This window comes from Lathyrus oleraceus, chromosome 6 (assembly GCF_024323335.1).
Source record: "Lathyrus oleraceus cultivar Zhongwan6 chromosome 6, CAAS_Psat_ZW6_1.0, whole genome shotgun sequence".
Lineage (NCBI taxonomy): Eukaryota > Viridiplantae > Streptophyta > Magnoliopsida > Fabales > Fabaceae > Lathyrus > Lathyrus oleraceus.
In genome coordinates, this window is record NC_066584.1 from 394160165 (window position 1) to 394304343 (window position 144179).

Consider the following 144179-nt stretch of genomic DNA (forward strand, 5'->3'; position numbering starts at 1 on the left):
GACGCTGACACGGCATTACTGAAGCTGTGCGTTTTGCCTTGGCTGTGTCTAATTACAGAAATGCCATCCGAGTATTAATTAAATTCAATTAATTCATTAGAGATTTAAATAATTATTTCAATAATTCCATAAAACTTACAAAAATCACATAAAATCCATTTTTAATCCAAATTTAGTGGGAGTTTTTTTGTTAGATTCATAATTTTCTCTAGAATTTTCTAGGCATGATAACTCAAGTTGTGCTTGGTGGATTTTTGACTTTGCCTATTGATCTTTGACTTGTGTACATTTTTGTATGTTTCACCATTTTTAACATGAAATACTCATACCTTATCCAAATTGAATGAAATTTCACATGCTAATTCTTGACTCCTTGCTGGTTATTTTGATGTATAGTTTGTGAATTTTGGATCTCTGGTTTGGTAGATATGATGTGTGCAAGTTGAGTGTGACAATTTGTGTCACACTAGGTTAGGTCAATTTCATGGATTTATTTCACATGCCTAGGCTTTTCCAATTGATCTCAAATTTTGTATGCTGTGTCTTGTATATGTCTAGTTTCACCATGATTTTGTTCATGAATTGTTGATTCATTTTCCATTTAATTGAGATTTTTGATTGCTGTTTAGCATTTTTTGGTCTTTGCTTGACTACTTGACTTCCATGTCTCATGAAATGCTCATACTATATCATATGAATGTGAAATTTGATGGAGTGATTCATAACATGTTTAGGTGTAGTTTGGATTTGGTCCCATTAATTTCTTAATTGTTTTCACTGTTTGGAATTTGATTGAAGTTGATGATCATTTTGCTACCATGTGTTGACTTGTTTGGATTGCTGCTGACTTTATGATTTTCATTGACCTACTTCCTGTTGTCCAAATGGCACGAAAATTGATATGTAGCTCATTGAATGTGTCCTGTTTAGGCTGGAATTTTTGTGGAATTTATTGAGCTGTTTAGGTATTTGATTGAGTGTGATCTTTCTGTTTGCTCCTATATGACTCATACTTGCCTAGCTTGACTTAAATTGTGCATGAAATTAATTTGGTGTATGGTTTATATGTGAGACCAATTGGATTCTCTTTGTAGGTGATTAATGTTGATTTTGATCATGTTTCACTTGCTGTTTTAACTTTTTTCCTTCTTTTTGACCCTAGGCTTGTCCTAGTGGTCTTGTATCTCATGTTTGAATGTGATTTTCAGGTTAAGAGGCAAAATACCTTAAGGAGGTGGATTCACATTTGATTGAGATATCATTTGACATTGTACACTAACTTGTTCTGTTTTGTAGGATGTTTGGATCCTTTGAGTTGGCTTGCACTTTGGTGCATTGGCTTGTGTTTGTCTGTATAGCTAATTGTGAACCATTTGCTGTTTAGTTCTGTGATTGGTATACTGATGATATTTGATTGATTTCAGGTACATTAAGTTGCTAATATTGCTTTGCTTTGCTTGATAAGCAATTTGCACTGAGGTATAACATTCTTGTCTCCATGTAGTCTGGAAGACCTGGCCTGTTACTTGGCCAGGCACCTGTCTGAAGTCCTCCTTAAGAGGCGATGTTTGTGATTGTTTACTTTTGTCCCCAAGCAGGTAAAGACCTCTATGAGGCAATTGGTGGATCAAAGAGATATGCAATCTATCTCCCACTATTCTGTTGAGTCGTCCCTCTGCTCACACCACTGTGTTGATGCATTGGGACACAAACCCAAGATCTTGTACAATGTACAGTTGTGTCAGAGTCTCGAGTGTAGAAGGGTTCCTCCTTTCTGAACCCACACTCCTTTGTCTGAAGCTCTCCCTGACCAGGGATAAGAGCTGTGAAGTCTTATCTTCACTCTCCTTTCATCAGCTTCACCTTAGCCCCTCAATGGCAAGGTTAAGAGCTAACACTACCTCTGTACAGATGACTTGCTCTTGCAGTCTTACCCTCTGATTGAGCCCCTTTTGTGTGCATATAGCGTGTGCTACTTGTGAATGCTTGATTTACTGCTTGTGTTGAATAGGATAGGCTTGCTTCCTGTGCAAGTTAGCCAGAAAACCTTGACTTAGGGACAACTTTGCATGATAACAGCTAGGCTCGAGTCGTAGTCTCCCTAGTTGTGTTTCCCTCTGTTATCTGGTTAGGCTAATCCTGTGTCCCTTCGTAGGGGAACTACGTCGCCCTGATCCTCATACCAGATGAGGTACGTAGGCAGGAGATGAGCAGATCTCTCCGGGCGCCTGTGTCTTTGTTTTGTGTTGTTGTGTGCTTGGAAGCCGATGTAAGTCCATCGAGTGGCATTCGGGTTCCAGTGTGCGTTTTGGTTCGGATGCTGATGTAAGTCCAGTGATTGGCAGTCGGGCTCCACGTTTGCCCCTTTGTGTGTGTTTTGGTTCGGATGCTGATGTAAGCCCAGTGATTGGCATTCAGGCTCCATGTTTGCCTTTGCCTGTGTTGGTTTGTGTGCGTGTTAGCCGAGCTACGAATGCTCTGATTCTCCTTTGTCCAAAGGAGATACGTATGCATAGGATGCAACATCCTAGCGAGCATGTGTCTTTTCCCCAGTCTGAACTACTTTGACTCTGATGTCTATGCCTGATAGACTAAGTAGGCCCAGGATGCGATATCCTGCCGAGTCAGTCTTGTTTGTTTTCTTGTGTCTCCTTCAGCATGTATAGATGTTTATTTGAGAAGTGTTTTAGCAACCATTTTCCTTCCTATTGTGCGTGGATCCCGTCGAGTACGACGGATGCGTAGGGGTGCTAATACCTTCCCTTCGCACAACCGACTCCCGATCCCATTCTCTTTGGTCGCGAGACCATGCTTTTTCCCAGGTTTACTCTGAGCGTTTCCTTTCCCTCTTTTGGGATAAATAACGCACGGTGGCGGCTCTGTTGTTCTTGTTTCCCGCCGGTTTTTCGCGTAATGCGACACTTGTGTTTGTTGATTTTTAAACTTTGACCATATTGCAAATTAGAATCTTTGGCCTTATGCCATTGCATTTTCAAACTCCTTTTCTTAATCAAACTTGTGAATAAACTTAACTATACTTGACTTAAAATTTCAAAAGTCAAAAAGAACTAACACTCATTCAAACCATTTTTAGACCCTTCTACCTTTTAAACTTAAATTTTTGTTAAAAGCAATGCACTCACTTTAAAATTGATACCACGAACTACGAGGTTTTGATCCCTCATTTTATGTTGGTACGTAAGCACAAGTCCGAAGGTCTTGTCAAACACAAAAATATAATTAATGAGTTCTTTTCTCATCCCCACACTCTTTTTCATTTGCAAACATCATTTGTACAAAAACACATATGCGCACAAGAAAGGGTTCCCTAGGAGTACCTATGACAATTTGGGTGCTAACATCTTCCCTTTGTATAACCAACACACGTTTCAGACCAATTGAGATTAGGTCCCCCACTTTGCATATTCTTTTTGTGTGTGGTATGTTTCATGAGCATAGTCCATTATACTATGTCTCTAACATGTATTAACACCAAAATTCTATTATCCGGCTTCAAATAGTTATGACTTCTACATAAGCCCAATTACGATTGCTTAACATAGCGCTAAATTTTGACACAAAAGGCATATCATTCTAGTTAGTGAGATTGTAAGTCTCCCCTCTTTCATGGTATTGTGTGGAAACTTGACCTTTTTTCCTTCCTTTGGAAGATGTCTTGGTTCAAGTATCCATGCTTGTGATAAGTGGATTGAGTATTCTCCAAAGAATGACTTAAACAAAAGCAAAGCAAAAGCAACACTAACCCCTAATTCACTAACAACTAACATTTAATTTCAAGTCATTTACTTTTAATGCACTTTAATTTTTAAGCCTTATTCATTTGCCATTATTCATACCATTCAAATTGTTTACTTTTATGTCATTTTTACTTTGTCCACTTGGACCATATTTTGTGTTAGATTGTGTTTGTATATACTTGTTTGATTGTGTGGTCTTTTGACCTTAATGTACATAATAAGAACAAAAAACCCCAAAAAACATCTTGTGTGGACTGTTGGTTTAATCTGAGACTATTGTACTTAGAATTTAGGCAACACTCCCTATGCAAAGGGATTGGCCAATGCCAATTTTCATGTAACCAAGTACTTGTGAAGAACATTCATCTGATAAAACTTTGAAGATCCATTTGAGTTCATCTGCAAAATGATCGTTGTGAAGCTGTTATTTTGAACCTATGACTTATGCCATCTTTGCATTCATCTGACACATGGGAAATTTTGAAGAAGATCGTGGAGTTGCTAAGCTTGGACGTGACTATCTTTATTTGATGCCTTGCTCTTCAACTTTCTATTTGTGTATTGTTTGTTGCTTGATTCAAAAGTCCAAGGGAAATTTGCGTTTCTATATGACATTCTTGTCTAGTGGATTGCAAACCATTGGTCAAATCTTTTCAACTCTCAACTTTTAAATTTATGCTTAGAATTACTCTCTTCATCTCATCCCCAATTATTTAATTTCAAAATCTCTCCCTCCTTTTAAAATCTTCTTTGCTTGTGTTTGTTGATTTCTAAACTTTGACCATATTGCAAATTAGAATCTTTGGCCTTATGCCATTGCATTTTCAAACTCCTTTTCTTAATCAAACTTGTGAATAAACTTAACTATAATTGACTTAAAATTTCAAAAGTCAAAAAGAACTAACACTCATTCAAACCATTTTTAGACCCTTGTGCCTTTTAAACTTAAATTTTTGTTAAAAGCAATGCACTCACTTTAAAATTGATACCACGAACTACGAGGTTTTGATCCCTCATTTTATGTTGGTACGTAAGCACAAGTCCGAAGGTCTTGTCAAACACAAAAATATAATTAATGAGTTCTTTTCTCATCCCCACACTCTTTTTCATTTGCAAACATCATTTGTACAAAAACACATATGCGCACAAGAAAGGGCTCCCTAGGAGTACCTATGACAATTTGGGTGCTAACACCTTCCCTTTGTATAACCAACACACGTTTCAGACCACTTGATCTGCCACCTCAATTAATGAAGGAGATCAAGTGGTCCACATTTTTTTCTAATTAATTGTTTTTCATTTTATTTGCCTTTATTTTCATTAATTCATATTAAATCTAATATTGATCCAAAAAATATGAGAGTTTCACCAACTTTTTTAAATAAAAGCCTCTTTCATTTTCTAAATTAAAATTATTTTTTGGATCGTTATTAATATTTTTCATGATTTAATTGATTTTTGTGAATATTTTTAATTGTTTAAAAATACTTTTAAGTTTCCAAAAATTCTGAAATTTTTTCTCCAAGGTCCTTTGACCTTGTTTGACCTATGATAAATCTCATGGCCATTTCTTTGGTGTTTTGATGAGGTTTTAGGAAATTGACCAACCATAATTTAATTTAATGCAAATTTTTATTATTTTTAATTGTTTAAATGCCAAATTAATTGTGTGGAGCTATTTTAATTGACTTTGTGAGTTTGACTTGTGTTGTTGGGCCTTGGTCAAGGTTGATTTGACTTTGCTAGGTTAAGATCATTGGATTTAGGGGATTGACGGAATGTACACTCCATCTCCCAAAATGAATGAATGATCTTAATTTGGTAAAAGTCCTCCTTTGACCAATTTGTGTTTGATCCATTCCTCCCTCCCTCTTCATCTCATTCCCCTTCTTTATCCATTCATGTCATGGACCTATGATATCTCTATATCCTAAGGCTAGTTGATTGCAAAATCAACATAAGTATGGATGAGATTAGGTCCCCCACTTTGCATATTCTTTTTGTGTGTGGTATGTTTCATGAGCATAGTCCATTATACTATGTCTCTAACATGTATTAACACCAAAATTCTATTATCCGGCTTCAAATAGTTATGACTTCTACATAAGTCCAATTACGATTGCTTAACATAGCGCTAAATTTTGACACAAAAGGCATATCATTCTAGTTAGTGAGATTGTAAGTCTCCCCTCTTTCATGGTATTGTGTGGAAACTTGACCTTTTTTCCTTCCTTTGGAAGATGTCTTGGTTCAAGGATCCATGCTTGTGATAAGTGGATTGAGTATTCTCCAAAGAATGACTTAAACAAAAGCAAAGCAAAAGCAACACTAACCCCTAATTCACTAACAACTAACATTTAATTTCAAGTCATTTACTTTTAATGCACTTTAATTTTTAAGCCTTATTCATTTGCCATTATTCATACCATTCAAATTGTTTACTTTTATGTCATTTTTACTTTGTCCACTTGGACCATATTTTGTGTTAGATTGTGTTTGTATATACTTGTTTGATTGTGTGGTCTTTTGACCTTAATGTACATAATAAGAACAAAAAACCCCAAAAAACATCTTGTGTGGACTGTTGGTTTAATCTGAGACTATTGTACTTAGAATTTAGGCAACACTCCCTATGCAAAGGGATTGGCCAATGCCAATTTTCATGTAACCAAGTCCTTGTGAAGAACATTCATCTGATAAAACTTTGAAGATCCATTTGAGTTCATCTGCAAAATGATCGTTGTGAAGCTGTTATTTTGAACCTATGACTTATGCCATCTTTGCATTCATCTGACACATGGGAAATTTTGAAGAAGATCGTGGAGTTGCTAAGCTTGGATGTGGCTATCTTTATTTGATGCCTTGCTCTTCAACTTTCTATTTGTGTATTGTTTGTTGCTTGATTCAAAAGTCCAAGGGAAATTTGGGTTTCTATATGACATTCTTGTCTAGTGGATTGCAACCCATTGGTCAAATCTTTTCAACTCTCAACTTTTAAATTAATGCTTAGAATTACTCTCTTCATCTCATCCCCAATTATTTAATTTCAAAATCTCTCCCTCCTTTTAAAATCTTCTTTGCTTGTGTTTGTTGATTTCTAAACTTTGACCATATTGCAAATTAGAATCTTTGGCCTTATGCCATTGCATTTTCAAACTCCTTTTCTTAATCAAACTTGTGAATAAACTTAACTATACTTGACTTAAAATTTCAAAAGTAAAAAAGAACTAACACTCATTCAAACCATTTTTAGACCCTTGTGCCTTTTAAACTTAAATTTTTGTTAAAAGCAATGCACTCACTTTAAAATTGATACCACGAACTACGAGGTTTTGATCCCTCATTTTATGTTGGTACGTAAGCACAAGTCCGAAGGTCTTGTCAAACACAAAATATAATTAATGAGTTCTTTTCTCATCCCCACACTCTTTTTCATTTGCAAACATCATTTGTACAAAAACACATATGCGCACAAGAAAGGGCTCCCTAGGAGTACCTATGACAATTTGGGTGCTAACACCTTCCCTTTGTATAACCAACACACGTTTCAGACCACTTGATCTGCCACCTCAATTAATGAAGGAGATCAAGTGGTCCACATTTTTTCTAATTAATTGTTTTTCATTTTATTTGCCTTTATTTTCATTAATTCATATTAAATTTAATATTGATCCAAAAAATATGAGTGTTTCACCAATTTTTTTAAATAAAAGCCTCTTTCATTTTCTAAATTAAAATTATTTTTTGGATCGTTATTAATATTTTTCATGATTTAATTGATTTTTGTGAATATTTTTAATTGTTTAAAAATACTTTTAAGTTTCCAAAAATTCTGAAATTTTTTCTCCAAGGTCCTTTGACCTTGTTTGACCTATGATAAATCTCATGGCCATTTCTTTGGTGTTTTGATGAGGTTTTAGGAAATTGACCAACCATAATTTAATTTAATGCAAATTTTTATTATTTTTAATTGTTTAAATGCCAAATTAATTGTGTGGAGCTATTTTAATTGACTTTGTGAGTTTGACTTGTGTTGTTGGGCCTTGGTCAAGGTTGATTTGACTTTGCTAGGTTAAGATCATTGGATTTAGGGGATTGACGGAATGTACACTCCATCTCCCAAAATGAATGAATGATCTTAATTTGGTAAAAGTCCTCCTTTGACCAATTTGTGTTTGATCCATTCCTCCCTCCCTCTTCATCTCATTCCCCTTCTTTATCCATTCATGTCATGGATCTATGATATCTCTATATCCTAAGGCTAGTTGATTGCAAAATCAACATAAGTATGGATGAGATTAGGTCCCCCACTTTGCATATTCTTTTTGTGTGTGGTATGTTTCATGAGCATAGTCCATTATACTATGTCTCTAACATGTATTAACACCAAAATTCTATTATCCGGCTTCAAATAGTTATGACTTCTACATAAGTCCAATTACGATTGCTTAACATAGCGCTAAATTTTGACACAAAAGGCATATCATTCTAGTTAGTGAGATTGTAAGTCTCCCCTCTTTCATGGTATTGTGTGGAAACTTGACCTTTTTTCCTTCCTTTGGAAGATGTCTTGGTTCAAGGATCCATGCTTGTGATAAGTGGATTGAGTATTCTCCAAAGAATGACTTAAACAAAAGCAAAGCAAAAGCAACACTAACCCCTAATTCACTAACAACTAACATTTAATTTCAAGTCATTTACTTTTAATGCACTTTAATTTTTAAGCCTTATTCATTTGCCATTATTCATACCATTCAAATTGTTTACTTTTATGTCATTTTTACTTTGTCCACTTGGACCATATTTTGTGTTAGATTGTGTTTGTATATACTTGTTTGATTGTGTGGTCTTTTGACCTTAATGTACATAATAAGAACAAAAAACCCCAAAAAACATCTTGTGTGGACTGTTGGTTTAATCTGAGACTATTGTACTTAGAATTTAGGCAACACTCCCTATGCAAAGGGATTGGCCAATGCCAATTTTCATGTAACCAAGTACTTGTGAAGAACATTCATCTGATAAAACTTTGAAGATCCATTTGAGTTCATCTGCAAAATGATCGTTGTGAAGCTGTTATTTTGAACCTATGACTTATGCCATCTTTGCATTCATCTGACACATGGGAAATTTTGAAGAAGATCGTGGAGTTGCTAAGCTTGGATGTGGCTATCTTTATTTGATGCCTTGCTCTTCAACTTTCTATTTGTGTATTGTTTGTTGCTTGATTCAAAAGTCCAAGGGAAATTTGGGTTTCTATATGACATTCTTGTCTAGTGGATTGCAACCCATTGGTCAAATCTTTTCAACTCTCAACTTTTAAATTTATGCTTAGAATTACTCTCTTCATCTCATCCCCAATTATTTAATTTCAAAATCTCTCCCTCCTTTTAAAATCTTCTTTGCTTGTGTTTGTTGATTTCTAAACTTTGACCATATTGCAAATTAGAATCTTTGGCCTTATGCCATTGCATTTTCAAACTCCTTTTCTTAATCAAACTTGTGAATAAACTTAACTATACTTGACTTAAAATTTCAAAAGTCAAAAAGAACTAACACTCATTCAAACCATTTTTAGACCCTTGTGCCTTTTAAACTTAAATTTTTGTTAAAAGCAATGCACTCACTTTAAAATTGATACCACGAACTACGAGGTTTTGATCCCTCATTTTATGTTGGTACGTAAGCACAAGTCCGAAGGTCTTGTCAAACACAAAAATATAATTAATGAGTTCTTTTCTCATCCCCACACTCTTTTTCATTTGCAAACATCATTTGTACAAAAACACATATGCGCACAAGAAAGGGCTCCCTAGGAGTACCTATGACAATTTGGGTGCTAACACCTTCCCTTTGTATAACCAACACACGTTTCAGACCACTTGATCTGCCACCTCAATTAATGAAGGAGATCAAGTGGTCCACATTTTTTTCTAATTAATTGTTTTTCATTTTATTTGCCTTTATTTTCATTAATTCATATTAAATTTAATATTGATCCAAAAAATATGAGAGTTTCACCAATTTTTTTAAATAAAAGCCTCTTTCATTTTCTAAATTAAAATTATTTTTTGGATCGTTATTAATATTTTTCATGATTTAATTGATTTTTGTGAATATTTTTATTTGTTTAAAAATACTTTTAAGTTTCCAAAAATTCTGAAATTTTTTCTCCAAGGTCCTTTGACCTTGTTTGACCTATGATAAATCTCATGGCCATTTCTTTGGTGTTTTGATGAGGTTTTAGAAAATTGACCAACCATAATTTAATTTAATGCAAATTTTTATTATTTTTAATTGTTTAAATGCCAAATTAATTGTGTGGAGCTATTTTAATTGACTTTGTGAGTTTGACTTGTGTTGTTGGGCCTTGGTCAAGGTTGATTTGACTTTGCTAGGTTAAGATCATTGGATTTAGGGGATTGACGGAATGTACACTCCATCTCCCAAAATGAATGAATGATCTTAATTTGGTAAAAGTCCTCCTTTGACCAATTTGTGTTTGATCCATTCCTCCCTCCCTCTTCATCTCATTCCCCTTCTTTATCCATTCATGTCATGGACCTATGATATCTCTATATCCTAAGGCTAGTTGATTGCAAAATCAACATAAGTATGGATGAGATTAGGTCCCCCACTTTGCATATTCTTTTTGTGTGTGGTATGTTTCATGAGCATAGTCCATTATACTATGTCTCTAACATGTATTAACACCAAAATTCTATTATCCGGCTTCAAATAGTTATGACTTCTACATAAGTCCAATTACGATTGCTTAACATAGCGCTAAATTTTGACACAAAAGGCATATCATTCTAGTTAGTGAGATTGTAAGTCTCCCCTCTTTCATGGTATTGTGTGGAAACTTGACCTTTTTTCCTTCCTTTGGAAGATGTCTTGGTTCAAGGATCCATGCTTGTGATAAGTGGATTGAGTATTCTCCAAAGAATGACTTAAACAAAAGCAAAGCAAAAGCAACACTAACCCCTAATTCACTAACAACTAACATTTAATTTCAAGTCATTTACTTTTAATGCACTTTAATTTTTAAGCCTTATTCATTTGCCATTATTCATACCATTCAAATTGTTTACTTTTATGTCATTTTTACTTTGTCCACTTGGACCATATTTTGTGTTAGATTGTGTTTGTATATACTTGTTTGATTGTGTGGTCTTTTGACCTTAATGTACATAATAAGAACAAAAACCCCAAAAAACATCTTGTGTGGACTGTTGGTTTAATCTGAGACTATTGTACTTAGAATTTAGGCAACACTCCCTATGCAAAGGGATTGGCCAATGCCAATTTTCATGTAACCAAGTACTTGTGAAGAACATTCATCTGATAAAACTTTGAAGATCCATTTGAGTTCATCTGCAAAATGATCGTTGTGAAGCTGTTATTTTGAACCTATGACTTATGCCATCTTTGCATTCATCTGACACATGGGAAATTTTGAAGAAGATCGTGGAGTTGCTAAGCTTGGATGTGGCTATCTTTATTTGATGCCTTGCTCTTCAACTTTCTATTTGTGTATTGTTTGTTGCTTGATTCAAAAGTCCAAGGGAAATTTGGGTTTCTATATGACATTCTTGTCTAGTGGATTGCAACCCATTGGTCAAATCTTTTCAACTCTCAACTTTTAAATTTATGCTTAGAATTACTCTCTTCATCTCATCCCCAATTATTTAATTTCAAAATCTCTCCCTCCTTTTAAAATCTTCTTTGCTTGTGTTTGTTGATTTCTAAACTTTGACCATATTGCAAATTAGAATCTTTGGCCTTATGCCATTGCATTTTCAAACTCCTTTTCTTAATCAAACTTGTGAATAAACTTAACTATACTTGACTTAAAATTTCAAAAGTAAAAAAGAACTAACACTCATTCAAACCATTTTTAGACCCTTGTGCCTTTTAAACTTAAATTTTTGTTAAAAGCAATGCACTCACTTTAAAATTGATACCACGAACTACGAGGTTTTGATCCCTCATTTTATGTTGGTACGTAAGCACAAGTCCGAAGGTCTTGTCAAACACAAAAATAAATTAATGAGTTCTTTTCTCATCCCCACACTCTTTTTCATTTGCAAACATCATTTGTACAAAAACACATATGCGCACAAGAAAGGGCTCCCTAGGAGTACCTATGACAATTTGGGTGCTAACACCTTCCCTTTGTATAACCAACACACGTTTCAGACCACTTGATCTGCCACCTCAATTAATGAAGGAGATCAAGTGGTCCACATTTTTTTCTAATTAATTGTTTTTCATTTTATTTGCCTTTATTTTCATTAATTCATATTAAATTTAATATTGATCCAAAAAATATGAGAGTTTCACCAATTTTTTTAAATAAAAGCCTCTTTCATTTTCTAAATTAAAATTATTTTTTGGATCGTTATTAATATTTTTCATGATTTAATTGATTTTTGTGAATATTTTTAATTGTTTAAAAATACTTTTAAGTTTCCAAAAATTCTGAAATTTTTTCTCCAAGGTCCTTTGACCTTGTTTGACCTATGATAAATCTCATGGCCATTTCTTTGGTGTTTTGATGAGGTTTTAGGAAATTGACCAACCATAATTTAATTTAATGCAAATTTTTTTATTTTTAATTGTTTAAATGCCAAATTAATTGTGTGGAGCTATTTTAATTGACTTTGTGAGTTTGACTTGTGTTGTTGGGCCTTGGTCAAGGTTGATTTGACTTTGCTAGGTTAAGATCATTGGATTTAGGGGATTGACGGAATGTACACTCCATCTCCCAAAATGAATGAATGATCTTAATTTGGTAAAAGTCCTCCTTTGACCAATTTGTGTTTGATCCATTCCTCCCTCCCTCTTCATCTCATTCCCCTTCTTTATCCATTCATGTCATGGACCTATGATATCTCTATATCCTAAGGCTAGTTGATTGCAAAATCAACATAAGTATGGATGAGATTAGGTCCCCCACTTTGCATATTCTTTTTGTGTGTGGTATGTTTCATGAGCATAGTCCATTATACTATGTCTCTAACATGTATTAACACCAAAATTCTATTATCCGGCTTCAAATAGTTATGACTTCTACATAAGTCCAATTACGATTGCTTAACATAGCGCTAAATTTTGACACAAAAGGCATATCATTCTAGTTAGTGAGATTGTAAGTCTCCCCTCTTTCATGGTATTGTGTGGAAACTTGACCTTTTTTCCTTCCTTTGGAAGATGTCTTGGTTCAAGGATCCATGCTTGTGATAAGTGGATTGAGTATTCTCCAAAGAATGACTTAAACAAAAGCAAAGCAAAAGCACACTAACCCCTAATTCACTAACAACTAACATTTAATTTCAAGTCATTTACTTTTAATGCACTTTAATTTTTAAGCCTTATACATTTGCCATTATTCATACCATTCAAATTGTTTACTTTTATGTCATTTTTACTTTGTCCACTTGGACCATATTTTGTGTTAGATTGTGTTTGTATATACTTGTTTGATTGTGTGGTCTTTTGACCTTAATGTACATAATAAGAACAAAAAACCCCAAAAAACATCTTGTGTGGACTGTTGGTTTAATCTGAGACTATTGTACTTAGAATTTAGGCAACACTCCCTATGCAAAGGGATTGGCCAATGCCAATTTTCATGTAACCAAGTACTTGTGAAGAACATTCATCTGATAAAACTTTGAAGATCCATTTGAGTTCATCTGCAAAATGATCGTTGTGAAGCTGTTATTTTGAACCTATGACTTATGCCATCTTTGCATTCATCTGACACATGGGAAATTTTGAAGAAGATCGTGGAGTTGCTAAGCTTGGATGTGGCTATCTTTATTTGATGCCTTGCTCTTCAACTTTCTATTTGTGTATTGTTTGTTGCTTGATTCAAAAGTCCAAGGGAAATTTGGGTTTCTATATGACATTCTTGTCTAGTGGATTGCAACCCATTGGTCAAATCTTTTCAACTCTCAACTTTTAAATTTATGCTTAGAATTACTCTCTTCATCTCATCCCCAATTATTTAATTTCAAAATCTCTCCCTCCTTTTAAAATCTTCTTTGCTTGTGTTTGTTGATTTCTAAACTTTGACCATATTGCAAATTAGAATCTTTGGCCTTATGCCATTGCATTTTCAAACTCCTTTTCTTAATCAAACTTGTGAATAAACTTAACTATACTTGACTTAAAATTTCAAAAGTAAAAAAGAACTAACACTCATTCAAACCATTTTTAGACCCTTGTGCCTTTTAAACTTAAATTTTTGTTAAAAGCAATGCACTCACTTTAAAATTGATACCACGAACTACGAGGTTTTGATCCCTCATTTTATGTTGGTACGTAAGCACAAGTCCGAAGGTCTTGTCAAACACAAAATATAATTAATGAGTTCTTTTCTCATCCCCACACTCTTTTTCATTTGCAAACATCATTTGTACAAAAACACATATGCGCACAAGAAAGGGCTCCCTAGGAGTACCTATGACAATTTGGGTGCTAACACCTTCCCTTTGTATAACCAACACACGTTTCAGACCACTTGATCTGCCACCTCAATTAATGAAGGAGATCAAGTGGTCCACATTTTTTTCTAATTAATTGTTTTTCATTTTATTTGCCTTTATTTTCATTAATTCATATTAAATTTAATATTGATCCAAAAATATGAGAGTTTCACCAATTTTTTTAAATAAAAGCCTCTTTCATTTTCTAAATTAAAATTATTTTTGGATCGTTATTAATATTTTTCATGATTTAATTGATTTTTGTGAATATTTTTATTTGTTTAAAAATACTTTTAAGTTTCCAAAAATTCTGAAATTTTTTCTCCAAGGTCCTTTGACCTTGTTTGACCTATGATAAATCTCATGGCCATTTCTTTGGTGTTTTGATGAGGTTTTAGGAAATTGACCAACCATAATTTAATTTAATGCAAATTTTTATTATTTTTAATTGTTTAAATGCCAAATTAATTGTGTGGAGCTATTTTAATTGACTTTGTGAGTTTGACTTGTGTTGTTGGGCCTTGGTCAAGGTTGATTTGACTTTGCTAGGTTAAGATCATTGGATTTAGGGGATTGACGGAATGTACACTCCATCTCCCAAAATGAATGAATGATCTTAATTTGGTAAAAGTCCTCCTTTGACCAATTTGTGTTTGATCCATTCCTCCCTCCCTCTTCATCTCATTCCCCTTCTTTATCCATTCATGTCATGGACCTATGATATCTCTATATCCTAAGGCTAGTTGATTGCAAAATCAACATAAGTATGGATGAGATTAGGTCCCCCACTTTGCATATTCTTTTTGTGTGTGGTATGTTTCATGAGCATAGTCCATTATACTATGTCTCTAACATGTATTAACACCAAAATTCTATTATCCGGCTTCAAATAGTTATGACTTCTACATAAGTCCAATTACGATTGCTTAACATAGCGCTAAATTTTGACACAAAAGGCATATCATTCTAGTTAGTGAGATTGTAAGTCTCCCCTCTTTCATGGTATTGTGTGGAAACTTGACCTTTTTTCCTTCCTTTGGAAGATGTCTTGGTTCAAGGATCCATGCTTGTGATAAGTGGATTGAGTATTCTCCAAAGAATGACTTAAACAAAAGCAACACTAACCCCTAATTCACTAACAACTAACATTTAATTTCAAGTCATTTACTTTTAATGCACTTTAATTTTTAAGCCTTATTCATTTGCCATTATTCATACCATTCAAATTGTTTACTTTTATGTCATTTTTACTTTGTCCACTTGGACCATATTTTGTGTTAGATTGTGTTTGTATATACTTGTTTGATTGTGTGGTCTTTTGACCTTAATGTACATAATAAGAACAAAAAACCCCAAAAAACATCTTGTGTGGACTGTTGGTTTAATCTGAGACTATTGTACTTAGAATTTAGGCAACACTCCCTATGCAAAGGGATTGGCCAATGCCAATTTTCATGTAACCAAGTACTTGTGAAGAACATTCATCTGATAAAACTTTGAAGATCCATTTGAGTTCATCTGCAACATGATCGTTGTGAAGCTGTTATTTTGAACCTATGACTTATGCCATCTTTGAATTCATCTGACACATGGGAAATTTTGAAGAAGATCGTGGAGTTGCTAAGCTTGGATGTGGCTATCTTTATTTGATGCCTTGCTCTTCAACTTTCTATTTGTGTATTGTTTGTTGCTTGATTCAAAAGTCCAAGGGAAATTTGGGTTTCTATATGACATTCTTGTCTAGTGGATTGCAACCCATTGGTCAAATCTTTTCAACTCTCAACTTTTAAATTTATGCTTAGAATTACTCTCTTCATCTCATCCCCAATTATTTAATTTCAAAATCTCTCCCTCCTTTTAAAATCTTCTTTGCTTGTGTTTGTTGATTTCTAAACTTTGACCATATTGCAAATTAGAATCTTTGGCCTTATGCCATTGCATTTTCAAACTCCTTTTCTTAATCAAACTTGTGAATAAACTTAACTATACTTGACTTAAAATTTCAAAAGTAAAAAAGAACTAACACTCATTCAAACCATTTTTAGACCCTTGTGCCTTTTAAACTTAATTTTTTGTTAAAAGCAATGCACTCACTTTAAAATTGATACCACGAACTACGAGGTTTTGATCCCTCATTTTATGTTGGTACGTAAGCACAAGTCCGAAGGTCTTGTCAAACACAAACATATAATTAATGAGTTCTTTTCTCATCCCCACACTCTTTTTCATTTGCAAACATCATTTGTACAAAAACACATATGCGCACAAGAAAGGGCTCCCTAGGAGTACCTATGACAATTTGGGTGCTAACACCTTCCCTTTGTATAACCAACACACGTTTCAGACCACTTGATCTGCCACCTCAATTAATGAAGGAGATCAAGTGGTCCACATTTTTTTCTAATTAATTGTTTTTCATTTTATTTGCCTTTATTTTCATTAATTCATATTAAATTTAATATTGATCCAAAAATATGAGAGTTTCACCAATTTTTTTAAATAAAAGCCTCTTTCATTTTCTAAATTAAAATTATTTTTTGGATCGTTATTAATATTTTTCATGATTTAATTGATTTTTGTGAATATTTTTAATTGTTTAAAAATACTTTTAAGTTTCCAAAAATTCTGAAATTTTTTCTCCAAGGTCCTTTGACCTTGTTTGACCTATGATAAATCTCATGGCCATTTCTTTGGTGTTTTGATGAGGTTTTAGGAAATTGACCAACCATAATTTAATTTAATGCAAATTTTTATTATTTTTAATTGTTTAAATGCCAAATTAATTGTGTGGAGCTATTTTAATTGACTTTGTGAGTTTGACTTGTGTTGTTGGGCCTTGGTCAAGGTTGATTTGACTTTGCTAGGTTAAGATCATTGGATTTAGGGGATTGACGGAATGTACACTCCATCTCCCAAAATGAATGAATGATCTTAATTTGGTAAAAGTCCTCCTTTGACCAATTTGTGTTTGATCCATTCCTCCCTCCCTCTTCATCTCATTCCCCTTCTTTATCCATTCATGTCATGGACCTATGATATCTCTATATCCTAAGGCTAGTTGATTGCAAAATCAACATAAGTATGGATGAGATTAGGTCCCCCACTTTGCATATTCTTTTTGTGTGTGGTATGTTTCATGAGCATAGTCCATTATACTATGTCTCTAACATGTATTAACACCAAAATTCTATTATCCGGCTTCAAATAGTTATGACTTCTACATAAGTCCAATTACGATTGCTTAACATAGCGCTAAATTTTGACACAAAAGGCATATCATTCTAGTTAGTGAGATTGTAAGTCTCCCCTCTTTCATGGTATTGTGTGGAAACTTGACCTTTTTTCCTTCCTTTGGAAGATGTCTTGGTTCAAGGATCCATGCTTGTGATAAGTGGATTGAGTATTCTCCAAAGAATGACTTAAACAAAAGCAAAGCAAAAGCAACACTAACCCCTAATTCACTAACAACTAACATTTAATTTCAAGTCATTTACTTTTAATGCACTTTAATTTTTAAGCCTTATACATTTGCCATTATTCATACCATTCAAATTGTTTACTTTTATGTCATTTTTACTTTGTCCACTTGGACCATATTTTGTGTTAGATTGTGTTTGTATATACTTGTTTGATTGTGTGGTCTTTTGACCTTAATGTACATAATAAGAACAAAAAACCCCAAAAACATCTTGTGTGGACTGTTGGTTTAATCTGAGACTATTGTACTTAGAATTTAGGCAACACTCCCTATGCAAAGGGATTGGCCAATGCCAATTTTCATGTAACCAAGTACTTGTGAAGAACATTCATCTGATAAAACTTTGAAGATCCATTTGAGTTCATCTGCAAAATGATCGTTGTGAAGCTGTTATTTTGAACCTATGACTTATGCCATCTTTGCATTCATCTGACACATGGGAAATTTTGAAGAAGATCGTGGAGTTGCTAAGCTTGGATGTGGCTATCTTTATTTGATGCCTTGCTCTTCAACTTTCTATTTGTGTATTGTTTGTTGCTTGATTCAAAAGTCCAAGGGAAATTTGGGTTTCTATATGACATTCTTGTCTAGTGGATTGCAACCCATTGGTCAAATCTTTTCAACTCTCAACTTTTAAATTTATGCTTAGAATTACTCTCTTCATCTCATCCCCAATTATTTAATTTCAAAATCTCTCCCTCCTTTTAAAATCTTCTTTGCTTGTGTTTGTTGATTTCTAAACTTTGACCATATTGCAAATTAGAATCTTTGGCCTTATGCCATTGCATTTTCAAACTCCTTTTCTTAATCAAACTTGTGAATAAACTTAACTATACTTGACTTAAAATTTCAAAAGTAAAAAAGAACTAACACTCATTCAAACCATTTTTAGACCCTTGTGCCTTTTAAACTTAAATTTTTGTTAAAAGCAATGCACTCACTTTAAAATTGATACCACGAACTACGAGGTTTTGATCCCTCATTTTATGTTGGTACGTAAGCACAAGTCCGAAGGTCTTGTCAAACACAAAATATAATTAATGAGTTCTTTTCTCATCCCCACACTCTTTTTCATTTGCAAACATCATTTGTACAAAACACATATGCGCACAAGAAAGGGCTCCCTAGGAGTACCTATGACAATTTGGGTGCTAACACCTTCCCTTTGTATAACCAACACACGTTTCAGACCACTTGATCTGCCACCTCAATTAATGAAGGAGATCAAGTGGTCCACATTTTTTTCTAATTAATTGTTTTTCATTTTATTTGCCTTTATTTTCATTAATTCATATTAAATTTAATATTGATCCAAAAAATATGAGAGTTTCACCAATTTTTTTAAATAAAAGCCTCTTTCATTTTCTAAATTAAAATTATTTTTTGGATCGTTATTAATATTTTTCATGATTTAATTGATTTTTGTGAATATTTTTAATTGTTTAAAAATACTTTTAAGTTTCCAAAAATTCTGAAATTTTTTCTCCAAGGTCCTTTGACCTTGTTTGACCTATGATAAATCTCATGGCCATTTCTTTGGTGTTTTGATGAGGTTTTAGGAAATTGACCAACCATAATTTAATTTAATGCAAATTTTTATTATTTTTAATTGTTTAAATGCCAAATTAATTGTGTGGAGCTATTTTAATTGACTTTGTGAGTTTGACTTGTGTTGTTGGGCCTTGGTCAAGGTTGATTTGACTTTGCTAGGTTAAGATCATTGGATTTAGGGGATTGACGGAATGTACACTCCATCTCCCAAAATGAATGAATGATCTTAATTTGGTAAAAGTCCTCCTTTGACCAATTTGTGTTTGATCCATTCCTCCCTCCCTCTTCATCTCATTCCCCTTCTTTATCCATTCATGTCATGGACCTATGATATCTCTATATCCTAAGGCTAGTTGATTGCAAAATCAACATAAGTATGGATGAGATTAGGTCCCCCACTTTGCATATTCTTTTTGTGTGTGGTATGTTTCATGAGCATAGTCCATTATACTATGTCTCTAACATGTATTAACACCAAAATTCTATTATCCGGCTTCAAATAGTTATGACTTCTACATAAGTCCAATTACGATTGCTTAACATAGCGCTAAATTTTGACACAAAAGGCATATCATTCTAGTTAGTGAGATTGTAAGTCTCCCCTCTTTCATGGTATTGTGTGGAAACTTGACCTTTTTTCCTTCCTTTGGAAGATGTCTTGGTTCAAGGATCCATGCTTGTGATAAGTGGATTGAGTATTCTCCAAAGAATGACTTAAACAAAAGCAACACTAACCCCTAATTCACTAACAACTAACATTTAATTTCAAGTCATTTACTTTTAATGCACTTTAATTTTTAAGCCTTATTCATTTGCCATTATTCATACCATTCAAATTGTTTACTTTTATGTCATTTTTACTTTGTCCACTTGGACCATATTTTGTGTTAGATTGTGTTTGTATATACTTGTTTGATTGTGTGGTCTTTTGACCTTAATGTACATAATAAGAACAAAAAACCCCAAAAAACATCTTGTGTGGACTGTTGGTTTAATCTGAGACTATTGTACTTAGAATTTAGGCAACACTCCCTATGCAAAGGGATTGGCCAATGCCAATTTTCATGTAACCAAGTACTTGTGAAGAACATTCATCTGATAAAACTTTGAAGATCCATTTGAGTTCATCTGCAACATGATCGTTGTGAAGCTGTTATTTTGAACCTATGACTTATGCCATCTTTGAATTCATCTGACACATGGGAAATTTTGAAGAAGATCGTGGAGTTGCTAAGCTTGGATGTGGCTATCTTTATTTGATGCCTTGCTCTTCAACTTTCTATTTGTGTATTGTTTGTTGCTTGATTCAAAAGTCCAAGGGAAATTTGGGTTTCTATATGACATTCTTGTCTAGTGGATTGCAACCCATTGGTCAAATCTTTTCAACTCTCAACTTTTAAATTTATGCTTAGAATTACTCTCTTCATCTCATCCCCAATTATTTAATTTCAAAATCTCTCCCTCCTTTTAAAATCTTCTTTGCTTGTGTTTGTTGATTTCTAAACTTTGACCATATTGCAAATTAGAATCTTTGGCCTTATGCCATTGCATTTTCAAACTCCTTTTCTTAATCAAACTTGTGAATAAACTTAACTATACTTGACTTAAAATTTCAAAAGTAAAAAAGAACTAACACTCATTCAAACCATTTTTAGACCCTTGTGCCTTTTAAACTTAAATTTTTGTTAAAAGCAATGCACTCACTTTAAAATGATACCACGAACTACGAGGTTTTGATCCCTCATTTTATGTTGGTACGTAAGCACAAGTCCGAAGGTCTTGTCAAACACAAAAATATAATTAATGAGTTCTTTTCTCATCCCCACACTCTTTTTCATTTGCAAACATCATTTGTACAAAAACACATATGCGCACAAGAAAGGGCTCCCTAGGAGTACCTATGACAATTTGGGTGCTAACACCTTCCCTTTGTATAACCAACACACGTTTCAGACCACTTGATCTGCCACCTCAATTAATGAAGGAGATCAAGTGGTCCACATTTTTTTCTAATTAATTGTTTTTCATTTTATTTGCCTTTATTTTCATTAATTCATATTAAATTTAATATTGATCCAAAAAATATGAGAGTTTCACCAATTTTTTTAAATAAAAGCCTCTTTCATTTTCTAAATTAAAATTATTTTTTGGATCGTTATTAATATTTTTCATGATTTAATTGATTTTTGTGAATATTTTTAATTGTTTAAAAATACTTTTAAGTTTCCAAAAATTCTGAAATTTTTTCTCCAAGGTCCTTTGACCTTGTTTGACCTATGATAAATCTCATGGCCATTTCTTTGGTGTTTTGATGAGGTTTTAGGAAATTGACCAACCATAATTTAATTTAATGCAAATTTTTATTATTTTTAATTGTTTAAATGCCAAATTAATTGTGTGGAGCTATTTTAATTGACTTTGTGAGTTTGACTTGTGTTGTTGGGCCTTGGTCAAGGTTGATTTGACTTTGCTAGGTTAAGATCATTGGATTTAGGGGATTGACGGAATGTACACTCCATCTCCCAAAATGAATGAATGATCTTAATTTGGTAAAAGTCCTCCTTTGACCAATTTGTGTTTGATCCATTCCTCCCTCCCTCTTCATCTCATTCCCCTTCTTTATCCATTCATGTCATGGACCTATGATATCTCTATATCCTAAGGCTAGTTGATTGCAAAATCAACATAAGTATGGATGAGATTAGGTCCCCCACTTTGCATATTCTTTTTGTGTGTGGTATGTTTCATGAGCATAGTCCATTATACTATGTCTCTAACATGTATTAACACCAAAATTCTATTATCCGGCTTCAAATAGTTATGACTTCTACATAAGTCCAATTACGATTGCTTAACATAGCGCTAAATTTTGACACAAAAGGCATATCATTCTAGTTAGTGAGATTGTAAGTCTCCCCTCTTTCATGGTATTGTGTGGAAACTTGACCTTTTTTCCTTCCTTTGGAAGATGTCTTGGTTCAAGGATCCATGCTTGTGATAAGTGGATTGAGTATTCTCCAAAGAATGACTTAAACAAAAGCAAAGCAACACACTAACCCCTAATTCACTAACAACTAACATTTAATTTCAAGTCATTTACTTTTAATGCACTTTAATTTTTAAGCCTTATTCATTTGCCATTATTCATACCATTCAAATTGTTTACTTTTATGTCATTTTTACTTTGTCCACTTGGACCATATTTTGTGTTAGATTGTGTTTGTATATACTTGTTTGATTGTGTGGTCTTTTGACCTTAATGTACATAATAAGAACAAAAAACCCCAAAAAACATCTTGTGTGGACTGTTGGTTTAATCTGAGACTATTGTACTTAGAATTTAGGCAACACTCCCTATGCAAAGGGATTGGCCAATGCCAATTTTCATGTAACCAAGTACTTGTGAAGAACATTCATCTGATAAAACTTTGAAGATCCATTTGAGTTCATCTGCAAAATGATCGTTGTGAAGCTGTTATTTTGAACCTATGACTTATGCCATCTTTGAATTCATCTGACACATGGGAAATTTTGAAGAAGATCGTGGAGTTGCTAAGCTTGGATGTGGCTATCTTTATTTGATGCCTTGCTCTTCAACTTTCTATTTGTGTATTGTTTGTTGCTTGATTCAAAAGTCCAAGGGAAATTTGGGTTTCTATATGACATTCTTGTCTAGTGGATTGCAACCCATTGGTCAAATCTTTTCAACTCTCAACTTTTAAATTTATGCTTAGAATTACTCTCTTCATCTCATCCCCAATTATTTAATTTCAAAATCTCTCCCTCCTTTAAAATCTTCTTTGCTTGTGTTTGTTGATTTCTAAACTTTGACCATATTGCAAATTAGAATCTTTGGCCTTATGCCATTGCATTTTCAAACTCCTTTTCTTAATCAAACTTGTGAATAAACTTAACTATACTTGACTTAAAATTTCAAAAGTAAAAAAGAACTAACACTCATTCAAACCATTTTTAGACCCTTGTGCCTTTTAAACTTAAATTTTTGTTAAAAGCAATGCACTCACTTTAAAATTGATACCACGAACTACGAGGTTTTGATCCCTCATTTTATGTTGGTACGTAAGCACAAGTCCGAAGGTCTTGTCAAACACAAAAATATAATTAATGAGTTCTTTTCTCATCCCCACACTCTTTTTCATTTGCAAACATCATTTGTACAAAAACACATATGCGCACAAGAAAGGGCTCCCTAGGAGTACCTATGACAATTTGGGTGCTAACACCTTCCCTTTGTATAACCAACACACGTTTCAGACCACTTGATCTGCCACCTCAATTAATGAAGGAGATCAAGTGGTCCACATTTTTTTCTAATTAATTGTTTTTCATTTTATTTGCCTTTATTTTCATTAATTCATATTAAATTTAATATTGATCCAAAAATATGAGAGTTTCACCAATTTTTTTAAATAAAAGCCTCTTTCATTTTCTAAATTAAAATTATTTTTTGGATCGTTATTAATATTTTTCATGATTTAATTGATTTTTGTGAATATTTTAATTGTTTAAAAATACTTTTAAGTTTCCAAAAATTCTGAAATTTTTTCTCCAAGGTCCTTTGACCTTGTTTGACCTATGATAAATCTCATGGCCATTTCTTTGGTGTTTTGATGAGGTTTTAGGAAATTGACCAACCATAATTTAATTTAATGCAAATTTTTATTATTTTTAATTGTTTAAATGCCAAATTAATTGTGTGGAGCTATTTTAATTGACTTTGTGAGTTTGACTTGTGTTGTTGGGCCTTGGTCAAGGTTGATTTGACTTTGCTAGGTTAAGATCATTGGATTTAGGGGATTGACGGAATGTACACTCCATCTCCCAAAATGAATGAATGATCTTAATTTGGTAAAAGTCCTCCTTTGACCAATTTGTGTTTGATCCATTCCTCCCTCCCTCTTCATCTCATTCCCCTTCTTTATCCATTCATGTCATGGACCTATGATATCTCTATATCCTAAGGCTAGTTGATTGCAAAATCAACATAAGTATGGATGAGATTAGGTCCCCCACTTTGCATATTCTTTTTGTGTGTGGTATGTTTCATGAGCATAGTCCATTATACTATGTCTCTAACATGTATTAACACCAAAATTCTATTATCCGGCTTCAAATAGTTATGACTTCTACATAAGTCCAATTACGATTGCTTAACATAGCGCTAAATTTTGACACAAAAGGCATATCATTCTAGTTAGTGAGATTGTAAGTCTCCCCTCTTTCATGGTATTGTGTGGAAACTTGACCTTTTTTCCTTCCTTTGGAAGATGTCTTGGTTCAAGGATCCATGCTTGTGATAAGTGGATTGAGTATTCTCCAAAGAATGACTTAAACAAAAGCAACACTAACCCCTAATTCACTAACAACTAACATTTAATTTCAAGTCATTTACTTTTAATGCACTTTAATTTTTAAGCCTTATTCATTTGCCATTATTCATACCATTCAAATTTGTTTACTTTTATGTCATTTTTACTTTGTCCACTTGGACCATATTTTGTGTTAGATTGTGTTTGTATATACTTGTTTGATTGTGTGGTCTTTTGACCTTAATGTACATAATAAGAACAAAAAACCCCAAAAAACATCTTGTGTGGACTGTTGGTTTAATCTGAGACTATTGTACTTAGAATTTAGGCAACACTCCCTATGCAAAGGGATTGGCCAATGCCAATTTTCATGTAACCAAGTACTTGTGAAGAACATTCATCTGATAAAACTTTGAAGATCCATTTGAGTTCATCTGCAACATGATCGTTGTGAAGCTGTTATTTTGAACCTATGACTTATGCCATCTTTGAATTCATCTGACACATGGGAAATTTTGAAGAAGATCGTGGAGTTGCTAAGCTTGGATGTGGCTATCTTTATTTGATGCCTTGCTCTTCAACTTTCTATTTGTGTATTGTTTGTTGCTTGATTCAAAAGTCCAAGGGAAATTTGGGTTTCTATATGACATTCTTGTCTAGTGGATTGCAACCCATTGGTCAAATCTTTTCAACTCTCAACTTTTAAATTTATGCTTAGAATTACTCTCTTCATCTCATCCCCAATTATTTAATTTCAAAATCTCTCCCTCCTTTTAAAATCTTCTTTGCTTGTGTTTGTTGATTTCTAAACTTTGACCATATTGCAAATTAGAATCTTTGGCCTTATGCCATTGCATTTTCAAACTCCTTTTCTTAATCAAACTTGTGAATAAACTTAACTATACTTGACTTAAAATTTCAAAAGTAAAAAAGAACTAACACTCATTCAAACCATTTTTAGACCCTTGTGCCTTTTAAACTTAAATTTTTGTTAAAAGCAATGCACTCACTTTAAAATTGATACCACGAACTACGAGGTTTTGATCCCTCATTTTATGTGGTACGTAAGCACAAGTCCGAAGGTCTTGTCAAACACAAAAATATAATTAATGAGTTCTTTTCTCATCCCCACACTCTTTTTCATTTGCAAACATCATTTGTACAAAAACACATATGCGCACAAGAAAGGGCTCCCTAGGAGTACCTATGACAATTTGGGTGCTAACACCTTCCCTTTGTATAACCAACACACGTTTCAGACCACTTGATCTGCCACCTCAATTAATGAAGGAGATCAAGTGGTCCACATTTTTTTCTAATTAATTGTTTTTCATTTTATTTGCCTTTATTTTCATTAATTCATATTAAATTTAATATTGATCCAAAAAATATGAGAGTTTCACCAATTTTTTTAAATAAAAGCCTCTTTCATTTTCTAAATTAAAATTATTTTTTGGATCGTTATTAATATTTTTCATGATTTAATTGATTTTTGTGAATATTTTTAATTGTTTAAAAATACTTTTAAGTTTCCAAAAATTCTGAAATTTTTTCTCCAAGGTCCTTTGACCTTGTTTGACCTATGATAAATCTCATGGCCATTTCTTTGGTGTTTTGATGAGGTTTTAGGAAATTGACCAACCATAATTTAATTTAATGCAAATTTTTATTATTTTTAATTGTTTAAATGCCAAATTAATTGTGTGGAGCTATTTTAATTGACTTTGTGAGTTTGACTTGTGTTGTTGGGCCTTGGTCAAGGTTGATTTGACTTTGCTAGGTTAAGATCATTGGATTTAGGGGATTGACGGAATGTACACTCCATCTCCCAAAATGAATGAATGATCTTAATTTGGTAAAAGTCCTCCTTTGACCAATTTGTGTTTGATCCATTCCTCCCTCCCTCTTCATCTCATTCCCCTTCTTTATCCATTCATGTCATGGACCTATGATATCTCTATATCCTAAGGCTAGTTGATTGCAAAATCAACATAAGTATGGATGAGATTAGGTCCCCCACTTTGCATATTCTTTTTGTGTGTGGTATGTTTCATGAGCATAGTCCATTATACTATGTCTCTAACATGTATTAACACCAAAATTCTATTATCCGGCTTCAAATAGTTATGACTTCTACATAAGTCCAATTACGATTGCTTAACATAGCGCTAAATTTTGACACAAAAGGCATATCATTCTAGTTAGTGAGATTGTAAGTCTCCCCTCTTTCATGGTATTGTGTGGAAACTTGACCTTTTTTCCTTCCTTTGGAAGATGTCTTGGTTCAAGGATCCATGCTTGTGATAAGTGGATTGAGTATTCTCCAAAGAATGACTTAAACAAAAGCAACACTAACCCCTAATTCACTAACAACTAACATTTAATTTCAAGTCATTTACTTTTAATGCACTTTAATTTTTAAGCCTTATTCATTTGCCATTATTCATACCATTCAAATTGTTTACTTTTATGTCATTTTTACTTTGTCCACTTGGACCATATTTTGTGTTAGATTGTGTTTGTATATACTTGTTTGATTGTGTGGTCTTTTGACCTTAATGTACATAATAAGAACAAAAAACCCCAAAAACATCTTGTGTGGACTGTTGGTTTAATCTGAGACTATTGTACTTAGAATTTAGGCAACACTCCCTATGCAAAGGGATTGGCCAATGCCAATTTTCATGTAACCAAGTACTTGTGAAGAACATTCATCTGATAAAACTTTGAAGATCCATTTGAGTTCATCTGCAACATGATCGTTGTGAAGCTGTTATTTTGAACCTATGACTTATGCCATCTTTGAATTCATCTGACACATGGGAAATTTTGAAGAAGATCGTGGAGTTGCTAAGCTTGGATGTGGCTATCTTTATTTGATGCCTTGCTCTTCAACTTTCTATTTGTGTATTGTTTGTTGCTTGATTCAAAAGTCCAAGGGAAATTTGGGTTTCTATATGACATTCTTGTCTAGTGGATTGCAACCCATTGGTCAAATCTTTTCAACTCTCAACTTTTAAATTTATGCTTAGAATTACTCTCTTCATCTCATCCCCAATTATTTAATTTCAAAATCTCTCCCTCCTTTTAAAATCTTCTTTGCTTGTGTTTGTTGATTTCTAAACTTTGACCATATTGCAAATTAGAATCTTTGGCCTTATGCCATTGCATTTTCAAACTCCTTTTCTTAATCAAACTTGTGAATAAACTTAACTATACTTGACTTAAAATTTCAAAAGTAAAAAAGAACTAACACTCATTCAAACCATTTTTAGACCCTTGTGCCTTTTAAACTTAAATTTTTGTTAAAAGCAATGCACTCACTTTAAAATTGATACCACGAACTACGAGGTTTTGATCCCTCATTTTATGTTGGTACGTAAGCACAAGTCCGAAGGTCTTGTCAAACACAAAAATATAATTAATGAGTTCTTTTCTCATCCCCACACTCTTTTTCATTTGCAAACATCATTTGTACAAAAACACATATGCGCACAAGAAAGGGCTCCCTAGGAGTACCTATGACAATTTGGGTGCTAACACCTTCCCTTTGTATAACCAACACACGTTTCAGACCACTTGATCTGCCACCTCAATTAATGAAGGAGATCAAGTGGTCCACATTTTTTTCTAATTAATTGTTTTTCATTTTATTTGCCTTTATTTTCATTAATTCATATTAAATTTAATATTGATCCAAAAAATATGAGAGTTTCACCAATTTTTTTAAATAAAAGCCTCTTTCATTTTCTAAATTAAAATTATTTTTTGGATCGTTATTAATATTTTTCATGATTTAATTGATTTTTGTGAATATTTTTAATTGTTTAAAAATACTTTTAAGTTTCCAAAAATTCTGAAATTTTTCTCCAAGGTCCTTTGACCTTGTTTGACCTATGATAAATCTCATGGCCATTTCTTTGGTGTTTTGATGAGGTTTTAGGAAATTGACCAACCATAATTTAATTTAATGCAAATTTTTATTATTTTTAATTGTTTAAATGCCAAATTAATTGTGTGGAGCTATTTTAATTGACTTTGTGAGTTTGACTTGTGTTGTTGGGCCTTGGTCAAGGTTGATTTGACTTTGCTAGGTTAAGATCATTGGATTTAGGGGATTGACGGAATGTACACTCCATCTCCCAAAATGAATGAATGATCTTAATTTGGTAAAAGTCCTCCTTTGACCAATTTGTGTTTGATCCATTCCTCCCTCCCTCTTCATCTCATTCCCCTTCTTTATCCATTCATGTCATGGACCTATGATATCTCTATATCCTAAGGCTAGTTGATTGCAAAATCAACATAAGTATGGATGAGATTAGGTCCCCCACTTTGCATATTCTTTTTGTGTGTGGTATGTTTCATGAGCATAGTCCATTATACTATGTCTCTAACATGTATTAACACCAAAATTCTATTATCCGGCTTCAAATAGTTATGACTTCTACATAAGTCCAATTACGATTGCTTAACATAGCGCTAAATTTTGACACAAAAGGCATATCATTCTAGTTAGTGAGATTGTAAGTCTCCCCTCTTTCATGGTATTGTGTGGAAACTTGACCTTTTTTCCTTCCTTTGGAAGATGTCTTGGTTCAAGGATCCATGCTTGTGATAAGTGGATTGAGTATTCTCCAAAGAATGACTTAAACAAAAGCAACACTAACCCCTAATTCACTAACAACTAACATTTAATTTCAAGTCATTTACTTTTAATGCACTTTAATTTTTAAGCCTTATTCATTTGCCATTATTCATACCATTCAAATTGTTTACTTTTATGTCATTTTTACTTTGTCCACTTGGACCATATTTTGTGTTAGATTGTGTTTGTATATACTTGTTTGATTGTGTGGTCTTTTGACCTTAATGTACATAATAAGAACAAAAAACCCCAAAAAACATCTTGTGTGGACTGTTGGTTTAATCTGAGACTATTGTACTTAGAATTTAGGCAACACTCCCTATGCAAAGGGATTGGCCAATGCCAATTTTCATGTAACCAAGTACTTGTGAAGAACATTCATCTGATAAAACTTTGAAGATCCATTTGAGTTCATCTGCAACATGATCGTTGTGAAGCTGTTATTTTGAACCTATGACTTATGCCATCTTTGAATTCATCTGACACATGGGAAATTTTGAAGAAGATCGTGGAGTTGCTAAGCTTGGATGTGGCTATCTTTATTTGATGCCTTGCTCTTCAACTTTCTATTTGTGTATTGTTTGTTGCTTGATTCAAAAGTCCAAGGGAAATTTGGGTTTCTATATGACATTCTTGTCTAGTGGATTGCAACCCATTGGTCAAATCTTTTCAACTCTCAACTTTTAAATTTATGCTTAGAATTACTCTCTTCATCTCATCCCCAATTATTTAATTTCAAAATCTCTCCCTCCTTTTAAAATCTTCTTTGCTTGTGTTTGTTGATTTCTAAACTTTGACCATATTGCAAATTAGAATCTTTGGCCTTATGCCATTGCATTTTCAAACTCCTTTTCTTAATCAAACTTGTGAATAAACTTAACTATACTTGACTTAAAATTTCAAAAGTAAAAAAGAACTAACACTCATTCAAACCATTTTTAGACCCTTGTGCCTTTTAAACTTAAATTTTTGTTAAAAGCAATGCACTCACTTTAAAGTTGATACCACGAACTACGAGGTTTTGATCCCTCATTTTATCTTGGTACGTAAGCACAAGTCCGAAGGTCTTGTCAAACACAAAAATATAATTAATGAGTTCTTTTCTCATCCCCACACTCTTTTTCATTTGCAAACATCATTTGTACAAAAACACATATGCGCACAAGAAAGGGCTCCCTAGGAGTACCTATGACAATTTGGGTGCTAACACCTTCCCTTTGTATAACCAACACACGTTTCAGACCACTTGATCTGCCACCTCAATTAATGAAGGAGATCAAGTGGTCCACATTTTTTTCTAATTAATTGTTTTTCATTTTATTTGCCTTTATTTTCATTAATTCATATTAAATTTAATATTGATCCAAAAAATATGAGAGTTTCACCAATTTTTTTAAATAAAAGCCTCTTTCATTTTCTAAATTAAAATTATTTTTTGGATCGTTATTAATATTTTTCATGATTTAATTGATTTTTGTGAATATTTTTAATTGTTTAAAAATACTTTTAAGTTTCCAAAAATTCTGAAATTTTTTCTCCAAGGTCCTTTGACCTTGTTTGACCTATGATAAATCTCATGGCCATTTCTTTGGTGTTTTGATGAGGTTTTAGGAAATTGACCAACCATAATTTAATTTAATGCAAATTTTTATTATTTTTAATTGTTTAAATGCCAAATTAATTGTGTGGAGCTATTTTAATTGACTTTGTGAGTTTGACTTGTGTTGTTGGGCCTTGGTCAAGGTTGATTTGACTTTGCTAGGTTAAGATCATTGGATTTAGGGGATTGACGGAATGTACACTCCATCTCCCAAAATGAATGAATGATCTTAATTTGGTAAAAGTCCTCCTTTGACCAATTTGTGTTTGATCCATTCCTCCCTCCCTCTTCATCTCATTCCCCTTCTTTATCCATTCATGTCATGGACCTATGATATCTCTATATCCTAAGGCTAGTTGATTGCAAAATCAACATAAGTATGGATGAGATTAGGTCCCCCACTTTGCATATTCTTTTTGTGTGTGGTATGTTTCATGAGCATAGTCCATTATACTATGTCTCTAACATGTATTAACACCAAAATTCTATTATCCGGCTTCAAATAGTTATGACTTCTACATAAGTCCAATTACGATTGCTTAACATAGCGCTAAATTTTGACACAAAAGGCATATCATTCTAGTTAGTGAGATTGTAAGTCTCCCCTCTTTCATGGTATTGTGTGGAAACTTGACCTTTTTTCCTTCCTTTGGAAGATGTCTTGGTTCAAGGATCCATGCTTGTGATAAGTGGATTGAGTATTCTCCAAAGAATGACTTAAACAAAAGCAACACTAACCCCTAATTCACTAACAACTAACATTTAATTTCAAGTCATTTACTTTTAATGCACTTTAATTTTTAAGCCTTATTCATTTGCCATTATTCATACCATTCAAATTGTTTACTTTTATGTCATTTTTACTTTGTCCACTTGGACCATATTTTGTGTTAGATTGTGTTTGTATATACTTGTTTGATTGTGTGGTCTTTTGACCTTAATGTACATAATAAGAACAAAAAACCCCAAAAACATCTTGTGTGGACTGTTGGTTTAATCTGAGACTATTGTACTTAGAATTTAGGCAACACTCCCTATGCAAAGGGATTGGCCAATGCCAATTTTCATGTAACCAAGTACTTGTGAAGAACATTCATCTGATAAAACTTTGAAGATCCATTTGAGTTCATCTGCAACATGATCGTTGTGAAGCTGTTATTTTGAACCTATGACTTATGCCATCTTTGAATTCATCTGACACATGGGAAATTTTGAAGAAGATCGTGGAGTTGCTAAGCTTGGATGTGGCTATCTTTATTTGATGCCTTGCTCTTCAACTTTCTATTTGTGTATTGTTTGTTGCTTGATTCAAAAGTCCAAGGGAAATTTGGGTTTCTATATGACATTCTTGTCTAGTGGATTGCAACCCATTGGTCAAATCTTTTCAACTCTCAACTTTTAAATTTATGCTTAGAATTACTCTCTTCATCTCATCCCCAATTATTTAATTTCAAAATCTCTCCCTCCTTTTAAAATCTTCTTTGCTTGTGTTTGTTGATTTCTAAACTTTGACCATATTGCAAATTAGAATCTTTGGCCTTATGCCATTGCATTTTCAAACTCCTTTTCTTAATCAAACTTGTGAATAAACTTAACTATACTTGACTTAAAATTTCAAAAGTAAAAAAGAACTAACACTCATTCAAACCATTTTTAGACCCTTGTGCCTTTTAAACTTAAATTTTTGTTAAAAGCAATGCACTCACTTTAAAGTTGATACCACGAACTACGAGGTTTTGATCCCTCATTTTATCTTGGTACGTAAGCACAAGTCCGAAGGTCTTGTCAAACACAAAATATAATTAATGAGTTCTTTTCTCATCCCCACACTCTTTTTCATTTGCAAACATCATTTGTACAAAAACACATATGCGCACAAGAAAGGGCTCCCTAGGAGTACCTATGACAATTTGGGTGCTAACACCTTCCCTTTGTATAACCAACACACGTTTCAGACCACTTGATCTGCCACCTCAATTAATGAAGGAGATCAAGTGGTCCACATTTTTTTCTAATTAATTGTTTTTCATTTTATTTGCCTTGATTTTCATTAATTCATATTAAATTTAATATTGATCCAAAAAATATGAGAGTTTCACCAATTTTTTTAAATAAAAGCCTCTTTCATTTTCTAAATTAAAATTATTTTTTGGATCGTTATTAATATTTTTCATGATTTAATTGATTTTTGTGAATATTTTTAATTGTTTAAAAATACTTTTAAGTTTCCAAAAATTCTGAAATTTTTTCTCTAAGGTCCTTTGACCTTGTTTGACCTATGATAAATCTCATGGCCATTTCTTTGGTGTTTTGATGAGGTTTTAGGAAATTGACCAACCATAATTTAATTTAATGCAAATTTTTATTATTTTTAATTGTTTAAATGCCAAATTAATTGTGTGGAGCTATTTTAATTGACTTTGTGAGTTTGACTTGTGTTGTTGGGCCTTGGTCAAGGTTGATTTGACTTTGCTAGGTTAAGATCATTGGATTTAGGGGATTGACGGAATGTACACTTCATCTCCCAAAATGAATGAATGATCTTAATTTGGTAAAAGTCCTCCTTTGACCAATTTGTGTTTGATCCATTCCTCCCTCCCTCTTCATCTCATTCCCCTTCTTTATCCATTCATGTCATGGACCTATGATATCTCGATATCCTAAGGCTAGTTGATTGCAAAATCAACATAAGTATGGATGAGATTAGGTCCCCCACTTTGCATATTCTTTTTGTGTGTGGTATGTTTCATGAGCATAGTCCATTATACTATGTCTCTAACATGTATTAACACCAAAATTCTATTATCCGACTTCAAATAGTTATGACTTCTACATAAGTCCAATTACGATTGCTTAACATAGCGCTAAATTTTAACACAAAAGGCATATCATTCTAGTTAGTGAGATTGTAAGTCTCCCCTCTTTCATGGTATTGTGTGGAAACTTGACCTTTTTTCCTTCCTTTGGAAGATGTCTTGGTTCAAGGATCCATGCTTGTGATAAGTGGATTGAGTATTCTCCAAAGAATGACTTAAACAAAAGCAACACTAACCCCTAATTCACTAACAACTAACATTTAATTTCAAGTCATTTACTTTTAATGCACTTTAATTTTTAAGCCTTATTCATTTGCCATTATTCATACCATTCAAATTGTTTACTTTTATGTCATTTTTACTTTGTCCACTTGGACCATATTTTGTGTTAGATTGTGTTTGTATATACTTGTTTGATTGTGTGGTCTTTTGACCTTAATGTACATAATAAGAACAAAAAACCCCAAAAAACATCTTGTGTGGACTGTTGGTTTAATCTGAGACTATTGTACTTAGAATTTAGGCAACACTCCCTATGCAAAGGGATTGGCCAATGCCAATTTTCATGTAACCAAGTACTTGTGAAGAACATTCATCTGATAAAACTTTGAAGATCCATTTGAGTTCATCTGCAAAATGATCGTTGTGAAGCTGTTATTTTGAACGTATGACTTATGCCATCTTTGCATTCATCTGACACATGGGAAATTTTGAAGAAGATCGTGGAGTTGCTAAGCTTGGATGTGGCTATCTTTATTTGATGCCTTGCTCTTCAACTTTCTATTTGTGTATTGTTTGTTGTTTGATTCAAAAGTCCAAGGGAAATTTGGGTTTCTATATGACATTCTTGTCTAGTGGATTCCAACCCATTGGTCAAATCTTTTCAACTCTCAACTTTTAAATTTATGCTTAGAATTACTCTCTTCATCTCATCCCCAATTATTTAATTTCAAAATCTCTCCCTCCTTTTAAAATCTTCTTTGCTTGTGTTTGTTGATTTCTAAACTTTGACCATATTGCAAATTAGAATCTTTGGCCTTATGCCATTGCATTTTCAAACTCCTTTTCTTAATCAAACTTGTGAATAAACTTAACTATACTTGACTTAAAATTTCAAAAGTAAAAAAGAACTAACACTCATTCAAACCATTTTTAGACCCTTGTGCCTTTTAAACTTAAATTTTTGTTAAAAGCAATGCACTCACTTTAAAATTGATACCACGAACTACGAGGTTTTGATCCCCCATTTTATGTTGGTACGTAAGCACAAGTCCGAAGGTCTTGTCAAACACAAAAATATAATTAATGAGTTCTTTTCTCATCCCCACACTCTTTTTCATTTGCAAACATCATTTGTACAAAAACACATATGCGCACAAGAAAGGGCTCCTTAGGAGTACCTAGGACAATTTGGGTGCTAACACCTTCCCTTTGTATAACCAACCCCCTTACTTGTAATCTATGGAATTTTATTAGTTTTGATTTGAAAACTTCTTATTTTTTTGGGTTTTGTTCGTACTTCTCCCTTTTCCCTTGGAAACAATAAAAGCGCGGTGGCGACTCTGGTTTTATTGACGTCTAGCATATCCATAGCTTGATGGTCATGAATTTACCGCTACAGAAATTAAGTGGCCACTTTGCTGGGGAGTAGTCTCCAGTGGGTTTAGCTTTATTTTTTTGTGTATATATATTTGTATATTTGATATATGTATATTTGTTTGTGTGATATAATCTGCTTGTTGTACTTTGTGATCTCTTAGTGGTGAGATAAGTTCTAACCCGAACTTGAGTGCAATTAAGATAGGAGGATGGTATAGTCATGTTCGACTTGTGTGGAGTAGTCCTTAACAAATTGGCTTGAGACCCATCTACTAAGTGGAGACCCTTTTGGAGTTGGGAATGTCACACAAGTTATTTATGGTTAGACATTACTATCTCTGACTTGGGGCTCGAGAAGCTGAGGACCGTAGAACATTTAACCCATCTTGGCCTATTTAGGACGTAGTGCGGAGACTGTTCAAATGTAGACTTAATAATAGTTGTAACGCGATACTACACTCAGACGAGTTTCTCTTGAGAATATTATGCGTTGATGAGTCAGTCATCCTAACCTGTAATATCCAATAGATGGAATTAGGACTCTGGGAACTTTTTAGAACATGATCTACAGGTTTTTATTCTTAGTTCACTCCCTTGGGATGGTTCTTACCCAGACTCCATGCTCGTGACTCACAACAAACCCTTGATTCTTGGTTGATCCAATCAAGTCTTGTCAATATCAATGGAACTTCGGTGTTGATAAGATGTAAACCACAATCCACCAAAATGGATGATTGATCTTGACAATGGCTTGATTCATCCCTTGACCTTTGTTTGTTTGCCTTGTGTGTGATCCCTTATTTGTGATTGTTGCATCCATGCATTCATGCATTCATGCGCATCATGATATTCATCACACGGAATTTTCAAGGAACTGAGGTGTTATTTATAAATATTTTCAGACCATGGATTATGGACGAAGGAACACTAAGAAATATAGTTTCAAATGTCCCAACTTGAAAGACTTAAGGAAGCTAGCATCTTTTGTATTAGATCCCTTGGACTTCAAACAACGCCATGGGAAGCTTTTGTCTATCTTGTCTGTTGATGTGGTTGAAGGACTTATGAGTGTGTTAGTTCAGTTCTATGACCCTCTCTACCATTGCTTCACTTTTTGAGATTATCAGCTTGCACCTACGTTGGAGGAGTATGCCCATCTCTTGGGAATACATGTTTCTAACAAAGTGCCTTTTAGTGGATTAGAAGAGATTCCCAGATCTCATATCATTGTTGAAGCTCTTCACTTGAAGAAGTCTGAGATAGAGGCTAATTGGGTGAAGAAAGGAGGACTATTTGGGTTGACTTCTGAGTTCCTCATCAAGAAAGCCACTGATTTTGCTCAAGCCAGTAGTGTGGATGCTTTCGAAGTTATCTTTGTGCTACTCATCTATGGTTTGGCTTTGTTCCCTAACATTGACGATTTTGTTGATGCTAACGCCATTAGAATTTTCTTAATTAGGAATCATGTGCCTACTCTGTTAGGTGATATGTACTTATCTTTGCATCTAAGGAATTCTAAGGGTGGTGGAACTATCGTCTATTGTGTTCCTCTTCTGTACAAGTGGTTTATTTCGCACTTGCCTCAAACGCCTACTTTTATGGAGAACAAACAATATCTAAGGTAGTCTCAGAGACCTATGTCTCTCACTAATGATGATATAGTTTGGTATGATTCTTCATTGAGTAGCATGGAGATTATTGATTATTGTGGTGATTTCTCTAATGTACCTTTCATTGGTACACAAGGAGGAATTAACTACAACCCTGCTTTGGCTCGTCATCAACTTGGGTTTCCCTTGAGAGACAAACCTAATAACACTTTGTTAGAAGGTCTTTTATATCAAGAGGGTAAATATCCCCAACATTTGAAGCAGAAGATGGTGCATGCTTGGCATAATGTGCATAGGAAAGGAAGATCCGAGCTTGGTCCGTGCAATTGTGTAGCTTTGGAAGCTTACACTCTTTGGGTGAAGAAGAGAGCTATGGAGTTGAAGATGTCGTATGCTTATGAAAGACCTATGTCTATGTTTGTGGTTGAGCCCTTAACTCTCCCTAACCAAGATATAGAGGAGTTGGAAGACGCGCTCTCCAGGATTAAGCGAGAGAATGATATGTGGGAAGAGCGTTTCCATGCTTTAAGCCAAAAGCATGAGGAGTTGCAGCTTGAGTCTAAGGACAAAGATGCACTTATTGAGCTACTTGAAGATCGAGTGACGAAGAGACTAAGAGAGCCGGAGGTTTCATCTTCCTCTAGTATGCCTCAGCCTTCCGTTGCTTCGAAGAAGATTATTGATCAGCGTGTCCTCGAGAAGACTCAGATGAAGGCTTCTTTTGAGACCGAGATTCGGTGCATTCGAAGGAAGTACGCGCCTACATCCATATATTCTGACGTTGTTGTTAGGGATCCTTAGGATGACTAGTCTCCTTTTATCTTGTATTTTTCATATGGTTTCTAAAATTATACTCAGTGTAATCCTTCCAATTCTATATATAAAAGAGTTTTTTTTATGGTCATATCAAATTGTTACAATTATTGTTAAATATACATGTATTTGCAAATAATATAGTAAGTTCCTTGATAGTAAAAATAACAATCAAGCATTGCATTTCATGCATCATTCGCATAAGTAGGTTTCTCTTTCGCTAGATGTCTCATTGGTGTTTCTTTTGTGCTTCAACCAAGCCGACTCATCGATATAATACCCGTGCGAATCGCTCAAGGATTATGGAGCATCTTGAACAAGAGAACAGAGACCTGAAGGATGAGATTGCTCTTCTGACTGCCATGATGGAGTCAGTCCTAGCTGCTCAGAGCTAGTCTTCTCCAACGCCTGCAACTCCTCCTCCTTAAAGGACTGTCATTTCAGAGGTGGCTACCTCTACCGTTCCTACAACCGTTGCTCACTTTGCACCCAACATGCCTGCCGGAATTTCGTGGGGAATGCCTCTGAATTTTGTGCCTGAAGGCTTTGCGCCTACTTTTGCTTCCATGCCGGCATCTAGCCCGATCATGTCTATACCTCCACCAGTTGTGCATACTCTACCCCGTGTAGAAGACACCATCTATCATTCTGAGTCGTCTGAGGGCCCTGATGTGTATGAAAAGATGGACGAGATGAAGGACCAATTCCTTGAGCTGCGTAAGGAATTGAAAACTTTGAGGGGTAAGGATATGTTTGGGAAGAGTGCTGCGGAACTTTGTTTGGTTCCAAATGTGAAGATCCCGGTGAAGTTCAAAGTGCCTGACTTTGAAAAATACAAGGGGAATACCTGTCCACTCAGTCATTTGGTGATGTATGCCAGAAAGATGTCTACTCAAACCGATAATGATCAATTGTTGATCCATTATTTTCAAGACAGCTTGACCGGTGCCGCTCTGAGGTGGTACATGGGATTGGATAGTGCGAGCATCCACACATTCAATGATTTGGGCGAAGCATTCGTGAAGAAGTACAAGTATAATGTTGATATGGCTCCAGATAGAGACCAGTTGAGATCATTGTCTCATGAGGATAAGGAGACACTCAAGGAGTATGCGCAAAGATGGAGAGAGCTTGTCGCTCAGATTACCCTTCCTTTGGAAGAAAAGGAGATGACCAAAAAATTTCTCAAGACCCTGAGCTCATTTTACTATGAGCGGATGATCGCCAGTTCCCCCAGTGATTTCACCGAGATGGTGAACATGGGGATGAGGCTCGAAGAAGGTTTCCGAGAGGGACGACTATCTAGAGAGGAAGTGTCATCCAACAAGAGATATGGTAATAATTTCAGTAAGAAGAAAGAGAGTGAAGCTAATGCAGTTTCAGTTGGGGGGCAAAAGAGGCCTCACGTAAGAAGAAATCAACCATCCCGTCAACATCATCATCAAGTATCATAAGTCATTCCAGTATTTTCAGCTAATCAGTCAACACCAATTCAACAACAACGTCAACAACAACAACCACAACAACGAACAAACACCTACAACAACAACAATACCAACAATCATCAACAACCAAATTTTGAGAGGAAGAAGGTCTCTTTTGACCCAATTCCGATGACATACACAGAGTTATATCCGTCTTTGGTTCTCAAGAACCTGTTGCAACCATGAAATCCTCCACAAATCCCTACACCACTTCCATGGTGGTACAAACCCGAACTCCGTTGTGCTTTTCATCAAGGAGCTCCCAGTCACGATATTGAGAATTTCTACCCCCTCAAGTATGAAGTCCATAAGCTGGTTAAGAGTGGAATGGTGTCTTTTGAAGACCGTGCACCGAATGTCAAAGATAACCCACTACCTGCCCATGGGAATTCATCTGTTAATATGGTGGACGATTATCCTGGCGAGTTCAAGGTATTTGATGTACACTTCATAAGAAGGTCCTTGGTGACGATGCACAAGGATATTTGATTGGTTAGTGATTGTGAGCATGATCATGATGGTTGTGCTATTTGCAGTGTTAACCCCCGAGGTTGTATGGTTGTGAAGAGAGACATCCAAAGGTTGATGGATGAAGGCTTGATTTAGATTGTTCAATCCCGTCATATAGATGACGATGTCAATGTTATAGTCCCGGTTTTTAAAACTCCTGAGAGAGTGGTTATTCAGTATGATAGCAGCAACAGTAACAATGTCAGCAACAGATCGGTATCGCCGTTGGTTATACGGTTAGTGGGTCCAGTCCCGTATACATCCGATAAGGCTGTCCCATATCAGTATAATGCTACTATGTTGGAGAATGGTCAAGAGGTTCCTTTACCTATGACCAATTCTATTGTGAGCATAGCTGATGTTACCAAGGTGGCCCGCAGTGGTCGTGTGTTTGGGTCGGTGTTCCCAAAGAACATGGAGGATTTATCTGGAAATAAGAAAGTTGAAGTACCAGCAGTAGAGTCTGTTAGCGCTCCAAGGTGTCAGTATGGTGAATCCAGCGGCTTGAAGCCTAATGATGATGATGAGGTACTCAGACTGATTAAGAAGAGCGAATTTAACATGGTGGAGCAGTTGCTCCAAACCCCCTCGAAGATCTCAGTACTGTCTCTGTTAATGAACTCATAAGCGCACAGAGAAGCACTACAAAAAGTTCTAGAGCAAGCGTATGTGGAACATGATGTTACAGTGGATCAGTTCGATCATATTGTGGCTAACATCACGTTCTGCAATAATCTCAGTTTCTATGATGAAGAACTCCCCGAGGAGGGTAGAAATCATAATTTGCCTCTGCACATCTCGATGAATTGTAAAGATGACGCTCTGTCAAATGTGTTAGTAGACACCGGGTCCTTATTAAATGTACTTCCAAAGTCGACTTTGTCCAGGTTGTCATACCAAGGAGCGCCTATGAGATATAGTGGCGTGATCGTCAAAGCTTTTGATGGTTCGTGCAAGACTGTGATTGGCGAAGTGGACCTCCAAGTGAAGATAGAGTCGAGTGACTTCCAAATTACTTTTCAAGTAATGGATACCCATCCGGCCTATAGCTGCTTATTGGGAAGGCCATGGATTCATGAGGCAGGAGCCGTTAATTCAACGTTGCATCAAAAGCTGAAGTTTGTCAAGAATGGGAAGCTTGTTATTATTGGCGGGGAGAAAGCGTTGTTGGTCAGCCACCTGTCATCTTTATCTTATGTTGAAGCTGAGGATAGGGTTGGAACTCCGTTCCAGGCCTTATCTATTGCTAAAGAAAAGAGAGTTGGGGCACCCATGTCCTCATTCAAAGATACATTGAAGATTGTTGAAGAGGGTCAGTCAGATCGGTGGGGGCAGATGGTAGAGGTCTCTGACAACAAGAGCATACCCGAATTGGGTTTCCAACGAGGTTCACTAGTGGTTAGATCTGGAGATGTGCAACTCAGTTTCCATAGTGGAGGGTTCATTCATTGTAATGAATAACACTTAATTGTTGTGCTAGAGAATGATGAAGATGAATACTACACCAATTTTGTGACGCATGGAAAAGCTTGCGACAATTGGATTGCTGTTGATATTCTTGTTATTATGTATCGATCTAAGTAATTGCTTTTATTTGTTTTGAAAATCCTTCTCCTATGCCTAAGGGAGAAGTGAACATTGTTTGGGCATTTTCAAATTTGGTCATGAATAAAATATAATTCTATTCATCCACATCTATGATGTTTTGTTTTTACTTTTTGCTTTATTCTGAAAATGGTAATCACAAAAAACATAAATAAACAATAAATTATCCATCTGCATAATATTTGGTCACATATCACTTCTCTAAAATCAAAAATCAAATCATTATGCAGGTTGGTTTCTAACCCCATTGAATACAATGATCCTTCTCCTTCTCCAAATTTTGAATTCCCTATGTTTGAGGCTGAGGAAGAAAGTGATGAAGAAGTAAGTGATGAATTGTATCATCTTCTTGAGCATGAAGGAAAATCCATTCAGCCATTCGAAGAGCAGATTGAGTTAGTCAACTTGGGTTTCGAGGGTGACGTGAAGGAAGTCAAGATTGGGTCTCGACTGTGTCCAGATGTCAAGAAGGGGTTGGTTGATCTTCTCGGAGAGTATTCAGATATGTTTGCTTGGTCCTATCAAGACATTCCTGGTTTGGATTATGAGATTGTGGAGCATAAATTTCCGTTGAAGCCAGAATGCCCGCCAGTCAAGCAGAAGTTGAGGAGAACTCATCCTGATATGGCAGTAAAGATTAAAGAAGAAGTGCAGAAGCAGATTGACACCGGTTTCCTTGTTACCGCTGAATATCCGCAGTGGGTGGCCAATATTGTACCTGTTCCGAAGAAGGATGTAAAAGTCCGTATGTGCGTTGATTATAGAGATTTGAACAAAGTTAGTCCGAAAGATGCTTTCCCTCTACCACACATTGATATGTTGGTAGACAATACAACTAAATTCAAAGTCTTTTCGTTTATGGATGGATTTTCCGGTTATAATCAGATTAAGATGGCACCCGAATATATGGAGAAGACCATATTCATTACACCCTGGGGAACATTCTGTTATAGAGTGATGTCTTTCGGTTTAAAGAATGCTAGTACAACTTACCAAAGAGAAATGACTACTCTTTTTCATGATATGATGCATAAAGAGATTGAAGTCTATGTTGATGACATGATTGCTAAATATATTGATGAAGAGGAACATGTTGAGCATTTGTTGAAGCTATTCCAGCATTTGAGGAAGTATAAACTCCGCTTGAATCCCAATAAGTGTACTTTTGGTGTTCATTTTGGTAAGTTGTTGGGCTTTATTGTCAACGGGAAGGGTATTGAAGTTGATCCTGCCAAGGTCAAAGCAATACAAGAGATGCCTATCCCCAAAACTGAGAAGCAAGTCATAGGTTTTCTCTGTCGCTTGAATTATATCTCAAGATTCATTTCACAGGTGATTTCCACATTTGCGCCTATGTACAAGCTTCTTCAGAAAGACCAGTCTTGTGATTGGACCGAAGATTGCCAGAAAACTTTTGACAATATCAAAGAGTATCTGCTTGAACCTCTGATTCTGTCTCCGCCTGTGGAAGGAAAACCATTGATCATGTATTTGACTATGCTTGAAGAGAGTATAGGTTGTGTTCTAGGTCAGCAAGATGAGACTGGAAAGAAAGAGTTTGTTATTTACTACCTCAGTAAGAAGTTCACTGACTGTGAGACTCGGTATTCTATGCTTGAGAAATCTTGTTGCGCATTGGCTTGGGATGCTAAGCGTTTGCGTTAGTATATGTTGAATCATACCACTTGGTTGATATCAAAAATGGATCCAATCAAGTATATATTTGAGAAGCCTACTTTAACCGGGAGGATTGCCCGTTGCCAGATGTTTTTATCAGAGTATGATATCGAATACCGATCTCAGAAAGAAATCAAAGGTAGTGTCTTGGCTGACCATTTGGCTCACCAACCGATCGAAGATTATCAATTAGTATAATATGATTTTCCTGGTGAAGATATCTTGTACTTGAAAATGAAAGAATGTGATGAACCATTTCTTGAAGAAGGGCCAGAGCCTGGTTCCCGTTGGGGCATGGTATTTGATGGAGCTGTTAATCAGTATGCTAATGGCATTGGGGTAGTAATTATTACTCCTCAAGGCACGCATTTTCCATTTACAACTAGATTAACTTTCAAGTGTACAAATAATATGGCAGAATATGAAGGTTGCATTATGGGGCTTGAAGAGGCCATTGATCTCAGAATCAAGTATTTAGACGTCTATGGAGATTCATCCTTGGTTGTGAATCAGATCAAAGATGAATGGGAGACGAATCAACCCGGTTTGATACCATATAAAGATTATGCGAGGAGGATTTCAACTTTCTTTACAAAGGTTGAGTTTCATCATACCCCTCGAGATGAGAACCGGATGGCAGATGCTCTTGCAACTTTAGCTTTGATGACTATGGTGAAATTCTGGAATGAAGTTCCTAATCTGACTATAATGCATCTTGATAGGCCAAATCATGTATTTGCTATTGAAGAGGTCAAAGACGAAAAGCCATGGTATTTTGATATCAAGTGTTTTCTCCAAAGTCAGATTTACTCGCATGGGGCAACTTTGAAAGATAAGAAGACTTTGAGAAGATTAGTCGGCAATTTCTACCTGAATGGTGATGTGTTATACAAGAGGATCTTCGATATGGTTTTGCTTAGATGCGTGGATAGACACGAAGCAGGCTTGTTGATGATTGAAGTCCATGAAGGTTCCTTTGGTACTCATTCCAATGGACATGCAATGGCAAAGAAGATGTTGCGAACAGGTTACTATTGGCTGACAATGGAATCTGACTGTTGTAAGTTTATGAAGAAATGCCATAAATGTCAAATATGTGCGGATAAGATTCATGTTCCTCCGAGACTGTTGAACGTCATTTCCTCCCCATGGCCCTTCTCCATGTGGGGAATTGATATGATTGGCATGATTGAGCCTAAAGCGTCGAATGGACATTGTTTCATTTTGGTGGCTATTGATTACTTCACAAAGTGGGTTGAAGCGGCATCGTATGTAAATGTAACAAGAAAGTTATTGTGAGGTTTATCAAGAACCAAATTATATGTCGTTATGGTGTGCCAAGTAAGATCATTACTGATAATGGATCGAACTTGAATAACAATATGGTGGAAGCTCTTCGCAAGGACTTCAAAATTGCACATCATAATTCTTCTCCCTACAGACCTAAGATGAATGGGGTTGTTGAAGCTGCAAATAAGAACATCAAGAAGATTATTCAGAAGATGGTTGTAACGTACAAGGATTGACATGAGATTCTCCCATTTTCTTTGCACGGGTATCGTACATCCATCCGCACTTCAACAGGGGCAACCCCTTTCTCTCTTGCATATGGAATAGAAGTTGTGCTCCCAGTAGAGGTTGAGATCCCATCATTGCGTGTGCTGATGGAAGCCAAGTTGACTGAGGCTGAATGGTGTCAAACCAGGTATGATCAGTTGAATTTGATTGAAGAGAAAAGGTTGACTTCTATGTGTCATGGTTAGTTATACCAGCAGAGAATGAAGAAGGCTTTTGATAAGAAGGTCAAACCTCGTGTTTTCAGAGAAGGTGACCTTGTGCTCAAGAAAATATTATCTTTCAAACCAGATTCTATGGCCAAATGGACTCCTAATTATGAAGGCACATATGTTGTTAAGAGAGCCTTTTCAGGCGGTGCTTTGATTCTTACAACTATGGATGGTGAAGAGTTCATGCGTCATGTGAACGCGGATGCAGTCAAGAAATACTTTGCCTAAAAAGAAAATAACATCTCGCTAAGTTAAAAACCTGAAAGGGTGGCTTAGGCAAAAAAGAGCGTCTCGGTGGATCGAAAACCCGAAAGGGCGGTCCAGGCAAAAATTAGAGACATAAAACAGAAAAATTATCCCGATAAATTGAGTACCCCACCTTGGAGCAATTTATGCAAAAATTAGGGATTAAGGCAAGTAACTGCATCCTACTGATCTTCAGATTCGAAGACGTTCTTGAGCACAACGGTCGGTTTTGATTTATCGTCCCCAGTAGCGGTCAAGAACACAATGGATATCAGGAGTTGGTAAAAGGATTAGTGATCATTGTATTCAATGTAACCCTTTTCCATGTAAATTACCATTTTCAACATTGTAAAGATCTATGGAGTTTTGTCATTGACGGGCTACCATTCTATCAAATAAAGTTGAGCTTTTTATCCAATTGTTTATACTCTTATTTAATTCAGCCAAATAGTTTTAAATTTTGTTATGATCATCTTGAAAATTAAATTTTTAGTCAAAATCATATTTTCCTAAACATATAAAAGCATTTAATTTTTAAGAAATCGATTTCATTTAAAAGGAATATCAACAATGATTCGAAAGTAGTAAAGCCTTAAGTGTGGAACATTATTGGTTCTCCCCAAAGCAGTAGGTACGATTTCTCTTTCATCCCCGACAACATTATTCAGCACCCGGTGTTTATTGATCTCTCCAGGCGGTTAATTATCCGTTGTCCTCAGCTGAGTGGGTGTTTCTTCCCCAACCTAGTTTATATTTATTCTTCAGCGGAATGCGGATATTTCGTTACAGCAATTCGCATGGTTCCGACATGACTTTGGTTTCCCTACTAGTCGCAATCAGATTCGCTCCTAGTCAAAGTTTCCTCCTGGTTTCTAAGTAACTATTTGTGTTTATCCCCTGCAGGGTTGTCTCCCATTTGATGTGGTGTTGACCTGAAATTCCCCGCAAAATCGGTAATATTTTCCTCAGCAGATCTCCTCCTTCCCCAGTTAGGGTTGAGCCTTTGGGATGTTGATCTCTCTTTTCTCCAGCAGTTGTTTCCATCTTTTGTGGATTGGCCGAGAATTATATCGATGATTGAAATCTGCGACATCTTTGTATCCTTTGAGATCGTTTTGTCAGCATAATCACCATATATACATATACGTACACATATATGCATTCATATAACTTCATTTTTGCCCTTGTTAATTCATTCTTGTAATTTTTATTCTCTGTTATGGTGGTACTTTATCCCCGTACAAATTTGGTGTGTCTGTCCTCCTTCAATTGTAGAGTGTCAGCCCCTTAAACAGAAATGTTTTAACCTTTCTCCTTTCCCCACTGAGTTATTTCCTCACGGATGATTAGTATTTCAGCCTCCCCCTAGTTGATTATCTGGATGGAACCGCTCCCCTTGAGTTATACCCTCATTAGGCTGAGTCTTGTTTGACCGTTTCTTTCTAGATCTTACCTAGATAGATACTTTTGTTCCCCTAAGAGTTTATTACCCAGTAACTGGTAGTATTCTTCTTAGATGGCGATTTGTTACTTCTTGCCCAATACCTGGAAAAAGTAACTCCTTTTTATCCCCAGCAAATTTGTTTTCACGTTTCCCCAGGAAGTATATCCTTGATATGTTCATCCTAACCGGTGACAGATATGTTCTTTCCCTACTTTGAGTCTATCCTTGATATGTTCATCCTAACCGATGACAGATATTCTCATCTTTGGTATTCTACCCAATAAAAAGGTAGTTGTAATCCCTATTTTATTTCCTAGAGAGTTAATCCTTGATATGTTCATCCTAACCGATGACGGGTTTTCTCCTCTTTGCGGTCTTCTGCCCAGTAACCGGTAGTTGTAAATCCTGCTTTTTCTCTATCCTTGATATGTTCATCCCAACCGGTGATGGATATTCTTTTTGATGGTATTCTATCCAGCATTCGATAGATGTAATTCCTACTCGTGTTGTTCAGGTGGTTTATCCTTGATATGTTCATCCTAACCGATGACAGGTATCCTCATTAACATCCCCGGGCAAGTCTATCCTTGATATGGTCATCTTAACTGATGACGGATTTTCTTTCCTTTGAGTATATCCTTGATATGTTCACTTTAACCAGTGACGAATACTCTCTCCCTTTGGTCTTCTGCCCAGTAACCGATAGTTGTAAATCCTATTTTCAGCTTTTTCCCAGCAAGTCTATTCTTACCCAGTAACCGATAATGAATTCACCTCCTGGCGACCCTCAGTGAGTCATCATTGATATAATTACCCTAACCGGTAACCGAGGTCCTCTCTGATAGATTTTATTATCCCTAGCAGGTAGTGGATAATATATTTTTGCTCCTCCTGTGATGAAGTTTATTCCTTCCCCAATTGAGTTGAGTGCGTATTTCCTTAGTGAAATCATTTTTCCTGCATGGTTCGAGTATTTCAGTTTTACTCTGATCTACCGGTTCCCCTGCAGACGTTCCTTTTCTTTCCCGGCTGAGTCTTTCCATTTTTATGGAATTCCTCTAGTCCCCCAGCAGTTTTTAAGTCGTAGACTGGCCTACGCATAACTCTTTATCCCCCTAGAGTCTTTGTGATTACCATTGATGTAGCGCGCTGACTCGTGTGTTTGGTGGAACACGTGTTTCAGACCACTTGATCTGCCACCTCAATTAATGAGGGAGATCAAGTGGTCCACGTTTTTTCTGATTAATTGATTTTCATTTTATTTCCTTTATTTTCATTAATTCATACTAAATTTAATATTGATCCAAAAAATATGAGAGTTTCACCAAATTATTAAAAATAAAATCCTCTTACATTTTCTAAATTGAAATTATTTTTTGGATCATTATTAATATTTTTCATGATTTAATTGATTTTTGCGAATATTTTTAATTGTTTAAAAATACTTTTAAGTTTCCAAAAATTCTGAAATTTTTTCTCTAAGGTCCTTTGACCTTGTTTGACCTATGATAAATCTCATGGCCATTTCTTTGGTATTTTGATGAGGTTTTAGGAAATTGACCAACCATAATTTAATTAATTGCATATTTTTATTATTTTTAATTATTTAAATACCAAATTAATAGTGTGGAGCTATTTTAATTGACTTTGTGAGTTTGACTTGTGTTGTTGGGCCTTGATCAAGGTTGATTTGACTTTGCTAGGTTAAGATCATTGGGTTTAGGGGATTGATGGAATGTACATTCCATCTCCCAAAATGAATGAATGATCTTAATTTGGTAAAAGTCCTCCTTGGACCAATTTGTGTTTGATCCATTCCCTCCTCCCTCTTCATCTTATTCCCCTTCTTTATCCATTCATGTCATGGACCTATGATATCTCTATATCCTAAGGCTAGTCGATTGCAATATCAACATAAGTATGGATGAGATTAGGTTCCCCACTTTGCATATTCTTTTTGTGTGTGGTATGTTTCACGAGCATAGTCCATTATACTATGTCTCTAACATGGATTAACACCAAAATTCTATTGTCCGGCCTCAAGTAGTTGTGACTTCTACATAAGTCCAATTATGATTGCTTAACATAGCGCTAAATTTTGACACAAAAGACATAACATTCTAGTTAGTGAGATTGTAAGTCTCCCCTCTTTCATGGTATTGTATGGAAACTTGACCTTTTTTCCTTCCTTTGGGAGATGTCTTTGTTTAAGGATCCATGCTTGGGATAAGTGGGTTGAGTGTTCTCCAAATAATGACTTCAAAAAAAGCAAAGCAAAAGCAACACTAACCCCTAATTCACTAACAACTGACATTTAATTTCAAGTCATTTACTTTTAATGCACTTTAATTTTTAAGCCTTATTCATTTGCCATTATTCATACCATTCAAATTGTTTACTTTTATGTCATTTTTACTATGTCCACTTGGACCATATTTTGTGTTAGATTGTGTTTGTATATACTTGTTTGATTGTGTGGTCTTTTCACCTTAATGTACATAATAAGAACAAAAAACCCTAAAAAACATCTTGTGTGGACTGTTGGTTTAATCTGAGACTATTGTACTTAGAATTTAGGCAACACTCCCTATGCAAAGGGATTGGCCAATGCCAATTTTCATGTAACCAAGTACTTGTGAAGAACATTCATCTGATACAACTTTGAAGATCCATTTGAGTTAATCTGCAATATGATCATTGTGAAGTTGTTATTTTGAACCTATGACTTATGCCATCTTTGAATTCATCTGACACATGGGAAATTTTGAAGAAGATCATGGAGTTGCTAAGCTAGGATGTGGCTATCTTTATTTGATGCCTTGCTCTTCAACTTGCTATTTGTGTATTGTTTGTTGCTTGATTCAAAAGTCCAAGGGAAATTTGGGTTTCTATATGACATTCTTGTCTATTGGATTGCAGCCCATTGGACAGATCTTTTCAACTCTCAACTTTTAAATGTATTATTAGGATTAGTCTCTTCATCTCATCCCCACTTCTTTAATTTCAAAATATCTCCCTCCTTTTAAAGTCTTCTTTGCTTGTGTTTGTTGATTTCTAAACTTTGACCATATTGCAAATTAGAAACTTTGACCTTATGCCATTGCATTTTCAAACTCCTTTTCTTAATCAAACTTGTGAATAAACTTAACTATACTTCACTTAAAATTTCAAAAGTCAAAAAGAACTAACCCTCATTCAAACCATTTTTAGACCCTTGTGCCTTTTAAACTTAAATTTTTGTTAAAAGCAACGCACTCACTTTTAAATTGATACCACGAACTACGAGGTTTTGATCCCTCATTTTATGTTGGTACGTAAGCACAATTCCGAAGGTCTTGTCAAACCCAAAAATATAATTAATGAATTCTTTTCTCATCCCCACACCCTTTTTCATTTGCAAACATCATTTGTACAAAAACACATATGCACACAAGAAAGGGATCCCTAGGAGTACCTAGGACAATTTGGGTGCTAACACCTTCCCTTTGTATAACCAACCCCCTTACGTGTAATCTATGGAATTTTATTAGTTTTGATTTGAAAACTTCTTATTTTTTTGGGTTTTTTTCGTACTTCTCCCTTTTCCCTTGGAAACTATAAAAGCGCGGTGGCGACTCTGGTTTTATTGACGTCTAGCTTATCCATAGCTTGATGGTCATGAATTTACCGCTATAGAAATTAAGTGGCCACTCTGTTGGGGAGTAGTCTCCAGTGGATTTAGCCTACTTTTTGTGTGTATATATATTTGTATATTTGATATATGTATATTTGTTTGTGTGATATAATATGCTTGTTGTACTTGGTGATCTCTGAGTGGTGAGATAAGTTCTAATCCTAACTTGCGTGCAATTAAGATAGGAGGATGGTGTAGTCATGTTCGACTTGTGTGGAGTAGTCCTTAACAAGTTAGCTTGAGACCCATCTACTCAGTGGAGACCCTTTTGGAGTTGGGAATGTCACACAAGTTATTTGTGGTTAGGCATTGTTATCTCTGACTTGGGGCCCGATAAGCTGAGGACCGTAGAACATTTAACCCATCTTGGCCTATTTTGGACGTAGTGCGGAGACTGTTTAAGTGTAGACTTGATAACAGTTGTTACGCAATACTACACTCAGACGAGTTTCTCTTGAGAATATTATGCGTTGGTGAGTCAGTCATCCTAACCTGTAATATCCGATAGATGGAATTAAGACTCTGGGAACTTTTTAGAATATGATCTACAGGTTTTTTATCCTTAGCTCACTCCCTTGTGATGGTTCTTACCCAAACTCCAATCAAGTCTTATCAATATTAATGGAACTTGGGTGTTGATAAGGTGTAAACCACAATCCACCAAAATGGATGATTGATCTTGACAATGGCTTGATTTATCCTTTGACCTTTGTTTGTTTACCTTGTGTATGATCCCTTATCTGTGATTGCTGCATTCATGTATTCACGCACATCATATCATTCATCACAAGAAAAATAACTTCAAGGAACTAAGGTTTTATTTGAAAATACTTTCAGACCATGGATTGTGGACGAAGGAACACTAAGAAGTACGATTTCAAATGTCCTGACTCGAAAGAGCTAAGGAAGTTGTCATCCTTTGTATTAGATCCCTTGGACTTCAAGCCACTTCATGGGAAGCTTCTGTCTGTTTTATCCGCTGGTGTAGTTGAAGGACTCTTGAGTGTGTTGGTCCAGTTTTATGATCCTCTCTATCGTTGCTTCACTTTTCCTGATTATCAGCTTGTGCCTACGTTAGAGGAGTATGCCCATCTCTTGGGAATACTTGTTTATGACAATGTGCCTTTTAGTGGATTGGAGGAGATTCCCAGATCTCATCTTATAGCTAAAGCTCTTCATCTGAAGAAATCTGAGATTGAGGCTCATTGGGTGAAGAAAGGAGGAATGTTTGGGTTGAATTCTGAGTTTCTCATAGGGAAAGCTATTGTTTTTGCTTAAGCCGGTAGTATGGATGCTCTTGAAGATATCTTTGTATTGCTCATCTATGATCTAGCTTTGTTCCCTAACATTGACAGTTTTGTTGATGTTAACGCCATTAGAATCTTCTTGATTGGGAATCCTGTTCCAACTTTGTTGGGTGATATGTACTTCTCTTTGCATTTGAGGAATTCTAAAGGTGGTGGGACTATTGTGTGATGCGTTCCTCTTCTGTACAAGTGGTTTATCGTGCACTTGCCTCAGAAGCCTGCTTTTGTGGAGAATAAGCAATGTCTACAGTGGTCTTAGAGACTTATGTCCCTCACTAATGATGATATTGTTTGGTATGATTCTACCTTGAGTAGTGTGAATCTTATAGATAGTTGCGGTGAATTCTCTAAGGGAGTAGAAAGTATTAATGCACTAGTAATCATATTTGACAGGATGTTCATACATGTTACCTATCATTGTGCACTTTGTTTTCTGAATAGGAGTAACACACACATTCTTTGAATAGGATGGCTCACCAGTATATCTAACACATTTCATATTTGTTATGTGAGTAGTGAAAGTCATAACACTATTTTCTTGATTAGATCCACCTTTTTATCTAACTTATCATCAGTGACATTGTAGATTTTTATGTGTTTCCATATAAAACTTGAGCATTCAGCTTGAATATGTCCAAAGCCTCTGCATTTAAGATATTAGATTCCTTTTCCTCTATAAGAATAATTGAGATTTTGTCTTTCACCATCTTTTCCTTTTGCTGAAAGTTACACCTGTTGAAGTTGTAATGTTGATTGTCCTTGACATTTGTATGGACATTATTCCCATATCTCTTGACCAGTATTGTAATTACATTTCTCAAGACCTTATCAAACTTGATATTTCCTCCAGTTTCATATTCTACTTGGTCTAAACAATCTTCATAATTCTCTTTAGCTACAGTATTTGGAGGATTCTTAGAACCATCAAGAATTATTGATTGATGAACTAATCCTCCTTCTTTAACATTTTCCTTCTTGAATAGAATAAGAACGCTAAAACACATTCAAACAGAACAGGGTTCCTACTTTGATGCCAATTGAAATTATGTTCTTCAGATGGAAATATGTAAAACACAATGTCTGACATAATGTGTATGACAAGATAATTATGTAGCACACATAATAAAAGAAAAATATAAATAAACACATGAATTCATAACTCAGTTTGATGAAAAATAACCTACTTCTAGAGGAAGTTAACCCAATGAAAGGAAATTCACTCTTAATAGTCAGAAGTGCAAATTAGTCTTAGTTGAACCCTCCTGGTTCAATGCCTCTTTTCCTAATAATACCTATGAATTTCTATTAAGGACTCCCTATATAAAGAAATCCACTCTTAATTTTTAGATGTACAATAAGTCTTATATGAACTCACTTTGTTCAATTCCACTTTCCTAATACTACTCGTGAAGATTCAATCAGGACTCATATTGAATCCGGGACACCTCTCATTTTAACTCAAACACTCTCTCAAGTGTTTTGATAATTAAAATAGTATAAGAATGATGAAATGAAGTTACAACTCAAATACTTTATTCCTTAATATAGGAAGTAAACTCAAGAATAGAGTATTACAAAACAAATACAAGACTCAAATAAACATTCCTGTAGAGTAGATATTTTCTCTAAAGGTCTAAATCTTCAAAGTGGAGATTCCTCCTTAAATAACCACCACAAATCAACAATAAATCCCAATAGGGTTTTGTTATGAATTCATTCGGAATCTCAAAAGTGAAAGGGATCAATCTTTGATAATGGTTGATTGCAAATCTTAATTGATCAAATTTGAATTTCTCCATATTAGAAACTTCATTAAATTTATTTGAGATTAAACTTTCCCAAAATTGCAAATTACCAATCAAATATTCATTGTTTTAAGATTCTTGATTGATATAAGTCTTGAACAAATAAGAACATCAAATGCAATCTTGCTACAAATAAATATATTCCAAATCCAAACACGTTGCTAACACACTTAAATCTATGATATAACAGAAAGGGAAACAAATTTTGAAAGGAAGAGATACACCTTAATTAATCGTGCACTCCAAGCAAATAACCCGTGACATGTTGAGACGAGATGTCTGAACATTATGTACAATAACTTGCTTTCTCCAAACAACAAATTTTGAATCTTCATTAAACAATTCCAATATTGTCTTTACTTGACATAAATGGGAATTCTAATCTCTCAATTAACGGGTTCAAAACATAATATCTTTCCAAAACATAAATGCACTATAATTTATCTTTAATAGTAATTTGAGATCTTCTAATTAAATGACAATGCAAATTTTCTCATTAAGTACAATTTTTTTTAATAAATGCAAATCCAAATATCTTGTTTAAACCATATTCAATTAAGATCTTCTCCAAATAAATATATATTTTAATAAAATCTTTTCCGAACTTATTTGGATTAAAATAATTCTTAACTTCAATAGACTTTTGGAAGAATTAAAACTAAAACAAATATTGAATAAAATCTAAAGTGACTCAGAACCCAATATGAGTAGGACGCGCATAATTATGTCACACAACACGGGAAAAACATCTTGCTCAACAAGTTGCTTACATAACTTTCCAGTCAAATATTTCTTTCAAAGAAAACTTTAGTAGAATCTTGGACTAAACAAACCTAAACCAAATCTTGTAATAATCGCTAGAATCAAACACAAAATCAAAAGAGCCAAGATGTTCTCAACAACTTTCACGACATCTTAGTTTCCATTTTTCCTATAAAAATAAACCAATCCAAATGTAATAACACTTCCGAACAAAATTTGAACAAATTTTCACATTAGTATTTGCACGAGTCTTTGCATGAATCTTTAGAGGTTTCTCTAGTTATTTCTTTATAAGTTATTATAGCTTCTTCATATGATGCATCAAACTTTTCAAATGTTGGAATAAACTTTGATATGTTGATCTTCTTGATAAACCTTCTCCAAAGTTTTTCTCTAATGACGTTTATTCATAGGATATTTCATTTAAAGTAATATTTCTTTCAAATGATATCTCAGGTGTTTCTTTGTAAATATCTTTTGATGAAGATGAAGAAAAAGGTGCTTACTCTTTGGATATATTATAATTTCAGTCCTCATCTTTAAGAAATTGAGTTAGCTCTTATAGATTTTTGATGATTTCCTTTTTGTTCGATCTTTCCTAAAGTTCTTCACAAATATTTCTTTCCTCGAAGTCAATCACTTAATAAAAAATTTGACACCAGTTATTAAATCTTGTATATCTATTATATGAAAACTGTCTGAGATTAAAACCAATATTTAAGAACCAAACTTTACTTGTACTTGGTATCGCATTTTCTTGGACGCATAAGTCTACCCCGTTCTATTTTAGTTGGAACTTCATGGATTTTCTTAAGGGTGTCCCACACTTGTTTGGTTGTGTTACAGTTACAAGTATGATATAACTCTCTAAGGGTGTCCCACACTTCTACTGCTTCATTATTTATTAAATGAATAGGGGGAAAAAGAACCATTTAAAACAAAATTTCACAAATCACAATCAATTGAATCAAAAAATATTTAATTCTTTTTTTCCAAATATCAAATCTTTCACCATCAAATAATGTAGGCGCATTCATGAAAAACACCTCATTAAAAATATAAGAAGTATTGAGAGTCATTTTTCTACCTCTTGAGATGACTATTCCTATCATAGGAGTTAGACTTTGATGCCACTTGTTGACCAAGTGACTCCAAACATAAGAGGGAGGGATGCGGTGAATTGTGTTGGTTGATAAATGTTGTCCAATTATAAATATTTGTTTTATAAAAAAATCTTTAGATGAACTTTATTATTAAAAAGGAGTTTAAGTAAAGAAATAGAATGTAGCAAGAGAGAAGAATAGATGAGGAGAAAGAAATAAAGCATAAATAAAACAAAGCAATGGAAATTAAATAGACCAGGGAAAGAGAGCATGCACCCTAGATTTTTACAGGTTTAGCCTAACAATTTGACCTAATCTTGTAACCAAGTGTTTCTTCTTGAGAGTTCCATTATAATTGTGAGTATTTTATAGGTTATGGCCACAAACGTTTTTACAATTAAATGAATATTTTAACTAGCTAATCCCTCAAACCAAACAAGATATTTTAACATGCCAATCTTTGAACCAAATGAAAATTTTAATAGGTTGTTCTCACAAACCAAATAGAGGTTTTAAACGGCTATTCTCAAGAACCAATCATAAATTATTACTAGTTAATCTCATTAACCAAACAACGAATACCTTTAATAATATTACAAAAGAGATGATACACTCTTTAGTAAATTACAATAATTCTACAACACCAGAACTCTCAAATATATTTTTCATTCTAAAAGCATCAAGACAACTTTGTGAAGATATAGAAAAGGATGAAGTATGAAAGAGTAGAAATGAGAAAGAATAGCTATAGATTTGATTTTTGACGTACCAAAGAAATGAGGAGAAATCCTTTATTTATAGGCTATTAAGTTATTCATAGGATTTTTAATAACTTAATCGCCTAACCCTAGGGTCTAATTGAAGGAAAATTGAGATCCAAAATGCAACGGAAATTAAAAAAATCCTTTAGTGATCCTTATGAATGGGCATGATCAGTGATAGAAATTGTTACCTCTTGTGGCGATTGAAACCTTTGATGCATATCTAAGGAGTGATCACGAGCGTTGTATGGTGACAACACCTCTACTCAGTCCACACGAACGGATTCCTTCAGTCTCAATGTTAGCTGCTAAGAATGCAGGCTTTGAGTGTGTGTGTGTGTGAGAGAGAGACAGAGAGAGAGAGAGAGGGAGAGATAGATAGAGATAGATAGATAGATAGATAGAGAGATAGAGAGATAGAGAGAGAGAGAGAGAGGAGAGAGACGAAACTTCATCGAATGAAATGCTTCTACACAAGGGTTCTATTTATAGAACCACTTGTGTGGGCTGTAAGCTAAAAAACCCACGTAAGTGTATGTGGCCCATATCTTATGGTATACTTAAAATCACTTAAGCGCATAGTACTTTACCATATTTCATTTTCTACTTAAGTGCATCGTACCTTACGATGTTCTATAATTCACTTAAGTGCACCGTACCTTTCGGTGTTCCTTATTTACTCTATCTCTCATCATTCCTACCTTTTGTGTGTGACCCTGTAGGTTTTCGCGATATTGGCAATTATATTAAATCGCGTATTTAACATAATAAACAATGAGTGGTATCTAGCAACACATCACTGCTACCGAAGAGACGAAAAATGTCATGTGATTTGACAAATCCCTTTTTGTGATAATAGTTGTGTGTACAATTACCCTTTTTGCCCCTATGTCTATATTAAACACAAGGCATATACCGTGTCATCCTTGTCCAGTTCAATATTAGGCCCTTAGACATTTATCCTATTACGCAGGATGGGCAAATTCCGACTAGGTCACTCATGTCCCTCAGCATGCTTCATGGAGTACCCATCAACAGTCTTTATGGTCATCCAGTTACGGATATCGTTTGATCAGCAATAAAGCACTCAACTCTACATCTAGGGTTCATAGTGGTTTCAGGTCGAAGGGTGGTATACACCACTATCATCATGAGAATAACTTATGATACTTTGCATAACATTCTATGTAGTATTCTTATAGCAGGTCAATCCAGTATAAATATTACTCCTAATATTCATACCTATGTTTAAGACTTGATAACTCCTTATCCATGATCCATGAGATGTGATCATCATTCTATATATATGATAGTCTTAATGCTTTAATGTTATCCCACTTCATAACAAATCTCTACTATGGATACTTTAAGAATAATGTCCTTATGTTTAATGGGATCTCATGATTAAGTCACACTTGATACATTAAATGGACTAGTTATTCTAGGGACTTTATTAAACAAACATAATAAAGAAAAAGCCTTTTATTATTAATAAATAATTCGATACAAGTACCAAAGTATTGGCCTCTAAGGCTTACACCAACAATATCCCACTAGCATTATAGCCAATCAGGCATACCCCTAATACCCATAGATCTAGTATGGCCATCATGCTTCTGCTGCGCAAGAGGCTTTGTTAGTGGGTCAACAATATTGTCAAGTGAAGGTATTTTGTATATTTTCATATCTCCTCTATCTATAATCTCTCGAATGAGGTGATAACTCCTAAGTATGTGTTTGGATCGTTGGTGATATCTAGGCTTCTTAACGTGTGCAATAGTATAATTGTTATCACATTAGAGATCAATGGGATCCACAATGCTAGGAACTATGCCAAGTTCACAAATGAAATTTTTGATTGAAACTACTTCCTTTGCTACACTTGAGGCAACAATATACTCATCCTCGGTTGTAGAATCAGTAACTGTATCATTCTTTGAACTTTTCTAGCTCACGGCGCCATCGTTTAAGAAGAACACATAACCAGTTTACAATTTAAAGTCATCCTTATTTGTCTGGAAGCTAGCATCGGTGTATCCAATTATATTAAGCTCTTCCTGACCTCCATATATCAAGAATGAGTCCTTAGTCCTTCTCAAATACTTAAGGATATTCTTGACAGCTACCCAATGAGCATCACCGGGATCAGATTGGTACCCACTCGTTGCGCTTAAAGCATTAGAGACATATGGTCTAGTACATAACATGGCATACTTGATAGATCCTATTGCAGATGCATATGGAATCTTATTCATGCGATCCCTTTCTTCCTTAGTTGAAGGGGATTGTGTTTTTGATAGACACATGCCATGTTGCATAGGTATGAATAATTTCTTGGAATCATGCATATTAATGTGTCTCAACACTTTGACTATGTATGTACTCTGACTTAGGGCAAGCAGTTTTTGTGATCTATCTATATATATCCCGATTCCTAATATATAGGTTGCTTCACCTAAGTCCTTCATAGAAAAGCATTTCCCTAACCAAGTCTTTACTTGTTGCAGGATAGGGACATCGTTTCCAATGAGTAATATGTTATCTACATATATTACCAGGAAGACGATCATGCTCCCACTAACCTTCTTGTAGACACAATGATCATCTTCATTCTTGATGAATCCATATTGTTTTACTGTTTCATCAAAACAAAGATTCCAACTTCTGGAAGTTTGCTTCAATCCATAGATTGATCTCTATAACTTGCATATCTTTTGGGCTTCTTCTGGTATGTCAAATCCTTCAGGATGTGTCATGTACACATCCTCAAGAATATTCTCACTAAGGAAACAAATTTTGACATCCATCTGCCATATTTCATAATCAAGATATGCAGCAATAACAAGTAAAATCCGAACAGATTTAAGCATTGCAACTGGTGAAAAGGTTTCATCATAGTCAACCCCATAAATTTGTTTATATCCTTTTGCAACCAGTATTGCCTTATAGGTACGTACCTTACCATCCATGTTTCACTTCTTTTTTAAGACCCACTTGGATCCTATAGGGTTAACTCATACAGGAGGCTCAACCAAGGTCCAAACCTGGTTTGTGTACATGGAATCCATCTCAGATTTCATGGCTTCTAGCAACTTCTCAGACTCAGGACCAATTATAGCCTCTTGGTAGGTCACAAGCTCATCTTGATCCATGAGTAATACATCACCTTGATCAGTTATGAGATGTCCATATCTTTCAGGTAGGCGACGTATCCTGCTTGACCTACGTTGGTCTTGTTCTACTTGAGCAGGTTGCTCTTCCACAACTACTTGTGTTTCCTACTCTAATTCCTCCATAGGTGTATCAATGCTTTGTGATTCTTGAATTTCTTCAAGCTCTACTTTCCTCCCACTGATTTCTTTTGAAATAAAATCCATTTATAGGAAGACTCCAGTTCGAGCGACAAACACTTTTCCCTCATAAGGATTATACAAGTAATACCCTCTTGTTTCTTTAGGATACCCCAAAAATAAGCATTTGTCAGATTTGGGCTCAAGCTTAGTTGAAATTTGTCATTTCATATAAACTTCGCAACCCCAAATATTTATATAAGACATATATGGTTTCTTACCACTCGATATCTCATATGGTGTCTTCTCAGCCATTTTGGATGGAACACTGTTAAGTGTGTAAGTTGTTATCAATAGAGTATTTCCCTAAAAGGAGTTTGGAAAATAGGCGTGACTCATCATGGATCGGACCATGTCTAACAAGGTTCGATTTCTTCTCTTAGATACACCGTTCCATTAGGGTGTTCCAGGACGAGTAAGTTGGGATACAATCCCACACTCTTTCAGATGGTCATCAAACTCTAGGCTTAAATATTCACCACCTCGATCTGATCGAAGAGTTTTAATATAATTACCTAGTTGGTTTTGTTATTCATTCTTGAATTCCTTGAACTTTAAAAGGACACTGATTTGTGTTCATTAAATACACATAACCATATCTACTGAAATCATCAGTAAATGTGATGAAGTACTGAAAACCTCCTATGGATGGTATGTTCAGTGGTCCAAATACATCAGTATGTATGAGGACCAAAAGATCATTAGCACTTTCACCTTTTCCTGTGAATGGAGACTTTGTCATCTTTCCAATTAAACAAGATATGCATGTCTCATATGATTCATAATCAAAAGAGTCCAAGAGTCCATCTTTATGGAGTTTGGAAATGCGTTTCTCATTTATGTGGCGTAATCAACAATGCCAAGGTAAGTTGGATTTAACTCATTAAGTTTCATCCTTTTAGTATTAATGTTATAAATAGGCATTTCAAGATAAAGGACATATAGTCCATTGTTCATTTATGCATTAGCATAGAATATATCATTCAAATAAATGGAGCAGCAATTGTTCTTTATTATGAATGAAAAACCAAACTTGTCCAAACAAGAAACGAAAATAATATTCTTGTTAATTACAGGTACATAATAATAGTTCTTTAACTGAATTATTAAACCACTAGGTAAAGTCAATACATAAGTTCCTACGGCTAAAGCAACAACCTTTTCTTCATTGCCAACTCGTAGGTCAACTTCACCTTTTTCCAAATCTATACTCCTTTTTATCCCATGCACATTGGTACAAATGTGAGAATCGCATCCAGTATCTAATACCCATGACTTGTTTATTTAAATTTGACTCATTGTTTTAACAATTGGATATTACAATCATCCCATCGGACCTTACTAATATAAACATGCACCCCGCGTAGGCGAAACCTACATTATTCAATATAAATCGTCTCTCATATGTATCAACATACATTCACATGCATCAACATGCATACAAAATGATAATGTATACTTTCAAGCACAACTCTTGTGCAGTTATAACCCTAATCGCATAACTTTTTGATAGCACAACCCTTGTACCGTCATGCACCCTAATGCAGCAATTTCATACCGTCAAACACACCTCGATTGATAATTCAGTATGATTGATCAACACGTTATTGTTTCATCATACTAATGTCGAATTCCGAAGCAAATGACCATTGATCGCTCAAAGGAATAACAATCATTAAGTGTTTGAATGAACTAAATAGAAATAGTATATCATATATACAATATTTTGCATCAGAATTACTTATATCATATATATAAATTGATCAATCTCATTTGTGTAACTATGGACAATCGATGTATCGCTGCTTCACCTTACTAACATCGGATTCCTAAGCATAGTCAACATCAATCATCTAAATTATACACACATGATGCCAAATTTAATTACTCGTTTATTATTTAATTCATTTTGTCTTTTAATCGTATTGATACATAAAATACAGAAAATAAAAAACTATCAGATGCATGGTTTCGTAAGTGGCTCTGATACCACTGAAGGAAAATTGCGATCCAAAATGTAGCGGAAATTAAAAAATTTCCTTTAGTGATCCTTACGAATGGGCATGATCAGTGATAGAAACCGTTACCTCTTGTGACGATTGAAACCTTTGATGCAGATCTAATGAGTGATCACGAGCATTGAATGGTGGCAACGCCTCTACTCAGTCCACACGAACGGATTCCTTCTATCTCAGTGCTAGCTGCTACGAATGAAGGCTTTGTGTGTGTGTGTGTGTGTGTGTGTGTGTGAGAGAGAGAGAGAGAGAGAGAGAGAGAGAGAGAGATAGAGAGAGAGAAATGGAATTTCATCCAATGAAATGTTTCCGCACAAGGGTTCTATTTATAGAACCACTTATATGGGCTACAATCTAAAAAGTCCACTTAAGTGTATATGGCCCATATCTTATGGTATACCGAAAATCACTTAAGCGTGTGGTACCTTACCACATTTCATTTTCTACTTAAGTGCGCCGTACCTTACAATGTTCTACAATTCACTTAAGTGCACCGTACCTTAGAGTGTTCCGTATTTACTCTGTCTCTCATCAATCTGTCCTTTTGTGTGTGACCTTGTAGGTTTTCGCGATATTGACAATTATATTAAATCATGTATTTAGTATAATAAACAGTGAGCGGTATCTTACAACACATCACTGCTACCCAAGACACGAAAATGTCATGTGATATGACAAATCCCTTTTTGTGATAATAGTTGTGTGTACAATTACCCTTTTTTCCCTTATGTCTATATTGGACACAAGGCATAGACCGCGTCATCATTGTCCAGTTCAATATTGGGCCCTTAGACATTTATCCTGTTATGCAGGATGGGCAAATTCCATCTAGGTCACTCATATCCCTCAACATGCTTCGTGGAGTATCCATCAACTATCTTTATGGTCATCCAGTTACGAATAATGTTTGATCAACAATAAAACACTGACTCTACATCTAGGGTCCATAATGGTTTCAGGTCGAAGAATGGTATACACCACTATCACCATGGGAATAACTTATGACACTTTGCATAACATTCTATGTGGTATTCTCATAGCGGGTCAATCCAGTATAAATATTACTCCTAATATCCATACTTATGTTTAAGACTTGATAACTCCTTATCCATGATCCATGAGATGTGATCATCAGTCTATATACATAATAGTCTTAATGCTTTAATGTTATCCCACTTCACAACGAAGCTCGACTATGGATACTTTAAGAATAATGTCCTTATGTTTAATGAGATTTCATGATTAAGTCACACTTGATACATTAAACGGACTAGTTATTCTAGGGACTTTATTAAACAAACATAATAAAGAAAAAGTCTTTTATTATTAATAAATAATTTGATACAAGTACCAAAAGTATTGGCCTCTAGGGCTTACACCAACACTAATCGATTAAGAGCTTTAAAAAGATGGCAATCCAAATCCGAAAATAGAAACCCTACAATAGTATGTCTTAATATATTTATTACTTATAATATATTAAGATGTATTTTTTCTTGCTCTAATCGGTTGGACTAAGTCATTTAGATCCAATTGATCCTTAAGACAATGGACCATGAGAGATTTTACACTTACCTTTTTCAAGGTTTTAAACCTTCAAGATCTCTTTTTTGATTCGTCATTAATCTAGAAATCCAAATGGGACTTGATTCTTCTAATTGATGAGGATTGATTTAACTTCTTTGATAGATTTCATCATCATAAATTACTAGAGTGGTGATTTTCAGGAATTTTACTGAACATCGTTTGACCTCAGGTGTTGTCTTTATTAAATTTGATTTTACATCTTGATATCACAAAGAACATCTAGCTTTTTTATTCTTCTTTGATATATTAAGAATTCACATAAATGGCGTCTGGCATACTGTGTTGTCATCATCAAAACATTATAAATACCTTGGCGGTTGCAAACACTTGTACCTGCGAGCACATTAATCCATAATTTTTATGATGGAATTAGGTTTAATTAGTTATGAATATTTTGTAAACATTTTATATGGTGAATATACATAAGCATTTTTTTCATTATACCCATTATTTACTTATATGCATTAGGCTTTTGCAACCTAAAAATTCTGAAATTAATCATTTGATATTTTAAGTGCTTAGAAAATACTTGTTATATAAATTATTTATTCTCGGATGTTATTTGCTAGGAATAGTTCTAGGTTTGCAATCATATGAAATTGTAATGCAATTGTATAGGATAATCAAGCGAGGAATTGAAATTTAATCGGTATAAAAGTTCTCTCGTCATTTGTGAAGAACTAAAATTGTATGATGAGAAAAATATGAATATTGAATTATAATAATATATTATTGAAGTATATGATGAAATCTAATCCCAACATATTTGTTTATGTGTCAAATTTTCTAGAGCCTATCATTCTAAAGTTTATTCAAGAAATCAAATACTTTGATACCTCTTGGAGCTAACAGAAACCTAATAATGGAAGAAATCACTGTGTTCCTCACCAGTGATCATACCTTTCATCTTAGCATGATAGGAATGAAGGATGAAATCAATGTGTGGCCGAGAATGTAACAACATAGACAAAAAGGTTGGTGACATATCTATCACGACAAAGGCTAGGGACAACCTACATATCAAAAAGTTGAAAGTTGAACATTTCGTACATTGAAGTTTGAGTGGTACAAATCTATAAAATGGAAGTTTTTTCCACCATATAGGAACTTAAATCCTTGTTGGATGTCAAAACATCACAATGAAGGCTTATATTGAGATAGAGAAGCATAGATACCATTGTTTTAATGACATTGGGAATGAGGATTTGGTTCAATAGAAACACCTAAGTAAGGCCCTAAAAAGGAAGCATATGAGGTTTTAGCATCAGAAGGAATGTGAGACATTACCTTAGGAATGCAAGAAATTTCCTGAGCCCATACATTTTCACTAGAGGGAATTTCATCTTAGTAGGATGTAATATTTTGAAAAGGAACCTTTGGAACTTTCGCGAGCAGACATTGATTGAAGAATGCAAAGAAATTTTGAAGATTTTTTAGTATGGAGATTTAAATAGAACATGTTAGAGATGGAAAGTGTTAAAAATGTTGGGGTATTGACCTTTGTAGAAGCACTTAAAGAGGATCATGTGAAGAAGAGTTTATCCTTGACGTTGCCTAAGATTTTGATGAATAGAATACATTAACAAAAAATAAAAAACATAAAGTCAACAATGATCAACATAGAAGAAAAAGTTGGAAAAAAATGAAGGATAAAAGATGAAGACAATAATCGATCATGACAAAGATGAAAACAACGATCGATCATGACAAAGTGGTAAAGATAAACATTGAACAAAGTTAGTATTATCTTTATCTTTGATATATCATCATTCATCTAATATATCACTTAAAAGTTCAAAAATATCAATCAATCTTAAGCTAAAATATTTTCAAAGTTTATGCATGAAAACAATTAAAGCATATCATTAAAAATATGTATTTTTTACTTCTTGATTGGTCATAATCGATTACAGCAAAGTCGTTATTGATTACAAATTTTAAAATTTTGATATATCTGAATGTTAAAAAGTCGTAATCGATTACAGTTTTACTAATAACCAATTACGGGTTCAAAAATATCACCTTTTCATAAGTCAGCGTGTTTGTAAATCATTGTAAGGCTTCATGGAACCATTCCAAACTTATGTATACATTAATAATGTTTTCAAAGTGTCTATAAATAATGCTTTATCATTGAAAAACTAAATCACAAGAAACTTGTAAATATAGTATTTTCAAGAAACATTATTTTTCAAAATGGTTTGAAACTTGTAAAGTTTCCTAAATTAGAAAAGTTTCTTAAACCAAAATAGAATTTGAGCAATCATGTGATATACATTTGAATTATGATAGTGATAAGAATCATCAATCAAAGTTTTAATGTAATTATAGTACAACCAACATAACTTCTTCATTTTTCTACAAAGTCAAACGTGACTTGTTTTATCATAGCATTTGGCGAAAATCATCATAGTGTTTGATGATTGTGAAAAAGAATCATTGAGTTAGGGAGATTTGGATTCCACCATAGGATTTGGTGTTTGTTTACGTATGTTTTAGAAAATTGTAAAGAGGTATTGGTAAAGACTTATACAACGATATAAAAACATAGTGGAAAATTTTCTAAGGAGTATAGGGAAACTAATATAATTCTCGTGTGTTATTTATCTTTATGCCTTTACATTTCTGCATTTTACATTTATATTAAAGTATCAATAAACCACTTGTCTCTAGTAAAATCATAAGTTAAGAGACTTTGCATAAAAAGAAGATAAATCCCAACAAATTTAATTCGTCCCCCTCTTAGATTACCTCTCCTACTTATATATCAATGATGAAACACCTACTATCGAGACTTGCAAAAATAAGGCGGGCACTCCTCACCCTTCTTTCAATGAGAAATTCAAGATGTGAATCAGACTTATGATGTGTAAGACATGTTACCCGAGACATGTAGTTTATATACAAGCCTAATCATCAAAAACACAAATTTTAATAATTTTTCTAACAACTAAAACTTAGGGATCTGTTGCGTGCGGAGTTTTAGTCATTTCAAAGAATGCCAAAAACTAAAAAAACAAGATTCTTGAAGAAAAGACAAAAGACTTTAACAAAAATAGAAAAATTGTTCTAATGGATGATTTACATGAGACGATGGTATAAAATGGAAAACTTTGGAGTGTGTTCTATTAATACGTGTAATGGAGAGAGTGAATATTTTTGCCAATTGCTACTTGTTGACCATAAATAAACGGAATATCAACCGACAAACACAATTTTCATGGAAAATCATTAGCCGATAAAGAGAAAATATTTGGAGCTTGTGTTAACTTCATGCACACGATCGACTCAACCTCGCTGAATAAAATAACGACGACAATCATTGCCTATCAGTGGAGTTTCCGCTATCTAGTTTTCATTTTTCTATAAATACAAACTCGATTTTTTTTAAATAACCACTTTTTTCAAGAATAATACGAAATTTGTTATGGCTCAATATAACCACTTTTTTTAAAAAATTAACCAATGCGCCATTTGTTATGGCGCATGCGTTGATGAATTTGTACTCATGCGTCACTGCAATTGGCGCATGCATGTAAAATATAAGAGCATGCGCCACTCCAATTGGCACATGCATGTAAAATGTAGGAGCATGCGTCATTGCAATTGGCGCATGCATATGGCTACTCTTTATTTTTTTATATACATGCGCCAATTGCAGCGGCACATGCTCCTACATTTTACATGCATGCGCCAATTGTAGTGGCACAGACTCCTACATTTGACATGCTTTTACATGCATGCGCCAATTGCAGTAGCTCATGCTCCTACATTTTACATGCATGTGTCAATTGCATTGACGCATGTTCTTACATTTTACATGCATGCACCAATTGTAATGGCACATGATCTCACAAACATGATTAGTTTGGTAAATAAATTGAAAACATGGTTATTTAATATATAATTTTAAAAAGTTAGTTATTTTAAGAAAAAAATCTACAAATTCTTACAAATACCAAAATGCTGGATAGTTCAATTCTAAGCCATACTCTTAATGAGACACAAATCCACTTATTTACCTTCCACTTTCTTTTAATTTTCTTTTTGTATTCTCAACAAATTTATCATAACTGTATTGTTTTCTAAATTCATTAACTTTACATTATATTTTCAAACCATTTACATTTCAACACTTGTATTTTTTTCTCTTTATATTCAACTTTCTTTTACTTCATTAATTTCCCTGCTCTCAATTCAAACCTATTTTTATCAATTTCAACCTCCAAAACTCAAATCCAATCAGACATTTTCAAAATCACCATCAAACACGTAAGTTATGCATTAGGCATAATCTAAAACTTGCCGTCGCACAATTTAAACATTTATTTGTGTTTCGAATATAATTTATCTTTCTTAGAACAAAATTACTCATAAACAAATACATACTTAATTTGTATGTGTTTTAAAAAGAGAAAAAAATACCAATCTCTAAACAGTTATTTCCCCAACGCCATGCATCATTTATTTTTATTTTGCTACCTTCATCTTATGCTTTAGACCAAAGTAATCTAGCTCAAAGATATGTTTGATTATTCCATAAAAATCAGTATTTCCTCCTTCTGCAAGACCTTTCACGTGCACACCACAATTGCTAGTTTTTCTACCTTTGCTCCATTCTTCAGTATGAAACTTGTACCCATTGATAAAATACATGTTCCATGATATGGCCATTGATGCAGGACTGTGAGACAAGGCAATTATATCTTGGTTAGTAACTCCATTTGTCTCCTCATTTACATATTTCTTCACCCATATGGGAAACTCTATATGTATGCGCCCAGATGCGTCTTCTATATCTAGAGAGTGGTTCTCTAAGAATATGGTGAAATAAATCACACGATTCATAAGTAAATATCTATTATGATATGCATCAATAATTTGATTGAATATATTATGATGCACACTTACTCAAGATATGGTTTAACCTCATCACAATTTATCAAGACATGCACATGTGAAGACTTCCATTCCTTATCAGATAGAAAATATTTTCGTGACTTCCCACTTGGTCGACCGCCACTTTGTAGAATGGACATTGTAGGTAGAATGTCATCATTGTCTAAATGAGGTTTGTTACTAAGATTTGTGGTTGGCAACAAAAGGAAAGAGTTGAAATAATGAGAGCAAAAGTAATTTGTCTCATGATGTATATAATCACTACATATGGAACCTTCAACTCTAGCCTTATTTGTCACTGCCCTCTTTGAGACTCCCATAAAAATCTGCACATTCAATCATTCCACGTTTATTAATTTATGATAAACATGCAATAACTTAATAAAATCAACCACAACAATTACCTTTCGAATGGATACATCCATCGGTACTGTACTGGACCACCTAGAATTGCTTCTTTGGCAAGATGAATTGGAAGATGCTCCATTGAGTCAAAGAAACCTGGTGGAAAAATCCTTTCTAACTTGAATATGATAATTGGAATATTCTCATCCAACTTAACTAAGTCGTCCATCCTCAACGTATTGCAACAAAGATCTTTAAAGAATCGACTTAGCTCAGTTAATGGTTTCCAAACCAAATCTGGCAATGAATGGAATGCAATTGGGAGTAAACATTCCATGAAAACCTGACAATCATGGCTCTTCATCCCATGCACCGTACCCTTTTCTACATTGGCACACCTACTGAGGTTTGAAGCATAGCCATATGGCATTCTCAATTCCTTAAGCCATTTACAAACCAACTTGGCTTCAGATTTGGTTAGAGTGTAGTTGGCCTTTGGTTTACCATTCTTTCCGTTTTCTAAGGGTTGGAGCTCCAAGTCCCCGCGAAAGCATAATTTAGCCAAGTCTTCTCTTGCCTTTTCGTTATCCTTTGTTTTGTCCTTAACATTCATGACAGTGTTAAATATATTATCGAAGACGTTTTTTTCTATGTGCATCACATCGAGGTTATGCCTTAACAAGTTATCCTTCCAATATGGGAGATCCCAAAAAATACTTCGCTTTTTCCAATTGTGATCCACTTCATACCCTTCGATTTCTTTCCTTTTCGCCTCCCATCCAATTTTAGTAACTTTTGGAAAATTACTTATTATCGCCCATATATCTTTCCCTGTGGAAATGGGAGGTGGCTCATTGGTCACAACCCTATTTTTTAGGAAACTTCTTTTACTCCTTCTGAAGGCGTGATTAGATGGCAAGAAACGACGATGACATTCAAACCAGGATTTCTTATGGCCGCTTTTCAAGGTGAAATCATTAGTGTGTTCTATACAATGAGGGCATGCCAATTTACCTTGTGTTCCCCATCCAGATAACATACCATAGGCTGGAAAATCATTAATTGTCCACATCAAGCAGGCTTTCATGATGAAGTTTTGTTTTGTAGATATATCATAGGTCAATATTCCATTGGAACACAATCGATGTAGATCATCAATCAATGGTTGCAAGTAGACATCTATCTTTAATTTAGGGTTTTTAGGTACGGGTATGAGACATGCCAAAAACAAGTATGGTTTGGTCATTCACATTTCAGGGGGGAGATTATACAGAGTAACTATTATTGGCCAACATGAGTATGGAGAAGCAGACGCTTGAATGTAAGGAATAAAACCATCTGAACACAGGCCCAACCTTACATTTCTGGGTTCCCTAGAAAAGTCAGGATATACACCATCAAAATATTTCCATGCTTTTCCATCTGACGGGTGGCGGAGGATGTTGGAACTATTTTTCTTCATGTGATGCCATCTCATTTCAGTTGCCGACTCAGTTGATGCATACAATCTTTGTAATCTGGGAATGATTGGGAAGTAGAACATTCTCTTCATTAGGATATCTTTGTACTTTCCCATGCCAGTCTTGCGAGGAATGAACCTAGGAGCATTACAAAATTTGCACTCTAATAGCTTGCTATCATCCTTGTAATATAACATACAACCATTTTAACAACAATCAATCTTCTCAACCTTTAGCCCTAACTTAGATACCAACTGTGTTGCTTGGTAATAGTTCTCGGGAAAGCATTTTTGAACTGGACATACACTTTTAAGCATTTGTGCAACAAAATCTAAACCTTTTTGTGGAACATGTCAATTAGACCTAATTTCAAGAAGTTGAGTAAATATTGATAATATTGATTGGGTAGCTCCCTCATAAATGGGCTTGTTGAAAGATATCAACTTGTCATAAAATCGTTTGACATCTTCGTTGGGAAACTCATCCTCCGTATATTCCTCATCTTCTATTTTATCATTCACGTGAGAGAATACTCCATAAGGCCTAAAAGAATCATACACCATCTGATTCATTACCTCAATTTGGTCATCATGATGCACATGCTCACTACTATTTGAATCATTCCTTGTATTAACATTGAGCTCTACTTCTCCATGTTGAGTCCAAATCCAATAGTCTGGTTGAAATCCATCTCGATACAAGTGAAGTCTAACATTAGTTGGTGTTCTTATCTTGAGACACTTGCAATTTATACACAGACACCTTATCCCTCCCTCAGATTTACAAATAGGTTGTTTCAAAGCCCTCTTTACGAAGTCTTTAACCCCGCGAACATACTCTTCTTTCAATCCGTGTCTATTGGAATATACTCTATCGTACATCCAAGTACGATTCATTTTCTATAAGACAAACAATTAACTCGTCAACCACTAAAAATTAAAACATATATTAGACAAAAATGAATGGCTGATATAATTATCCTACAACTAGAAGAAAGAACCATATATAATAAATATGTTCTGAAATTTGTTTTTGAAATGGAGCATATGCTACCTCATTTGGACTAAAGACAATACTGTCGAAAATATATATTACTATGTTTGCTTAGTGCTATTAAAACTTTATTATTTTAAACATGCACATAATTAAAAAACATCATTATGTTTCTAATGCACATTATTTTAAACATGCACATAATTAAAAATCATTATGCTTGCTCACTGTCCACTTATGCACAAATATAATGATATTGTATACATTTTTTATAGTCAAGGAAACATATAGAGAGGCATTTTTAAGAGTTCATTTTTAAGAGTACATTATTTTAGAACTAACTACCAATTTTGCAGCTAGAGTTTATCTTGTTGATGTAGGAAAGAACCTCTTAAAACTCTCTTAAAACTCCCTGAAGAGGTTTTGGATTAGATTATAAGTTTCAACAACTATAGCCTTGGGTGTATAAATGTCAGGATATGGTTATCTTGAATTCAGACCTGTAACACCCAATCTACAATTAGTTGAAATTGTGTACAAAATAATTCATTTATTGGTTGATTGGTTGTAGGTGATTATATATATATATATATATATATATATATATATATAATATATATATATATATATATATATATATATATATATATATATATGCTGTTTAATATGCCTAGGAATAGAATCTTAGCAGTAGGAAACAAGAGATTCTAATGGAAGTTCAAGAATGATGTAGTGAATTGAAATATGCTTTACTTTCCTGCAGTTTTAATTTCTTTTCACTATTGCTCCTTTCTCCTAATCCTACTCATCGCTATTCAGGTAAAATGGCTAAGTTAAATTAGCAAGAAACTTAACGGATTTGATGCAAAACTATTTGAAACTTAACCGGTCGGATGCAACACATTTTTATAATCTTGATAGAACATACAATTGCCATTTAGATTAAGACGATTGTTGAGATGTAAGAGTTTCCTTCATAAAAGTTTAAAATAAGTGGTGCTTATAAGATACAAGTAGAAACTATACAGCTTTCACAAACACAGGTAGAAACTATATAGCAGAGCAATCAAAATCACATTTAACACCACACATATGTTCATAACAGGAGTATCATAGAAACTACACAACTTTCACAAACACAACTTTCACTACTGATGCAAACAGTAACTAAATTTGAGTCCAGAAAAAACATTTCCTTCAAAATAAATTATAACCCCAACCTTGAGAAATACTAACTGATGCAAACACTAACTGATGCAAACACTAACTGTTTAGTTTGGTTCCAAATTAACATAGGGATGACTAACCTTGAGAAATAGTTGTCTTTGCAAAATCCCGGATGATATAGTGCTTCGGTTCCAAATTAACTTGCATTCAACAACTGCTTACTGCCTCCACTAAGTAAGATGAGCATTCTTGAAAACCTACATTCAGAAAACCCATTAGCAAATAATTTGATTTTTGAAGTTTCAGACTTAAAGGAGACTTTAAACATATTTGGAAACAATAATAAACTTGCAAAGAAAAGTTGTTTCCTGCATCCACAAAGCCGATAGTTCTTGAAAACCTACATTTAGAAAACATAAAACATATGATTATCTCATACACATGAACCAAAACTCCATGGAAATGACTTGAGATGAAAATGCATTACCTTTGATGATTCAGAAACCCTTTAACGAGGGATTTCAAATTAGGGAATTAGGGATTCTTCAATGGATTCACGAATTAGGGATTCACGAATCGGTTCACGAATTAGGGAAAAAAGTGATTAACGGAAAAAAGGATTCACGAACCAAAACTCCATGGAAATGACTTGAGATGAAAGTGTTTTGGTTTTGTGAAATGAAAGGGAGGGAGAGTGAAAAATGACGAGGGAAAAGGAAAGAGGGAAATAAGCTGATGTGTAATTTTTTGTCCGAAATAGAAAATTCCATAGAGTTCGTCAAGCGGACTCTAAATAATAAATAAGATACTTAAGACTAAAATATATATATATATATATATATATATATATAATTATATATATATATATATATATATATATATATATATTATAGATAAATCAATAAAAAATATATGTTATAAGAATAGAGTCGGCTATGCGAAATCTAAATAAATAAATAGTAATTAAAAAATAATGCTACTAAATAGAATCGGTCGCACCGACTCTAAATAAATTAATTAAATATTATTTAAAGATAACAGAACAAGTAGAGTCGAATTTGCCAACACTAATAAAAAATAATCGGTCTTAAAAAATGTACCTAAATAGAGTCCGTTAACGTAGGCTTAACCGACAATAATAGTGTCCGTGTCGGTGGCCGACTCTAAACTAGGAGGCTAAAATGAATAGTAATCTATAACAAGGAACAAAAAAAAAAGTCCATAAATTGAAGATGTTAATAGATAATATTTAAAGAAGAATATAAATATCTAGTTTGGTAGGAGTTAGGACAAGTAAATACCAGTCTTCAATAGGGCTTCAGATTTTCAGCATATGATGCAGTTAGGCCTCAACATGCAGTAGTATAGTATCTAACAATAATGTAGAATATAATAAAAAAATATCAGTAAAATATTCTTTATTTAGGTAAAGTATCATATGCTACATCATCTCACCACAAGCATACAATTCAGTTTATTCCATTTACTGGCAAATTGATGATATAGCATAATGCTAAAGAAAATCTATAAATGGATGTATCTTGTAGTGCTATTATTAACCTGAAGCTAGCAAACCAAAGAGTAGTGTGTAAAATGGCATCACTCAAAGCTGAGAAACCAACTGATAAATCCGGTATCTCTCAACCATCAGGGCAGGTTAAGAAAGAGCCTGCTGCCAAAACTAGCGGAACCACTCCTAAAACTAGAGCCTCCAAAGCAGCAGCAGCAGCACCAAAGAAAACTGAGCAGAAACCTCAGCCTAAGAAGAAGGTACATATATATGCATAATAATGTAGTACCATGTTTAGTTTGTTTGTGGTATTGATTAAATAATCTATTGATGACTTTTTCAGGCTAGCAGCAGTAAGCAGAAGGTATCAAGTGAAGTTTAGATGACTTGAAAATATAGTTGTTGGATTTATATTTACTTGAAGAATCCATAAGGATACTGTTATGGTGCATGTTTCGTGAATTTTATATGTAGTACTAAAGTCTGTATTGTAATTTGTACCACTTGCTTCTTTTGCTCCATCTGTATACCATGTAACTCATTGCCAGCTTGGCCTTATAAATAAAATATTGTTAGGATGAGATTGTTCAAAATGTTGAAATAAGTATATGAGATTGTTCAACGAGGCAGTGACAGAATTGGCTATGTAATTGGCACCCTGAATATAAATATCATGCATTGTTTATGTAGTGAACCTTCGATTGTACACTTGTCTTATAACAATATTTACTGCAACTTTTGCTCGAATGAATGCTTTTGACGGTGGAAACTACAGACCTTATCACCCAAGTGATTATTTAAAACAACCAACCTTGAAATATTTACTGCAAGAGAAAATAAATTGATGTGAAAAGTATGAGTAATAACATAACCTGTAATCGCAAAAAAGTTATTAACGCCAAGTATTTGAGTACAAATTTATTAACTTAATGTAAGACTAAGAAGTAAGAACACATCCTGTAATCACAAACAAAAGTTGTTGTGTTTTTCATACAATACATAACAACCAATGATAATTGAGGAAAGAATGTGGCTTTATCATAATCATCCCACTAGGCTTTGTGCATAAGAAACTTGCACGTTATCTAAATCTACATTTATCTTTCTTCAAAACTAGTGGCTAAATGGTATGATAATGGGAAAATTGAGTACATACACTAAAAAACTAGCATTAAAATTACTACAAGTGAATGAAATCAATGAACTTTATTTCTGAACAAATGAATGGAAAGTAGAGAGCTTGGAACAAGTTCGTGAAGAACAGGTTATGTTGTTGTTCATAGCGTGAATGAGTAGAGAAGTAGGATATAAGTTTTAACAAAACACATGGCCTGAATAATTATTTAACCAAAATATGATGTTTGATTAATGGTAGGGGCATACACTAGGACACATGGGTTCGACTCCCACCAGTCTTAAAGACTTTTATTTTGAAAATTAATCATTAATTTAATGACACATGGCCTGAATAATTATTTAATAAATATTATTTAATTTATAATTATTAATTCTATTAAAAATATTATAATTTTTTTATTAATTATATTAAAAACATTATAATTTTTTTAAAATGTGATATGACGAGTTTTTATGACGTGATGCCACATATGCAGTACCATATCATTTCTACATCATAAGTTGAACGGTCAAATAGACAAATTAGAAAGTGGACCAAAAAATATTCAGAAAATATCAATTAAAAAGACTAAAATATTGGTTTTTTTAAAGGTGATTAAAAAATTAAAAAAATTAAAATAAGAGGATCAAAAGTGCATTTAAGTTTTTTTTAATAAATCTAAAAAGTAATTTTTTCCTTATAAGAGTTAGTGTTATTTAAAACTCATTATACGTTGAGTTAAATATTGTTTTTGTGTGAACTTACCTAGTAGATCACCTGAATCTAATCGGGGATGTAACTTTTATGTCAGGGAGTGTGATATGGTAGTGTGGTGCTTTCATCTACACACAATCTTTTTGTAAGTTCTTTCTTCAAGAGATTGGATATTCATGCAAAGACTTTAATACTAAAGTAAGACTGAGATAATGAATAAATGAACTAGTTACTCAGGGTATGTTTGGATTGGTGGAAAAGAATGAGATGTGATGGAATAAAAAGGTATAAACTTACGTTCCATTCTTTGGATTGATTAAAAACCGATGGAATGTAGTGAAACCGGATGGAATACATTATATTCCATTCCATCACTTCCCATCATCTTTTATATCCTCCGTTTTGGACGGAATGACGAAATCACTTTATTTTGTTACGAAATACTCTAACAATAGAATGTCATCTTTATTCCATTCCGCTTCACTTCATTCCGCTTCATTTGTTTACGATGTCCAAACATATCTTAAATGATCATCCATAAGGTGAACCCCTATTTATAAAGTGGTGAAATTTGTCTACACTTCATAATTTTGTTATTCCCACTATAGTGTTCATCGAGATTGCTTTTGGATAAGTATAGCTTAGCCATCATAACTCAATCCGAGATTGGTGGGATCTATCCGATTTAAATTATTACATGTAATTCAAAATGGTGGAAGGACTTCGTGATTCTAGAACCCTTATTTGTGTTTGTATTAACATTTTATGATAACTTGGAGAATACTTCGTCCGTATTCTTTTACAAGTAAATTTTAATTTTTAGATTCATTGAATAATTGATTTATTTGATTTATATATAATTTTAATACATAATTTATTGAGTAAATCTAAAAGTTAAAATTTATTTATAAAAGATAATCGAGGGAGTAGTTTCCTACTGTGTGGCATCCTTAAATATCGTAATTGGATTTTATTTGTTTCTTTAGAAGTGTCCTCGAATATCGTAATTGGATTTTATTTGTTCCTTGAGAAGTGTTGTATAGATGTTGCTACATATAATATACAAGCTCGCCAGGCATGTACCATTACACAAACTACCTATAGCTTTAACTATTTTTGTAAGATACCATGCATGTACCATTACACAAGCTACATATACCTTTAACTATTTTTTTTGTAAGATACATGCAAATGCATGTACCACTACACAAACTACCTATACCCTTAACTATTTTTTGTAAGATTAATTGTCATTTTTTTTGTAAGATAAATTGTCATAATGATGTGCTACTTGTCTGTGTAAGTCCTAGAAGTCAAGAGGTTTAAGTTTGAATTTGTAACTTGTATCATTAAGTTATGTATTTATAGTAAAGAACTTTCTTTATTATGTTTGTTTCAAAGTAATAAATTGCATAGAATAGTTTATTTTTCAAATTGAATATTTAATGAAACTCCATTAAATGCAACTGACGTTATTCTTAGAATATTTGTTCTCACGCATAAATCATTTATATGAGATATCAAATATTTACATATGTATTAATCTAGATAGATTTAAAAGATACAAATAATGATGAATGCCTTGACGACGACGGTTATCTGTGACTCCCGATGATATGGATATATAAGGAAGTACTTTGACCCACGTTTTGTTCTCCATTTCTCACATCTTCTTTCTCTTTTTCTTTTCTCTATTTCTCACATTCTCTTTATTTTTGTCTCTTTCTCCACCCAGATATAATTATGGTTCCTTATCTATCTCATTGTTCGTCTTGTAAAATTTTGTACTATTTTAAATTATCTTCTTTCAATTGCGACGGAATAACGGTGGTGCAAGGAACTATTATGCGTGAAAGAAGAAGGAGGTGGAAGATTCTATAACGGTGAAATAGGTCTCTTTATGTGACTAGTATGGTTTTATTTTATTTTAAAAAAAACAATAAAACAAGTGTCATTGTGGGAAGTAAAATTTATCTTAAATGATGTGGTATCATTGTATTAGTCTATTGGCATCCCTGTGTCGCGACAGGAATTTTTTTGAGATTAAGCTATTGATTAACTTAACTCCGAAAAGTAAGAGTCGTCGCCGAACTTTATTATTTTCAAAGAAAATGGGAAAAAGGTAGAATAAAACCCACAAAAGATAAAACAAAAGAAAAGCAAGAGTCGTCGCCGAACTTTATTATTTTCAAAGAAAATGGGAAAAAAGATAGAATAAAACCCACAAAAGATAAAACAAAAGAGAAATCTAGATATGGGGGTTGGTTATGCAAGGGGAAGGTACTCCATAGGAATTACTTGTAAATATGTGTTTATGAAAGAAAAAAAAGTTGGATTGTTTGTTGATTTAATTTGAAAAGATATTTTGTCATATTCAAGTGAAAAACTCAGCTTACTACCCATAAGTAAGAGGAAATCAGCATTCGCATCATCTTGATATGGATAACATTTACTTGGACTTTCTCACAAGCACGTCTCAACATTCAAGTGAAAAATGTCAATCATTTCTCAACATATTGTAGAAGTATAGTGAATATACTAATATCCAATATATTAAAAAAAGGCTCTTAAAGGAAAGTGCACAAAGGCACAAAAAGAAGTTTGATGAGGTTTGTCTTTTTTTAGAAATTTGAAAAAAGAGTTTAAGTATGTTTAATTGTTTTAGAATTTATTTGAGAAAAATATTTTCTGGATCACTTGACAAAGTCAAGGTTTATTAAAAAAAGATGTGAAGTTTGAAAACAAGAGATTTTTGAAATAGGGAGAAGTTTTGAAAATTGAAGAAATGGGATAGAGATGAAGAGATTATCCTAAAGCATAAAGTAAATGACATGAAATAAAAGGTCTCATTGTAAGGTAGCCCAAGAGAAAGCCTTTGTGTGTGCAAGTGTACTAACCACAAGATGGACAAAACATTTGACATTGGTCAAAAAAATCATTCATTTACCTTTGGATTAAGCCACAAGCTGAAAAAGCACATAAGCAGATGAATATCAAAAGATCCAGATGAACAACAAAGCCACAAAGAAACATCCAAGTATTGAATTGAAGATCAAAGGATCCATAAGGATCACAAGATCTCATATACTACTCAAGCAAGGGAAAGCACTAGGTCTCAGATGAATCACAAAGTATCAGATATACTCCAAGCAAGAGGAAAGCACTAAGTCCTAAGGTCCAAAGTCCAAAATACTCCTCAAGTAAGGGATAGTAACACAAAGTCCATAAGATCAGATTAAAGTTTTTTAGGGTTTTAGCCATTTTATCATGCTTTTTTGTTCTTTTGAAATAAGAAAGCAATAAAAGCATAAGCTAAAAGGCAAAAATTTAAATGGCATGAATGTAAATGACATAAATGTAAAGAACATAAATATAAAATTGGGTGTTAGATGTTAGATGTTAGAAGGCAAATTTAAGTCATCACATTGAGATCATCTACCAACAAGCCAAAGGATTCAAACATATGCTACACCAAGGGATAAACTATCATTAACTCAAAGTGTAAAAAATATGATCAAATGATCATTTATCAACATATTGAATTAGAGAAGATTTAATCAGCCAAGAGACCATCTATCAATGATTTGAAATATTGAAGATCTCATCAACCAAGCAATCACTCAAGAAAAGTCACAAGAATGACAAAAATTGAATTAAAAATGAAATAAAAAGGATTAAAAATGTTTAAAATGGGAAATTAAAGAGAAAATTCAAATCAAGCACAAAACATAAAAGAAATGGTTGAGAAAATTAGATAAAGTCAAGAAAATTCTAAGAAAATAGATCTAAAAAATATAAGAAAAATCTAAAAATGATTTTGGCGCCGTTGTCGGGGACCAATTACGTTAAATATCAAAAGTCTATTGTTACACCGTCTAGATTAAGGCATCCTTTTTTCCGTTCAATGTGAAGGACTTGCAGTACCAGAACGTTGGAAGACCCGATAGTTGAACCAGAGAGATACGTATGTGCACGACTTTTTCTCCAAAGAATCAAAAGAGAAATGACAGAAGATCAAAATTGTAGGCCACTCAAGGATTTGGCCTTACCCTCTAACAAAGAGCCTCATTCAAGTATTGTTAACCCTGCAATCGCATCTAACAACTTTGAATTAAAGCCCGCGTTGTTATAAATCGTACAATAAAACCAGTTTGCTGGTCTCCCAATAGTGAACCCAAACCAACACCTAAAAGTGTTCATTCAACTAGATGACACACTAAAAACCAATAGCGTTGCTCCTGAGGCGATATGATTACGTTTATTCCCTTTTTCCCTCAGAGACAGAGCATGATCATGGTTAGACTCCCTCCCATCAAATTCAATAACCACTTGGAATAACCTGAAGAAAGTATTCCTTGCTAGATACTTTCCACCAAGAAAGACTGTTGTCCTGCGAAACCAAATTACTAGATTTACACAACAGGATGGTGAATCTCTTTTCGACGCTTGGGAGAGATACAAAGAACTATTAAGCGCTTATCCACACTACAAAATAGAATAATGGTTGATCATTCATACCTTCTACAACAGACTTCTCTACAACACAAAGATGACTATCGACACTGTCGTTGGCGGTGCGTTAATGGACAAACCATACCCTGTGGCATGCGCACTCATAGAAGACATGGTCAAAATCATTACCAATGGGGTACTGAAAGAGCACAAGTAGAGAAGAAATAAACAAAAGGACGTATATACGAAGTTAGCGGCCTAGACCATATGAATGCCAAGATGGATGCCCTAACCCAAAAGGTAGAAAGATTAGTCAAAAATCCTATGACTACCGTAGCTGCAATACAAACCAGATGTGAAATCTCTGGTACCCCAGAACATATTACTGCCGAGTGTAGTCTTCTAGTTGAATCAAGCCCATATCAGGTCAATTATGCCCAAGGAAACCCTTATTCAAACACTTACAATCCTGGATGGAGGAATCATCCAAACTTCTCTTACAAGAACAATAACTCTACTTTTCCTCAAAACAATACACCTCAGAGATCACAAGGTTTCCAAGCCCAAAGACCGACTCAACCTGCACAAGCCACTCCTCCAAAATTAAACCTTGAAAAGATCATGGAAAATTTCATTTCGACTCAGACCCAACATAATAAAGAATTTATGAATCAAAACATTCACATAAATTGTCTGATTACATAACTAGGCAACATAGTCGATTCTATGGTAACCCACAATAAGATGCTGGAAACTCAAATCTCTAAAGTAGCACAATAACAAGTTGCTCAGGATACACTAGGAGGATCATTTTCTGGAAAACCTCAACCTAATCCTAAGGACAATACTAATTCTATTTCACTGTGAAGCGGAACTACAAATGATGAACCTGTGGATCCTAGGTTGAACAACAAGCCAGAGCCATCGAGAGGAAACATTGTGACTACACCAGCAAAAAAAGCAGTGGAAAAACATGTAAAACAAGTGAAACAAAGAGAAGAAAAAGTTTAAGATAAAGAAGCAGTGAATGATAGCCAAGTCTATGTACCACCCCTTCCTTATAAACCTTCAGTTCAATATCTGCAAAGACTTAAACAAACCAAACAAGATACCCAATATAAGAGTTTCATGAAGGTAATTGAGAAACTTTATGTCGAAATACCTTTCATTGAGGTTATTACCCAAATACCATCATACTCTAAATTCCTGAAAGATATCTTAAAAAATAAGCGTAAGCTTGACGATCCCAAACCTTTAGAATGCAACGCAATTGCTGATAACAAATTAGCCAAGAAGGAGAAAGATCCCGAAAATTTTTCTATACCATGTGTCCTAGGAAGACATGTATTGACAAAGCACTGCTGGATTTAGGTGCAAGTGGAAGTTTGATGCCTTTAGTTGTCTGTAATAGACTAAACTTAAGAGACATGTGTCGCAACGCGAAAAACAACCGGCGGAAAAAATACAGAGCCGCCACCGACACTATTCATCCTATGACGGAAAGGGAGCGCAAGACTAACCTAAGAAAGGGAAAGGAACGGTCTTACGACCAGAGATTATAAGGTACGGGAGTCGGTTACGCAAAGGGAAGGTGTTAGCACCCCTCGCGTCCGCCGTACTCGACGGGATCCACGCTCAAAAGATAGCTCAAAGAGTAAGAAAAGGGTTGCTAATAAACTGCTCAAAAAAACTGCACAAACTGGAATGATAAACAGGGGGGAAGAGAAAGAAAACGGAGGAAGTAGACTCGGCAGGATGTCGCATCCTGGGCCTACGTAGTTTGTCAGAAACAAACATCAGAGTCAACGTAGTTCGGGAAAAGAAGACATGCTCGCTAACACATCGCGTCCTATGCCTACGTATCTTCTCTATCCAGAGGATAATCAGAGCACTCGTAGCTCAGCTAACGCACGCTGAACAAGACACCAAAAAGGGACGCTGAGACGTCGAAAGAAACACCCAAAAGGAAACAGAATGCCAATACATGGACTTACACCCGACTCCTAACAATAACAAACAGGAAACATAATGCTAATACATGGACTTAGATCCGACTCCCAACAATAACCCACAAAAGGAAACAGAATGCCAATACATGGACTTATATCCGACTCCTAACAATAACCAACAAAAGGAAACAGAATGCCAATACATGGACTTATATCCGACTCCTAACAATAACAAACGCTAAACAGCGAACACCAAAGATGAACCCCAAATGATAACAATCATCACGAATGAACCCCAAAGATGAACCCCAAGTGAACCCCAATATGAACCCCAAGTAATAACCATCATCACAAATGAACCCCGAAGATGAACCCCAATATGAACCCCAAGTGAGTTACAATCATCACAAATGAACCCCGAAGATGAACCCCAATATGAACCCCAAGTAATAACAATCCTCACAAATGAACCCCAAAGCTGAACCCCAATATGAACCCCAAGTGAATATCAATCGTCACAAATGAACCCCGAAGATGAACCCTAAGTGAATATCAATCATCACAAATGAACCCCGAATATAAACCCCAATATGAACCCCAAGTGAATATCAATCGTCACAAATGAACCCCGAAGATGAACCCCAATATGAATCCCAAGCAATAACAGGAGAAATCCCTCCAAGGTATGAACATACCACACACGCCCACGCTGGACAAACAAGTACTCACACCAAAACAAAGAAAAGGATGAATAAACAGAGACTCAACAAAAAAGGGTGAGAAACACACGAAAACAACACAGCAAAAAAGAAAAAGGGTGCCCGGAGAGATTGCTCACAACCTCCTGCCTACGTATCTCATCTAGTATGAGAATCAGGGTGACGTAGTTCCCCTTTGTAATACCCCAAAATTTACCCTTCATTTTTCCTGAAAAAAAAAAAGTTAAAAATAAATAAATAAATAAAATATAACAAATTTTTTTGGACTTGGGTCTCCCTCATTTGAGCCCACTACCCACGAAAATCAGTCTATAAATACTGAAGTTTCAGTACAGGAAAAGACATTTGGAGTTACATTTGGAGTTACACTTGGAGTTACACTGGGAGATTCACTGGAGAAAGATTTTGAGAGAAGGAAACCTAGGAACTACTCTGCAGCGACCTTCAGGCAGCCCTGAGAAGTTCACTCCGCCTCACACAAACCCTAGTATTACTTTGCAGATCCGGCCGTACCATTCAATCTTAAAATCAATCTCTCTCATCAGGTATGCCTTTGTTCCTATTACTTTATGCCTTGAATTTGAATGCTATGAATGTATGAGGTAACATCAGGTTTTGCCCACGGGTTTATATTTGTGTATGAATATGTGAATAATGCCTTGAATGCTTAATCATTTAATTTCTAAAGTGTATGCCACAGGGTTTGAGGTTTCTGAAACCATACTGTTATCCATGAAAAAAATGCTTATGGTGTTTCACTAACCCTTTTGTTGAGTTTTTGTGAAGGCTCACATGACTTTTGCAGGGATAACTTGCGTGGTTTTCCATTTTATTTGTGGGATACCCCCTGGAGGTTTCATTCCGATTACCTGTACTGACTCACTTTGTTTGATGGTGTTTATCTTGGAAGGATCCCTGGGTTTCTCATTCCTCTAATTGTTGTTACTTCGGATCTTTATCCGTGTGGTACTTTTACATTTTTCCCGCATTTTACTGCTTTCCTAGCTGGAAAACCTCGATAGGAGGCAATGTTTTTGTGTTTACTTTATGCAGGTTCCTTTGTCCAGGGTTAAGAGCTATGAGGTCTTATCCTAATTACCCTTTTGCATGCGCGTTCCTACAATGCAAACAAACCCTTCATTGATTTTTTCTTCTCCATAACACACGTTTACTCCTTCTACTACAGGCGAGTAAGTCTCCAAAGGTCGAGCATCCGGTAGATTGCGTAGTGACGTCTGTAGCGGTGTATTCGTCGCTATATGATTTATTGATTAAACCATAAGCAAAGTATACAATGAATCGAGTCGCCACCGCACTTTTATTTATCCTAAGGACTGGTTAAAAAGCGAACAAAAACCTAAGAAGTTTTACACGTAGAAAACCAATAAAAGATCAGAGAGTCTGGGTAAGGGGTAAATTACGCAATGGGAAGGTGTTAGGCACCCATCACGTCCTAGGTACTCCTAGGGAGCCCTTTTCACACTTGTTGTATAAAAATGTTTATTTGTTTTGACATATTGTGCAAACATGAATGGGATGATGAGAAAAGAATGTACAAGTTAGTTATTTTTGTGTTTGAACGGATGAACCTGTTGCCTACGTACCTTCCATCAAAGGTAAGGATCAAAACGCCGTAGTTCGGCTAAAAGATTTCCAAAAATTAGTGAGTTCATTTTAAAACACAAGAATTAAGGCTTTTCATTACCAATAGGAGAAAACTCAACCCGAATCGACAATCCACCATGCGAGGACGGCTTCGACGTACTAGAGGGGTTAACCCTGTTTTCAGTACGGAAGTCTTACAATCGACTCACTAAGGATAAGGTAAGATTTACATCAACCACTATGGTAATTGAAACCTATGGCTAATGTATGAAAACATATTAATAATGGACAAAGCCACAAAACAATTGAATGTGTGAAGTTAATTGATTATGAGTATTCACAAAATATGGTCAAGGTATGATTAAGATTGATTCAAAGAAGTGTTATGAAATGGAGTTTGAAAAGTCAAGGACTTATGGTCCAGGTTTCTAATTTGAAAAAAAGACATGAAGATGTTTGCACAACAAGTCAAAGTTTTTGAAAGCAAAGTGTGAAAGGGTTTAGGACAAAGAGGGTATGGATAGTGGAATGTAAAACTTCTTAGAAAGGTTCACCTCTTGATATCATATAGAAGATGATTCAAGTGTGTCCTTAGGAATAGGCAACAAAGCAAGTAAGCAAATAAAAGCAAAGTGATACCGGATGCCATCAATGGACTTATACCAATCTCACAAACAAAAGCGGATACCGGATGTAGCACCTCAAATTTGCACCTATCATTGTACATACATTCTCATATTAGGTCATAACATAACATGGTCCACTGCATAGCATTGCATTGTCCCTTTTGCCTCAAGTGCAAGCCAGTCAAGAAATTAGGTCAAACTGATCAGGAGATCAGTCAACCAAGCAAGCAAGTGTGTTTCTCAAGGAGCCAAGGCCCTAGGGTTGGTCCAACATGTTCACATGACTTGGGGATCCTTTTGAAGTGATTAGGTCAAAGATTGGAGGCTCAGAGGTCATCAGTCCATGCACAGTCAGTCAGAAACCCTAAAAAGTCAAACTTGGTCAACTGTGATTGATTTTATGGTTTTGATGGATGGATTTGGTTTGAGAGAGCTTATTCATGTCCAAATAGGCCTCATATATCATGGCAAACAACATCATTGAAGAATGTGAAGCAAAATCAGAAATTTCCAAAAATAGAAACTGGACCTGTAATTTTAACTGCCAAAAATGGAAACTTCTTGATCCCAAACTTACATCATGATACAAGCTTCAAATGAATTTTTGCCCAACATGAAAGTTGAAGATCTTGTTCTCCCATTTCCAAAAAGTCCAAGAACTCTCAATTCCCATGTATGGTTGGCAAGATATGATCAATTCATTTTCAAAAATTCTTGAACTTCAAAAGGCCATATCTCTCAAACCATTTGGCCAAATTTGGTGAGGTTTTTTCCAACAAGTCATATTTAATCTCCTCTTTCCAAAAATGTGACCTTCATGTACCAAAACTCTATGGATCAAAATGGCATTTTTTCACTATCATGTTTAAATTTCAAGTGTGGTGCAAAATTGGATTTTTGAATTAAGCATTTTCCATCACAATGGCCAATTGGAATTGTTTTGAAATGTCATTTGTGACTTGCTACAAAGCCCAAATTCGTGCTCCTACCACTACACCCCACCATATGGACAAATTTGGCAACTTAGCAAATTGATTCATTTAAGCAAAGCATGATTAGCATACATGGATTAAAGCTTAAACAAAAGTATATTAACATTTTTCTGATCATTTGGTAGCCCTAGCAGCCACACAAACACAAAAAATATCACTTGCTCTCAAGGTCCATTTTTCTCCCATCTTGAAATTTCTGCCAAAAACCTCAAAGAACCCGACCTTGCCTTTGTTGTTTCATCATCCAAGCATCATTGTGAGCTCATTGCAACATTATTTCCACAACTGTAAGCTCATTTGCCCGACTGTTTTTGCAAAGCACCATTAATGGCAAAGTTCGATTGAAGCTGTTTCAAGTTGTTCCAAGCCAAACCAACTTCACCATTCAACTGTGGGGAGCTGTTAGTGCATCTCTTTCAGCAAGGCATCACAAGACAACCACTGTTTCATCCATTTCTTCAGAATCAAGTGAATTTTCGAATCCCTAATTTCTCAAAACCATGATATGTACTTTGTAGATCTCTTATTCCTGAGCACACTAAGCTTTGAATCACTTGATTTGGTTGATTATTTCTTGAGTTATGTTGTTTTTAAGTTTGAAAATGAAATGTATTTCTGCTCGATTCATGAGTCGTATGATGTTTTAGTGAAAATTGATGATGGATTTGTGTTATTCATGCTTTGCTGATCATGTCTGTGTATCCAATTTCATTTTCTGGAAAAAATTTTGATGAGCTCGAATTGGGGATGAATGTATGCATGCTGTTCTTCATAAAACCCTAATGTTTGAATGCCATGCCCAGAAAAGTGATACACTCACGTTGCATGCTACTGTTCCTTCATAATGACCAATAAGAACATTTCCCTGGCCGTGAGCAAAACGCACCGTTTTGTTAAATGAACCCCATATTTACCAAAATGCCATCTGGTCCTTATTAATTCAATTTAATTCATTTATTTTCTCATTTTTATTTCATTTGATATGCTCAACTTGTAAAAATCATGACTCATTCATATTAAATCCAAAATTCATGGGACTTGTTGCATTGTGTTCATATGGATCCCTAGTTTTTTATCATGATTTTTGCTGATTTTTTGGATGAGTAGATTTTAAATGGCATTAGGGTTTTGTTCATGTGCCCAATTTTTGTACATCTTGCCAAATCCTTTGTGAAATTGTGATGCATTATCCAATGGCCCTGAAATTTTTTGTGCTCAAACTAGACTCATTCATGTTTATTTTGATGTAAAGATCATGAATTTATCTTATTTGGTTTGTGAGTTGTGAATTTTTGAAGTAGGGTGTGACAATTTGTGTCACACCATTGATGTGCAACTTGTTGATTTTTGATACCATGCTTCTTGACCTCCAATTGATCTGATTTTTTGCATGAACCTACTCTTGTATGTCTAGTTTGTATGTGATTTTTTGTGGAATTGTTCATGGCATTTTCCATTTGTTTGAGATTTTCTCCCCTGTTTGACCAAAATGTTGACCTTATGTGATGCATGTTGCCATTTCATTTGTGAAATCCTCATACTTTATTAGATGGACATGAAATTTTACATGAGATAACTAGACATCCTAAGCTTTGCCATGGTTTTAGTCCCATTCATTTATCATACACCATCTCTGACTTATGAATTTTTCAAGTTGATGCATGTTTGGTTGACTTCTTTGAGCATGTTCAAAATTGTTTTGACTTTCTGATTTTCATTGACTGCCTTCCACTTGTCCAAATAAGATGAAATTTGATATGCTTACCATGCTATGTGTTAGGATTGATCATGATTTATTTGGTGATTTGTGGAAATGTTTGAGTTTGCTTTTGATGCAAGTCTTTCTGTTGACTCTTATGAGCTCCTGTTTGCAATGCTTTGACTTAAAATTGCTCATGAAATGATGATGATGATTGATATGAATGTGAACCCAATTGGCATTGATTCTTGATTGTTTGAACATGATTTTGGATGCTTGCCCTTTGCTGTTTTGACTTTTTCATTCCTTTTTGACCCTAGGCTTGCCCTAGTGGTCCTGTTACTCACCTTTGAGTTCATGTTTTCAGGTTGACCAACAAATGACCAATGAGACCAATTCTTTTTGATTAAGATTGCTTGAATATCATTGACTAACTTGTTTGTTTTGTAGGTGGCTTGGCTCACATGCCTTAAGCCTTGTGCCTTGCACATCCATTTGCTTCTGATTAACTGTTGATGTCTGTTTCTTTTTGCTTTGTCTGAAGTTGTATACTAATGTCTGCTTGACTATTTCAGGTGCTTTTAGTTGCTCAGTTCCTTGTGAACTTTTGCTTTGCTTTGCTTGTATAAGCAATTTGCATTGAGGTATATTTCTAATCTTCATGTAGTCTGGAAGACCTGGCCTGTTACTTGGCCAGGCAACTGTCTGAAGTCCTCCTTAAGAGGCAATGTTTGTGTATGTTTAATTTGTCCCTGTACATAGTCAAAGACCTCCTAAGTGAAGAGGCAATTGGCAGAACCCAAGGGATATGCAACCTATCCCCTGCTATTCTGTGTGTCATCTGCTTTGCTCACACCACTGTGTTGATGCATTGCAGATACAAACCCAAGATCTTGTACAATTGTACAGTTGAGTCAGTTTCAAATGTGTAGAAGGGTTCCCACCTTCTGAACCCACACATTCTTGTCTTAAGCTCTCCCAGGCCAGGGATAAGAGCTGTGAAGTCTCATCTTCACTCACCTTTTATCTGCTTCACCTTAGCCCCTCAATGGCAAGGTTAAGAGCTAACACTACCCAGTTCCAGTGGTTTGTTTGTTGAGGTTGATATGACCCCTCGACTAAAACCTAGCCTTGATGTTTGAGCCCCTTGTTGGTGTGTTTATTTCATGTTGTATGTGCTTGTGTGGTGTGATTGTATCCCCTAGGTTTGCTAGACTCCGCGTAGTCTCGTTTGCATGTCAATTAAGGTAGCACGGTTCCTTCGTATAGGACTTCCTTTCTTGCTTGAGCTTTCCTAAAACACAAACAAACATTATCCCCTCTTAAGGATACGTTAACTCCTTCTACTACAGGTGAGTAAGTCTCCAAAGGTCGAGCATCAGGTAGATTGCGCAGTGACGTTGTCCACTTAAAAAACACAAACCAACGGGAATAGTTTGGCCGAACTACGGCAACTCTGATTCTCATGTCCAGATGAGATACGTAGGCACGAGATGCGATGTCTTGTCGAGTTTGACTAACAACTAATCCTTGTTTGCTTTCGCCCTCGTTGCGATCCTTTCTCTCGCCCTCGTTGCGATCGAGACTTTCCCTTTCTCTTGCCCTAGTTGCAATCGAGACCCTTATTCCCCATAGTTTAGCCGAACTACGGCAACTCTGATTCTCATGTCCAGATGAGATACGTAGGCACGAGATGCGATGTCTTGTCGAGTTTGACTAACAACTAATACTAATTCTTTTCTCTCGCCCTCGTTGCGATTGAGACCTCCCCTTTCTCTTGCCCTAGTTGCAATCGAGACCCTTCTTCTTCCTGTGCAAGTTAGCTAGAAACCTTAACTTAGGGACGACTTTGCATGACAACATCTAGGCTCGAGTCGTAGTCTCCCTAGTGTTGTGTCTCCCTCTGTTATCTGGTTAGGCTAGTTCTTTTTCCCTGCGTAGGGGAACTACATCGCCCTGATCTTCATACCAGATGAAGTATGTAGGCAGGAGATTGAGCTGATCTCTCCGGGCGCCCTTTTTCTTTTTCAACCCTTTGTGTCTTAACCACCCAGTGTGGGTTTGTTTTGGTTCGGATGCTGATGTAAGTCCAGTGATTGGCAGTCAGGCTCCATGTTTGCCAGTGTTTGTTTGTGTGCGTGTCAGCCGAGCTACGAATGCTCTGATTCTCCTTCGTCAAAGGAGATACGTATGCATAGGATGCGACATCCTAGCGAGCATGTGTCGCTTCCCCATTCCGAACTACTTCGACTCTGATGTCTATGCCTGATAGACTAAGTAGGCCCAGGATGCGGTATCCTGCCGAGTTAGTTTCGGTCTTGTTTGTTTTCTTGTGTCTCTTTCAGCCAGTGTGTGTGTGTGAGCAGTGTTTTAGCAACCATTTTTCCTTCCTATTGTGCGTGGATCCCGTCGAGTACGACGGATGCGTAGGGGTGCTAATACCTTCCCTTCGCATAACCGACTCCCGATCCCATTCTCTTTGGTCGCGAGACCATGTCTTTTCCAGGTTTACTCTGAGCGTTTCCTTTCCCTCTTTTGGGATAAATAACGCACGGTGGCGGCTCTGTTGTTCTTCGTTTCCCGCCGGTTTTTCGCGTAATGCGACAGCTGGCGACTCTGCTGGGGAAATAGAGAAGTTGACCTCTGCTGGTCCATCTTCCCTGAGCGAGTCTCTCCTAGCGCTCTCTAGGTTAGGGTTTTGGTTGCTTTGTGCTGTGTTTGTTTATTGCATTCATTATTTGTTCATTTCATTTACTGTTTGCATTTATGTTTGTAATTATGTTTGCATTCATATTCATTATTCATCTGCCTGGCTGGTTGTCTGTTTTTCTCTCTTTGGGGTGGGAGTCACTTGAGGTAAAAGGTCCAATACCCAGACCATGAGTGAAATCTAGGATGCTTAGGAATAGAGTGATTCGTGGGAAGCGGGTGGTATTGCGCCACTCAGCGGAACATTGATATCACGAACAGTTCAGACCCTGGTGGGATATTGTCGTTGCATACTTCAGGTGTGTATATGATGATATTCTGCGAAAGGTTATTTATGCTGTGTTTCTCTCGACCTTACCCTGGCCTAGACTACACCTGTGAGTGGGGAAGGGTTGATCATTATTACAGGTACAGTTGGTGACTCTCGGTACTGACGGTGACTATGAATTATGGACATTTATTTCTGGGACGCCGGAGTTCTGTCCGTGGTTTATCAGCGGGTTCCGTTTATTTCGGATCCCCGGGTTGAATTTGAGAGTACCTGTTCAGAGGATCTGGCTGTCATCCGTTCAGTGGATGTTCCTGTGATGATAGTGATGTAATCTCCAGTTCCGTTTATTTCGGAACTCCCCAAGTCGGATTTATGGTGACTTGGTTCCTCATATTGGTTTCAGATGCCAGTTGATCAGATTGACTTTGGGTTTCAGATGAATTGTGACTCCGAGTTCAAGCTGAAGCTTTGACCCTGTGCCTTGAGACGCACAGCCTGACCAGTCATGTTCGCATCATTTGCATCATAGCATGTTATTTTCAAAAAATAATAATGCATGAAAAAAAAAAAGTTAACTCGCATACGCATATCCTTTATCAGGATCATTCATGATAAAATAGCATCCGCATCATGCATATCATGCACATAACATCCTTGCATTGCAGACATGTTTGGGAGAGACTTCTCACTTTGGGTTTTGACTGAGACAGGATTGTTGATCATCGTCCGCACCGCAACCAGACTAAATCAACAGAGGAGTATGGATCAGGTTCAGACTGAGTTGGCTGAGATGAGGGCGAACATGGCCCAGTTCATAACGATGATGCAAGGGGTCGTTCAGGGGCAAGAGGAGCTGCGTGCCTTAGCCCAGAGACAGGAAGTTGTGATTCCAACTGCCAACCGTGCTTCACTAGTGGGTGTTCCTGTGGATGATAATGCTGCCGCTGCCGCTCCCGCCAGTACCTTTGATGGGGTTGATGAGTTGAGAGGAATAAGAGTCAATGGACAGCCTCTTCCTGCAAAGGTCAATGTCAGAGCTACCCGGGCTCCGATTCGTCATCCAGCTCCGTTTGTCGACCAACAAGAGGACATGTTCACATTGCTGAGTGAGGATGATGAAGTGGTCAGAATGGAGGCTAGGGATCGTAAGGTGGATGCTCTTGCTGAGAAGATCCGAGCCATGGAATGTCAGAACTCACTTGGGTTTGATGTGACCGACATGGGTCTGGTGGAAGGGTTGAAAATCCCCTACAAGTTCAAGGCACCCTCATTCGAAAAGTACAACGGTACCTCCTGTCCTCGCACTCATGTGCAAGCTTACTTCAGGAAGATATCCGCTTACACTGATGACGAAAAGATGTGGATGTACTTTTTCCAAGATAGTCTATCTGGGGCATCTTTGGACTGGTACATGGATCTGAAGCAAGAATCAGTCAGAAGCTGGAGAGATTTGGGTGAGGCCTTTCTGAGGCAATACAAGCACAACATGGACATGGCGCCGAGCCAAACCCAATTGCAGAGCTTGTATCAGAAAGATAAGGAAAGCTTCAAAGAGTATGCCCAGAGGTGGCGTGAGCTAGCCGCAAGAGTGCAACCTCCTATGCTGGAGAGAGAGCTGACTGACATGTTCATTGGAACCTTGCAAGGTGTGTTCATAGATCGCTTGGGAAGTTGCTCGTTCAGTAGCTTTTCAGATGTTGTTGTCTGTGGGGAAAGAACTGAAAGCCTTATCAAAGCAGGAAAGATTCAAGATCCTAGCTCTTCAAACTCTTCAAATTCTAAGAAGCTATACTCTGGGGCACCCAAAAGGGGAGAGGGTGAAACAAATGCTGTACACCGTCGGAGGAGTGCAAACAGAGGACAGAATCGTCAGGTTGCTGCTGTGACTATTCCAGCACCTCAACAACAGCAGAGAAGGCCAACTCAGCAATATCAGCATCAACAACATCGTCCTCAGCAGCAGGCTTCCCAGCAAGCCAGTACGAGTAATGAGAGGAAGAAGATCATTTTTGATCCAATCCCCATGTCCTACGCCGAACTCTATCCCACTCTGATAGAGCGGAACTTGATTACTCCCAGAGACCCGCCGCCCATACCCGTCAGCCCTCGGTGGTGGTATAGGCCTGAACAACATTGTGTGTATCATTCGGGTGCTCCTGGTCATGATGTGGACAGTTGTTTCCAGCTGAAGATGAAGGTTCAAGACCTTGTGAGGTCAGGTATTCTGATTTTGGAAGACTTAGGTCCCCGTGACAATCAAGCCTGAAGATAACAAGTCCTGGGTTGGCGCCGACTTTTTCTTCAGAAGGGTTGTTCAGAAAACAGAAGCTGCTGATGCAAGAGATACTGACAGTTGTCATCCCCGGTGGGATCTATCACAATTGGGTCACTGTGGGCGTTCCTACAGTTGTTCATAAGTCTTTGTAATAATCACTTTGTTTAAAAACCCTTCTCCCATGCCAAAAGGAGAAGTGATGGCATTGTTGGCAACATTTTGTGCAATGATATTTTCATTCAAATAAATTCATGTTAAACATTTGTTTTTCCATTTGTTTTCTCTTTTCGCTATTTACATGAAATTGGTGATCACAAAAAACCTTAAAAACAAGAATAAAAGCAATCTTTTCATCTGCATAACGATTATCTTGTTTGATTTTCAAAGAGCTTTTCATATCAAAATCTTTATGCAGGTTGTTTCTCAAACCCATTCAACATAATGATCGGACGTCATCTCCCAATTTTGAATTCCCTGTATTCGAAGCGGAAGAAGATGATGTTGAAGGGATTCCTGACGAGATTTCCCGACTTCTTGAGCAAGAAAAGAAGATCACTCAGCTGCATCTCGAGAATCAGCAGAACAGCCAACTGGGGCATTAAAAAAAAAAAGAAGAAAAAAAAATTAATCAAAAAAAAAACAAAGAAAGAGAGGGTGCAAAATCAAAAGAAATCAAAAGCAAAATCAAAAGAAAACAAAAGAGAATAGCACCCTCAAAGTCCCAAGTTGACTGATGCTGAATTCGATCGAAAAGAAGAGATCAACTGCCATGTGTCATGGTCAGTCATATCAGCAGAGAGTGAAAAAGCATTCAACAAGAAGGTCAAGCCTCGTGTGTTCCGAGGGACCTTGTGCTCAAGAAAATCTTGCCTTTCGTGCCCAAGTCCAGGGGCAAGTGGACTCCAAGCTATGAACGTCCAGCCTCTTCAGGCAATGTTTTGACACTTACCACGATGGATGGAAAAGTTCACTCGTCCTGTGAATTCCGATGCAGTCAAGAAATACTTCGCCTAAAACAAAAAAAGCAGAATAGCTCGCTAAGTCGAACACCCCAAAGGGCGACTTAGGCAAAAAGGAGCGTCTCGGTGGATTGAAAACCCGAAAGGGCGATCCAGGCAAAAGTTAGAGACATTGAAAAAAGAATTTGCATCCCGCTAGATTGATCACCTCACACTGGGGCAATCTAGGCAAAAATTAGGGATTTGGCAAGTAACTGCATCTTGACAAGACTGTGCTCTCTAATCTGTCATCCGTCAGGGATTCTCGATTCGTCATCGACTGAAGCTCCGAATACATCGAAAATTCGGAATGGTAGAGGAAAGGTAATTATGTTCAATGTAGCCCTCTTCCAATATACATCACCGATTTCAAACTTGTACAGATCTATGGAGTCTCGCCCTTTGCAGACTACCATTCCATCTCATCAATTTGAGCTTTTATCCAATTATTTGCACTCTTATTTGTTTCAACTCAACGAATGTTTTGCATGTTTTAATTGATAAAGTATCATTGTTTTCAAAATAAACAAATTTTTCAAAAAAAATTGTTCTTAAACAAAGTGAACGTTCACAATGATGGAAGGATACTTAGGAGATCCGCAGTGCTCTCCTGAGGGTGGTATGATTACCAACAGGTAAGACAATTGTTCGTATCTCGAGCACGACTGTATCTTTCTCCTGTCGAACCTCTTTTGGTTTCTCCTCAGCATGGTTGCTCAGTGCAGTGTTTGGTTGAAAGTTGTTTACCTTCATGTTCCCGGCAGTACAACATTCGTCCTCCAAATCCCTGTTAGCCCTATTGTGGGGCATCTCTAGTAGAGTGTTGTTTGAGCCCTACCGTGGGGCATTCCCAGCAAGGTTGCTGTTGAAATACTTTTGTGGGGCACTTCCCAAGCAGAGTGTTTACTGAAGACGTTAGCGTTCGTCTCTCCAGCAGAGCAGTCTTCTCCTCTCCCTGCAGGATGGTGTTGTTCCCTGATATCCCGGTTTCCAGCAGATCGCGTTTGCTCTCCGGTGTTTTTGGCCTTCCCTATGGAAAAAGAGTAGTACCGGGTGGTTGATTCCTGGACCTGTGTGTTTACATGTCTGTTTGTCAGCATTCATCATACATTCATCATGCATAATGCATACATGCATAATCATAGCATTTGGATACTCATCTTGCAGCTGTTGCCGTGTATCTGTTGATGGTTGTCTCCTGCTGTTTGGTGATAAGAATCTCTCCAGTAGATTTTCCTCTAGCAGAGTTGGGTGTGTCTGATCTCTCCACGTAGAGCCAACCCCTTAAGCAGAAAGTGTCTATCCTTTCCTGCCATTTCCCCACTGAGATACATCCTCGTGGATGACGGTTGTTTCCGTTCCCTCCCAACACACATTGGGATGGGTTTTCCCTATTGAGTTCTTTCCTCATTAGGATGAGTCCTGATTCAGTCTGCCTTTTTGGATCGATCCTAAATTGGCTTCTTGTTGGCTGTTTCTTGTGCTTCCCTGGGGCATAAATGAATAGTCGCTCACTAACCGGCACTCATTCATCTTATCCTCAGCGGAATTTGTGGCTTCTACCTACAAACCGGTAGCTGTAAGTCCTTTCTTTACGGTCTTCTACCCACTACCCGGTAGTTGTAAATCCTTTTTTCTCACTCTGTCTCTCAGTAGATCATTTGTTGGCTTCTACCTACAAACCGGTAGTTGTAAGTCCTATCTTGGTGGTTTTCTACCTACTAGCTGGTAGTTGTAAAATCCCACTTTCATCCCCTTGTTGGAGTTAACCCTTTGTGCTCATCCTATTGATGACTGGTTACTTTTCTGTGGTTTCCTACCTACAAACCGGTAGATGTAATCCCCTCCTTGCAGTTATCAGTATCCAGCTTGCGGTATTGATACTCTTTTTCCCTTTGGATACTTGCCTTGATCAAGCAGTATTGTCCCCATTGGGTCTTCCCCTGCCTTTGGGTATTTGCTCCGAGTTAGCAACTTTATCCCTTTTTGATTGGTCATCTTTTGCATACCTAGTCCTGGTACCCTGATGCCTTTCATGTCGGTCGATTATTCATTTAACAACCTACAACCCGGTTATGGATAATCTTCCATGCGAGTGTATTATCTACGTTTTGACGGCTATAGATAGTATATCTCATGCACTCTTTGGTCAGTCTTTCGACTGTTATCTCCAACAGAGTAAGATTCGTATTCCTTGTGGAATCGAATGTCCATCCTTTAACAAGTTTGCTTTCGCTCTCTTCAGGATGATGTCGGTCGATTATTCATTTAACAACCTACAACCCGGTTATGGATAATCTTCCATGCGAGGTTATTATCTACGTTCTGACGGCTATAGATAATATATCTCATGCACTCTTTGGTCAATCTTTCGATTGTTATCTCCAGCAGAGTAAGATTCGTATTCCTTGTGGAATCGAATATCCATCCTTTAACAAGTTTGCCTTCGCTCTCTTCAGGATGATGTCGGTCGATTATTCATTTAACAACCTACAATCCGGTTATGGATAATCTTCCATGCGAGGTTATTATCTACGTTTTGACGGCTATAGATAGTATATCTCATGCACTCTTTGGTCAGTCTTTCGACTGTTATCTCCAACAGAGTAAGATTCGTATTCCTTTGTTCGGAATCGAATGTTCATCCTTTAACAAGTTTGCTTTCGCTCTCTTCAGGATGTTTTCGGTCGTTTATCCATTTAACAACCTACAACCCGGTTATGGATAATCTTCCATGCGAGGTTATTATCTACGTTTTGACGGCTATAGATAATATATCTCATGCACTCTTTGGTCAATCTTTCGATTGTTATCTCCAGCAGAGTAAGATTCGTATTCCTTGTGGAATCGAATGTTCATCCTTTAACAAGTTTGCTTTCGCTCTCTTCAGGATGTTTTCGGTCGTTTATCCATTTAACAACCTACAACCCGGTTATGGATAATCTTCCATGCGAGTGTATTATCTACGTTTTGACGGCTATAGATAATATGTCTCATGAATTTTCCGGTATTCAAACCGAAGAAGTTTCCGACGATCAGGTCGATGTACTTATGGCACTCAGGCCAATTTTCCGGTATTCAGACCGAAGTGGCATCCAGGCCAATTTCCGATGTTTCAGATCGACATCAAATCTCTCATATACCGATGCTCAGTATTCAGACTGACGAGCGGCGCTCAGGCCGTGGTTATCCCTGTGTTACCATTTATTTTGGTATCCAGGTCGACGTTTCTGTTTCGGTATTCAGGCCGATTTCTTTTTCCGTTCCAGACGGGTTTTTCTTTCAAGACTGTTTTCTTTGCCGATCCTGACAGGCATTCTTGTATTATATCCAGTCGGTGCAAATTTCTACGGTTCTTTGGTATTCAATCCCTGTTTACCCTGAAAGTCTGACAGCCGTTGCTCTCATCCATTCGGGTTCCCAGCTGATTGAATAGGGGCAGCTGTAGCACCTCAAATTTGCACCTATCATTGTACATACATTCTCATATTAGGTCATAACATAACATGGTCCACTGCATAGCATTGCATTGTCCCTTTTGCCTCAAGTGCAAGCCAGTCAAGAAATTAGGTCAAACTGATTAGGAGATCAGTCAACCAAGCAAGCAAGTGTGTTTCTCAAGGAGCCAAGGCCCTAGGGTTGGTCCAACATGTTCACATGACTTGGGGATCATTTTGAAGTGATTAGGTCAAAGATTGGAGGCTCAGAGGTCATCAGTCCATGCACAGTCAGTCAGAAACCCTAAAAAGTCAAACTTGGTCAACTGTGATTGATTTTATGGTTTTGATGGATGGATTTGGTTTGAGAGAGCTTATTCATGTCCAAATAGGCCTCATATATCATGGCAAACAACATCATTGAAGAATGTGAAGCAAAATCAGAAATTTCCAAAAATAGAAACTGGACCTGTAATTTTAACTGCCAAAAATGGAAACTTCTTGATCCCAAACTTACATCATGATACAAGCTTCAAATGAATTTTTGCCCAACATGAAAGTTGAAGATCTTGTTCTCCCATTTCCAAAAAGTCCAAGAACTCTCAATTCCCATGTATGGTTGGCAAGATATGATCAATTCATTTTCAAAAATTCTTGAACTTCAAAAGGCCATATCTCTCAAACCATTTGGCCAAATTTGGTGAGGTTTTTTCCAACAAGTCATATTTAATCTCCTCTTTCCAAAAATGTGACCTTCATGTATCAAAACTCTATGGATCAAAATGGCATTTTTTCACTATCATGTTTAAATTTCAAGTGTGGTGCAAAATTGGATTTTTGAATTAAGCATTTTCCATCACAATGGCCAATTGGAATTGTTTTGAAATGTCATTTGTGACTTGCTACAAAGCCCAAATTCGTGCTCCTACCACTACACCCCACCATATGGACAAATTTGGCAACTTAGCAAATTGATTCATTTAAGCAAAGCATGATTAGCATACATGGATTAAAGCTTAAACAAAAGTATATTAACATTTTTCTGATCATTTGGTAGCCCTAGCAGCCACACAAACACAAAAAATATCACTTGCTCTCAAGGTCCATTTTTCTCCCATCTTGAAATTTCTGCCAAAAACCTCAAAGAACCCGACCTTGCCTTTGTTGTTTCATCATCCAAGCATCATTGTGAGCTCATTGCAACATTATTTCCACAACTGTAAGCTCATTTGCCCGACTGTTTTTGCAAAGCACCATTAATGGCAAAGTTCGATTGAAGCTGTTTCAAGTTGTTCCAAGCCAAACCAACTTCACCATTCAACTGTGGGGAGCTGTTAGTGCATCTCTTTCAGCAAGGCATCACAAGACAACCACTGTTTCATCCATTTCTTCAGAATCAAGTGAATTTTCGAATCCCTAATTTCTCAAAACCATGATATGTACTTTGTAGATCTCTTATTCCTGAGCACACTAAGCTTTGAATCACTTGATTTGGTTGATTATTTCTTGAGTTATGTTGTTTTTAAGTTTGAAAATGAAATGTATTTCTGCTCGATTCATGAGTCGTATGATGTTTTAGTGAAAATTGATGATGGATTTGTGTTATTCATGCTTTGCTGATCATGTCTGTGTATCCAATTTCATTTTCTGGAAAAAATTTTGATGAGCTCGAATTGGGGATGAATGTATGCATGCTGTTCTTCATAAAACCCTAATGTTTGAATGCCATGCCCAAAAAAGTGATACACTCACGTTGCATGCTACTGTTCCTTCATAATGACCAATAAGAACATTTCCCTGGCCGTGAGCAAAACGCACCGTTTTGTTAAATGAACCCCATATTTACCAAAATGCCATCCGGTCCTTATTAATTCAATTTAATTCATTTATTTTCTCATTTTTATTTCATTTGATATGCTCAACTTGTAAAAATCATGACTCATTCATATTAAATCCAAAATTCATAGGACTTGTTGCATTGTGTTCATATGGATCCCTAGTTTTTTATCATGATTTTTGCTGATTTTTTGGATGAGTAGATTTTAAATGGCATTAGGGTTTTGTTCATGTGCCCAATTTTTGTACATCTTGCCAAATCCTTTGTGAAATTGTGATGCATTATCCAATGGCCCTGAAATTTTTTGTGCTCAAACTAGACTCATTCATGTTTATTTTGATGTAAAGATCATGAATTTATCTTATTTGGTTTGTGAGTTGTGAATTTTTGAAGTAGGGTGTGACAATTTGTGTCACACCATTGATGTGCAACTTGTTGATTTTTGATACCATGCTTCTTGACCTCCAATTGATCTGATTTTTTGCATGAACCTACTCTTGTATGTCTAGTTTGTATGTGATTTTTTGTGGAATTGTTCATGGCATTTTCCATTTGTTTGAGATTTTCTCCTCTGTTTGACCAAAATGTTGACCTTATGTGATGCATGTTGCCATTTCATTTGTGAAATCCTCATACTTTATTAGATGGACATGAAATTTTACATGAGATAACTAGACATCCTAAGCTTTGCCATGGTTTTAGTCCCATTCATTTATCATACACCATCTCTGACTTATGAATTTTTCAAGTTGATGCATGTTTGGTTGACTTCTTTGAGCATGTTCAAAATTGTTTTGACTTTCTGATTTTCATTGACTGCCTTCCACTTGTCCAAATAAGATGAAATTTGATATGCTTACCATGATATGTGTTAGGATTGATCATGATTTATTTGGTGATTTTTGGAAATGTTTGAGTTTGCTTTTGATGCAAGTCTTTCTGTTGACTCTTATGAGCTCCTGTTTGCAATGCTTTGACTTAAAATTGCTCATGAAATGATGATGATGATTGATATGAATGTGAACCCAATTGGCATTGATTCTTGATTGTTTGAACATGATTTTGGATGCTTGCCCTTTGCTGTTTTGACTTTTTCATTCCTTTTTGACCCTAGGCTTGCCCTAGTGGTCCTGTTACTCACCTTTGAGTTCATGTTTTCAGGTTGACCAACAAATGACCAATGAGACCAATTCTTTTTGATTAAGATTGCTTGAATATCATTGACTAACTTGTTTGTTTTGTAGGTGGCTTGGCTCACATGCCTTAAGCCTTGTGCCTTGCACATCCATTTGCTTCTGATTAACTGTTGATGTCTGTTTCTTTTTGCTTTGTCTGAAGTTGTATACTAATGTCTGCTTGACTATTTCAGGTGCTTTTAGTTGCTCAGTTCCTTGTGAACTTTTGCTTTGCTTTGCTTGTATAAGCAATTTGCATTGAGGTATATTTCTAATCTTCATGTAGTCTGGAAGACCTGGCCTGTTACTTGGCCAGGCAACTGTCTGAAGTCCTCCTTAAGAGGCAATGTTTGTGTATGTTTAATTTGTCCCTGTACATAGTCAAAGACCTCCTAAGTGAAGAGGCAATTGGCAGAACCCAAGGGATATGCAACCTATCCCCTGCTATTCTGTGTGTCGTCTGCTTTGCTCACACCACTGTGTTGATGCATTGCAGATACAAACCCAAGATCTTGTACAATTGTACAGTTGAGTCAGTTTCAAATGTGTAGAAGGGTTCCCACCTTCTGAACCCACACATTCTTGTCTTAAGCTCTCCCAGGCCAGGGATAAGAGCTGTGAAGTCTCATCTTCACTCACCTTTCATCTGCTTCACCTTAGCCCCTCAATGGCAAGGTTAAGAGCTAACACTACCCAGTTCCAGTGGTTTGTTTGTTGAGGTTGATATGACCCCTCGACTAAAACCTAGCCTTGATGTTTGAGCCCCTTGTTGGTGTGTTTATTTCATGTTGTATGTGCTTGTGTGGTGTGATTGTATCCCCTAGGTTTGCTAGACTCCGCGTAGTCTCGTTTGCATGTCAATTAAGGTAGCACGGTTCCTTCGTATAGGACTTCCTTTCTTGCTTGAGCTTTCCTAAAACACAAACAAACATTATCCCCTCTTAAGGATACGTTAACTCCTTCTACTACAGGTGAGTAAGTCTCCAAAGGTCGAGCATCAGGTAGATTGCGCAGTGACGTTGTCCACTTAAAAAACACAAACCAACGGGAATAGTTTGGCCGAACTACGGCAACTCTGATTCTCATGTCCAGATGAGATACGTAGGCACGAGATGCGATGTCTTGTCGAGTTTGACTAACAACTAATCCTTGTTTGCTTTCGTCCTTGTTGCGATCCTTTCTCTCGCCCTCGTTGCGATCGAGACTTTCCCTTTCTCTTGCCCTAGTTGCAATCGAGACCCTTATTCCCCATAGTTTAGCCGAACTACGGCAACTCTGATTCTCATGTCCAGATGAGATACGTAGGCACGAGATGCGATGTCTTGTCGAGTTTGACTAACAACTAATACTAATTCTTTTCTCTCGCCCTCGTTGCGATTGAGACCTCCCCTTTCTCTTGCCCTAGTTGCAATCGAGACCCTTCTTCTTCCTGTGCAAGTTAGCTAGAAACCTTAACTTAGGGACGACTTTGCATGACAACATCTAGGCTCGAGTCGTAGTCTCCCTAGTGTTGTGTCTCCCTCTGTTATCTGGTTAGGCTAGTTCTTTTTCCCTGCGTAGGGGAACTACATCGCCCTGATCTTCATACCAGATGAAGTATGTAGGCAGGAGATTGAGCTGATCTCTCCGGGCGCCCTTTTTCTTTTTCAACCCTTTGTGTCTTAACCACCCAGTGTGGGTTTGTTTTGGTTCGGATGCTGATGTAAGTCCAGTGATTGGCAGTCAGGCTCCACGTTTGCCAGTGTTTGTTTGTGTGCGTGTCAGCCGAGCTACGAATGCTCTGATTCTCCTTCGTCAAAGGAGATACGTATGCATAGGATGCGACATCCTAGCGAGCATGTGTCGCTTCCCCATTCCGAACTACTTCGACTCTGATGTCTATGCCTGATAGACTAAGTAGGCCCAGGATGCGGTATCCTGCCGAGTTAGTTTCGGTCTTGTTTGTTTTCTTGTGTCTCTTTCAGCCAGTGTGTGTGTGTGAGCAGTGTTTTAGCAACCATTTTTCCTTCCTATTGTGCGTGGATCCCGTCGAGTACGACAAATGCGTAGGGGTGCTAATACCTTCCCTTCGCATAACCGACTCCCGATCCCATTCTCTTTGGTCGCGAGACCATGTCTTTTCCAGGTTTACTCTGAGCGTTTCCTTTCCCTCTTTTGGGATAAATAACGCACGGTGGCGGCTCTGTTGTTCTTCGTTTCCCGCCGGTTTTTCGCGTAATGCGACAGCTGGCGACTCTGCTGGGGAAATAGAGAAGTTGACCTCTGCTGGTCCATCTTCCCTGAGCGAGTCTCTCCTAGCGCTCTCTAGGTTAGGGTTTTGGTTGCTTTGTGCTGTGTTTGTTTATTGCATTCATTATTTGTTCATTTCATTTACTGTTTGCATTTATGTTTGTAATTATGTTTGCATTCATATTCATTATTCATCTGCCTGGCTAGTTGTCTGTTTTTCTCTGTTGGGGTGGGAGTCACTTGAGGTAAAAGGTCCAATACCCAGACCATGAGTGAAATCTAGGATGCTTAGGAATAGAGTGATTCGTGGGAAGCGGGTGGTATTGCGCCACTCAGCGGAACATTGATATCACGAACAGTTCAGACCCTGGTGGGATATTGTCGTTGCATACTTCAGGTGTGTATATGATGATATTCTGCGAAAGGTTATTTATGCTGTGTTTCTCTCGACCTTACCCTGGCCTAGACTACACCTGTGAGTGGGGAAGGGTTGATCATTATTACAGGTACAGTTGGTGACTCTCGGTACTGACGGTGACTATGAATTATGGACATTTATTTCTGGGACGCCGGAGTTCTGTCCGTGGTTTATCAGCGGGTTCCGTTTATTTCGGATCCCCGGGTTGAATTTGAGAGTACCTGTTCAGAGGATCTGGCTGTCATCCGTTAAGTGGATGTTCCTGTGATGATAGTGATGTAATCTCCAGTTCCGTTTATTTCGGAACTCCCCAAGTCGGATTTATGGTGACTTGGTTCCTCAGATTGGTTTCAGATGCCAGTTGATCAGATTGACTTTGGGTTTCAGATGAATTGTGACTCCGAGTTCAAGCTGAAGCTTTGACCCTGTGCCTTGAGACGCACAGCCTGACCAGTCATGTTCGCATCATTTGCATCATAGCATGTTTATTTTCAAAAAAATAATAATGCATGAAAAAAAAAAAGTTAACTCGCATACGCATATCCTTTATCAGGATCATTCATGATAAAATAGCATCCGCATCATGCATATCATGCACATAACATCCTTGCATTGCAGACATGTTTGGGAGAGACTTCTCACTTTGGGTTTTGACTGAGACAGGATTGTTGATCATCGTCCGCACCGCAACCAGACTAAATCAACAGAGGAGTATGGATCAGGTTCAGACTGAGTTGGCTGAGATGAGGGCGAACATGGCCCAGTTCATAACGATGATGCAAGGGGTCGTTCAGGGGCAAGAGGAGCTGCGTGCCTTAGCCCAGAGACAGGAAGTTGTGATTCCAACTGCCAACCGTGCTTCACTAGTGGGTGTTCCTGTGGATGATAATGCTGCCGCTGCCGCTCCCGCCAGTACCTTTGATGGGGTTGATGAGTTGAGAGGAATAAGAGTCAATGGACAGCCTCTTCCTGCAGAGGTCAATGTCAGAGCTACCCGGGCTCCGATTCGTCATCCAGCTCCGTTTGTCGACCAACAAGAGGACATGTTCACATTGCTGAGTGAGGATGATGAAGTGGTCAGAATGGAGGCTAGGGATCGTAAGGTGGATGCTCTTGCTGAGAAGATCCGAGCCATGGAATGTCAGAACTCACTTGGGTTTGATGTGACCGACATGGGTCTGGTGGAAGGGTTGAAAATCCCCTACAAGTTCAAGGCACCCTCATTCGAAAAGTACAACGGTACCTCCTGTCCTCGCACTCATGTGCAAGCTTACTTCAGGAAGATATCCGCTTACACTGATGACGAAAAGATGTGGATGTACTTTTTCCAAGATAGTCTATCTGGGGCATCTTTGGACTGGTACATGGATCTGAAGCAAGAATCAGTCAGAAGCTGGAGAGATTTGGGTGAGGCCTTTCTGAGGCAATACAAGCACAACATGGACATGGCGCCGAGCCGAACCCAATTGCAGAGCTTGTATCAGAAAGATAAGGAAAGCTTCAAAGAGTATGCCCAGAGGTGGCGTGAGCTAGCCGCAAGAGTGCAACCTCCTATGCTGGAGAGAGAGCTGACTGACATGTTCATTGGAACCTTGCAAGGTGTGTTCATAGATCGCTTGGGAAGTTGCCCGTTCAGTAGCTTTTCAGATGTTGTTGTCTGTGGGGAAAGAACTGAAAGCCTTATCAAAGCAGGAAAGATTCAAGATCCTAGCTCTTCAAACTCTTCAAATTCTAAGAAGCTATACTCTGGGGCACCCAAAAGGGGAGAGGGTGAAACAAATGCTGTACACCGTCGGAGGAGTGCAAACAGAGGACAGAATCGTCAGGTTGCTGCTGTGACTATTCCAGCACCTCAACAACAGCAGAGAAGGCCAACTCAGCAATATCAGCATCAACAACATCGTCCTCAGCAGCAGGCTTCCCAGCAAGCCAGTACGAGTAATGAGAGGAAGAAGATCATTTTTGATCCAATCCCCATGTCCTACGCCGAACTCTATCCCACTCTGATAGAGCGGAACTTGATTACTCCCAGAGACCCGCCGCCCATACCCGTCAGCCCTCGGTGGTGGTATAGGCCTGAACAACATTGTGTGTATCATTCGGGTGCTCCTGGTCATGATGTGGACAGTTGTTTCCAGCTGAAGATGAAGGTTCAAGACCTTGTGAGGTCAGGTATTCTGATTTTGGAAGACTTAGGTCCCCGTGACAATCAAGCCTGAAGATAACAAGTCCTGGGTTGGCGCCGACTTTTTCTTCAGAAGGGTTGTTCAGAAAACAGAAGCTGCTGATGCAAGAGATACTGACAGTTGTCATCCCCGGTGGGATCTATCACAATCGGTTCACTGTGGGCGTTCCTTCGTCAAAGGAGATACGTATGCATAGGATGCGACATCCTAGCGAGCATGTGTCGCTTCCCCATTCCGAACTACTTCGACTCTGATGTCTATGCCTGATAGACTAAGTAGGCCCAGGATGCGGTATCCTGCCGAGTCAGTTTCGGTCTTGTTTGTTTTCTTGTGTCTCTTTCAGCCAGTGTGTGTGTGTGAGCAGTGTTTTAGCAACCATTTTCCTTCCTATTGTGCGTGGATCCCGTCGAGTACGACGGATGCGTAGGGGTGCTAATACCTTCCCTTCGCATAACCGACTCCCGATCCCATTCTCTTTGGTCGCGAGACCATGTCTTTTCCAGGTTTACTCTGAGCGTTTCCTTTCCCTCTTTTGGGATAAATAACGCACGGTGGCGGCTCTGTTGTTCTTCGTTTCCCACCGGTTTTTCGTGTAATGCGACAGCGGATACCAATAAATGGGTTTACACCAATCTCCTAAAACACAACAATGATACCGGATGCCAATAAATGGTCTTACTCCAATCTCACAAAAGCAAAAGCGGATATCGGATACCAATAAATGGATTTACACCAATCTCCTAAAGCAAAACAAAACCTGGATGTCAGATGCCAATCTGTCTGGACTTATACCAACCTCCAAAGGATGATCATGGGAGTACAAATGCCAACAACATGGTCTTACAATTGCATCCTCACATACAACAAACAAACAATGCACTAAGCAATGGACATGAGTGGCCAAATGAAATGGTCTTACACTTTATCCCTTCCAAATCATAGGAACAATGGCCAATTAATGGACTTACAGTTGTCCTCAATGGGTAAACCAAACATGGATCACAGAGATATGCAATGATGATCATGCAATAATGAACAATCAATGATGATAAGTGCACAAAGGCAAACAAGCAAACATGTACAAATGCACCAAGCAATCAATCAGACAAAGTCATTTAGCACTCGCTATAACCAAACAATTAGGCTCAATCAAAGGGTTAGACTTAAAAGTCAACTGGAATGGGGTAAATGGTGCTCTTAACCTTGACATTGAGAGCCAAGGTGAAGCAGATGAAAGGATATGAGGGGTGTGCCTCATCACTCTTATCCCTGGTCAGGGAGAGCATTGAATATCAGAAGGTGTGGGAGTTCAGAAAGATGGAACTCTCTCCACAAGTTAAGGACTCGATAGATCTTGGGTTTTTACTCACTATGCATCAACACATGTGGTGTGAGCAAGGTGAGTGACTCACAGAATAGTAGGAGATAGGCTACATATCTCTTTTGTCTACCAATTGCCTCACATGAGGTCTTTTCCTGCTTGGGGACAAAGTTAAACAATCACAAACATTGCCTCTGAAGGAGGACTTCAGACAGTTGCCTGGCTAAGTAACAAGCCAGGTCTTCCAGACTACATGGAGACAAGAGAGTCTACCTCAATGCTCAAGCAAAGCAAAGCAATAGCAAGTTCACAAAGGAACTAAAGCAACTATGGTACCTGAAATCAATCAAATATAATCAGTATACCAATCACAAAGTCAAAACAGACAAGTTATGAACCAACAGTCAACACAATCAACCACCTGTGCAAAGCACAAACTCAAATCAAATGAGTTAGCATCCTACAAAACAAACCAAGTTAGTTCATGATAATCAAATAAACCAAAATCAATCAACTTGAATTAATCTCCTTAGAGCAATTGCTCCTTAACCTGAAAAAACAACTCAAATGTGAGAAGTGAACCCTTAGGCCAAAGCCTAGGGTCAAAGGAGGAGAAAAATTTAAAACAGAACATGAAACTTGATCAAAATCAAGATTTATCAAATAAGAACAAATTCCAGCTGGTCCCATATCAAAAGCATTCATCAATTTCATTTCATAAGCAAATCATGTCAAACTAGGCAAGTTGAGAATTCAATGATGTAAACAGAATGAACACAAGCATATCAATACCAAAATGGCTCAATAAATTCCAGGAAACATCATGCTTAACCCGAACACATTGAATGAACAACACACCAAATTTCATGTCATTTGGACAAGTGGAAGTAAGGAAATTAAAATCCCTAAGTCAAGGCATATTCAAGCAAGCTCATACAAGACCACAAATCATACATCAAGTTCAAGCAATCATAAAACAGTGATCAAACATGAGAAATGAATGAGATCAAAGCCATGGCAACCTTTAAGATGTCTAAAGTACACATGCCAAACTTCAAATTCATCCAACAAACCACAAGGATTTCACAAATCATGTAAATTGAACACTCAAGAAAAGTTCACAAATGACCAAACAGAGGGAAAATTATCAAACAAATTGAAAATGCATTCCAAAATTCCAGAAAAAATCACAAGCAAACTAGACATCCATAAGTATTATCATGCAAAAATCCAGAGCAATTGGCATAGCATAAGCATGGAAACTAAAATCAAGAACATGAACAAGGCATGGTGTGACATACATTGTCACACCTCCAAAGATTACATCATATCTCCTAATCCAGAAATGCAAAATTAGCAAACCATATACCAAAATCACCAGGAGTGAGTCTAGATCATGCATAAAAAATTTCAGGCATTTCCAATTAAGCATCAAGATTTCATGCATGAAAAGGTGAGCAAGGTGCAAGATATGGTATTCACAAACAAACCCTAGGCATTTTAAAAATCTAACCGTGCACAAATTTATTAAAAATGTCCATAAAATAATAGACATGATGATTAACAAATCAAAAAAAGAATCATGAATTTTGGACGTGTATTTTTTTATTTATCAATTTTTGAATGTGGAAAAGAAATAAAAAAATGCATGAGAAAGCATATACATGAACATGTGAATACTTGGAATACAATAAATGCAAGGCAAAGCTTTTGTAGCCAGCGGGGAATCGAACCCCTGGCCTATTTGAATGGGGCGCGTTTCAGGATGAAATGCCCCTTTTCATTTATGACGTGGCTAAATGTGATACGCTGCATGGCACAGAAACACGGAATTCACATGCGAACGAAACAAAATGGATCTAAGCATGCCTGGGAACGAAAATCAAACAAGCTTCATCGTGTTCTTGCACATTCATCATCATCATGACAAAAAGTTACAGAAATGCATAAACCATATATGGATCGAATCAGCGTTCAACATAGATCAACAATATAACCTTGATTTGTCCTAATTCTATGCATGGCAAGAGATTCGATCAAAAGAAGTTTTGTCATCAAGATTTCAAACTAGCATAACTTGCTCAAAACCTAATGGATTCACGCGATTCAAGTTGCAGAATGATCTACGTAACCAGATCTACCAAAGGCACATGCTAATTTCAAGAATTGAGATGGTTGAATTCCTACCTCTTGGAGATGCAGATCCTGTTATCGTGCTCTTCAAGCCTTGAAAGTGTAAAACAGATAGCCCGTGATGACGAGGAAGATGTATGGAATCAATAATTCAGCTCAAAACCTCTTGGATTAGCCTGGATCTTCAACTGCCATGCGCAAGCTCAAGATGCAACAACCACGATTTAGCCAAGTTCTTCCACAATTCTTCTTCAACAGTTGTTCAATAGTACCTGCAAGTGGAGATCAACACGAGAGAGAGCACAAAGAATGAAGAATTTTGAAGAACCAAGTGAAAAAAGTTTGGAAAATTTTGAGAGAATTTAGAGAATTTTTGATTTGGATTTGAGATTGTGATTGTGGATTTCGATTTTCTGTTATGATTAGGACTATATAGTCCTTGTTAATCACCTTTGCTAATCATGCTTAGGCCAAACCAAATGGATTAGTGAAAATGAACCTTATGTCAAGTTGGCCAAAATGCCCTTATGCTTGTGCAACCAATGGAACAGTAAGTTTCTACTTGAAGCAAATCCAAATTCCTGTTTAGAAGCTATTGGAAATGGTTTGGCATGAAAATCATGAGTATTTTTCAAAATCACTATTTTTCCCACCAAAATTTAAATGGTTCACTTGAAAAATGACCTTTTGATGTGAAGATTTTTGATGAAATGTAATGATGCATTATGATAGCTCATGTCAAATGAAATTTGCTCAAAGAAACCTCACTCAATTTGGCCAAATGGTTCAAGAGTTATGCCTCCTTGAAGTTCAACTTTTCTTGAAGATGATTTGATCATAACTTGCCAACCACAAATGAGAAATGAGTGTTCTTGGACTTTTTGGAAAGGCAAGAGCAAGATCTTCAACTTTCATGTTGGACAAATTTTGATTTGAAGCTTGCTTGATGATGTAAAGTTGAGGAGAAGGACTTTCCATTTTTGGCAGTTGAAAATTACAGGTCCTTGCTATTTTGGGAAACTTTTTGTCTGACCTCCAATTCCTCAATGATGATGTTTGACATATTATATGAGGCTTGTATGGACATGAATGAGACCTCTGAAACCATTTCACACCTTCAAATCCCTGATTAAATGCACAGTTGACCACAGTTGACTTTGCTAGGGTTTTGGTTGACTGAGCCATGCTTTGATGAATTTCAAGCCTCTACCACTTGAAATCTTGATACCAAATGGTGTCACAACTCATATGAATCTCTTATGAATGATCATGGTGCCCAAATTCTTCAAGAATGGCCACCATCTATTGCTCAATGACTGATTTTGACTGATTTGACCTAATTGCTTCATCTGCAAGCAACAAGGTTAGATGACAATATTTTTGTACTTTTGGTTAGTAAACAAATGAAAAGCAATGATATACAAATGCAATACATGCTTGGTGATCAAGAATCACACTCACAAGATGGCCCACCCACTAGGAGGGAAGCAAAGGTGCACAATGATCCTTGAGGCAAATGAGTGATATGATATGATATGATGAGGGATCTTAGGGCAAAAATTGGGGTCTTACAGATGCCCCTATTTAAGGTCATTCTAGCCGGAGAAGTGAAGTTTAGAAATCTTCATCTTGACGCGGTAGAATGGGCTTAAATAACAGTAATGAGACAAATTTTGGTCCCTAATAGACCTCATGATGCAAATGTATGCATGCAAAAGACACAAACTCTGTGGGGAATATGATTCACACAGAAGAAAAGACGGTCCATCGGAGTAATACACTCACCAGGAACAGAGACATTAACAAGACTCTCATGGGAATTCTTATTGGGGATAATGAAAGAAAAAGAATGCGTGAGCAGGTCACGACTCTGAGTTAGGGGATAACAAAAATAGACTGGAGACTTTACTAGGGAAGTAAAGGACTCAAACTGGGGAGAGAGAGAAATTCCAAAGGAAAACACTCCCATTGGAAAGACTCAAGCTGACTCACAAAATGCATGTACTGAGGATAACACCAATACATCAACACAAATAGGAATACAGGAAATCTAGAAAAGACTTTCCAGGGGAAACCAAAGGATGAGATGTTACCGGTTAGTGAGTAACAAACTCAGGAAGAATGAATATCTAAAACCTGTATGAGGGTGAGAGATATCAATCAACCAAACATCTGAGAAAGACCTGAAAAAGGTACATAAACTCAGGAAAATCTGACTCCACATGGGACCAAGGTCATAATAGGGAGCAGACAGGAAGGAAACACCAAGGATATCGGGTTGTAGGTATGTAACAGGTGACCGACCAAGGCGTGAATTGGTGTGTGTTCCAAAACACTCATCATCCTGAAGAGAGCGAACGCAAACTTGTTTATAGGATGGACATTTGATTCTGTAAAGAATGCAAATCTTACTCAATTGGGGAAACAAACAAAGGATCCGACAAAAGAGCGCATGAGACATATTATCTATAGCCGTTAAAACGTAGATAATATACTCGCACGGAAAATTATCCTGAACCGGGTGGTAGGTTGTTTATAGGATAAAATCCGGAAACGTGAATTGGTTTGTGTTCCAAGACACTCATCATCCTGAAGAAATCGAAAGCAAACTTGTTTATAGGATGAACATTCGATTCCACAAGGAACACGAATCTTACTCTGCGGAGAAAACAATAGAAAGATTGACCCAAGAGAGAAAGAGACATAATATCCATTACCGTCAAAACGTGGATAGTACACTCAAAAGGAAGATTATCCTGAACCGGGTTGTAGGTTGTTTATAGGATAAAAATCCGAAAATGTGAATTGGTTTGTGTTCCAAGACACTCATCATCCTGAAGAGAGCGAAAGCAAACTTGTTTATAGGATGAATATTCAATTCCACAAGGAATACAAATCTTATTCTATTGGGGAAGATCAACAAAGGATTCCAACCAAAGAGTGCATGAGACATATTATTCATTACCGGCAGACCGTGAATAATATACTCGAAAGGAAAAGACACCAGAGATACCGAAGTATATAATAGGTGACTAACCAAAAAGGAGAGACAATCGATACCAAGCATCCGGGTAAACGAAAGACAACTCAAAGGGATAAATTGCAAGCATCCGGCAATTATCCAACAACAAATATTCGATTCCGCCAAGGGAAATAACGAATCTTACTCGACTAGAGAAACACAAAAGGTTTCAACTGAAGAGTGAATGAGATATATTATTCATAGCCGTCAAAACGTGAATAATAACCTCGAGAGGAAGATTATCCTTAACCGGGTTGTAGGTTGTTTATAGGATAAAAATCCGAAAAGAAAGGCATCGGGATACCAAACAAGGTATATAAAGATGGCCAATCAAAGGGAGCAACAGACATTACCAACAAGAGGGTAAATGAAAGAAGACTCGCTGGGATACAAATGATGAAAAATCAATGATCCGGGGAACACAATCACTGCCAAACGGTGAAGGGACCCGCTGGGGATAAAATTGCTAGCGTATGGCAATTATCCGCAAAAGGCTTGCTGGGGATATAAGTGCTTATTCAAGCAACTTATCCAAACAAAGGGAAAATCAACATCGAGAACTAGATGAAGATAACCACAAAGGGGGAACTTGTCATCGGTTGGGATGAACAACAAAGTTGACTCCGTTAGGGGAGAAAACGGGGTTTATAACTACCGGGTAGTAGGTAGAAAACCGCAAAGATAGGACTTACAACTGCTGGTTTGTAGGCAGAAGGCCAAACATTCCTCTGAGGATAAGATGAATGAGCGCCGGTTCGTAAGCAACTATTCATTTATACCACAGGGAAGCGCGAGAGACAGTTGAAAAAGGGCCAATTTAGGATCAAACCAAAAAGGCGGACTGAATCAAGACTCGTCCTGATGAGGATATAACTCAAAAGGGTAAACCCGTCCCAAGGTGTGTTGGGAGGGAACAGAAACAACCGTCATCCATGAGGATGTATCTCAGTGGGGAAATGGCAGGAAAGGATAGACATTTTCTGCTTAAGGGTTGACTCTATTTTGAGAGATTAACACCTGACATCCGCTTTGGGAGATCTATGAAGAGATCTATATCACCACAGCAGGAAACAACAAACAAAAGATATATGGCAAAAATGCAACGTGAATATCTGAATGTTTATGAGTATGCATGAATATGCGTGATTTATGTTTGATGAATGCTGACAAAACAGACATTTCTAACACAAACAGGATCAGGAATCAAACATCCGGTACCATACTCCCAGGGAAAACCAAGGAGGTCCAACTGGAACGCCAATTTGCTGGAGATCTTCAAGCTGAAAAGCAAAGATCTGCGGGGAGGCAAAAGATCGGAGATATCCCAAAATCTCTGAGTAATGGATCAGCAATCAACCCAACTGGAGTACAGAAAGTCACAACAGGCAATAACGGCCACAAAGACAAATCTGTTGGGGAATGGGATAAATCCCAAAATATCTGCCAGGGAACAAGAGCTCACTGCACGGGCAAAAACTACCACGAAGGCAACTCCGCAATAACTCCACTGGGGAACAACCCACAAAGGGAGAACAGAAGATCACACAAGTAGATTCTGCAACAAGCTACTCTACTGGGGATCAATAGCAATCAGGGAATCAACCCAAATCTATGGATGATAGATCACCAACCGGTCCTACCGGGGAAAACAGAGGTTTCCGACTCTGGCGGAGATTCTGAGGAGAATATCATGGATGCAATCCTGACTCTGTTGAGGAATATCCGTCCCATAGGGGATTTTGCATATACACGATCCACCAAACCACAAACTTACTGACGGTTCCTGGGGAGATCCGTTGAAAAATCCACTGAGGAATATATGGAAGAGAGTTGGGGATCAACCACCAGATGCTGACTCTTTTGAGGAGAAAATCCACAACTGCTAAGGAGGAACACAATCACTGCCCTGTTGCAGGAATAAGCGCACTGACGGGGAGATATAGCAACTTCGCTGGCGACGTGGCCGGGGAAGAGAGTACTACTGGAGCAAACAAAATCTTCCACAACACTCTGCTCTGGGGATATATCACAGATCCCGCTATCGACTGTGTTGAGGAAAGATAAAGTATCGTGATGTCAATCCACCAACCATTGAATCTTCAAAGGGAAAGCATCCATGCTGAGGATAAAAACCACAACTCCGCTGGCGATTGCACTGGGGAGAGTGACAGGGTACCGGGGTCTCAAACCACCCACTACCGAAGCTTCCAAATGGGAAACACCCATGCTGGGGGAGAATACTGCTGGAGAAGAAAATGAAGTCTTCAACAACACTCTGTTTAGGGAACAACCCTAACAAAAGCTCTGCTTGGGGAACAACCCCTAATAACAAAGCAGGATAAAGAGGATACAACCGATGTCAGGAATATGAACCAATGTCTTACCTGTTGGGAATCATGCCACCCTCGGGAGAGCACTGAGAGATTCTTAAGTATCCTTTTGTCATTGTGAATGTACACTTTGTTTAAAACAACAATTTGAAAAATTTATTTGTTTAAAACAATGACATTTTATCAATTGAAACATGCAAAACATTTGTTGAATTGAAACAAATAAGAGTGCAAATAATTGGATAAAAGCTCAAATTGATTTGATGGAATGGTAGCCTGCAAATGGCAAGACTCCATAGATCTGTACAAGTTTGAAATCAGTGATATATATTGGAAGAGGGCTATATTGAACATAATGATCCTTTATCTACCAATTTGAATCTCGATGTATGCGAAGCTTCAGTTAACGACGAATCGAGAATCTGTTGACGAAAAGACGGCTGCGGAACAGAAAGTCTTGTCAGGATGCAGTTACTTGCCAAATCCCTAATTTTTGCCTAGATTGCCCCAGGGTGAGGTACTCAATCTAGCGGGATGCAAATATCATTCTTTCTTTTTTAAGTCTCTAATTTTTGCCTGGATTGCCCTTTCGGGTTCTCCACCGAGACGCTCATTTTTTGCCTAAGTCGCCCTTTCGGGTTTTCAACTTAGCGAGCTATTCTGTTTTTCATTTGCATATACTTTTTTTTTAAGCAAAGTATTTCTTGATTGCATCTGAATTCACAGGACGAGTGAAATCCTCCCCATCCATTGTTGTAAGCATCAAAGCTCCGCCTGAAAAGGCTCTCTTAACAACATATGGACCCTCGTAGTTTGGAGTCCACTTGCCCCTGGAATCGGGCACGAAAGACAAGACTTTCTTGAGCACGAGGTCACCTTCTCGGAACACGCGAGGCTTGACCTTCTTATCGAATGCTTTCTTCATTCTCTGCTGATATAACTGACCATGGCACATGGCAGTTAATCGCTTCTCTTCAATCAGATTCAACTGGTCATAACTACTCTGAATCCATTCAGCCTCAGTCAACTTGGCTTCCATCAAGACTCTCATTGATGGGATCTCCACCTCTACTGGGAGAACAACCTCCATGCCGTAAACAAGAGAAAAAGGGGTTGCCCCTGTTGAAGTGCGTACAGATGTATGATATCCATGCAAAGCAAATGGCAGCATCTCATGCCAATCTTTGTACGTAACTGTCATCTTCTGGATAATCTTCTTGATATTCTTATTAGCAGCTTCAACAGCCCCATTCATCTTATGTCTGTAAGGAGAGGAATTATGGTGTGCAATCTTGAATTCAACGTACAACTCATCCATCATCTTATTATTCAGATTAGATCCATTATCAGTAATGATCTTATCTGGCACACCATAACGGCAAACCAGCTGGTTCTTGATAAACTTCACAACCACCTGTCTGGTCACGTTCGCATACGAAGCGGCTTCAACCCATTTGGTGAAGTAGTCAATTGCTACGAGAATAAACCTGTGTCCATTGGACGCTTTCGGTTCAATCATGCCAATCATGTCGATTCCCCACGTAGAGAAAGGCCATGGTGATGAAATCACATTCAGAAGTGTCGGAGGAATATGAATCTTATCCGCGTAAAAAATCTGACACTTGTGGCATTTCTTCACATATTTGCAGCAGTCAGACTCCATTGTCAGCCAATAGTAGCCTACTCTCAACATCTTTCTAGCCATGGCATGTCCATTGGAATGAGTACCAAATGAACCCTCATGGACCTCAGTCATCAACAGGTCTGCTTCGTGTCTATCCACGCATCTCAGCAAAACCATGTCAAAATTTCTCTTATACAGCACTTCACCACTGAGGTAGAAACTGCCTGACAACCTTCTCAAAGTTTTCCTGTCTTTCACAGATGCCCCAGGCGGGTAGACCTGGTTCTAGAGGAAATTCTTGATATCAAAATACCAAGGCTTGTCATCATTCACCTCTTCGATTGCAAATACGTGAGCTGGTCTATCCAAGCGCATCACGACAATATTGGGGACTTCATTCCAATACTTGACAACTATCATTGAGGCAAGCGTAGCAAGAGCATCTGCCATCCGATTATCCTCTCGAGGAATATGATGAAAGTCAACCTCTGTAAAGAATGTAGAAATCCTCCTTGCATAATCTCTGTACGGAATGAGACTTGGCTGATTCGTCTCCCATTCACCCTTGATCTGATTGACAACTAGGGCCGAATCACCATACACATCAAGATGTTTGATTCTCAAATCAATGCATTCTTCTAGTCCCATAATACAGGCCTCATATTCAGCCATATTATTCGTGCATTTGAAAGTTAGCCTTGCTGTAAGCGGAATATGCGTGCCATGAGGAGTAATGATTACTGCCCCAATACCATTTCCGTACTGATTTACAGCGCCATCGAACACCATCGTCCATCTGGAACCAGGTTCCGGACCTTCATCAAGTGTAGGCTCATCGCAATCTTTCATTTTCAAATACAGAATCTCCTCGTCAGGGAAGTCGTACTGAACTGACTAATGATCTTCAATCGGCTGGTGCGCTAGATGGTCAGCCAAGATACTACCTTTGATAGCCTTCTGAGCTCGATACTCGATATCATACTCAGACAACAGCATCTGCCAACGGGCAATCCTCCCAGTCAAAGCAGGCTTCTCGAAAATATACTTGATTGGATCCATTCTGGATATCAACCAAGTTGTATGATTTATCATGTACTGGCGCAACCGCTTAGCAGCCCAAGCTAAAGCACAACACGTCTTCTCAAGCATGGAGTACCGAGACTCACAATCAGTAAACTTCTTACTGAGGTAGTATATAGCAGATTCTTTCTTCCCTGATTCATCTTGCTGACCCAGGACACAACCCATCAAGTCTTCAAGAACAGTCAGATACATGATCAGAGGTCTTCCTTCCACAGGCGGAGACAAGATCGGGGGTTCAGACAGATACTCTTTGATACTGTCGAAAGCTTTCTGGCAATCCTCAGTCCAATCATGAGACTGATCTTTCCGAAGGAGCTTGAATATCGGCGCACATGTGGCAGTCATGTGGGATATAAATCTGGAAATATAGTTCAAGCGGCCAAGAAAACCTCGGACTTGCTTTTCAGTTTTGGGTGCAAGCATCTCTTGTATTGCTTTGACCTTTGCAGGATCAACCTCAATACCTCTTTCGCTGACGACGAAACCCAACAACTTGCCGGAACGGACTCCAAATGTACATTTGTTCGGATTCAGGCGAAGTCTGAACTTCCTCAGACGCTGAAAAAGCTTCAACAAATGCTCAACATGCTCAACTTCCGTTCGGGACTTAGCAATCATATCATCAGCATAGACCTCTATCTCCTTGTGCATCATATCATGAAACAAGGTAGTCATAGCTCGTTGATACGTGGCTCCAGCGTTCTTCAAATCGAAGGGCATCACTCGATAACAGAATGTTCCCCAAGGTGTGATGAATGTTGTCTTCTCCATATCTTCGGGTGCCATTTTGATTTGATTATATCCGGAAAATCCGTCCATAAAGGAAAAGACTTTGAATTTAGCTGTATTGTCTACCAACATGTCAATGTGTGGTAGAGGAAAATCATCTTTGGGACTAGCTTTATTCAAATCTCTATAATCAACGCACATACGGACTTTTCCATCCTTCTTAGGAACAGGCACAATATTGGCCACCTATTGAGGATATGTAGAAGTCACCAGAAACCCCGCATCAATTTGCTTATGAACTTCCTCTTTGATTTTCACTGCCATATCTGGATGAGTTCTTCTGAGCTTCTGCTTCACAGGCACGCACTCAGGCTTTAAAGGCAGGAAATGTTGCACAATATCTGTATCTAGGCCCGACATGTCTTCATATGACCAAGCGAAGATATCGGAATATTCTCGTAGCAATTCGATCAATCTCTTCTTGACAGACTCTTCAAGAAGTGCCCCAATCTTCACCAAACGAATACAATCCTCAGACCCCAAGTTGATTGTTTCCAGATCTTCAAGGTGCGGCTGAATGATCTTCTTCTCGTGCTCAAGGAGACGGGAAATCTCATCAGGAATTCCTTCAACATCATCTTCCTCTGCCTTGAATACAGGGAATTCAAAATTGGGAGATGGCGTTGGATCATTATGTTCAATGGGTTTTAGAATCAACCTGCATAATGATTTTAGTTAATGAAAAACTTTTGGAATTTAAACAAGCAAATCATTATGCAGATGAAAAATGTTTGCTTTTATTCTTGTTTTTATGGGTTTTTTGTGATCACTGGTTTCATGCAAAAAGCAAAAAGTGAAAACAAATGGAAAAACAAATGTTTAACAATGCATTAATTGAATGAAAATATCATTGTATTAAATGCTGCCAACAATGTCATCACTTCTCCTTTTGGCATGGGAGAAGGGTTTTAAACAAAGTGAACAATTACTCTGATCTATGGATGACTGTAGGAACATCTACAGCGACCCAATTGTGGCAGACACCACCAGGTATGACGAAATTGTTCAGATCTTCTGCATCCTCTTCCAAGATAGCAGCAGCCTCTTCCTCAGGTTGATCGGCATGGATGAATCCTCCACTCTTGAACAAACCTTGCTCATTAAATGCCCCAGAACAGTAGCCAATGCCAGCCCGAGATCTATTGTCTTCAAGCTCAATCACCTTCCCTAAACCAGCAACTGCACCACATTCAATGGCCAGTTTCGCATCACGGTAGGAAGAAAATGAAGGAGACTTCTTCTCAATAGGTTCATCAATAGATAAAGCTTGGAATGGCGTTCCAACTTCATCCTCAGCGTCAATATATGAGAAAGAAGACAAATGGCTAACCAGGAGAGCCTTTTCTCCCCCTACCACAACCAATTTCTTGTTCTTCACAAATTTCAGCTTCTGGTGTAGGGTGGATGTCACGACGCCAGCCTCGTGAATCCATGGTCTGCCTAAGAGATAACTATATGATGGGTGGATATCCATTACCTGGAAGGTAACTTGGAAATCACTAGGTCCAATTTTGATTGGGAGATCAACTTCCCCAATCACAGTTTTGCGCGACCCATCAAATGCCTTCACAACAACACCACTCTGCCTCATAGGAGGACCTTGATACGACAACTTGGAGAGTGTGGTTTTTGGCAATACATTCAAGGATGATCCAGTGTCCACCAGCACGTTGGACATGGCATCCGATTTGCAATTCATGGAGATGTGTAAAGCCATGTTGTGGTCTCTTCCCTCCTCAGGGAGATCAGCGTCACAAAAACTCAACGTGTTGCAAGTAGTAATGTTTGCAACAATACTATCGAACTGCTCAATCGTGACGTCGTGATCGACATACGCCAGGTCCAAAACCTTCTGCAGAGCCTCCCTATGGGGTTCTGAATTCAGCAGCAAAGATAACACGGAAATCTTGGATGGCGTTTGTAGAAGCTGGTCTACAATATTGTACTCACTCTTTTTGATGAGCCTCAGCATCTCATCAGATTCTTCATTCACAATGCCACTAGGGCCAACTGAAGAAGCAGGAGTCTTTTGTACAGAGGAGGAGGGTTTGGCAACAAGTGCCGGATTCTAAATATTAACCGCCGTCCCAACCGGATGCTCAGCAGCATCAGAAGCAACAGGAGCCTTGGGAGGTGCAGAAAACACGCGACCACTACGGGTCAACCCGCTCACATCTGCGATGTTAGTGACAGACGTTGAAGGCAAAGGCACTTCTACCCCAACTTGCACAGCAACGGGATTATATCTGAATGGCACAGCTCTGTCCGAAGAATAAGGCACAGGGCCTGCAGGCTTGATGATTAATGAAGGAGAGACCTTCGGCTTGCTGCTATCATATCGGATAACAACAGGCTCGGGCAACTTGAACACTGGTGAAATAACATTCACCTCGGGTTCGTCCTCATCAACATTGCGATTCTGGAGAATCTCAATGGTTCCCTCATCTAGCAATTCTTGAAGTTCTCTTCGTACCTGATTGCAACCCAAACGATTAACAGAGCAGATACGGCATTTGTCGTGGTCATGCTCCATGTGGCTGTACTGACACAGCAACCGATGTAATTCGACCAACGACTGTCTAATATGGCTGACATATTTGACCTTGTATTTCCCAGGGCACCCCTTGACCATATTCACAGATTTCCCATGCGCGGGCAATGGGTTCTTGGTAACATTCGGGCTCGAGTCTTCAAAACTCAGAATGCCACATCTCATCAGGTCTTGCACTTTGGTCTTCAGCTGAAAACAGTTCTCTACATCATGGCCCGGAGCGCCAGAATGATAGACACAGTGCAGGTCAGGCTTATACCACCACTGAGGGTTGACCGGTATAGCCGGAGGATCTCTGGGAGTAATCAGCTTCCGCTCTATTAGAGAGGGATACAACTCTGCATACGACATAGGAATTGGATCGAAACTGATCTTTTTCCTATCATAGTTCATGTTAGCTTGATTACTGGTGCTACCACGAGGCTGGTAGGCCTGTTGCTGTGGACGAGATTGTTGTTGACGATACTGTTGAGAAGATTGTTGTTGATTGTGTTGCTGCTGCTGATATTGCTGAGGTTGCTGATATGGAGCACTGTCTCTGAATACAGGTGCTATACTAGCCACCTGGTGCTGATTGTTGTTATGTCGTGCTGGCTTCCTCTGAACAGAGGGTCTCTTGGATTTGGCATGAGACTGCACAACATGTGCCTCTCCATCCTTCTTCTTAAACGCCCTATACCGTTTAGAAGATGAGCTCTCATCTTTTGCTAAACGTCCTTCACGGACACCTTCCTCAAGTCGCATCCCCATGTTCACCATCTCGGTGAAATCAGAGGGAGCACTTGCAACCATCCGCTCGTAATAAAATGAGCTAAGAGTCTTTAAGAAGATCTTAGTCATCTCTTTCTCCTCTAGCGGTGGAGTAATTTGAGCAGCCAGCTCTCGCCACCTCTGGGCGTACTCCTTGAATGTTTCCTTGTCCTTCTGGGACATGGCCCTGAGCTGATCACGGTCAGGAGCCATATCAACGTTGTACTTATATTGCTTGACGAAGGCTTCGCCAAGATCGTTGAAGGATCGGATGTTAGCACTGTCCAAACTCATGTACCATCTGAGCGCAGCACCGGACAGGCTGTCCTAAAAATAATGGATCAGAAGCTGATCATTATCTGTTTGGGTAGACATCTTCCTAGCGTACATGACCAGGTGAGCAAGAGGACAGGTGTTCCCTTTATATTTTTCAAAGTCAGGTACTTTGAATTTGATTGGTATCTTGACACCGGGAACAAGACACAACTCGGCAACAGACTTGCCGAACAAATCTTTACCTCTGAGGGTCTTCAATTCCTTTCTCAGCTCAAGGAATTGGTCGTTCATTGCTTCCATCTTCTCATTAACATCCGGGCCCTCAGACGGCTCGGAATGATAGATGGTGTCGTCTACCCTCGGCATGGTATGCACGACAGGAGGAGCAGCAACAGGGACCGGGCTAGATGCCGGTATATGAGCAAAGGTTGGAGCAGGCAGATCAGGCATGAAACCCGGATGCATACCCCAAGGGAACCCGGCTGGCATGGCGTGAGACGCAAAATGAGCATTGGCGGCTGCCACAGTCAGAACAGCGACCTCGGATATAACCGTCCTCTGGACAGGAGTAGCAGGCGGTTGAGCAGGTTGATTCTGGGCAGCAAGAAGTTGCTCCATCAAAGCGCCAAGTCTGGCGACCTCTTCCTTCAATTCACGGTTCTCTTGCTCTAGCTGATCCATGACTCTTGCAGAATTGGCTCGAGTATAGTACCGGTGAGTCAGCTTGTCTTCAAAATAAATGAAGAACACAGAGTCAGAACAAGAAGACCAGAAACAAGGTACCTTCTTATGCAAAATGATGCATGAAATGCTCGTGCATATGCTTTGTTTTATTTTCAAGGAACCCTTAGGGTATTATTTGCAATTTTGAAATTTTTAAAGCATTTTATTATCATTATGGAAAATATCTTATTCAATATAATCGAGACAAAGGAGTACAGCATTTTTTGATTCAATTACAAGGAGAAAAGGAAAATAACATCCTATGGATCCCTAGAAGCTCGGGATGCTGGAAGACGAGAAGTACAAAGCTTCTTGATCTCTCTCTCATAGGCTGCTTCCATATCTTCTTTCTCCTTAGCAAGCTGATCATACTTCCTCTTCCAAAACTTGGAAGACTGAGGAAGAAAAGAAGTCCAAGTATCATTGGGATCGTCGATCACCCGATGCTCGAGAAATTCAATCAGAGCGTCCTTCTCCTTAAGCTGCTGAAGTAATTCCTCTCTTTCACGGATCCAAGCACGTGAAAGGTCTTCTTCTCTCAACTCCTCTACACGTTGGGTAGGGAGGGTTGAAGGCCCAGCCACATCCAACGGTGTAGGTCTCGGATGATCATAAGGCATGAGGTATACGACAGCTCTCTGTCTAACCCAAGAGGTATAGCGCTCCAAAGCAATGCAATTCTTCGGACCTAGCTCATTCCTACTCTTCTTGCAGATCTTGTGCCAAGCGCGGACAAATCTGGCTTTCAGGCCTTGGGGATCTTTACCCTCTTGAAAGAACACACCTTCTAACAGAATGTTATGAGGTTTATCCTTTAGGGGGAACCCAAGCTGACGTCGTGCGAGAATGGGATTGTAGCTGATCCCACCATATGTACCAAGAAGAGGCACATTAGAGAATTCACCACAATAGTCAATGATCTGAACGGTATCATAAACGCGATCATACCAAGAGATATCATCATTAGTGAGAGACATGAGTCTCTGAGACCACCGTAGACATCCCTTGTTCTCCTTGAAAGCAAGAGTCTGCGGCAAGTGCGAAATAAACCACTTGTACAACAGAGGTAGACAGCAGACAATAACTCCTCCACCCTTTGCATTCCTCATATGCAAAGAGACATAGGCATCACCCAACAAAGTCGGAACGGGATTAAGAACCGAGAAGATCCTAATGGCGTTCATATCCACGAATTTGTCGAAGTTGGGAAACAACACCAATCCATAGATGAGCAGCACAAATAAAGCCTCAAAGGCATCCTCACTCATGGCCTTCCCATAGATGGTAGCTTGAGCAATGAGGAAATCAGAAGGAAAACCCTGAATTCCACCTTTGGTAGTCAGATTGGCTTTAATCAAAGCTTCATCTATGTGCAACAAGTCTGCAATCTCTCGAGCGGTCGGAATACTTTCCAAGCCGCTGAACGGCACCTGATCCAGAATCGGGATCCCAATAAGGTGAGAATACTCCTCCAAAGTAGGCAGCAACTGGAAGTCCGAGAATGAGAAGCAGTGATACAGAGGATCGTAAAACTGAGCTAGAGTACTCATCAACCCTTCGTCAACCTGAGTAGTCAACAGAGGCAGAAGCTTCCCATAGCGAGCTTTGAAGCCCAAGGGATCTAATACATAAGATGTCAGATTCCTTAACTCTTTCACATCGGGCTGTCTAAAGCTGTACTTCTTTGTATGCCTTTTCGGTCTTTCCATGTCTGAAAATTTTGCAAATAAACCCCTTTAAGTTCCTTGAAAATTTTCTTTTTTTTTTCTGATGACATGAAATGCATATGAATGCATGAATGCATGAATGCAACAATCACACTCAAGGATCAAGCAAGGCACACCAAACAAAGGTCATGGGAAAGCTCATTGTATCCCTAATATCAATCATCCATTTTGGTGGATTTAGGTTTTCACCTTATCGACACCCAAGTTCCATTGATATTAACGGTACATGAACCGGCTCTAACATCCTTAATATCAATCATCCATTTTGGCGGATTATGGTATACACCTTATCAACGCCCAAGTTCCATTGATATTAACGATGTTTGAACGACTCAACCACGAATCACGGGTTTGCTGAGAGTCACGAGCATGGAGTCTCGGTTAAGAACCACCCAAAGGGAGTGTACTAGGGTTTAAACCTGCCAGACATGTTCTACCAGGGGTTCCCATAATCATCGTCCCATCTCTCAGATATTATCGGAGAAACGAATACTCGTATTCCAAAAATATTCTCGAGAGAGACTCTTATGAGTGTAGTATCGCGTAACAATCGCATCAGATCTTACATCTGAACGACTTCCGCACTACGTCCTAAAAATAGGCCAAGATGGGTTTGGTAAACTAAGGTCCTTGGCTTCTAAGGCACATGATTGAAAGAATAATGCCTAACCAGAAATAACTTGTGGGACATTATTAATCCAACATGACCTCCACCAAGTGAATGGACTCGCAAGTCAACTGGCTAAGGAATACTCCACACCAGTCAACGAGACTACGCCATTCTCCTATCCTAGAGTGCACTCGAGTTCGGGTATAGAACTCATCTCACAGAGATCACCAAAGCAAACAGCAATTGTATATCAAGCAATTCAAACATTACAATCAATACAGTTATCCCAAATTGTACAAAAATATGTCAAATAACACATAAACAAATATCATACAACAAGGGTGAAAAGTAGGCAATACCACCAGGGAAGGTCTAATGTTGTCCCCAGCAGAGTCGCCACTTTTCTGTAGCGGTGTATTCGTCGCTATATGATTTATTGATTAAACCATAAGCAAAGTATACAATGAATCGAGTCGCCACCGCACTTTTATTTATCCTAAGGACTGGTTAAAAAGCGAACAAAAACCTAAGAAGTTTTACACGTAGAAAACCAATAAAAGATCAGAGAGTCTGGGTAAGGGGTAAATTACGCAATGGGAAGGTGTTAGGCACCCATCACGTCCTAGGTACTCCTAGGGAGCCCTTTTCACACTTGTTGTATAAAAAATGTTTATTTGTTTTGACATATTATGCAAACATGAATGGGATGATGAGAAAAGAATGTACAAGTTAGTTATTTTTGTGTTTGAACGGATGAACCCGTTGCCTACGTACCTTCCATCAAAGGTAAGGATCAAAACGCCGTAGTTCGGCTAAAAGATTTCCAAAAATTAGTGAGTTCATTTTAAAACACAAGCATTAAGGCTTTTCATTACCAATGGGAGAAAACTCAACCCGAATCGACAATCCACCATGCGAGGACGGCTTCGACGTACTAGAGGGGTTAACCCTGTTTTCAGTACGGAAGTCTTACAATCGACTCACTAAGGATAAGGTAAGATTTACATCAACCACTATGGTAATTGAAACCTATGGCTAATGTGTGAAAACATATTAACAATGGACAAAGCCACAAAACAATTGAATGTGTGAAGTTAATTGATTATGAGTATTCACAAAATATGGTCAATGTATGATTAAGATTGATTCAAAGAAGTGTTATGAAATGGAGTTTGAAAAGTCAAGGACTTATGGTCCAGGTTTCTAATTTGAAAAAAAAGACATGAAGATGTTTGCACAACAAGTCAAAGTTTTTGAAAGCAAAGTGTGAAAGGGTTTAGGACAAAGAGGGTATGGATAGTGGAATGTAAAACTTCTTAGAAAGGTTCACCTCTTGAAATCATATAGAAGATGATTCAAGTGTGTCCTTAGGAATAGGCAACAAAGCAAGTAAGCAAATAAAAGCAAAGTGATACCGGATGCCATCAATGGACTTATACCAATCTCACAAACAAAAGCGGATACCGGATACCAATAAATGGGTTTACACCAATCTCCTAAAACACAACAATGATACCGGATGGCAATAAATGGTCTTACTCCAATCTCACAAAAGCAAAAGCGGATATCGGATACCAATAAATGGATTTACACCAATCTCCTAAAGCAAAACAAAACCTGGATGTCAGATGCCAATCTGTCTGGACTTATACCAACCTCCAAAGGATGATCATGGGAGTACAAATGCCAACAACATGGTCTTACAATTGCATCCTCACATACAACAAACAAACAATGCACTAAGCAATGGACATGAGTGGCCAAATGAAATGGTCTTACACTTTATCCCTTCCAAATCATAGGAACAATGGCCAATTAATGGACTTACAGTTGTCCTCAATGGGTAAACCAAACATGGATCACAGAGATATGCAATGATGATCATGCAATAATGAACAATCAATGATGATAAGTGCACAAAGGAAAACAAGCAAACATGTACAAATGCACCAAGCAATCAATCAGACAAAGTCATTTAGCACTCGCTATAACCAAACAATTAGGCTCAATCAAAGGGTTAGACTTAAAAGTCAACTGGAATGGGGTAAGTGGTGCTCTTAACCTTGACATTGAGAGCCAAGGTGAAGCAAATGAAAGGATATGAGGGGTGTGCCTCATCACTCTTATCCCTGGTCAGGGAGAGCATTGAATATCAGAAGGTGTGGGAGTTCAGAAAGATGGAACTCTCTCCACAAGTTAAGGACTCGATAGATCTTGGGTTTTTACTCACTATGCATTAACACATGTGGTGTGAGCAAGGTGAGTGACTCACAGAATAGTAAGAGATAGGCGACATATCTCTTTTGTCTACCAATTGCCTCACATGAGGTCTTTTCCTGCTTGGGGACAAAGTTAAACAATCACAAACATTGCCTCTGAAGGAGGACTTCAGACAGTTGCCTGGCTAAGTAACAAGCCAGGTCTTCCAGACTACATGGAGACAAGAGAGTCTACCTCAATGCTCAAGCAAAGCAAAGCAATAGCAAGTTCACAAAGGAACTAAAGCAACTATGGTACCTGAAATCAATCAAATATAATCAGTATACCAATCACAAAGTCAAAACAGACAAGTTATGAACCAACAGTCAACACAATCAACCACCTGTGCAAAGCACAAACTCAAATCAAATGAGTTAGCATCCTACAAAACAAACCAAGTTAGTTCATGATAATCAAATAAACCAAAATCAATCAACTTGAATTAATCTCCTTAGAGCAATTGCTCCTTAACCTGAAAAAACAACTCAAATGTGAGAAGTGAACCCTTAGGCCAAAGCCTAGGGTCAAAGGAGGAGAAAAATTTAAAACAGAACATGAAACTTGATCAAAATCAAGATTTATCAAATAAGAACGAATTCCAGCTGTTCCCATATCAAAAGCATTCATCAATTCCATTTCATAAGCAAATCATGTCAAACTAGGCAAGTTGAGAATTCAATGATGTAAACAGAATGAACACAAGCATATCAATACCAAAATGGCTCAATAAATTCCAGGAAAAATCATCCTTAACCAGAACACACTGAATGAACAACACACCAAATTTCATGTCATTTGGGCAAGTGGAAGTAAGGAAATTAAAATCCCTAAGTCAAGGCATATTCAAGCAAGCTCATACAAGACCACAAATCATACATCAAGTTCAAGCAATCATAAAACAGTGATCAAACATGAGAAATGAATGAGATCAAAGCCATGGCAACCTTTAAGATGTCTACAGTACACATGCCAAATTTCAAAGTCATCCAATAAACCACAAGGATTTCACAAATCATGTAAATTGAACACTCAAGAAAAGTTCACAAATGACCAAACAGAGGGAAAATTATCAAACAAATTGAAAATGCATTCCAAAATTCCAGAAAAAATCACAAGCAAACTAGACATCCATAAGTATTGTCATGCAAAAATCCAGAGCAATTGGCATAGCATAAGCATGGAAAATAAAATCAAGAACATGAACAAGGCATGGTGTGACATACATTGTCACACCTCCAAAGATTACATCATATCTCCTAATCCAGAAATGCAAAATTAGCAAACCATATACCAAAATCACCAGGAGTGAGTCTAGATCATGCATACAAAATTTCAGGCATTTCCAGTTAAGCATCGAGATTTCATACATGAAAAGGTGAGCAAGGTGCAAGATATGGTATTCACAAACAAACCATAGGCATTTTAAAAATCTAACCGTGCACAAATTTATTAAAAATGTCCATAAAATAATAGACATGATGATTAACAAATCAAAAAAAGAATCATGAATTTTGGATGTGTATTTTTTGATTTATCAATTTTTGAATGTGGAAAAGAAATAAAAAAATGCATGAGAAAGCTTATACATGAACATGTGAATACTTGGAATACAATAAATGCAAGGCAAAGCTTTTGTAGCCAGCGGGGAATCGAACCCCTGGCCTATTTGAATGGGGCGCGTTTCAGGATGAAACGCCCCGTTTCATTTATGACGTGGCTAAATGTGATACGCTGCATGGCACAGAAACACGGAATTCACATGCGAACGAAACAAAATGGATCTAAGCATGCCTGGGAACGAAAATCAAACAAGCTTCATCGTATTCTTGCACATTCATCATCATCATGAACAAAAAGTTACAGAAATGCATAAACCATATATGGATCGAATCAGCATTCAACATAGATCAACAATATAACCTTGATTTGTCCTAATTCTATGCATGGCAAGAGATTCGATCAAAAGAAGTTTTGTCATCAAGATTTCAAACTAGCATAACTTGCTCAAAACCTAATGGATTCACGCGATTCAAGTTGCAGAATGATCTACATAACCAGATCTACCAAAGGCACGTGCTAATTTCAAGAATTGAGATGGTTGAATTCCTACCTCTTGGAGATGCAGATCCTGTTATCGTGCTCTTCAAGCCTTGAAAGTGTAAAACAGATAGCCTGTGATGACGAGGAAGATGTATGGAATCAATAATTCAGCTCAAAACCTCTTGGATTAGCCTGGATCTTCAACTGCCATGCGCAAGCTCAAGATGCAACAGCCACGATTTAGCCAAGTTCTTCCACAATTCTTCTTCAACAGTTGTTCAATAGTACCTGCAAGTGGAGATCAACACGAGAGAGAGCACAAAGAATGAAGAATTTTGAAGAACCAAGTGAAAAAAGTTTGGAAAATTTTGAGAGAATTTAGAGAATTTTTGATTTGGATCTGAGATTGTGATTGTGGATTTCGATTTTCTGTTATGATTAGGACTATATAGTCCTTGTTAATCACCTTTGCTAATCATGCTTAGGCCAAACCAAATGGATTAGTGAAAATGAACCTTATGTCAATTGGCCAAAATGCCCTTATGCTTGTGCAACCAATGGAACAGTAAGTTTCTACTTGAAGAAAATCCAAATTCCTGTTTAGAAGCTATTGGAAATGGTTTGGCATGAAAATCATGAGTATTTTTCAAAATCACTATTTTTCCCACCAAAATTTAAATGGTTCACTTGAAAAATGACCTTTTGATGTGAAGATTTTTGATGAAATGTAATGATGCATTATGATAGCTCATGTCAAATGAAATTTGCTCAAAGAAACCTCACTCAATTTGGCCAAATGGTTCAAGAGTTATGCCTCCTTGAAGTTCAACTTTTCTTGAAGATGATTTGATCATAACTTGCCAACCACAAATGAGAAATGAGTGTTCTTGGACTTTTTGGAAAGGCAAGAGCAAGATCTTCAACTTTCATGTTGGACAAATTTTGATTTGAAGCTTGCTTGATGATGTAAAGTTGAGGAGAAGGACTTTCCATTTTTGGCAGTTGAAAATTACAGGTCCTTGCTATTTTGGGAAACTTTTTGTCTGACCTCCAATTCCTCAATGATGATGTTTGACATATTATATGAGGCTTGTATGGACATGAATGAGACCGCTCAAACCATTTCACACCTTCAAATCCCTGATTAAATGCACAGTTGACCACAGTTGACTTTGCTAGGGTTTTGGTTGACTGAGCCATGCTTTGATGAATTTCAAGCCTCTACCACTTGAAATCTTGATACCAAATGGTGTCACAACTCATATGAATCTCTTATGAATGATCATGGTGCCCAAATTCTTCAAGAATGGCCACCATCTATTGCTCAATGACTGATTTTGACTGATTTGACCTAACTGCTTCATCTGCAAGCAACAAGGTTAGATGACAATATTTTTGTACTTTCGGTTAGTAAACAAATGAAAAGCAATGATATACAAATGCAATACATGCTTGGTGATCAAGAATCACACTCACAAGATGGCCCACCCACTAGGAGGGAAGCAAAGGTGCACAATGATCCTTGAGGCAAATGAATGATATGATATGATATGATGAGGGATCTTAGGGAAAAAATTGGGGTCTTACAACGTCGTATGTCCAAAACCCAATCCATAACCCCGTAGTTAGCCGAACTACGGCCTGCTCTGATTCTCGTTCCAGATGAGATACGTAGGCATAAGACGCGATGTCTTAGCGAGCACACATCCCCCAACCCATAGGTCAGCCGAGCTACGAAGACTCTGATTCTCATATTCAGATGAGATACGTATGCAGTGGATGCGACATCCGCGCGAGTCATTTCTCTTAACATTTTTAGTAAATAAACACATTAGGTAAACTCACACCCTTTAGACAAAAACCACAAAAGTGGATCCCGTAGAGTACTATGGATGCGTAGGGGTGCTAATACCTTCCCTTCGCATAACCAACTCCCGAACCCAAGATTTGGTTGCGAGACCCCGTCTTGTCCTTTCCTTTTTCAGGTTTACTTCGAGCGTTTCCTTTCCCTCCTTTGGGATGAATAACGCACGGTGGCGACTCTTTTGTCTTTTTCTTTCGCCGGTTGTTTATTTTTCGCGCACTGTATTTTTCAGGTTGCGACAGCTGGCGACTCTGCTGGGGAAATTAAGAATTTGACCTCTTGCTAGTCCATCTTCCCTAAGCGAGTCCCTCATAGCTTGTGTGATTTTCTTGTTTATTGGGTGTTCATGCTTTTGTACATTTATTTACTTACTTACTTGCATTCATCTGCTATATCTGTTGGAGCTGTTGTTTGTTTGTTGGGATGGGATGTTCTATGAGAGATAAGCCCATTACCCAGGCTTGAGTGTACACATAGGTTTTAGAGTGGATGATCATGAGGCTTGCATGGCATGTTGCTACGTTAAGTCGTTCGTGAAGAACCACACCCAGACGAGGTTTCTTTTGGATATATTATGTCCTACGGATGTTCCGTAACGACATGATGTTCCTTTAGAAATCGTCGACTCTGGTGACCATTTCCCGAGAACTCAGTCGAGGCCTCTCCTCCGAAACGTGATTATGTTATCTCTGGTGGGCGCATTCTCGCTGCTCAATCCGAGGACCCCGAGACTGGGAACTTTCTTTAGGATGTCCTGTTGAGGGGAGTCAGTGGAGGTCTTTTATCCCGTAATAATGCCAAACCTTCAGTGGTAAACGTATTATTCGCGACTGAAGGGCTGAAGTTGACGAACTTCTGTTCTTAGAACCTACCAGTGAGGGGCGGGCTAAATTCAGGAAACCTTAACCTCCAACCAACCCGGTTTTCTGGAGCAGAGCTTTGATCTTGTATTATATTCCTCAGTGGTTTTCTCTTCAGACAGTGTAACCCGACAGATGTTCAAGCAGATACAACAATCCTGATTGACATGCCACTGCATTGCATTCACATCATCACATCATTTGCATTCATATCATTTAACACATGTTTATCCTTTTCAAGGGGGTTTAAATCTTCTTCTTGATTCTAGTCGGGGTTTTCTTCTTACACTATTTATCAAATGTGAGACTGGAATCAAGGGGGTAGAATGCCTTTTGGAATTGATAAACATGTCATTGCATTTGCATAGTCATCCGCATGTCTTGCATAACAGGTACCGCCACAATGTTCTCAGTTTGTTTGGTGTCCCACTATCAGGATAGCTGACTCAGGCATTCACCGATACGGTACCCGAAGGAATCAACAGAGAGTAATGGAAAGCCTACAGGCAGAGCTCGCCGAGATGAAGATTCGCATGAATCAATTCATGGATTTGGTTCAAGGGGTGGCTCAAGGACAGCAGGAGCTTAGATTGTTGGTACAGAGGGATCCCCCTATTACTCAACCGGAGACGTTGGCTGATCCTCCAGCTGGAGAGGCTAATGATCCCAATGGACCGGGGCCTATCCCGATCCCGCATGTCAACCTAGATCAACAACCCATTCAGGATGGTCAGGATGATCAGTTCCCCTTGCTTCAGGAAGACTTTGGCATGGACCCCATGTTTAGAAGATTGGAAGAGAGGTTGAAAGCAGTGGAAGGACAGAATCTTCTGGGAGTAGATGTTGCTGACTTGGGGCTGGTCCCAGGTGTGAGAGTGCCACCGAAATTCAAGGTCCTGATATTTGACAAATACAATGGCAGCTCTTGCCCCAAAACTCACGTGCAAGCCTATTTCCGTAAAATGGTTGCATACTCTGATGACGAGAAGCTACTTATGTACTTCTTCCAGGATAGCCTAGTTGGGGCATCCTTGGAATGGTATATGAGGCTGGACAGAGCCCACATCCGTTGCTGGAGGGATTTGGCAGAGGCTTTCGTGAAGCAGTATCGGTATAATGCAGACATGGCTCCGGACAGAACTCAACTTCAGAATCTGTCTCTTAAAAGCAATGAGTGCTTCAGGGAATACGCTCAACGCTGGAGGGATACAGCTTCCCGTGTTCAGCCTCCTATGTTGAAAAAGGAAATGGCCAACATGTTCATGAATATGCTGCCTGGACCTTATCTGGAGCGTCTGGTGGGGTGCAATGCTTCCAACTTTGCTGATGTGGTCTCTACTGGAGAAAGGGTGGAGAATTACCTAAAGACCTATAAGAGCCAGAGTGGAGGTGGATCCTCATCAGGGGTGAAGAAGCCGTTCATTCAGGGACAGAAGAGGAGAGAAGGGGATGCAAATGCCATATCTTCTTATCAGAACAGGGATAACCGGAGGAATAATTTTCAGAATTATCATCAGCAACCGTATGTTGCGGCTGTGACCATTCCAGCTGTAGCGCCACTACAACAACAACAATCACAACGTCAACCAGCTCAGTATCAACAGCAGCAGCAACCGGGTAACAGACCCGCTTATCAACAGAGGCAAAGGATGATGGACCGACGTTTCGACACCCTTCCAATGTCGTACGCTCAGTTGCTTTCTAGTCTTCAACAACTACAACTTGTGCAAATGCGCACTCTGGCTCCTCCTATTGGTAGACTTCCGATGGGTTACGACGCCAACGTTAGGTGTAGCTTCCACTCTGGGGCACCTGGCCACAATATTGAGAACTGCAAAGCTTTTAAGCACGTAGTTCAAGACCTCATAGATTCAAAGGCCATCGACCTTGCACCGGCTCCGAATGTCGTCAACAATCCCATGCCCCAGCATGGTGGTGCGAACGTTAACATGATAGAGGGAAAAGCCAAGTCCATTAAAGATGTGCTGAAGTTGAAGACTCCATTGTTGGATATCAAAGGATGCTTGCTGAAGGTCGATGTTTTCCCCGGTTGTGGGAATGGTTGTTTGGATTGTGCCACTTAGAGTGGAGGTTGTTTGAAGCTACAGCAGGGTATCCAGGCCTTGCTCGACAAAGGTATCCTCCAGGTTGAAGATTTGTCTGTCCAAGAGTTTGTGGAAGGGGTTGAGGAAGAAGGGTTTGAAGATGCTACTGATGAATTTGCAGATGTTGTTCCTACTGGTTCTGTAATCCACGATGATGTATTTACTTTTTCCAATGTGGATGATCCTGATGTAATTGAACTTGATCCCGATGTTTCGGATGCTTGCATTTCAATGAATGAGATTTCCGAGTACGATTGTGATATTGCTACTATCACTATTTTCTACCCAACTAATCAGATCAGTGTGCCAGAAGCGCAACCCGTGCCACCAGTGCGACGATCTACTATGACCATCACAACCCCTGGTCCTTTACCTTTCACCAGTGAAAGGGCCATTCCGTGGCATTATGGGGGGAGTGTGTATATGCACGATCATAAGGTGGAACGGCCACTGAAAGTAGAAGAGGGTCAGAAGCCTGAACTTGATGGTCCCGCAGTGGATAATGTCGGTGGAATCGGCCGATTCACCAGGAGTGGTAGATTGTTCTCACCACCGGTTACCCAAGCTGATAATGCTGATGCTGTGGCGAAAACCAAAGGCAAGCAAGTCGTGAATGAGGGTACCTTTGCACCCCAGGATGGTTCTGAGCCCACTTTTGCAAAGGATGTGGACGAGCTTCTGAGAATCATAAAGAAAAGCGACTACAAGGTAGTCGATCAGTTGATTCAGACTCCGTCCAAGATATCCATTCTCTCACTCCTGTTGTGTTCGGAGGCACACAGGGAGGCACTTCTGAAGGTTCTTAATGCTGCATATGTACCTCAAGAAATCTCGGTAAACCAACTAGAAGGGATCGTCGCCAATGTGCATGCAGGCAACGGGTTGGGTTTTACCGATTCTGACTTGACACCAGCCGGACGCAATCATAACAAGGCTCTGCACATCTCGATGGAATGCAGAGACACCGTGATATCACATGTTCTGGTGGATACAGGCTCCTCTCTCAATGTGCTACCCAAGAGAGCCCTGTCGAGGTTAGAAGCAGAGGGTTTGGTCTTGAAACCTTCAGATCTTATTGTGAGAGCCTTCGATGGTTCTAAGAGATTGGTGTTTGGAGAGGTAGAGTTGCCAATTCTGATTGGATCACAAACCTTCAACACTGTCTTCTACGTGATGGATATCAGTCCTTCCTACAGTTGCCTGCTGGGTCGTCCTTGGATCCATAATGCTTGGGCAGTCTCTTCAACTCTACATCAGAAGATTAAGTTTCCGGTCAACGGACGAATTCTCACCATCTGTGGTGAGGAGGGCATCCTGGTCAGTAACCTGTCTACATTCAAGTATGTAGAAGTAGAAGGTGAAATTCATGAGACTCTGTGTCAGGCTTTTGAGTCAGTTCAAATCAAGGATGCAACTCCGATGGAAGAGGTTAAAGCGGGTGCCTCTATCTCATCCTTTAAGCAGGAACGGGCCGTGGTGGATTCAGGTGTTGCTCCCGGTTGGGGGCGTCTGTTGGAATTACCAGTGAAAGAAGATAAGTTCGGGATTGGGTATCAGCCAGTTTTGACTTCTACAACACTTCAGGGGCCGATCACTTTCTCCAGTGCTGGCATCATTCAGTATGGTCAAGTCTCTACAGTCAACGAAGAAGATGGGGATAGTGATTGTGACATTGACAACTGGGTGCGTCCGAGGATCCCGGGTGAAGTCATCAACAATTGGTCTTCTGAAGAGATTATCCAAGTCACTCTTCTTGAAGAGTAATTTTCTTTGTTTATTCATGCATATCCAAGTCTTACGTTCCGCACAAGGCGTAATGACTCATTGTAGGGCTCATCTATGTGACACTTGCATTTTTTATCATAAATAAAGGACGTCTTTTTGCATTCAAATATTTCGTTCCCTGTCTTTCTATTTTTGCAGTTTTTCAAAATAAAAAAAATGGCAATGTTTTGTTTAGTTTTCACTTCTTGTTCACACTCATAAGCACATACCATCACTCATGCAGATGCACATCACCGGATCCTATTGATAACGTTTCTGCTACGGCTCGTTTCGACTTTGAAAATCCAATCTTTCAAGCTGAAGAAGAGGGTGATGAAGATTGTGAACTCCCTGAAGAGCTTACCAGGTTATTAAAACAAGAGGAAAGGGTTATTCAACCGCATCAAGAGTCTGTTGAAGTGATTAATCTCGGCACCGAGGACGCCAAGAGAGAAATCAAGATAGGGGCTGCTTTAGAAAACAATGTGAAGAAAGGGCTGATTGAATTGCTGCAAGAGTATGTTGACATCTTCGCTTGGTCTTATCAGGATATGCCCGGGTTGGACACAGACATCGTGGTACACCGCTTGCCTCTCAAAGAAGGTTGTCCTCCGGTCAAGCAGAAGCTCAGAAGACCAAGACCAGAGATGGCTGTCAAGATAAAGGAAGAAGTGCAAAAGCAGTTGGATGCAGGGTTTCTAGCAGTCACCAATTATCCGCCATGGGTTGCAAACATCGTCCCAGTACCTAAGAAGGATGGAAAGGTACGGATGTGTGTCGACTACCGGGATCTGAACAGAGCTAGCCCTAAAGATGATTTCCCATTACCTCACATCGACGTTTTGGTGGATAATACAGCTCAGTTCTCGGTATTCTCCTTCATGGATGGCTTTTCTGGCTATAACCAAATCAAGATGGCACCAGAAGACATGGAAAAGACAACTTTCATAACCCCATGGGGCACCTTCTGCTACAAGGTGATGCCGTTTGGTCTGAAAAATGCCGGAGCAACATATCAACGAGCTATGGTAACTCTGTTCCATGATATGATTCATCATGAAATCGAGGTTTATATGGACGATATGATTGCCAAATCTCAGACAGAAGAAGAACATTTGGTGAATTTGCAGAAACTGTTTGAGCGTTTGAGGAAATTCAAACTGAGACTTAATCCGAACAAGTGCACTTTCGGGGTGAGATCGGGAAAATTGCTGGGTTTTATTGTTAGCGGAAAAGGGATTGAGGTGGATCCTGACAAAGAGAAAGCAATACAGGAAATGCCAGAGCCAAGAACAGAGAAGCAAGTCCGTAGTTTCTTAGGGAGGTTGAACTACATTCCAAGGTTCATCTCTCACCTAACAACCACGTGTGAGCCAATTCTCAAATTGCTGAAGAAAGATCAGGCTATCAGGTGGAATGAAGATTGTCAAAGGGCTTTCGAGAAGATAAAAGAGTATCTACAGAAACCTCCGATCCTTATACCTCCAGTTCCTGGGAGACCTCTGATAATGTACCTATCAGTGACTGAGAACTCGATGGGGTGTGTATTGGGACAGCATGACGAGTCTGGTCGAAAAGAGCATGCCATATACTACCTTAGCAAAAAGTTTACCGACTGTGAAATCAAATATTCGCAGCTTGAGAAAACTTGTTGTGCTTTGGCCTGGGCTGCTCGCCGACTGAGGCAGTATATGTTAAACCATACTACCTTGTTGATTTCTAAGATGAATCCAGTGAAATACATATTCGAGAAGCCAGCTATCACCGGAAGGGTCGCTCGTTGGCAAATGATTTTAACAGAGTATGATATTCAGTACACGTCATAGAAGGCCATCAAAGGTAGTATTCTGTCGGACTATCTTGCTCAGCAGCCGATTGATGATTATGAGCCGATGAAGTTTGAATTCCCTGATGAAGACATCATGTTCCTCAAGATGAAAGACTGTGAAGAGCCAGTTGTTGAGGAGGGACCTGATCCAAACAAAAAGTGGACTTTGTTGTTTGATGGGGCTGTCAATGCTAGAGGAAGTGGAATTGGTGCTGTCATTACAACTCCGAAAGGTGCCCACATACCTTTCACCGCTCGTTTGACTTTTGAGTGCACAAATAATGAAGCTGAGTACGAGGCCTGTATCTTGGGTATTGAGCAAGCCATTGATTTGAGAATCAAGACTTTGGACATCTTCGGAGATTCAGCTCTGGTGATCAATCAAGTGAATGGTGATTGGAATACTTTCCAGCCCACTCTGGTCCCCTACAGAGACTACATGAGAAGACTGTTGACTTTCTTTTCTTCACAACAGTAAAATTGTATCATATACCTCGTGATGAGAACCAGATGGGAGATGCACTTGCTACTCTATCCTCCATGATCAAGGTAATTCGCTGGAACCATGCTCCCAGGATCGATGTGATGCGCCTTGACAGGGCCGCATATGTGTTTGTTGCGGAACTGGTAGTCAATGACAAGCCCTGGTATCACGATATCAAGTGCTTTCTGAAGAATCAAGAGTACCCTGCAGGGGCATCCAACAATGACAGAAAGACTTTGAGAAGATTGGCAGGCAGTTTCTTCTTGAACAAAGACGATGTGCTGTATAAGAGGAACTTCGACATGGTTTTGCTCAGATGCGTGGACAGACACGAGGCGGACATGTTAATGCAGGAAGTTCATGAAGGTTCCTTCGGTACTCATGCCGGCGGGCATGCAATGGCTAAGAAATTGTTGAGAGCGGGTTATTATTGGATGACCATGGAATCAGATTGTTTCAAATATGCTCGGAAGTGTCATAAATGCCAGATTTATGCTGATAAGGTGCATGTACCGCCAAATCCTCTGAATGTGATGACTTCGCCGTGGCCGTTTGCTATGTGGGGCATTGACATGATTGGAAAGATTGAGTCGACTGCTTCCAATGGGCATCGCTTCATCCTTGTTGCCATCGACTATTTCACCAAGTGGGTCGAGGCAGCGTCGTTCGCAAATGTCACCAGACATGTGGTTTCCCGTTTCATCAAGAAAGAAATCATTTGTCGCTATGGGATTCCTGAAAGAATCATTACTGATAATGGTTCTAATCTCAACAACAAAATGATGAAGGAGTTGTGTCAGAACTTCAACATTCAGCATCACAATTCTTCCCCTTACCGCCCTAAGATGAACGGCGTTGTTGAGGCGGCAAATAAGAACATAAAGAAGATTGTGCAGAAGATGGTCGTCACGTACAGAGATTGGCATGAGATGCTACCTTTCGCCTTGCATGGGTACCGCACTTCAGTACGTACATCGACCGGGGCAACCCCTTACTCCCTGGTGTATGGTATGGAAGCAGTCCTACCTGTTGAAGTGGAGATTCCTTCTCTAAGAGTCTTGTTGGATGTCAAGTTAGACGAAGCCGAATGGATTCGGACAAGGTTCAATGAGTTGAGTCTTATCGAAGAGAAGCGAATGGCAGCCATTTGTCATGGGTAGTTATATCAGAGTCGGATGAAGAGAGCCTTTGATCAGAAAGTGCGTCCTCGTTGTTTCCAAGTCGGAGATTTAGTGTTGAAAAGGATCCTTCCTCCTCAGACAGATCGCAGAGGCAAGTGGACTCCTAACTATGATGGACCGTATATTGTCACCAAGGTTTTTGATGGTGGGGCTTTAATGCTTGCAACTATGGATGGTGAAAACTTCACTTCCCCTGTGAACTCAGACGCAGTTAAAAAATACTTCGCATAAAATAGACCCGCTGGACAGTAAAAAGAATAGTCCAGGCAAAAATGGGCATCCCGACGAACCAAGAAAATGAAAAGATTCGGGCAAAAATTAGGGATTAAAAATGAAAAGATCATACACCCGGTAAGTTGAAAACCTGAAAAGGCAACTTAGGCAAAAATGGGTATCCCGGTGGATTGAAAACCCGAAAAGGGCGATCCAGGCAAAAGTTAGGGATTAAGCGAATGACTGCGTTCTGAGTTAGTTCTGAATCTCATCTCATGTCGATGACTGGAAATTTTCGAAAGGTAGGAAACAGTTCAATCACCTTTTCAGAAGGCTGATCATTTGGAGGATCTTGAAGACGGGCAATTCATAGCAGAATTGGAACCCAATAGAAATCCATTTCACATTGCCATTAGATTAATTTCTGTTTTTATCTTTTGTGCGATTACCTCTTTCCAGGGATTGCTTCCTGATGTAAATGCCTATTCAGAGGCCATTCAATCAATAAAATCATGTCATTCAGTATATCTCTGTTTTCATTTTCATTTTACTGTTTTGTTTGCAAAAATGACGTCCGAATTTTTGATAAACATTACATCATGACACATAAGGGCTTTACAGGTACATGCTTAATAAACATTTAAAATTGCTGTAAATTTTAAGTGCTTTGGATCGTCTATTCAGAACAGATACCCTCGGGGCATTTCCTTAAAATCCCCTGCAGATGATCGTGAATATCTTCCCCAGTGAAGTCGCCAACAGACGAATCCGGTGTCTTATCCTTGCAGAGCTGATCAGAGTGTTGGATTCTTCAATCCCCAGTAGGTTCTCACCACTGTACTTCCCCAAGCGTTTGTTTCAGGATATACACTCCCCAGTAGAGTTGACAGTGCCAGACTATATATCCCCAGCGGAGTTGACAGTGTCAGACTGTATCTTCCCAGTAGAAGTGGCTGCTCCTTAGAGTTCGAGGCCAGATCGATAATCCCAATGCCAGATCCATGGTTTCTTTCCTTGAAGCAGAACCCTGGTACCGTATCAGTGTTTGCTTCCTCTGTTGAGTCATCTCTCGCAGATCGTGGTTGCCAGAACCACTATCGCTTTCCCCAACAGCAGATTTTCAGTGTCGTTCTCTCCCCAGTCTGAATCTCGCTATTTCGTCATTGCTAGAACACCGTGTGGCGGATCATTTCCCCACATATTCTTTGCGCTGTGCATCTCCAACAGCCTTGCCAGGGTCCAGAAGATGGTGATCATTTCCCCAGCAGATCCCCTGCCTCAGCTTGGCATTCTACCTAGCATTTCGCATCCCTACATGTAGAATCATATTGCATTGCATCCTCCCAAATCGCGTAGCATTTCCATTTTCATGGAGCATTACGCCATTGAAAGATTCAAACATACGCATATAAGCATAAAACATTCTCGGTATCCCAAGTGATAAGCTAGAAGTTGTTTCCAGTACTCAGACTGAAGATTGTTCATGACTCACCTTTGTTATCCCCAGCAAGTGTCATTGGCCCATGCGCCGCCTCTATTATCATTCCCTATTTCTGCCAATGCTGACAGACATGAAGTTTTTCGATGTTCAGATCGAAGAAGTTTTCGACGTTCAGGTCGATGCAACTTGTGGCATTCAGGCCAGTTTTCTGGTATCCAGACCGAAGTGGCATTCAAGCCAGTTTTCCGGTATCCAGACCGAAGTGGCATTCAGGCCAGTTTTCCGGTATCCAGACCGAAGTGGCATTCAGGCCAGTGTTCCGATGTTCAGATCGAAGAAGTTTCCGACGGTCAGGTCGATGCGACTTGTGGCATTCAGGCCAGTGTTCCGATATTCAGATCGAAGTGGCATTCAGGTCAGTTTTCCCGATATTCAGATCGAAGTGGCATTCAGGCCAAGTCTTTCCGATGTTCAGATCGAAGAAGTTTCCGACGTTCAGGTCGATGCGACTTGTGGCATTCAGGCCAATTTTCCGATGTTCAGATCGAAGTCCTTTCCAGTATTCAGACTAATGAGCGGCATTCAGGCCATGGTTATTTCTGTGTTACCATTTATTTTGGTATCCAGTTTAACATTCTTTTTCGATATTCAGACTGACTCTCACCGTACCAGACGGATTCTTCTTTCAAGACCACCTCTTTGCCGATTCTGATAGGCATTGTCACTTCACTTCACTTCAGTGCAAATTTTTGGGCTTTTATTGTATTCAATCCCTTGATACCTCGAAAGTACGAAAGCAACTGCCATCTTCTTTCCGGGTCTCCAGTTGATTGAATAGGGGCAGTTGTAATACCCCAAAATTTACCCTTCATTTTCCTGGAAAAAAAACGAAAAAAAAAAAAGAAAACGAAAAAAAAAAAGTTAAAAATAAATAAATAAATAAAATTTATTAAATAAATAAATAAAATATAACAAATTTTTTTGGACTTGGGTCTCCCTCATTTAAGCCCACTACCCACGAAAATCAGTCTATAAATACTGAAGTTTCAGTAGAGGAAAAGACATTTGGAGTTACATTTGGAGTTACACTTGGAGTTACACTGGGAGATTCACTGGTGAAAGATTTTGAGAGAAGGAAACCTAGGAACTACTCTGCAGCGACCTTCAGGCAGCCCTGAGAAGTTCACTCTGCCTCACACAAACCCTAGTATTACTTTGCAGATCCGGCCGTACCATTCAATCTTAATCAATCTCTCTCATCAGGTATGCCTTTGTTCCTATTACTTTATGCCTTGAATTTGAATGCTATGAATGTATGAGGTAACATCAGGTTTTGCCCACGGGTTTATATTTGTGTATGAATATGTGAATAATGCCTTGAATGCTTAATCGTTTAATTTCTGAAGTGTATGCCACAGGGTTTGAGGTTTCTGAAACCATACTGTTATCCATGAAAAAAATGCTTATGGTGTTTCACTAACCCTTTTGTTGAGTTTTTGTGAAGGCTCACATGACTTTTGCAGGGATAACTTGCGTGGTTTTCCACTTTATTTGTGGGATACCCCCTGGAGGTTTCATTCCGATTACCTGTACTGACTCACTTTCTTTGATGGTGTTTAGCTTGGAAGGATCCCTGGGTTTCTCATTCCTCTAATTGCTGTTACTTCGGATCTTTATCCGTGTGGTACTTTTACATTTTTCCCGCATTTTACTGCTTTCCTAGCTGGAAGACCTCGATAGGAGGAAATGTTTTTGTGTTTACTTTATGCAGGTTCCTTTGTCCAGGGTTAAGAGCTATGAGGTCTTATCCTCATTACCCTTTTGCATGCGCGTTCCTACAATGCAAACAAACCCTTCATTGATTTTTTCTTCTCCATAACACACGTTTACTCCTTCTACTACAGGCGAGTAAGTCTCCAAAGGTCGAGCATCCGGTAGATTGCGTAGTGACGTCGTTCGTCCAAAACCCCGTAGTTAGCCGAACTACGGCCTGCTCTGATTCTCATTCCAGATGAGATACGTAGGCATAAGACGCGATGTCTTAGCGAGCACACATCCCCCAACCCATAGGTCAGCCGAGCTACGAAGACTCTGATTCTCATATTCAGATGAGATACGTATGCAGTGGATGCGACATCCGCGCGAGTCATTTCTCTTAACCTTTTTAGTAAATAAACACATTAGGTAAACCCACACCCTTTAGACAAAAACCACAAAAGTGGATCCCGTAGAGTACTATGGATGCGTAGGGGTGCTAATACCTTCCCTTCGCATAACCGACTCCCGAACCCAAGATTTGGTTGCGAGACCCCGTCTTGTCCTTTCCTTTTTCAGGTTTACTTCGAGCGTTTCCTTTCCCTCCTTTGGGATGAATAACGCACGGTGGCGACTCTTCTATCTTTTTCTTTCGCCGGTTGTTTTTTTTTCGCGCACTGTATTTTTCAGGTTGCGACACCCTTACCAGGGGTAAAACACTCTCCTAACCAGAGACCGGGGAGACAACAAACTAATAGGGAGACTAAGACTCGAGCCTAATAGTTGTCATGCAATCAATATCCCTGAGTTGAGGTCTCTAACATGCATTCAACTTCCTCAGAAATCAATCATACAACTCCTACAGAAATGGAGATGAGAAGAGGAAAGCAGATAAACACATCACCACAAGTAAACAAACATCACATTCTATATCCATACAAGAGGCTCAAACAATGGGTGGGCTTTAGTCAAGAGGGGTCATATCAACCTCGACAAACAAGCCAAACTGTAATGGGTAATCTGTAGCTCTTAACCACTAACATTGAACGTTAGGGTGAAGCTGATCAAAGTTTAAATGAGGATGAGACCTCATGCTCTTAACCCTGACCAGGGTGAGCTCATGATACAGAAAGCGTGGGGATCCAGAAAGTGGGATCCTTTTCCACTTGACAGACTTTGGACAAAAGATATGGGGCACATGTTCAGAAGCATCAGCACGTAGTGCAAGCATAAAGAACGACACACTGAATAACGGGGGATTGGCTACTAATCCCTTTTATCCGCCAATTGCCTCTTCTCTTGGAGGTCTTATCAAATAACACATGCCTCTTCTTGGAGGTCTTTGGGCACAATTGTAAACAAACACAAACAGAGCCTCTGAAGGAGGACTTGCCAGCGAAATGCCTGCCAAAAAGGTGACAGGACTTCAGACTACATAAAGTAAGAAGCTAACTACCTGAGTGGTGTGTCAACCATAATCCAATGCTCAAGCAAGAGCTAAAGCAATCAAGCAACTAAGGTACCTGTACAAAGACTAAACAGTTAGTACTTCAGTTATACAACCAGAAAACAAGCAGTGAAACCCTCTAACAGTTACACAATTCAATGCATAAGTGCCTTAGCACTCAAAGGAGCTCATGAGCTCACCACATCAATTAAACCTACAAAACAAACATAGGTTAGAACTCAATGCATCTCATAAGGTGAGAACAAACCCAATCATCAATGATGAGTATCCAAACCTGAAACATCAGATAAAGTTAGTTTATGTACATCCAATCAACACAACAAAGCATAAACAAAGGCCAAATTCAAAACCTAACCAAATGACCAATCCAGGACTTACCCTTTCTCACATTACACCTTCAAACACTCCCCAAAATGTCCTCAAAAGGACCAACATCAAATCAATAACCAAGTGCCTCAATTGGCCTATGTAATGTAATGACCAAAAATATGCACAAAATGAACTTCCAACTTAGAAAATTCATACCAAATCAGAAATGCATGCAATGACTTTGGGATTTTTGGTATAAGTTCCTCATGCCATGAATGTTCAATGTGCAAAAGATCAAATCCAGAAATATGCAAATGCTATGTGAAAAAAATGCACCAATTCAATGCCAAAAATGTGACACAAATTGTCACACTTTTCTCTATGTGTCAAAAATGATGATAACATGTGAGAAAAAATCTAAACCAGTGACCAAAAATTCATGTCATGTATGAATGTAATGTATGCAAAAAATTGGATCAAAAAGCTCAAAATTGAGGATTTCACAATGCATTGAATGCAATAGGTCAAATTGGCACAACATTGATTCAAAAATTCACACATAAAAATCCAGACATCCACAATTCATGAATTCAGTAGCATAAAAAAGTAGACATCAATACAAAACTATGAAAAAAAATTGGGACTCATTTGGACTATTTTTGTATTTTTTATGAATTTTACAAAATGACTAAAATAATGGAATATGCAATGGAAAATGGAGGGAAATGAAATAATTCAAATAAATCCAGAAAATTCACCAGCCATTGGATCTGGCGCGCTATTGCATCAATGGCTCACATTCAAACAATGAAACGCTGCGTTTCATTTATCCAGTCACCATCCCAATCAGCGTTCCATGCACGCGTGGCGTCAGCCAAACGAATCCTCTCCAATCACTCCTCCATGCATGCTCCACATGGCATCCTACTCAGCTAAACCCTAACAACATACAGACGCCGGAGCTACAGCTCCGGTCGTCTTCTCCGGCGAGCCCCACGGTGGCGCCGCCCTACATTTTTCTAGAAATTCCTCCAAACACCACCGTTCCACTCGGTTTTCAACGTAGGTTCCA